At 36.2% G+C, this 142,000-nt stretch overlaps 16 protein-coding genes across 18 annotated transcripts; 10 read left to right on the top strand and 6 right to left on the bottom strand.

Annotated features, from left to right (window-relative positions):
- Positions 1-12,924: 12,924 nt before the first annotated feature.
- On the top strand, positions 12,925-18,118 carry LOC130999236 (ent-8-alpha-hydroxylabd-13-en-15-yl diphosphate synthase CPS4, chloroplastic-like). The gene is given in 15 exon segments (XM_057924748.1): positions 12,925-13,164; positions 13,238-13,315; positions 13,573-13,655; positions 13,762-14,053; positions 15,391-15,786; positions 15,854-15,974; positions 16,117-16,229; positions 16,332-16,558; positions 16,633-16,748; positions 16,832-16,930; positions 17,000-17,100; positions 17,103-17,238; positions 17,337-17,430; positions 17,519-17,707; positions 17,781-18,118. Coding segments are annotated over 15 exon segments (2,388 nt in total). The 5' UTR covers positions 12,925-13,055; the 3' UTR covers positions 18,015-18,118.
- Positions 18,119-18,314: 196 nt separating this feature from the next.
- Positions 18,315-21,343, bottom strand: LOC130999253 (N-terminal acetyltransferase B complex catalytic subunit NAA20). The gene is made up of 6 exons (XM_057924767.1): positions 20,954-21,343; positions 20,738-20,828; positions 20,068-20,200; positions 18,888-18,957; positions 18,694-18,754; positions 18,315-18,606 (listed from the first exon to the last, which is right to left on the bottom strand). Exons 1-6 carry the CDS (start codon positions 21,029-21,031, stop codon positions 18,515-18,517), a joined length of 525 nt encoding a protein of 174 aa, XP_057780750.1. The 5' UTR covers positions 21,032-21,343; the 3' UTR covers positions 18,315-18,514.
- Positions 21,344-21,749: 406 nt separating this feature from the next.
- On the top strand, positions 21,750-24,193 carry LOC130999243 (uncharacterized). The gene is made up of 2 exons (XM_057924758.1): positions 21,750-22,583; positions 23,611-24,193. Exons 1-2 carry the CDS (start codon positions 21,750-21,752, stop codon positions 24,022-24,024), a joined length of 1,248 nt encoding a protein of 415 aa, XP_057780741.1. The 3' UTR covers positions 24,025-24,193.
- Positions 24,194-24,523: 330 nt separating this feature from the next.
- LOC130999263 (uncharacterized) lies at positions 24,524-27,025 on the bottom strand. The gene is made up of 3 exons (XM_057924774.1): positions 26,652-27,025; positions 25,098-25,239; positions 24,524-24,760 (listed from the first exon to the last, which is right to left on the bottom strand). The coding sequence occupies exons 1-3, from the start codon at positions 26,936-26,938 to the stop codon at positions 24,671-24,673; spliced, it is 519 nt and encodes a 172-aa protein (XP_057780757.1). The 5' UTR covers positions 26,939-27,025; the 3' UTR covers positions 24,524-24,670.
- A 2,589-nt stretch (positions 27,026-29,614) lies between these two features.
- On the top strand, positions 29,615-31,275 carry LOC130999273 (40S ribosomal protein S24-1-like). The gene is made up of 4 exons (XM_057924781.1): positions 29,615-29,850; positions 30,225-30,395; positions 30,809-30,895; positions 31,049-31,275. The coding sequence occupies exons 1-4, from the start codon at positions 29,737-29,739 to the stop codon at positions 31,088-31,090; spliced, it is 414 nt and encodes a 137-aa protein (XP_057780764.1). The 5' UTR covers positions 29,615-29,736; the 3' UTR covers positions 31,091-31,275.
- Positions 31,276-34,815: 3,540 nt separating this feature from the next.
- Positions 34,816-36,778, top strand: LOC130999289 (40S ribosomal protein S18). Its single transcript, XM_057924802.1, has 4 exons — positions 34,816-34,967; positions 35,153-35,313; positions 36,152-36,340; positions 36,430-36,778. Exons 1-4 carry the CDS (start codon positions 34,965-34,967, stop codon positions 36,533-36,535), a joined length of 459 nt encoding a protein of 152 aa, XP_057780785.1. The 5' UTR covers positions 34,816-34,964; the 3' UTR covers positions 36,536-36,778.
- Positions 36,779-37,346: 568 nt separating this feature from the next.
- LOC130999280 (late embryogenesis abundant protein D-34-like) lies at positions 37,347-38,996 on the bottom strand. The gene is made up of 3 exons (XM_057924792.1): positions 38,396-38,996; positions 37,771-38,070; positions 37,347-37,692 (listed from the first exon to the last, which is right to left on the bottom strand). The coding sequence occupies exons 1-3, from the start codon at positions 38,708-38,710 to the stop codon at positions 37,537-37,539; spliced, it is 771 nt and encodes a 256-aa protein (XP_057780775.1). The 5' UTR covers positions 38,711-38,996; the 3' UTR covers positions 37,347-37,536.
- Positions 38,997-44,179: 5,183 nt separating this feature from the next.
- Positions 44,180-45,272, bottom strand: LOC130999298 (uncharacterized). Its single transcript, XM_057924810.1, has one exon. The coding sequence runs from the start codon at positions 44,803-44,805 to the stop codon at positions 44,311-44,313; it is 495 nt and encodes a 164-aa protein (XP_057780793.1). The 5' UTR covers positions 44,806-45,272; the 3' UTR covers positions 44,180-44,310.
- A 26,049-nt stretch (positions 45,273-71,321) lies between these two features.
- Positions 71,322-74,114, top strand: LOC130999313 (uncharacterized). 2 transcript variants are annotated; one of them, XR_009093469.1, is made up of 3 exons: positions 71,322-71,553; positions 71,717-73,733; positions 73,817-74,114. XR_009093469.1 is itself a non-coding variant. In XM_057924831.1 (2 exons), the coding sequence occupies exon 2, from the start codon at positions 71,997-71,999 to the stop codon at positions 72,678-72,680; it is 684 nt and encodes a 227-aa protein (XP_057780814.1). In that variant the 5' UTR covers positions 71,357-71,553; positions 71,717-71,996; the 3' UTR covers positions 72,681-74,114. The 2 variants fall into 2 exon arrangements, 1 of the variants encoding a protein (XP_057780814.1); XM_057924831.1 differs by having other exon boundaries at positions 71,357-71,553; positions 71,717-74,114.
- A 412-nt stretch (positions 74,115-74,526) lies between these two features.
- LOC130999304 (FCS-Like Zinc finger 8-like) lies at positions 74,527-76,769 on the bottom strand. The gene is made up of 3 exons (XM_057924820.1): positions 76,240-76,769; positions 75,276-76,042; positions 74,527-74,954 (listed from the first exon to the last, which is right to left on the bottom strand). The coding sequence occupies exons 2-3, from the start codon at positions 76,013-76,015 to the stop codon at positions 74,876-74,878; spliced, it is 819 nt and encodes a 272-aa protein (XP_057780803.1). The 5' UTR covers positions 76,016-76,042; positions 76,240-76,769; the 3' UTR covers positions 74,527-74,875.
- A 7,365-nt stretch (positions 76,770-84,134) lies between these two features.
- On the top strand, positions 84,135-85,102 carry LOC130999324 (uncharacterized). Its single transcript, XM_057924842.1, has one exon. It carries the CDS (start codon positions 84,433-84,435, stop codon positions 84,898-84,900), a length of 468 nt encoding a protein of 155 aa, XP_057780825.1. The 5' UTR covers positions 84,135-84,432; the 3' UTR covers positions 84,901-85,102.
- A 1,637-nt stretch (positions 85,103-86,739) lies between these two features.
- On the top strand, positions 86,740-90,530 carry LOC130999340 (frataxin, mitochondrial-like). Its single transcript, XM_057924864.1, has 6 exons — positions 86,740-87,155; positions 87,425-87,497; positions 87,728-87,775; positions 87,880-87,974; positions 89,286-89,651; positions 90,127-90,530. Exons 1-5 carry the CDS (start codon positions 86,917-86,919, stop codon positions 89,413-89,415), a joined length of 585 nt encoding a protein of 194 aa, XP_057780847.1. The 5' UTR covers positions 86,740-86,916; the 3' UTR covers positions 89,416-89,651; positions 90,127-90,530.
- Positions 90,531-92,443: 1,913 nt separating this feature from the next.
- Positions 92,444-94,265, top strand: LOC130999333 (non-specific lipid transfer protein GPI-anchored 16-like). Its single transcript, XM_057924852.1, has 4 exons — positions 92,444-92,937; positions 93,018-93,044; positions 93,447-93,539; positions 93,941-94,265. The coding sequence occupies exons 1-4, from the start codon at positions 92,613-92,615 to the stop codon at positions 94,156-94,158; spliced, it is 663 nt and encodes a 220-aa protein (XP_057780835.1). The 5' UTR covers positions 92,444-92,612; the 3' UTR covers positions 94,159-94,265.
- A 10,465-nt stretch (positions 94,266-104,730) lies between these two features.
- Positions 104,731-106,931, top strand: LOC130999347 (vicilin Cor a 11.0101). Its single transcript, XM_057924875.1, has 6 exons — positions 104,731-105,357; positions 105,433-105,608; positions 105,672-105,752; positions 105,826-106,092; positions 106,170-106,515; positions 106,604-106,931. The coding sequence occupies exons 1-6, from the start codon at positions 104,754-104,756 to the stop codon at positions 106,744-106,746; spliced, it is 1,617 nt and encodes a 538-aa protein (XP_057780858.1). The 5' UTR covers positions 104,731-104,753; the 3' UTR covers positions 106,747-106,931.
- Positions 106,932-109,658: 2,727 nt separating this feature from the next.
- Positions 109,659-111,797, top strand: LOC130999357 (FCS-Like Zinc finger 6-like). Its single transcript, XM_057924886.1, has 2 exons — positions 109,659-109,989; positions 111,418-111,797. The coding sequence occupies exons 1-2, from the start codon at positions 109,757-109,759 to the stop codon at positions 111,515-111,517; spliced, it is 333 nt and encodes a 110-aa protein (XP_057780869.1). The 5' UTR covers positions 109,659-109,756; the 3' UTR covers positions 111,518-111,797.
- A 24,613-nt stretch (positions 111,798-136,410) lies between these two features.
- LOC130999364 (type I inositol polyphosphate 5-phosphatase 4-like) lies at positions 136,411-140,712 on the bottom strand. 2 transcript variants are annotated; one of them, XR_009093475.1, is made up of 12 exons: positions 139,905-140,712; positions 139,681-139,768; positions 139,351-139,422; positions 139,095-139,182; positions 138,879-138,983; positions 138,159-138,777; positions 137,884-138,080; positions 137,582-137,690; positions 137,342-137,490; positions 136,927-137,264; positions 136,775-136,831; positions 136,411-136,683 (listed from the first exon to the last, which is right to left on the bottom strand). XR_009093475.1 is itself a non-coding variant. In XM_057924900.1 (10 exons), exons 1-10 carry the CDS (start codon positions 139,935-139,937, stop codon positions 137,039-137,041), a joined length of 1,686 nt encoding a protein of 561 aa, XP_057780883.1. In that variant the 5' UTR covers positions 139,938-140,712; the 3' UTR covers positions 136,411-137,038. The 2 variants fall into 2 exon arrangements, 1 of the variants encoding a protein (XP_057780883.1); XM_057924900.1 differs by having other exon boundaries at positions 136,411-137,264.
- Positions 140,713-142,000: the final 1,288 nt, after the last annotated feature.

Genomic DNA, 142,000 nt, shown 5'->3' on the forward strand with positions numbered 1-142,000 from the left:
ACTTTATATCTATAGCTATTGATAAGGTTTATAAATAGATATATCCATCCACTAAATTATCAAATAAAAGTAATAAATTAATAGATTTTTTTAAATAATAAATTATCAATTAAAATATCATTAATTATACGTACAACGTACATTTTTTCTACTAGTTGATTAAAAAAAGATCAAAAATTGTGGTTGTTACCATTAGCCATGTCCAAAGTGAACTTGAGGCATGGTCCCTAGTCGTGTCCTATTGACACGGGTACTTAGGACATGAGGGGGGCGTTCGAGTAACACAGGAATAACATAGATGTAACTTATTTTATATTTACTCAATTTATTTACATATTTCTAATCATTAATAAATATATATTCCCTTCATCCACAATATTGTCATTTTTGTCATTTTGTATATCAATCTTGCCACTTCCATTTATAGTAGTAGGATCCACAAACTTCACTTACAACAATAGTGGAACCCAAAATTCACTCACAATAATATCCACTATTATCAATTACCATCCATCATTTTCTTAAATCTCTTGTCGTCCACAAAATGACAACGATATTGTGGTCAGATAGAGTGTTTTATAAGTTATCATTAATTTTTTAGTAATTTTGTCATATATATATATATATATATAATTAAAATTGGTAAAATTCATAATATCCCTTAATTTACTCATTTCTCTCTCCTCTCTCCTCTCTCTATCTCCCGTCACCCCTCACCTCTCTCCTCTCTCTCTCTCGTCCCCTCTCTCTCTCTCTCTCTCTCTCTCACTCTCTTAAAATCAAAATACATAATTAAGTTCATAAAACTATATCTAAAAGTTCGTAAAACTGTATTTGCAAGTTCATAAAACTATATCTGCAAGTTCAATTCTACTCTCCCATCTACCTCTTTCTCTCTCACGATTTTCCCCCATTAAACACCAGAAAACTTCAACACTATTCAAGACAAATTCAACACAAGTTCAATACCACAAATTCAAAAGTTCACAGAATTATACGTATAAGTTCAATAAAATTATTTACAAAATCTGCCGCCCCCTTCTTCTTCTCCGGCGAATGTTCAATGCACGGAGAAGGGGGCGGCGGCCGAAGTTCAGAAGGCGGCGGTGGTGGCTGAACTTGAGGGCGTTCGAATGCGGCGGTGGCTGAACTTGATGGGGTTCGAAGGCTGCAGTGGCTCTGAACTTGAGGGCGGCGGTGGCTTTGAACTTGTGGGCTGAACTTGAGGCGTTCGAAGGCGGCGGTGGTGGCTGAACTTGGAGAGAGATAGGGAAAAAGGGACTGGAGAGAGAGAGAGGAGAGAGGAGAGAGGGAAGTGGGAAAAAAGTGACGGAAGAGAGAGAGATGAGAGAGGAGAGAGGAGAGAGGGAAGTGAGTAATTTAAGGGATCTTACCAATTTTATTTTCAAAAATTATTATATTAATTATATTAGCTTTTAATCTCAGCCCTTGATTAATATCGATCTAACGAACGAGATTATGACTCTAGACTTTGCAAATATTTATGTTCTTGTTGAACTCTCCCCTATATATATATATATATATATATATATAGAGAGAGAGAGAGAGAGAGAGAAAAGTTAAACAGAGAATGCTAAATATTTAGAGAATAGAGAATTCGTGAAATAAAAACGAACAGATCTACAATTTTTACGAACAAATCAATGTACCGCATGAACAACAATTTGCCCCGGGTTCGAATCCTGCTGGTGGCGAGTTTTTCTCTTTTTTCACTAAATACGTCTGTTCGTTAATTATGTTGATATGTTCGTAAAATGTATAGACTTGTTCAAAATGAAATATATAATAATTCTCTGTTTAACTTGACCATATATATATATATATATATATATAGGAATGAGATCATATAGATCCCAATGCTTATAATAGATCCCTAGATCCAAATCTTGACCACACATTTATGACATGTGGCGCATCAAGATGGTGACACGTGGCAAGGATTCCAAGGCAAAATCTGGAGGGGTAAAATTGGAATGTAATTTTCGGATTTAATAATTAAAAAATATATATATTTTTTTAGATTTTCTCAAAATAGATATATTTTAGATGCATACAGTTTCACACAAAGATGCATAAAGTTTTCACATGAAATGCATAACTTTGAACAGAAAAATGCATTTAATTTTTCCAGTTTTGGTATTTTCACCACCCCACCCCATACCACCCCCCAATCCAGCCCACACCACCCCCCAACCCTCCCCATTACCACCCCCCAAAAATAGGCATGTTTCACATGCATATAAAATCAAACAAAAATGCATAAAGTTTTCACATAAAATGCATTAAACTATACAAAAAATGCATTTCATTTTAATAAATCTGGTAGTTTCGCCACCCCACCCCAGCCCCTGCCCCCTGCCTCCCCACCCCACCCACCCCCCCAACCCCCACCCCCCCCCAAATTTTTTTTTTTTTCAAAAACTGATTTTCTAATTGCTGGCCCACCCCCACCCCCACCCCCCACCGACCCACCCCCACCCCCACCCCCCACCGACCCACCCCCCCACCCCCCCCTCCCAAATTTTTTTTTTTTTTCAAAAACTGATTTTCTAATTGCTGGCCCACCCCCACCCCCCACCGACCCACCCCCACCCCCACCCCCCCACCCCCCCCCCCAAATTTTTTTTTATTTTTTTATTTTTTTAAAAACTGATTTTCAAAAAAAAAAAAATTTTTTTGGGGGGGTGGGTGGGTGGGGGGGTCAGTGGTCAGAAAATCAATTTTTGAGAAAATAAAAAAATTTAAAAAAAATTTTTTTTTTGGGGGGGGGGGGTGGGGGGGTGGGTGGGTGGGGGGTGGGGGTGGGGGTAGGGGTGGGTCAGTGGTCAGAAAATCAGTTTTTAAAAAAATAAATTTTTTTTTTTTTTTGGGGGGGGGTGGGTGGGGGGGTAGGGGGTGGGTGGGGGTGGGGTTCTGGGGTGGGGTGGGGTTCTGGGGTGTGGGGGGTGGGGTTGGGGTGGGGTGAAATCTTATGCATATTTATATGAAACTTTATGCATTTTTATATGAAAGTTCATGCAATCTCGTATGAAACTTTATGCGTCTAAAATATACCTATTTTGAGAAAATATATATTTTTTTTTTTTTGAATTTCGAAAATTACATTCCAATTTTACCCCTCTCCAGATTTTGCCTTGAAATGCCTTGCCACGTGTCACCATCTTGATGCGCCACATGTCATAAATGTGTGGTCTAGATTTGGATCTACGGATCTATTATAAGCATAGGGATCCACCGGAACCCAACCCTATATATATATATATATATATATATATATATATATATATATATATATATATATATAGGGGAGGACTACAGTAAAAACACTTCTTAAAATATAAATATAAACGTTTTTTAATGTACGAATTTTATCCAACGGGGTTACGAATTCATCCAAAAGCGTTACGAATCAACTGTAGATCTTGATGATCTAAGGGCTGAAAATCATCTATATTTTATACACTTAAGAGTGTTTTTATTCTAGCCCTCCCCTATATATATATATATATATATAGGGTGTAGTTCTAGGGAGAACTACATTATTTGTGAGAATGTGAGAACCATCAAATCTAATGCATTCACTGTAAAAAATAATGCATTCGCTGTTAAAATTAATGCACTCAAAAAAATATAAAAAATTGCTACCTTCAGGATTCGAACTCAGGATCTGCATTCATCCAACAAGATGATGCATCCACCGTAGATCTTGATGATCGAATGGCTGAAAATGGTTCTCCGTTCTTTTTTTATTTATTGTCTTTCCTGGACCTCTCCCTATATATATTTGTATGTGTAGATAATTTATTTCAATCAGTACGATATACCGGTCGTTGTCATTTATTTCAATCGATATAGTGTACCGACTTTTTTGATATATATCAGTACTGCGATATATATTGAAACAATGGTATATATCGGTATATTATGGTATGAGGAAAATTGATATCGTTGTTGTATCGAAATTTTTTGGTACGGTACAATAAAGTATCAAAATTTTGGTATATTCAATATATTTTTGATACAATAAGTGCAGTATATCCATTTTTTGACATTTTGATCCATTCTTCTATCTGTGGGAATCGGAACCACAATCTCATAGTTAAAAGACACGTAATCTACCTACTAAATTGGACGGTCGACTCGCATTTATTCAAACTTATACCTACGATCTCACGATTAATAGACACGTAGTCTACCAAATTAATTAGACGGTCTACTAGTAATTAGTCGCATTTATTCAAACTTATACCTACATCCGTCCGCATGTACATGATGATTGGGCGTATTTTATACGCATATTTTGAGTGTTTTTGGTGAATTTTAATGCATATTTCCTACTTATTATTATCTTTTGAAGTTAATTGTGGAACTAATTAATATTTTTAGTGATTTTTGATAGGTTTTGCAGAAAAAATTCAGTTTTGAAAGATTTTGGAAGTAAAGAATTCGTAAAAGAAAAGTTGATCTGCGCGTATACCGTGCGGTGTGCCCATACCGCCTGAATATCCGAACTGAATTGATTGTTCGTTGAAGTGGCGAGAAGAGTGATTACGTAGCTGCCTACTTTGACTTTTATTGGGCTTATCTATTTTGTTTTGGGCCTATGCGCCTATTTTATGTCCTTTTAGATTAGATTAGGTTTCTTTATTATTAATGCTATATATATTAGCATTAGTTGTTTTTTAAAGAAAACACATTCCACGCCATTTTTTTAGGGGACAACAGCCTGGCGCAAGTTTGGAGCAATTTAGTTTTATTTCTTTCATCTGTTCTTCGCAATTTATTCTTTATTTTTTTCTTTCTTTTATTTTCTTATGAGTTATAGTTAATTTCTTTTATTCCAACAACGATTAGGAAAGCACTAGCAAGATTATTATGTGAGATTTAATTTGTTCTTATACTTTATTTTATGCTTGTATCTGTGATTCTCCGTGTTTATTGTCATTAATTGTTTTAATCCATTAGGTAGTGCGCAATATTTAGTGGGTTAGAATTAATTATACAGTCAATTAAATCGGCCATACGTAATCGTGGTTTAGGTTTGATTAGTGGTAAATTGACACATCAGGGTCAAGGGAAAAGCAGTCTTAATTCAATAATCCTGCGTCAGAGTTTATTGGTTTTGAATCGAGTTTCTCTAGATCTTAATGTTGTCGGCTCATTAAACCTATAGAGCGTCTCTTACGGTTGTCAGTCGATTATGGTAGTAATTAGTGAAGCGTCTTCCTAATTACCGAATAATTAAGGAGAAATAAGATCACGTCAGAAGCGTCTTTGGTGGTTATAACCGGTTTGCTTGCATGGATTAAAGTTATATTTGCATCAATGATCAGAATAATTAAGCTAGGGTGGACTTAATTGATTGCTGGAAATTCTTTATTAATTGTTTGAATTTTATTTATTTATTTCTATTTCAGTATTTTCATATTTTCCCCATAATTTCGTTTCTTGAGTTTCCTTGCAGGTTGAATTTTAGGAGAATTCTCGCCGATCCCTTGGGATACGATTTTGCTTACTGCTGTCTACGCAGTATGGGCATACCGGCTGACTGCTGGATATTTTTGGTGTAAAACGACGCACCAAATTTTGGCGCCGTTGCCGGGGATCGATTTTTAAGTAGTAATTTTCCTATTTTTTCAATTTGCTTATTTTATTTTATTTATTTTTGTTTGTTATTGATCTTAAGCTGAAGTTGAGATGTCTGAAGATGGGGACGATGACCGTGATGATACTCTGCCACCACCACCATTGATAAGAGAGTTGGGCCGCCACAGGAGAAATCATCCTCTATGCATTGTGTTGCCCACAATTAATCAAAATGCTGAAATCAAGCCCGATTTCATTCAAGTGCTACCCAAGTTTGGTGATCTACCTGGAGAGAGTGCACACAAGCATCTGTCTGAATTTGATTTAGTTTGCACTACGTTACGTCCTCAAGGTTTTACAGAAGATCATTTAAGATTACTAACTTTTCCTCATACATTGCAGGGTAGAGCTCGAGATTGGTTGCTTGATCTATCGTCTGGCTCAATCAGAACTTGGAACGACTTAGAGGAGCAGTTCTTGCGTAAATTCTTTCCAGAATCAAAGGCTGCAAATCTAAGAATAGCTATTAGTAGCATCAAGCAAAGGCAACAAGAGTGTTTGTCTGATTATTGGGAGAGATTCCAACAATTATGTCATAGATGTTCCTAACCACGGATTTTCTGATTATCAGTTGTTCATTAATTATTTTTATCGTGGTATGTCTTCTTTTGACAGGAGGATTGTTGATGCTGCTTGTGGAGGAAGTTTGACCAACAAGACCTTAGATGAAGCAAAACAATTGATTTTTAACCAGGGGACTTAGCCCACTGGCCACCGGGTCCTCACTTAAGTGAAGTGACCCGGGTTCGATCCCTCTTGGGAGCGAATTGGAGATTGGAGATATAAGGTGGATTTTGGTGAATGGAGAGATAAGGTGGTTCTTGGAGTGGTTGGGGAACTAATTACTAACATCTAACATGACTTTGTCCGATCAAAAAAAAAAACAATTGATTTTTGATATGGTCTCCAATGGTCAACAATATGAGGATGAGGATGATGATAGGTACAGGCCGGTCAATAGAGCAGAAGATGCATGTGTGAATGAGAAACTCGATTCTCTAACTTCCTTAGTTAGAGGCTTTGTTGGAGCTCAAATTCAGAAGGATAATCATCCAAATTTCAGCTGGAATCATTCGCCTGAATTTTTCACCAGTGCACAGCCGCAGGCTGGACAATATGCCCATACCGACTGCCCAGAGCCCAGTATGAGTGATATTCTTAAAAGTCTGGAACAGAGTAGTCAGATTATTAATAATCTAGTACAAAGTCAGCAAGCTTTCCAGCAAGAGACGCAGGCTGCGTTGGGTAGTATGGGCACACAGATCACTCAACTCACCACTCAAGTGAACAAGTTGCAAGCCAATCATGGAAAACTTCCATCTCAAGAAGTACATCCCAAGGAATATGTTTATGCTGTGAATTTCATGAGTGGGGAAGATTTCTTTGATCCAAAACCCATAGAAGATGAAAAGGAGAAAGAAGAGCAAGAAAGTGCGCAAAATGATGAAGTTGTCGAAGAGGCACAACAATATGAAAATCTCTCTTCTTCCGATGTAAGTGTTGAATCTAAAATTTCTAATTCTAAAACATTAATTCCTTTCGTTTTTCCTTTCAGGTTGAACCAAAATAAGGAAAAAGAATGTGGCAGAGAGATTCTGGAAATATTCACGATGAATAAAGAATTACCAGAATGTTATGATGAGATTCAAGGGTGTAAAGTGAAGTTGAACCCCACCAATGCAGTTCTCAGTTGGCCTCTGTCGTGCAGTATGCCCATAGCGGAAATTGAAACCGCCAAAGCGGAAATTGAAACCACTTGATGATTGATGCAGTTTCAGGGAAGTTTTTTTTTAGTTTTCTTTCGTTTTTATTTTATTTTAGTTTTTTTCCTTTTCTTTTATGCTTTCTTTGTTTTGTGTCTTTGTTCTTAGTTTTTCTCCATACAATGAGGACATTGTGTTGTCTAAGTGTGGGGGAGTTTTTATGTCTTTTGTCTTGAGTTTATGTGCTCGTTTTGTTTTGGGTGTCTTTTGTGTCTGTTGGTCCATGGCAACATATCATACTAGCATTTGGATTTGTTAGGATGAGCATATTGATATGGATTGTATGGTTGTTTTCTTGGATGATATGAAAATGTGTTGAAACCCATATGTGTTTGAGGATGACGAATGTGCAAATTGATCAATTTTGTTGAAAACCACTCATATAGTGAGGATTGAGCCTTTTGAGCAATAACTTGAATGCTCCTTGCTTGTTCTTTGATGAGTGTTATGCATGCTTGACTTCTTGATATTCGGTTTGCCATGTTGTTATAATCAATTTTTTTTGGAATTGGACTCATTTGTGAAGATGATTTAGGCATTAGGAATAAACCTCATTGGCCTTAAAAAATTCCTACCTTTCAATATCCATTAGTGAGCCATTTTGAAGCCTTGACCCTTTTTATTGTTATATATGATTGAAGCTTCGAAAATTTTAGCCATTAGCCTTCTTTTAGCCTTGTTTTGTCCCTTTCCAACATGATGCAAGTGGTTTTGTTTTGTGATATTACTTTGTTGGGAGAATAAGGTTGATTGAAATAAGATGCATTGGTTAGAATGATTGAGGATTGAAATTAACAATAAGTGGTTGTTGGTTGTTTAAGCATGAGGTGATGTTATGATGTTAGTTCCAAAAAAAAAAAGGAAAAAAAAATGTGAAAGTACCATTTGCAAAAGAAAAAGGAAGATGTGGAGAAGAAAATGTTGGAGTTTGAATGCTTATGTATTGGGAATAAGGATTAATTTTATTGAGTTTGATTTTGGGATTCAAATGTGGTGAACTACTTGCATTTTGTTGGTTTTATTAGCCTTATTTATCCACTTTTGTTATCCTACCTATGCACCTAAGCCCCATTACAACCTTGTGGAAAGACCTATTGATTCATGGATGAGTTCAGTTTTCAAATTAGAGATATTGACATGGTGGCAAACTTATAATGGATAGAGTCGAGTTGCATGTGTGTGAATTTACCTTGCCTTTTGATATTGAGAGATTTGAGAGAACTTGGTGAGACTGGATTGAGTTGCACACTTTTGATTCGAATGAAGGGTGAATGCACATGATTGTTGATTCCAAGAATGGTTTGAGGAAAATGATGATTGTATCTTATCCTAACTTTGAGATTTGCTTGTTGTGATTGTTGCCATGGCTAATCGTTGTTAGTTGAGTCTTGTCTTGTTTTGTTTTGAGTCTTGAGTTTTGTTTTTCACTTTGTTTTGTTTTTCTTATGCTCGAGGGCGAGCATTATCTAAGTGTGGGGGAGTTTGATTGGGCGTATTTTATACGCATATTTTGAGTGTTTTTGGTGGATTTTAATGCATATTTCCTACTTATTATTATCTTTTGAAGTTAATTGTGGAACTAATTAATATTTTTAGTGATTTTTGATAGGTTTTGCAGAAAAAGTTCAGTTTTGAAAGATTTTGGAAGTAAAGAATTCGTAAAAGAAAAGTTGATCTGCGCGTATACCGTGCGGTGTGCCCATACCTAGGGATGTCAATCGGGCCAGCCCATCGAATTTTCGGGCTAGTCCTATCGGGTTCCGGGTTAGTCGGGTGCGGGCTAATCGGGTTGGAGATTTTTTCGGGTTGTAAATCTTCAACCCTAACCCTAAACTTTCGGGTTTCGGGCTAGCTCATCGGGCTAATCAGGTTAAAGGCGTAAAAATAAAATTATCATTTGTATTTTATTATTCCTAATGATCTAATGTATAATGTATAAAATATACATAGATATTAAAGATATAAATTATATAGCAAAGCATGAAATGCAAAAATATAAGATATTCAAGATTACATAAACAAAATTATATTAAAATGAGATAGTAAAATTTAACATGTATCAATGCACTAGAATCAATCTGGATTATTACTGAATAATTAGTGGATTTGCCATGCACGTCTCATTGACAGAAAAAAAAAATTGGTATCACTTTAAAATGAGATACTAATAATTAATTTCTAACTAATGAGATACTAATAATCAATTTCTACAAAAAATCCGTAATTAATTTCACTTTTTTTTAATGAGATTGCACACACACGCATATATATTCTAACTAATTAATTTCACTTTTTTTTAACGAGGCTACATATATATATATATATATATATATATATATATATATATATATATATATATAAACAAATACCATAGATCTAAACATAGCAGAAGCTGTAACTGGATGCATCAGTCACAATTCCGTCAGCCCACCGGGTCAGCCCATCGGGTTTTCGGGCTAGCCCTATCGGGTTCCGGGTTAGTCGGGTGCGGGCTAATCGGGCTGGAGGTTTTTTCGGGTTGCGATTTTACAACCCTAACCCTCTAATTTTATCGGGTTATTTGGGTCGGCCCACGGGTTTCGGACTGCATTGACATCCCTACCCATACCGCCTGAATATCCGAACTGAATTGATTGTTCGTTGAAGTGGCGAGAAGAGTGATTACGTAGCTGCCTACTTTGACTTTTATTGGATTTATCTATTTTATTTTGGGCCTATGCGCCTATTTTATGTCCTTTTAGATTAGATTAGGTTTCTTTATTATTAATGCTATATATATTAGCATTAGTTGTTTTTTAAAGAAGACACATTCACGCCATTTTTTTAGGGGACAACAGCCTGGCGCAAGTTTGGAGCAATTTAGTTTTATTTCTTTCATCTGTTCTTCGCAATTTATTCTTTATTTTTTTCTTTCTTTTATTTTGTTATGAGTTATAGTTAATTTCTTTTATTCCAGCAACGATTAGGAAAGCACTAGCAAGATTATTATGTGAGATCTAAGTTGTTCTTATACTTTATTTTATGCTTGTATCTGTGATTCTCCGTGTTTATCGTCATTAATTGTTTTAATCCATTAGGTAGTGCGCAATATTTAGTGGGTTAGAATTAATTATACAGCCAATTGAATCGGCCATACGTAATCGTGGTTTAGGTTTGATTAGTGGTAAATTGACACATCAGGGTCAAAGGGAAAAGCAGTCTTAATTCAATAATCCTGCGTCAGAGTTTATTGGTTTTGAATCCGGTTTCTCTAGATCTTAATGCTGTCGGCTCATTAAACCTATAGAGCGTCTCTTACGGTTGTCAGTCGATTAGGGTAGTAATTAGTGAAGCGTCTTCCTAATTACTGAATAATTAAGGAGAAATAAGATCACGTCAGAAGCGTCTTCGGTGGTTATAACTGGTTTGCTTGCATATATTAAAGTTATATTTGCATCAATGATCAGAATAATTAAGCTAGGGTGGACTTAATTGATTGCTGAAAATTCTTTATTAATTGTTTGAATTTTATTTATTTATTTCTATTTCAGTATTTTCATATTTTCCCCATAATTTCGTTTCTTGAGTTTCCTTGCAGGTTGAATTTTAGGAGAATTCTCGTCGATTCCTTGGGAGACGATTTTGCTTACTGCTGTCTGCGCAATATGGGCATACCGGCTGACTGCCGGATATTTTTGGTGTAAAACGACGCACCACATGACTTTTAAAAGGACAAATTATTTTAATTTACACATGAGATTGTACTTTATATCACACGTGATGAATAGGTTTTGGTGGTTATTGTACTTTATATCACACGTAATTTATATCACACATTAAATCTTTTGACAAATTGGGCTTCAAGACATTAATTAGTTCGAAGAAACTAAGGCCTGACATTTTATTATATAAAAATGTTCTTTCTATTGTTGTGCCACAATAACCTAATTTCAACATAAGTATTAAGTACATGAACCCCAATTTTATATAAGAACCTCGAATTTTACGTAAATGAAAATACTGGATTCTACTAATATAACAAATGAATTGATACCTAAATTAATATAAATATATTGTTACCTATAGGATATATTTGTCAGATAAATCATAATCTTCGATCCTATTTGCAATTTTGATTTGACTTTTAAAACATTGTAAATATATATATATATAAGTAGTTATTGATAAATTGGACGTTAAATTTCATTGTGGTAAGCAAATACTGGATGTCAACGTAACTCAAATAACAAAATAACAAAATATTCTGCTCGCATCAATACTATCAGAGGACGTTTACTTTGCATAATTGATTAATATGTAGAATTGAATATTTTTATCCTCAAAAATAGGATATCTTCAATCCCATCTTTTTCATGGGATAAGAATAAAGCAAAACTAGTTTGAATGATAAAAATAATCAAGGACCTTAGGATATCCCAAGATTTCAATCCATCAAAATAAATAAAGGATTAACCTTACTATTTTTTTTCTATCAAGTCTAATCTTCCAAAGTAAACGCTCCCTCAATACACAGCACAACCATTGATTTTTCGAATCAATGGCTCAAACGGCGAATATTTGAATTATAGATGGAGAAAAAATTCGAAGCAATTTCGGTTCAAAATATATATAGGGTGTGTTCACTTGGATTGATGGGAAAAAGAGAGATATATAGCAAAAATTTATGTCTTTAAATGTCTCCTTTCTTATCCCACATTTTACACAAAAGAGAAGTTCACTATTTTTACTTCCTTATTTTCACTTCAAGGAGAGATAATATTATCATGCCAAAATGGAGGGATAACCTTGAAGTGAAAATAAGGAAGAAAAAATGGTGAACTTCTTTTTTTGTGTAAAATGTGGGATAAGAAAAGAGACATTTAAAAATATAAATTTTTATTATCCCTCATTTTTCCATCCATCAAAGTGAACGCACCCATATTGTATAAAATAGATATTTATTCGCAACGTTTTAGAAGCCATATATATATGTGACCAGGGAGAGGTTCAAATAAGAACCACTAAATAAAATTAAAACAGAGAACCATTTTAAGTCATTCGATCATCAAGATCTACGGTGGATGCATCATCTTGGTGGATGAATGCAGATCCTGGGTTCGAATCCTGAAGGGAGCAAAAAATTTATTATTTTCGGATGTATTAAATTTAATAGCGAATGCATTAATTTATATAGTAGATGCATTGATTTTAATGGTTCTTATATTCTCACGATAAGTGTGGTTCTCACTATATAACCGCACCCTATGTGACCACATGTCAAGATTTTTAAATATAAAAACCATCCCTATTTTTCTTTTTTTAAGCAATGAAAACCATCCCTATTAATAATGAAATAATGTAATGAGAACTTAGAGGGTGTTTGACTAAGCTTATTTTAAAGAGCTTATAAGTTCTTGGAGCTTATAAGATGTTTCAATAACTTATAAGATGTAGTTTTTTAATAACTTATAAATTGTCATAGTGTTTGGATAATTGAGTTTATAAACTAAAGAGATAATTTTGAATCATATTTAGGCACACTTTGAAGGAGCTTATAATTAAGCTGTTTTAAAGAGCTGATAAGCTCAGGCAAACACCCTAATATCCCACCGAAATCACCTATAAATAAACGTAGCCCTATCTTCCATGCAACCCATCTCTTGTCCATATTATTTCTCTAAAATCAGTATTAGTATTGAATCAGACATGTCATTTGCGTCCAACGCCACCGGATTCCGCATTCCGCTAACAACCTGTATCATATACTCTCTATCTCTTGTTGCATTCCTTATTTGGCGGTTGCTAACAACGGAAGTTAATTGGTGCAGGTGTTTATCCCTCCCCCATTCTGCGATTCAATGCAAAGGTTGGGAGTGGAAGTAGTTATGGTACCACAGAGGCACAGAGTAATATCATATCTATATTTACTTAATACAACCATTTTATCTATATTTATATGTTCTTCTACTTACAATATTATCTTTTATTCTTTGCAAATACAACATTCAAAATTAGTGGAATATTCTAATTCAAAAAAAAAAAAGTTAAAATGTGATATATGTTGTAGTTACAGCCCTGGCATGTAATATTTAAATTTATGATCACTCAAAAAAAGTGAAGGCATATAAAGATCGAAGTTAAATATAAATAATTAATACTATAGGAAACATGAAATGCGTAGATGGGATTGGCAGAAGTCGGGTAGTCGCAGTTGCAGCATCAGGTCGAACTTGGGACTCAAATCCAGTGAGTTTTAGATGATTTATGTAATGTAGATATCAACTTTTATTTGAGAATTACATCTAAAACAACCAGATTCTTAATCTTATCCAAACACTATATGTATGAAAAGGAGGTTGAATCGGAGAAGATGAAGGAAATGATTAGGTGGATGTTCCGAGACATGGACGACGGCGAGGTAAGCGTGTCAGCTTACGACACAGCATGGGTGGCGCTGGTGGAAGACATCGGTGGCAGCGGCGGGCCACAGTTTCCGACGAGCCTAGACTGGATTTCGGATAACCAGTTGGACGATGGGTCGTGGGGAGATCGCAAATTTGTTCTCTACGACCGAATACTCAATACTTTAGCATGTGTAGTCGCACTCACCACTTGGAAACTTCATCCTCACAAATGCGAAAAAGGTTATATCCCTTTTTATCATTTCAACACAAATAATCCTTCACCATCATCTCATTTTACTATTTATGCAAAACCACTTGCAAACCTCTGTTTATGTAAGTAGAAATCAAGTAATTAAATTTAAGGCCCATGAGACAATGAAAATCACTTGATCATGAATAATTCATCACACCTAATTTCCTCTGAGTTTGATCGGTTATGGAAGAGAAACTACTTAATCACTTGATTTTTCGACTTTTGGACGAATAGACTCAACAATTTAAGCTTTCAAAATATCAGTGTATGCTGTTGTTATTTAATGTTTTTATTTAATTTATCTTCATCTAAAGAGTTGAGTTTAAATTTAAAATTCATTAATTATAGTGGACCTGTTTTAATATGATTTAATTAATTATTCTAGCTCAAAGCTCAAACTACCAGGGGCATTTAATTAGAGCATCCACATTGGTTGAGTTAATTCATCATATTCTGAGTCCACTTATGAGTTATGTGTTGCATTGAACTGGCTCATTATGTCGATTTATATGAATTACTTTTGATTTTTGAAATTTGAGTTAATTTAAATTATTAAAATTTAAAATACATAAGATTAAATTACATAAATTAAAATTACATAATTTAAAAAATGAAAATCAATCATTCTCGACTCCCCTTCGTGCTAGAATTTCAATCACCGGTTGCACATGTATTTCTTGTTGCTCCGATGTCATTTTCGACGTATTCATGAAAATAATTTTCATATACATTGCCTCGCGCTTGAGTCGATTCTTCTCCTGGATAGCCTCTTGCGGGTTGTTGGGATCTATTTGTGAGAAAAACTTTAGAGAGAATAGATGAAATTAAGAAGAAAAGTTAGATTTTTTGATGTGAAAATTGTGTTGGATTAATAGGTATTTGTAGAAGAAAAAAATAGCTAAAGACCCGTTTGTAACCGTTGGCAACAGATTTTCAATTTTTTTTAATGGGGCGTGTGTAATACACGCATTAAAAATTTTGGCCGTTGAGCTTGACTCGTCCGAATGAGTCAAGGCTCGAGTCACCCTCATTTGATCGGCTGACTCATCAGTTTGGCTAACTCAAGCCAATCGCATGAGTCAGTCGATGCGGATGCTCTTACTTTGAGTGATAAAATAGATTGATAAAATATAAAATTGAATATTTGAATAATAAGGTGGTCAAACAAGTTCGAAATTAATCAAATTTGAATGATAGTAGTTTGAATTGTTTGGTTTGATAATGTGAATCAAGTTTTATTTATTTTAGTTATACATATTATTTAGAATTATTATTAATCAAACCCACTGAAATAATAATTTTAACTTCCTCACTGCATGTACAGGGCTAAAGTTTATTAGGGAGAATATTGAGAAACTTGATAACGAAGATGAGGAGCTGATGCTTGTAGGATTCGAAGTCGCATTGCCATCACTCATTGATTTAGCCAAAAAGCTTGGAATAGAAATCTCAGATGATTCTCCATGCATCAAAAATATTTATGCAAAGAGAGATTCAAAACTTAAAGAGATACCAATGGATTTACTGCACAAAGAGCCCACATCACTGCTCTTCAGCTTGGAAGGCATGGAAGGCCTTGACTGGGAAAAACTATTGACTTTACGATCCGAGGGTTCGTTTCTTTCGTCGCCGTCGTCCACCGCCTACGCTCTCCAACACACCAAGGATGAGTTATGCCTCGACTATCTGCTCAAGCCTGTCAACAAATTCAACGGCGGAGGTACTCTTTTATACCATCATTTTCTCTTCCATTTTTCTTTTATCTGATTAATACATATACATTTTAGTTCCAAGCACATACCCTGTCGATATGTTTGAGCATCTCTGGGCTGTAGATCGCTTGCAGAGGTTAGGAATTTCTAGGTATTTTCAGGTTGAAATTGGAGAATGCCTCGACTATGTTTACAGGTAACACTATTATAATCAATGAATGACAATTTTTTTTTAATTTATATTTTCCGATATTTGCTTGATATATCACCAATTTGGAAATACAAACTATGGCATTATATCCATATCTAGTAATTTGATATGAATGAGATACTTTCAGATACTGGACAAATGAAGGAATTTCGTGGGCAAGATATACAAATATCAAGGATAGTGATGACACCTCCATGGGATTCAGGCTTTTAAGGCTGCACGGCTACGATATTTCTATAGGTACACATACAATACAATGTTCCATCTCCTATCTATATAAATACTAACATTTGTATGTTGTGTATGAACTCTCTCTCTCTCTCTCTGAATGAATTTAAACAGATGCTTTCAAAGCATTCGAGAAAGGTGGAGAATTCTGGTGTATGGCAGGGCAGATGGGGCACGCTGTTACAGGAGTATACAACTTGTACAGAGCTTCTCAGCTCATGTTCCCTCAAGAACACATACTCCTCGACGCCAGAAACTTCTCAGCCAACTTCTTGCATCATAAAAGACTTACTAATGCTATAGTAGACAAATGGATCATTTCCAAAGACCTTCCTGCCGAGGTACTCATAGTTCTACTCTATGTCATCACTTCATCTATATCTAATTCTCAAAAGCTGGTGATGAGGAGTAATAGGTGGGATATGCATTGGATGTGCCGTTCTACGCCAGTCTACCACGACTGGAAGCACGATTCTTCCTAGAACAATATGGGGGTGATGATGATGTTTGGATTGGAAAGACTTTGTACAGGTAATTAATTTATTCTCCATCCTTTCATTTCACAAGACTCTGTCCACTCATGGAATACTAATCATCTTGTTATTCATTCACAGGATGTTATATGTCAACTCCAACACATACCTTGAGCTGGCAAAATTAGACTACAAACATTGCCAGTCTGTACATCAGTTAGAGTGGAAGAGCATGCAAAAGTAAGCTCACATTTTGGACTAATCAAAATGTAATAAATCCCTAAATTAATCCTTCTTTCATGGTTGTAGATGGTATACCGATTGCAATCTAGGGGAGTTTGGGTTGAGCGAAAGAAGCCTTCTCCTAGCTTACTACATAGCAGCCTCTACTGCATTCGAGCCAGAAAATCAGGTGAGCGGCTGGCTTGGGCTACAACAATAATTTTAGTCGAGACAATCGCATCCCAACAACTCTCCAATGAACAAAAGAGAGAGTTTGTCAATGAATTTGAAAACGGCAGCACCATCAATAACCGAAATGGAGGAAGGTGGGAACATGTCTCTCAACTTAATTTTCATACATGCAACTAAACTTTCACGAATACTTTCAAAATAATAGAAAATACCTATATATATCAATTAACAGATATAAGCCGAGAAGCAGATTGGTCGACGTTCTAATCAACGCTATAACACTGGTAGCACAAGGCAGAGGCATAAGTCAACAGTTGTCTAATGCGGTAACTCCACAACTTACATACCAATCAAAATTATGTTCCATATCAAAATAGAATTTAAATTTATTTGCACCCTACATAATATACTCAGTGGCAAAAATGGCTAAAGACATGGGAAGGAGGAGGTCACCAGGGAGAAGCAGAAGCACGGCTTCTTATACACACGCTACATTTGAGCTCCGGATTAGACGAATCATCATTTTCCCATCCAAAATATCAGCAGCTCTTGGAGGTGACCAGCAAAGTATGCCACCAACTTCGCCTATTCCAGAATCGAAAGGTTAGACACTTCAAATTACTCAAGATTTCCCTCTGAGCAATTTTACTAAAATAATACATCCCCATCCAAGCAGGTGTATGATGCCCAAGGGTGTACAAGTCGATTGGTAACTGGGACAACTTTTCAAACAGAAGCAGGCATGCAAGAACTAGTGAAATTAGTTTTCCCCAAAACCTCGGACGATATGACTTCTGCTACCAAGCAAAGCTTTTTTAATATTGCTAGAAGTTTCTATTACACTGCCTATTGTCATGAAGGCGCTATAGACTCCCACATAGACAAAGTATTGTTTGAAAAAATAGTCTAGCTTCCCAGGAGAGTGACCCGAACAAATCCTGTGAATGATGACCTAAAACAAGATTGCAAAGCCAATCAATAATGAACTATTTAGTTCTCTGGAGTTTCTATGGACATTGTCACCTACCCCATTACGTACTTCAAATTTTCTTTCCCACTTTTCCTATTACATTAGGACTTGGATCTATTATATCAGTCATATTCATAATATTAAACACTTTATGCTTTACATCGTGTACCCGTATGGATCTAATTTGTGAAACAACAGAAGTAATATAAAACTAGAATAGAAAAAATGAAACAGGTTCGATGCAGCAACGAAGGATTCATGATATGAACCAAAAGACATGTGGCTATATGTTTAAAACTCATTCTCTACCATAAAAAAATTCAAATCAATGGGTTCAAATAAAGAGGTCAAGTTTCTAGAAAGAAATTCAGGTTTATCCTAATTATACAAATGGCTGGTGCTTTATGCAGATATGTTCCTCCTGATTAGAAAATCTGGAACTAATCATATTCCAGTTCATCTGGAGTGATCGGCCGTTTGAGAGGAATAATAGACTTCTTTTCCACGTCTCTTGATAAAGCCTTCCTCATATCTTGAAAGTAAAGAAGGGAAATCAGAAACACTGATAAAAAGATGCCAAACACAAATAACCTTCTCAGAGTCATGCATTGCAACTGACCTAAACCATCTTCCTCTCCAGAGTAATACCGAAGTACACGTCTATAAACAACGTAGTCAAGCTGAAGAAAAAAGCAACAAAAATGACTACCATAGCTAATGTGAATACAAATAAAGATTATCCACATGCTTCAACAAAATATTTTAACCAATGATGTAGGGAAAATCCAATAAGTGAAAGTTATTCTGACATACCTTCTCATACATCTTGATGGCAGGTGTATTTGAAGCTCTCACAAAAAGATCCACAAAATAAGCTTTGTCACTTCAAAAATTAAGCTTGCTTTAGCATATAGACTCGAATGACAAAAAACTAACAAAATTTAGTGTTCGCATGGAAAAGAGATTTTTCACAAACTTCTTAGCGGCCAGATTCATAATTAAGTATTCACACTGAGAGATGTATAGAAGTAATCAAGAAAGTATGAAATGATGCACATGTACAACTCAATTACAAGCAGAAAGATAAGTTCCATTTGCATCAGCTGAACTATAGTACAAGCATAGACACTCATATGGTTTGACACCACACTAATAATTAGGAACCATGGAGCAAGTCACAATGCACATATCATAATTTTATGCTTCAGTTTCATAAAAATGGTAAAATACTAAAACAAAGTACACTTTCAGTCCCCAACAAAGAACAAATGTAAGAAAACATATAAAAAAAGTGAGAGAATGCTCCAAAACTTCAACTAGGACCTGAATAAAAATTTCCAACATAAATAAGTAATTTTTTAACTGTCAAACTGAGAACAAGAATTAAAAGGAAAAGCACGTGGAAAAAAGAGCTCAAAGTAAAATCATAGCTGGAAATACTCTAACCAAAGTTTGAAGAACATAAACAGATCAGCAAAAAGGGAAGAGAGAAAAGGGTCTAGGACATAAAGACCTGTGATAGAGAATAAAACTAGAACATTCTCTGCAAGAGAAAACAACTTTGGAAATTGCAATCAGACCCATTTTTGCATTCTAGCGTTCCAAAATCCTTGAAATTCTTCTAACTTTCTAGGGATGGTGGAGCTTTGCTAAATTTTTAAGCTATGTTTGACACCTTATAGAATATCTATTGATGGTGTCTTATTGATCATTTTGGAAATGGTCTTTTTTTAAGCTTCAGAAAATATCTTAGGACCTCGATAGCCTATATAAAAAGTAGCAAGTCCTTAAATAATTTCTTTTTCATCTTCAAAATGTTTCAATATGGTTTACTTATATTACAAAACTGTCAGAAATATATCTCAATAACTGACATATTATAAGCCCCTAATACAGTGAATAGAGCTAATAACATATTTTAAATAAGCTCAGCTAAAGACATTCTAAGCCCTAAGAAGGTATAGTTGCATGACTCAAAAGTATATGATCTTACATTTTGTCGCTGATGTCCTCAAGTAGGTTCATGAGTTTCTTCGCCAATTGTTGCCTCCGGTATTCAGGAGCTACAGTTACGGCAGTGACATGACCATGCCATGACTCTCCTTGTCCCTCAACCTTGCCCATAACTGTATAATCCAAGTATTACATTCACACTTCAAAGGAAAAGACAATATTGAAGCAAACCTAAAACTCTAGATGATAAGAGCATAAAGAATTCACACACAGAACCTGTTGGCACCAGACATTTCCACTACTTCGCTATATTTTGCTGTATAGCTATCTAGGTGTCCCCAGAGTGACTTGATTGGCACAATTTTCTTCAGATAGTAGAAATCAGTAATATCCTATCGCTTGTATAGCAGCACTCGGAACCAGTACAAAATAGTAGCAATCCCATAGAATTGGCAATCATGAATTTCAAAATAAGCACAAACAAACAATCAACTGCCAGTTATGAAGTTTCGACTTCTTGAGCTATGCTTATAATCGCAATTTCCATAACAATCAACATGGAATTGAGACATGCCAAATAGCCATAGACACAAGAAATTTACCTCTCAAGATTGAACATAAAACTAGGCTAACACAGTCACAATATGATCAAGGCATATAATAATGGCATCTCAAACCAAGAAATTAATACACTACAGATGGGCACTTACTATAGCCCATAACTCGGTTTCCAGGAGCGTCGGCAACGTGGAAATAATCCGGCCACCGCGCCAAATAGGTCATATAGAACGACATGTTGAACTGCAAATTTCAATTCACAACAAATAATATCAATAATTGGGGACGGAACGGCATCAACTCTTGCAGTTATGCCAGCTAACGCCAAACAAATTCCATTAAATTAAACTATGATAGAGAGAACTAACTGTTTCAGTGAGATGGTCGAGGTTCACCGATGCGAATCGGAGGAGATCGTTGCAGCAAAACCTTCGAATCGTCGTCATTCTCCGTCGCTCTCCCTCGCCGATGGACGATTTAATTTAATCTTTAATTTTCTTGACCGATCAACTAGGGCAGAAGTGGAAATGTATAAAAAGGGCAAAAATAACCACCAAGGATAGAAAATGTAGCTGACTCGAATCCCAGCTTACCTCAACCGGGGATACAAATAAATATCTTTTTTTTTTTGAGAATGGGACACAAATATCTTTTAAATAGCCTAAATTCAAAGTTTCCATTTTACAACTTTTAGAAATAATTAAATAGTTCCTTCAAAAAGAAATAATTAAGTAATTTACAATTTAAAATTACATAAGCAAGTGAATACAAAGTAAACAATTTTCAGTTAATATCATAGTACATAATGAATGAAGTTACTTCCTATTATGGCAAATTCTATCAAACAAGTCAACCTATAAAATATGTATTCCTGAGTAAAATCAATTTTATTCAATAAAATATGGACCAATTTTAAGTGTTAGTATATAATACTAAACAAAAAATATTCCCAAGTACAAATCCATAGCGAGAACCGGATTTAGACCGCTTCTTATTGACGAAAATACCCTTCTTCAACAAAGCCAAATTCGGGAAACTCGCCGCAGTACCCCAAACCAGAAAAAAAAAAAAAAAAAAAAAAACCCTAGCCCCAAATCCCCAATCCGCAATTCACCGACGCACTTTTGAAAACGAAGGAATCGTCGCGAAACTCGAGTCAAAATCATGGATATTCTGAAGCAGGAATTGATGAAGAAACGGGAAAGTTTGGCGCAGGACGTCGGCGGAAAGAAGTTTTTCAAGCGATCGGAAATCGAGCAGAAACGCCTCCAGCGGCTGCGGGAGGAGGAGAAACGCGAAGCCGAGGCCAAATCCCTCCGCCAGAAGCAGCTGCAGCAAGATCATCAGAGTAAGGATCCGAAATCATCGTCAGACCCTAATTCGAACACCGAAAACGCGAAGTCCAAGCCCGAATCGTCCTCCTCTAAATCCCTGGTCGAGGAGCAGAACATCGACAATCTCAATCTACCGAAGCAGGAAGTGGTCCGCCGCCTCCGGTTCCTGAAACAGCCTGTGACGCTCTTCGGAGAAGACGACGAGGCGAGGCTCGACCGCCTGAAGTACGTGCTAAAGACTGGCCTGTTCGAGGTCGACGATGATATGACGGAAGGGCAGACGAATGATTTCCTGCGGGATATTGTGGAGCTGAAGAAGCGGCAGAAGTCGGGGATTGTGAGTGATAGAAAGAGGAAGTCGAGGAGGGAGGATGCAGGTGAGGATGAGGATGGTGGAGATGGAGATAAGGATCTCAGCGGCGATGGGGCATCATCCGGGGTTGATCACGACAAGGATATTAAGAGAATGAAGGCGAATTTTGATGAGTTGTGCGATGAGGATAAGATTCTGGTGTTTTTCAAGAAGTTGTTGAATGAGTGGAATCAGGAGCTTGATGAGATGAGCGAGACGGAAAAGAGGACCGCCAAAGGGAAGTCTATGGTGGCGACCTTTAAGCAATGTGCTCGGTATTTGACTCCATTGTTCAAGTTCTGCAGAAAAAAGGTGAGTTCTTGTGGTTGAGTATTTTTTTCTTCTTCTTCTTCTTCTTTTTTCCTCATCTGATTTTAGGTTCATGATTGAATGATATGCTCTGTTTATATACATTTGTCATTTGAAATTATGGTTTGTTTAAGTGTTGAGGGAAATAGTGAATGATTAATCTAGGGCGAGTACGTGTTGGAGTTAGCTTCAATTGATGAATCAAAAGTTTATAACTGGATTGTGATTTTATGCGAATGAATATGGTCAATATTTGCTAGCTATTTTCAACCTTGATAGGTAAATTCAATGCTACTACTGTTGTCCCTGTTTGTAGATTAGTATGAGAAGGCAAAGTAGTAGTAGAGGCACATAAGCATGACAGGATGTAGGTACACACATAAAAGACTTTGCTTACCTTATTAAATAATTATATTTTTCTGCCTGCAAATATCACTGCAAACAAACAATGTAGACCGGCAGAAAACAGTGTAGGCATGATAATTTTTTACTATCTCTAAACTCTTTACACATACATGGATTGCTTCTTTTCATCAACAAATTTGTAAAATATCATCATGATCATGTGCTATTGTGATGAATAGAGGCAAAGCTGATTAAGATGGGACAAGACTTGATCTATCTTTTTATGCATTTGAGTTCTTATTTATGGCCGGGATTGATTTCTCAGTTTATCTACGGGAGTGGAAAAATGAATGCAGTTGCATGTTTGGCGGTAGGGTGTTAGCCGTCTAGGTGACTAAAGAAAAACCTGTTGTCAACTTGTATTGCTTAATCTACCATTACATTTAACAGTTTTCACTTGCAGCTACACAAAGATAAAGCATATGTTCTCATGCAGCAGTTGTTAGGCAGTCCATGTTTTGTTTCTGAGGCAAAATATGTTTTTTTGCAAGTTTTAACCTATGTGGTCGAAAGAAAAGCCTGAATTATTCTCTAAGTCAGCTTCACTGCTGCAAAAAGTAGTTGCGTAATTCTGTACACCAAAATGACATTGATTAAACTGATGCATAATTTTTCTCGTTTCTAGGTTCTTCCTGATGATATCCGTCAAGCATTGATGATTGTTGTCAAGTGCTGTATGAAACGGGACTACCTAGCTGCAATGGATCACTACATCAAAATGGCCATCGGTAATGCTCCTTGGCCCATTGGAGTCACTATGGTTGGCATCCACGAACGTTCTGCACGTGAGAAGATCTACACCAACAGTGTGGCGCACATCATGAACGATGAGACTACCCGTAAGTACTTACAATCTATCAAAAGGCTAATGACTTTTGCCCAACGGCGCTATCCAACAATGCCTTCGAAAGCCGTTGAGTTCAACAGCCTGGCCAACGGTAGTGATCTGCAGTCGCTGCTAGCGGAAGAGGAGATGATGTCTGGAGGGAAACAATCTGAGGAGAGGCTTCTACTGATGGCTGCACCCAAGGACGACTAAGTTTAGTATGTGTTAGAAGAAGTGTAAAGACGGAGCTATGTGAAAGGAAGAGGTCTCGGATTCAATTCAAAAGAAAGGTGTAAACGGAAAAATTGTAATGAAACACATGTATTTTAACTATATGGCTGTTGTGTCTTCATTCCTCAGTGCGTATTGCGGAATTTGATGATTTTGGCCTCAGTTTTTATTTAATCGTATTAAGAGTAATTTTCATTGTGTAACGTGTCGTTATTAAAACATGGTTCTTCTATAAATTTTAATGTTGTTAGCGATATTAAATTACGAAATAGTTTTGATAAACATTAAATTTATCACTAAGTGGATAAAAGTATAACGGGAAAATAAATCTGAAAGTGTGCAAGGAAGCATGTAGAATTTATCGAAACGCATACAAGGTTATTTTCCACTATTTTTTCCCTTTTTCAACAAAACAGCATTTCAAGAATCGGATTAGTTGACATCAAATTTCCAAATTTTCTAGTAATCTGTTATACGCGGGTTTTCTAAGAAATAAATTTAATATAAGATCAAATATTGTTCATCACAAATTGCTCGAGAACATATATTAACATACTTGTGAAGGTCGAGTCTCGTACATAATCAACCTAACATAGTTACTGCAGATTTTTCCCCTTGGCCTTGAGCTTCAGCTTTGTCGTCCTGTTTGCATCCCATATGTGTCCTCCTGACCGCTTGTTACCTTATTCCGTCGCTCTGTGATCATATCCGAATATGCCTGACGACACAGAACAAAGCGTTTTTCCTTTAGTAAAGCTGATGGATCAATCGATCTGAGGAGCCTCGTTGTTTTAGGGGCTCTTACTTTAGGTGATAGGATAGATTGAATATTTGAAGAATAAGATGGTCAAACAAGTTCAAAAGTAAACAATCCATCAAAATAAATGGTATATTAGCTTGGATTATTTTTATCGATCCATCTCATCACTCACAATAAGCGCCCCCTACGAGGAGTCGCACACGATTATCATGAATTCAAGTATAGTTCTACTCTAGATCTATGAAAGCTAACAGAATCAATGTCAATCGAAACAGAAATATTGAGGTCTTCATACCTTTGGATAAGAGTAGAGAAATATGTACCACCACAAACAAATTAGGATTGCTGCAATTGAAGTAACCACGATCGAGTTCAAAATTAGCCAGCTGCCTGTAATTATTCCAGTTCCGGTCAGTAGAATTGTCCACGGCTGGCACCTGAAAGAAGTCGACATAAATCAGGATGTTCGATGTCAATACATTCTCTTCCAGCTCATATTTTTCATATCAATTTTTTTGTCATGTTCCATATTTGCAAATTCCTCAGAAGTCCATGGATTTTTTTTTTTTTTTGCAAATTCTGAGGTTAGGCCATTATCTAATCTCAGTCCAATGCTCATGCCATAAACTATAACTTATCCTAAAGAAAAATATGCTATACAGTCCGTGGAAAAGGGTCAAACACAACCTTAATGTTTCCCCAAAAGATTTAATAAGATCCTAAGGAGTCGCGAACCGTTGGGACATAAACTGATATTTACCATAATAAAAACATCAAGATATTTCATAGCCAATGATTCATGACCCCACGACTAATTTAACACATGAAGCAGGAAGTTGCCTGTCGTGCCCATAGTTTTCATCCGGTACATAATGGTAAGAAAATGGGAATATTTGATGGTGTTGTACAAATTTGATAGATCATAATGCTGTTACACAGAATTAGAATAAACTTATTTGACAGGAAAATTTAGAATAAATGTTTGTCAAAATATTCATTTGATATTTAAGATTATTCTAAAGAGTTTGTCCATAAATATTTATGCATCGATAATGAGCTCCAATGGCCACACTACTTCATATAAGCTTAACTAGTGGTAAAAACACATTTAGTGGTAAAGCTGAGATGTTGAAGCAACTAAAGCTGTCCAAAAACATTAAGGGAAAAAATAAACATCACGAGTCCTACAAAGCCTTTCTTTTAGACGTGGATTAGGATTCAAATCATGATCTATCACTCTAACAAAGGGAAAAGAATTCGGCTAAGCTACAAAACTTGTGGTTAAAATAACTCGAGTCAACAGCAAATTTTGCTTGGTAACTGCCAATCATTAAGGTATTCATTTGCTTTCATTAATATGGTTACTCATTTCCCCGTGGTGACTCGAACCCCCGACTATTGGTTGGTTGGAGGGAAGCGTTTATATTATTATTATTATTATAATAATAATTATTATTATTGTTGTTGTTGGAATGTTACAATTTCACTTTCTTTTTTCTTTTTTTAAGATTATTCTTAATATTTTGTCTTGCGCAACAGATTTGATTCTGGTTGCAAATGCAGATATCATAAGTTTATGAATAATAACTATCACTAAGTATCCTATACATCTCATGACTATGGTTCATACATGCCATTTTTCCGGTAGTCATATGGATGAATAAAATTGCAATAATTCCAATAGTTTTCAGACTAATACTACATACTAATTGCAGAATAAGCTATCAAATACCAAGCACAAATGAAAAATGAAAATTTTTTCAAAAAAATAAAAACGAGTAACACGAAAAAAGAAATGAAATGGCCCGGTTTAGTATTGTGAGAGAAAAGGGGGGAAATTAGGGTTTACCAAGAAGGCTTGGTGTCCCAGACGGATTCATACTCGAGGGAGAGATAATTGAGATAGCCATCCATGTCCTGTACGACGCCGTTTTCGTCGAAGAAGGACGGTTCTTGAACTGGGTCGACTCCATCGCCAAACTCGCTCCTCCTAAGGGTTGTTTGGCTTCTGATTTTGGGGGAATTCTTCAAAAGCGAAGAGAGCTTTGAGCAGTAAATTGGAGGAATTCGTGGAGAAGAAAATGAAGAAGATAAGTTGAAAATTGTGGGAGAGTGGCACTGAAGCAGAGATATCATCTTCAGTTGTTCAATTTTGTAAATTGGTAGCTTGTTTGAGATTTCTGCCTTTTAAACATATTAATATCGAAATAGGAAATTTTTCAAGAAATGAAAATTTAACAAATTCATACTATTAAAAACCCAAAATTTCAATTTGAAATTAATTTTGAATTATTTTTAAAATTCAATGACAATTTAATAATTTTAATAAAATTAAAGGTTTATTTGTAAATTATATAGCAATATTTTTTTTTTCTTTTTTATCTTCTTATATTTTTTAATTTCTTTTTAATACTGTAAAATTCGACTAATTAATAAAATATTCAATATACATATTAAATTAAAGAGCACCATAAAATTTTTAATTTGATATTATTTTATATAAATATTTAATTTAAAATATAAAGTTATTTATGTAAAGAGTAAACTTTAAAAAAAAAAAAACTACCATTTCTCATCTTTTGTTGAATAAATTTATTTTCAATTATTTTATATTTTTATTTGTGCCTTTTCATAATATCAATTTTTATTATCGTGAATTTTGTTTTCAACTCAAATAAATTCAATTAAAATTAATTTTTTATTATATTTATGAATGTGATAATTAAGTTGATATCAATTTTATATAAATATAAAATATAAAAATATTTCTCGTGCATTGCACTGGATGCATATGCTAGTTTATAGTATCTTAAAATTATAATTTTCAATGTAAAATTAGTTTTCAAATTAATTCTAAAATTTAATGGTAATTTTGTGATCAAAATTAAAATGGAGGTTATTTATATATTATATATATTTTTTCTTTTTTTATCTTTAATTTTTATATTTTATTTATTTTCTAAATTTATGAAATTTGACTAATTGTAAAACTTTTGATATGCATATCAAATGAAAAATCACAACAAGAGTTTTGATTTGACATATTTTATGTAAGTATTGAATTTAAAATGTAATTAAAAAGTGTATTTTTTAAAAGATTAAAATTTAAAGGATATATCTCATCTCTCATCTTTTTTAAATAAGTCCATTTTCTAATTATTTTTAATTTTTATTTTTACTTTTCTTTTTTATTTTCTTCTATATTCAACTAAAATTATATTTTTATTTTTATTTTTTGTTTTTTTTATATAATAATTGAGTTGTACTTATTTTAAATATAATTAAAAGGAAATACTATAAAAATATTTATTGCATTGCATTATGCAACTACTAGTAAATGATAAATCATGAATCACTACACAATTTATGAGCTTAATATTAATTTTAGAAGTTGACTATTAAATAGACAATCTTTATTTTTTATTTTTATTTTTATTGCTATTGGAATTCCATAGTAAGTTATCATTTGAGGACGTGGGTATTTCGGCCATTTGGCTTTTATTTTGTACTCATTCTATTTCACCTAAGTTTATCAATTTCGTTTTGATGTGAAATTTAAAAAATTAATATTTAATCCGTTAAATGTGTTTCATGATAAAGTGAAAAAATCATAACGATCTTTCTTAATTTATAATAAAATTGATCAATACAGTTAAGACGACTAAAGAGGAGTCAAGTTTTTGGAGATAAAAGAGAGTACTAATTCTTTAAGACTCCACTCCATATGTACTTCCACTACATATGTTCTTGTTGGTAATGGTAATCCTTGACATCTATTAATGATCCTCAGCGAAAAATACAATCAATGATAAGATCTAGATTTATAATTGATTACGTGTGTAGAGATTACAAATACATAACAATTAGAATAACTTACTTGTTATGAACAATCTTGTAGCAATTATTCTAGCAATTCATGCAGTCGAATCTATTACTATGATATCTACGTATATTGCAGATTCGATGCAGAAACAATTCCCGATGCACAATTCAATCATCGAAAGCTGGGAAATCTCCGATTGAATTTCATAGTGCCCTAAGTATTTTCTCTCTTGAATTTTTGTGAGTTTACATATCTAACGTGTGTATGACAAAAGAAATATATTCATATTCTTATAGAAAAATATACACGCCTATTATTAGAATATATATCAAATATATCTTACTAATCCATATGTCTTTCAGTTCTAACAAATCTTGTAAAGGATGTTGCAACTAAAATGTAGGCGGTTCAAATATACAAATAGGTTCCTGTCATTTTATTTTATTTTTGTAAAATTCGATAGGTCCAACAATAAAACCTATTGCCTCTATTGCATTTTACGATCATAAACGAAATTGTAATTGTTGATTAATATTTATCATCATTGCATTTCTTAAATCTCCAGGCATAAGATACCAATATGATGTAGTGAAAATTTAACATGCAAAAATTTGACGAGAACTCGAGCTTGTATTTTGAACTTTGAAGTTATAAATATTCATATCTTTTTGGTGGAACGCAAATAATAATAATAATAATAATAATAATAATAATAATAATAATAATAATAATAATAATAATAATAATAATAATAATAATAATTTAAAATAAAAATAAAAAATTATTGATTACGAGTCAAATAAAAAAAGTACTAGTAATAATTTCTCTTGTTCTCCAGAGAATTAGAGCGAGAACCAAAGTGGGCTTTGATACTTTATTTGATTAATTGGGCCTCAGCATCCGCTTTGGTAGACATCGGATTAGCTTGGACATAATAGAATTGGGCCCAAATAAGCCCATTATAATTTTCTCTTGACTTACAAAACCCTAGGTTATATAACGCCACTATTAAACGACTTTGCGATTTGAACACTCCTATCCGCCTCAATTTGCAGTCGTTTACCAGTTAATCGAGAGATTCGAACCTCTTTTTGCAATATTCTGCAGTAAAATGGCGGACAAGGCGGTCACAATCAGAACAAGAAAGTTCATGACAAATCGCCTCCTCTCGAGGAAGCAATTCATCATCGATGTGTTGCATCCAGGAAGACCTAATGTTTCCAAGGTCTGATTTTTCTGTTTACATTATTGTTTTACCTTCATTATTTTTCTGTAAATTAGATGTTTTTTAGTGTTTTTAGATGTTAGAGAACTTATAGTACGGTAGGCTGTTGTGTGGTTAGGGGAAAGTTGTTCGCATAGTTTGTTTGTTTACCTTGAAACTGTTAAGGAGAAAATAAGTTTTTTAACGAATGTAGGTGCGTGGAAACGATAGCAACTCGATTGAATTGTAGTAGTGTTTCAGTTCATATTCTGATGTTGAGGAGTATGTTAATGGAACATGAGAATTAATAGATTTTTTAACAACACGACGCTATTTCGGAACAATAACGTATAGCAAGTTTGTTTGATCGTCTCATTCGCTCTGTTTTATTGAAGGCTGAACTGAAGGAGAAGTTGTCCAAGATGTATGAGGTCAAAGATCCGAATGCCATCTTCGTTTTCAAGTTCAGGACTCACTTTGGTGGTGGCAAATCCACAGGATTTGGTTTGATTTATGATTCTGTAGAAAACGCTAAGAAATACGAGCCAAAATACAGGCTAATCAGGGTAATTTTTCTGTTTTATTACTGCTTTTTATGCATATATTTCTTTATATTGATTTGGGAACTGTTTTGGTAATAGTGTTAGCATTGTCAGTTAGGCCATATCTTGTGGGTGTTTAGTAGTATTATATTTTATTGCTATCTTTGATTTTTGAACCTGCTTTTGCAATGGCACCGGATGCAATTCCTTAAAATTCTTCACAGCTTGTATTTTTAATTTCTACATGCTATCTTTCCAATTTTTACTGTTTCAATATACAGAATAAACACATTTTAAGAATTTTCTTCTCATTTTCAAACATGTAAAATCGATACAAAATCAAAATATAAGTCTTCCTTAACAGGCTGTTCGTTTCTTTGTTTGTATTGGAAACAAGTCATGTTCCAGTATCTAACTTTACATCTTTTGGGATTCAGAATGGCCTGGACACCAAGATTGAGAAGTCGAGGAAGCAGATGAAAGAACGCAAGAACAGAGCCAAGAAGATCCGTGGTGTCAAGAAGGTATGATTGTCCTTACGCCATGTGATTGACCTTCCAAAGTTTTGAGTTCACTTCCCTAACTTGATAAAACTCCGATCTCGACCTTCGTCCATAAAACTTGTTGTTGCTACAATTCGCTGACTATGCTAACTATGGTTTAACATCATTGTGCAGACGAAGGCTGGAGATGCTGCAAAGGCTGGAAAGAAGAAATAAGTTCAATAGGATTTTACTTATTTTAGTTTTTTGCGATCTTGAATATTATCATAAGAGCGTTTGTTTTTGTGATGTTTTAGTTAAGGACCCCTTTTCTTGATTGAAGTGGCACAAATTTTGTGGTGGATTACTGTTCATGTCTTAAAGTTATTAGTCTATCTGAGATTATTGTTTCTACCTTTCAATTGATTCACAAGTTGTATCAATGGTTGTTTATGGTTGAACGTTGTTAACCAACATGATATAGTTGTGCATTATGTGATATTTCAGATTCTCAGACGGGATATTTGTGGCTATTTCGATTGGAGATTAATTAATGTATTTTATGTCTTGAATTTAAGACTTGTTTGGTTTATAATCTCAAATTCAGTTTATTTTATATCCTGAAATTGCAAATTGTTTCATTTATATCTGGCTTCATGGTATCTGTCCGTGTTCGTGTTTATACATTTAACAAGATTGTTGATTTGTGGATATCGTAGTCAGATTTTTTGTTAGAAATTGTTATTCGAGGCTTCGAGCTATATTTAAATTATTTTGTGAAATTAAGATTATTGTTTCAATAAATAAACATATGTTGAGGTAATAATCAAATAAGAAAAAACTAGTAATTCTTCTGTCTCAACGAAAGCGGTGCGTATTCCTTTTTGAGCTGTCCCAATGAAAGTGGTGCATTTCCTTTTTTGGTAATAATTTTATACTATAAATAATGTGGCTCGACACACCTTTACACATTTTTACACTACAATCTTATTCTTTTTAAATTCCGTGTCCAAAAGAAGCGCACCACTTTCGTTGGGACGGAGAGTAATATTCATTATTTTTTTTCCAGAGTACATCAAAATGCAGTCCAGACTCCCGAACTCCCAATTGCATTAATACTTTGTTTTTCATAATCGTTTGCAGATGTGCTTCCGAGAAATTGTTGTTGTGTACTAAATCATTGTAAAACATTTCTCAAAAAAAAAAGAAAAAAAGAAAGAAAGACATTTGTGAAACAAATCCAATTCTCATTAAAATTAATTGGTAATACAGAGAGTTTAGTACACGTGATATGTCTTATTTCGATAGTTCTACTTTTTCCGAACCCATCTTCTTTTGATATTACAATAAAAAAAAATCCAACAATTTAAACACATCGTGTGCTCAAATTACTAAATCTGCAAACAAGAATAACATTCAATTTTTTTATAGAAAGATCATTTACTTATTTCAAAATTGGGTTGAAATCGTATTCTTTTTTCAAATTTTGACGAGTTATATTAGGTACAGTAGTTTACTAATTTGATAGTTATTTAGTTATGCATCATGTCCTCATATATTTCAATTGTTTTATTTTCTATTTTTCACCCCTAACGTTTATAACAAAAAGCAAATAGGTCCTTAACGTTATGTTTTGTGCAATTAAGTCCCTAATATTTATAAATTGAGGCAAATAGGTCCTTAAACGTTCATAAATTGAGGTAAATAAGTCTCTCCGTCTAACATGTGACAAGTGTGAATGTTAGGGACTTATTTGGTTTGCAGTGGAAACGTTACAGTGTGTTTTTATTACTTAATCATTCTTTTTTTCTTTTTTCTGAATTCCTAATTTATGTCTTTTAATTCCATATATATTACATGAATATATTTATTATGTACTCTCTTCGTCCTAACGAAAGCGGTGCGCTTCTTTTCGACACGAGATTTAAGGAGAATAAGATTGTAGTATAAAAATGTGTAAAAGTGTGTGATGCCACATTATTTGTAGTGTAAATTATTACCAAAAAAAGAAAATGCACTACTTTTGTTGGGACGGCTCAAAAAGGAATATACGCACCGCTTTCGTTGAGACGAGGGAAGTATATTTGTATCGATCTAAAAAAATACAAGATTTTGTGGAAGAAGGTCAACATTCACAACTGTTAGATTAAGATTTTGATTGATTAAGTAACAAAAACATATCCCTAATGTTTACACTAAAACTCAAATAAGTCCCCGAACATTCATAAATTGGGGCAAGTAGTTTCCAACATTCACAACTGTTAGATTGAGGGAAAGAACCAACTTTTGAGATAATTATATTGAGCAATGAAATTCAATATTTGACCATGCATCTTAAAAACAAAAATTTTGGCCATTTTTTGTAATTTCAAAATGTATTGCCCTTGATTTGGGCGTATCGATTCGGATTGGGCGCATGGGTTTAGGTGGTACTTTTGGCACTAATGTTTTTATTTTGTATCAAAAGTACCAACGGAAAGCAAAACAAAAAATTACTAAATAAATTGGAACTTTTGACATTAATGTTATAATTTGTGCCAAATTCGGTCCGCACAAATTAAGGGCAATACGGTAAAAAAATGACCAAAATTTGTGTTTTTAAGATGGAGGGCCAAATATTGAGTTCAAATCCTCAATATTGCTATATGAGTGCATATTCTCATTTATGGACTCGAACCCCCGACCTATTGATTGGAGGATAAGCGTCTTACCAACAGACTGCGCTTCATCGTCTTACCAATTTGTTAAAAATTTGTAAACATTAGGGACTTAATTGCATAAAACATAACGTTAAAGACCTATTTGCTTTTTGTTATAAACGTTAGGGGTAGATTTGCTACTTGATCATTAAGTTTAAACGATTGAGTTGTTTTTTATACGACCCATGAAACTTTAGCCTTACAACTTATAATATTTAAATTGGTTCAAAGGTGAAGTACATAAGTTTCACTTTTAAATACTTTGTTATCGCGTCACCTTTTTAGTATTTAGGGTATTTAAAATAGGATTAATTGGCTGTAAATTCATACATTATAGTCAAATTTTGATTTTTCCAGATACTATGAAATTGGTGCCAAAATTCATATACCTTGAGAATTTTTAAATTTTCTCATAAATTTTAATTCCCCCAAATGAAAACTAGCATGACAAAATTAAAATGATGGCAAGCTTATAGGTTAAAACGACGTCATTTTAATTTTTTCTTAATTAGAAAATAAAAAGAAATCCAATGGACCATAATCGGAAGCCGCAAGGTGACCTGAAGACCTCGACAATAATGCGGATGACCGTGAGTTAGAATCAAATTATAACAAAATTGCACTAAAAATCATTTTAATGTTCGATTTTTTCTTTTATTGTTTTGTTTTGTGAACGAATAAATAAAAATCATGTAATGTTGAATTCAAATTTTAAAATTTTAATCTCAAATATTAATTTTACTATTGGACCAATATTTTCATATAATTAGGGGGTGTTTACTTTGGAGGACTAATCTTGATAAATACAAATAGTAAGGTTAATCATTGTTTATTTTGATGGATTGCAATGTTGGGATATCTCAAGGCTCTCGATAACTTCTATCTCATTCAAACTAGTTTTGCATATAATTAATCATGCAAAATAAACATCCCTTTAGTAAGATATGTGTGATTGAGTATTTTTATTCTTAAGAGTAGAATATCTTCAATCTCATTCTTTCATCAAAGACTTTGAAATATCTCAAAGTTACAATTCATCAAAGTAAATAAAAATTTAATTTTACTATTATTATTAATCAAGACTAATTCTCCAAAGTAAACACCCCCTCCAATATTCTTCATACGTACCCTTTTGTACTCCTTAATATTAATTCATAATCACTCAATTTTTTATTGTTTTCACATGCATCTAAGAAATCAAAGAATTTGGTTAAAATTTATCCCTTTCCTATTTTTTAAACATGGCAAAAGTTTCGGCCCAATTAATTTACAAGCCCAATGTCCAGCCCGTCATATGGGATTAGGGTTCTTATAAATAAGGATATGTGATGTTTCTAATTAGGGTTCTTGAACTTCTTCATCAGAGTTTGGTCGGCACCGAGAGACACCGAGAATCCTAGTCGCCTAGAGCAATGGTACGTCTTCGCTGCCATGATTTGTACGATATATTCTTCTCCTAAAATTCGCCGTAATTTCGTCTGATTTGTACGTTATATTTTTCTCCTTAAATTCGCCGTAGTTCTGTCTGATTTCTACGATATGTTGTTCACCGATTTCTGATTCTTTGATATTTTGTTTGTACTAACTGTTTACTTTGCAGTCACTTGTTGCAAACGAGGATTTTCAGCACATTCTGCGTGTGCAGAACACTAATGTCGATGGCAAGCAGAAGATCATGTTCGCCATGACCTCGATCAAGGGTATCGGCCGCCGTTTCGCCAACATTGTCTGTAAGAAAGCTGATGTCGACATGAACAAGAGGTTTCAATCTCTCTCTAATCTGAATGCTTCAGTTGTGTTTCTGATTCACTGGACTACTGGACTAACAGTGTTAGACGTGTTAGTTTTTGCAGTATTTATACTCTTCTTTATTATAGGTCTCTTGTTCTGTTCAACTTGATTTTACTTCGAAATTTTTGATGATTAATGTCTGTGTGCTTACAGCACTGAAATAGGATGCTTATATATCTGGTTTATAAGTGAAAGTCATCACTTTGAACTGAATCTCCTGTATCTTTGAATTTTCTAATCACCTTCTGTAGCTGTGGGAGGGCTAAGGTTACAGTTGCATTCCAACATAGCAATTTTTTTCCATCTATTCTATTAATTGAAATATGAAATAGAACTCTGCTGTCGAGCAGCACCTAAGCTTGAGCACACAATTTCATATTTGTGGCAATTGTATAGCAGAGGGGAAAAATGCTTGTAAAATCTGAAATCCCAAATAGAGGGAATTTTATTTACAATGAACTGCATTATAAGAATCGTTTCTACCATTGGGAGGACTTAGTTTTTGGTCCGGACCATTGACCTAGATGGTTCAAAATTCAAAAATATCTTTAATGGAAATCAAAATACACATGATAATTTATTGTAATATTTTTAATTATTGTAACAGGTAATTAATTATGATTTATATACAAGTCATGCTGAATTGGATTCATACAAAGTCATGTAGATCTCTTCTATCTGCATGTTTGTTGCCTGTACGTATTGAAGTTTTACTGTTATGTATATGAGTTACTCCCGATATCTGATTAGGTTGGCGATGTTGCTCTATTTGGAATCTGTGTAAACGCATTTGATATAATTTGGACAGGGCTGGTGAGCTTTCTGCTGCTGAGTTAGATAGCTTGATGGTGATTGTGGCAAATCCCCGCCAATTCAAGATCCCAGACTGGTTTCTGAATAGGAAGAAAGATTACAAGGACGGTAAGTTCTCTCAAGTGACGTCCAACGCCTTGGACATGAAGCTCAGGGATGATCTTGAACGATTGAAGAAGATCAGGTTTAGATTCGACAAACATCACTCATTTTTCATTCCATTTGCAAGCCGTTCTTCACCTAACATTTGTATTTCCTATTGAATACTTGCAGGAACCACCGTGGTCTCCGTCACTATTGGGGCCTTCGTGTGCGTGGTCAACACACCAAGACTACTGGTCGCAGGGGAAAGACTGTTGGTGTCTCAAAGAAGCGATGAGAATCTTTTTTCTGTGTCTTTATCCTGGATATCTAGGCTTTCCATCACATATATATTGCTGAGTTTGGTATTGTTAATGGTTTCTATTTGAATTTTGGATACTGCTTCAGTTTTGTCAGCGCATTTTGGTTAGGACGACTGTCATTAGAATTTGTGATTTTGTTTACCAATATGCTCTATGTTTGTGATAATTGGTGTTGATTGAGCTCAGCTTCCATTAACAATTTCAGTTGTGATCGTCAATTTCTGTTGTCTTCCTATAATTTTTATTTTTATCTTTGTACAATCAGGTAAATTATTTATATGCACTTACCTTTTGAGGTTGAATTGGGTTTTTTTTTTCTGTCCCTATCTTATGTGATTATAATAGTGTTGATTGAACCCCGATAATTATCCAGCATCACTACCCGTTTGTGTTAGAAATTTGTAACCGATGTAAAAAGATATCGCCTTCGAACATTTGTATCGCCTAAAAAATAAAAAAACATTTGTGCAGGCTATTGCTTTTTCCAATTTTGTTATTACTGGTGTAGTATTTTTTTTTGTTGCTTTCTTTAGTTAAAATTTGAGGATTAAATTTTGCCCCATCACAAATATGAGGAACACAACAATATTTGTACCTGTTTCATGCATTCAGAAATTATATAACACACAAGTCTGTAAAACTTGCATAATAATTTCTGGAAACAAACTACCCACTATTCCGATGAATAAACCTCGCCACCGATGTTGAAATTAATTCCAATTTTGTTTATATGCAAATGAGAGATTAATATAAAGCAACTGGAGATATAGCTTCAAACGAAATATATAAACATACAAATGCGCGAGTCCGTTAATTTTATATTAGATTAAACCAAAAACGCAGTTCGTTGATATGGAACAGAAACTAGCAAGCATGCAGCATATATACATACATACAAAAAAGATGCTTGTCGACTCTCCCACCCCCATCAGTTCAGTATCACCATTACAACCTTCACTTCCGCTGAAAACTGACATCACTTCTGATTAAGCCTCGCCGCCGCTGCTACGACCGCTGCGACGCCGCCGGGGTTCGTGGATGGATCATCCTTGTTCCTCAGCTCCGCATATATCACCCTCTCCGCATCTGAGCTCGTCACCGCCTTATCCCCAATCAGTTTGTCGCTCGCATCCTACAAAATCAATCGCGCATAAATTTATACAACAAAATCGATCTCCAAATCAATCAGATTTTTCAGATTCCGATTTACGGTTAAAACGTCGGCGAGCGTGGTCTTCTCCTCATCCCTCGTGGTCTGCATGTTGTGTGCGGCCGCAGATTGGGCTTCCGCTCCGACGCCGCCGGCCACGACGTGGCCGAGCCCGGTGGCGCGAACCTCCGCCGCCTGTATCGCGGCAACATCACTCTTATCAACCGGCTTGTTTCCGGCGGAGAGGGCTGTTGCCTCCAGCGCCTCTCCGATGGTGACTGCGTCATCATCTCCCGACGCCACCGTAGATTTAGAGTGATCAGTTTCCATCTCCAACGGCACACCGTATTGCCCCAACACCTGTAATTAGAAACTAGATCAAATCTCTCTTTCTTGGTTTTTATTATTTTTCTATTAAACCTCTCAATCCACATATATAATTAACATGCTTAAATCATGCATACTACAATGCAACATGTACTATAATTTCCGGTTTAGTGCGTATAATTTTATTTATCATATTAAATTTCTATATATAACTCATTTAACATTTGAGTACAGCTAATTAAAATAGTAGTATATCATAGTGAGTTATTGTGATTAAATAAGAAACACTTTCAAAACTTGAATATTTATCAAATATTGAGGATTGTAGAGTATATACTCTATAATTATAAAGACTTACTTGTCCACCAACAGCTTCGGTAACGATACGGTAGCCGCCGACATCAGCTTCGGCAACAGTGGCGCCGCGGTCTCTGACGGCGCCGGTCATGTCGTCGTGGCCAACCACGCCGCACCGCTCGTTGAAGTCTGCGGCTGATTGCAAGACCGCGGCGGGACCACCCTTGATGGTCTTGCCGTAGACGGCAGTCTCGGCCGCCTGCAATGTGGCGGCATCTTGTGGGGTGATGGGCTGCGAAGCGAGTTGGCCGGAGACGTTGAAGACGTCGCCGTATTTGACGGGCTCCGGCGACCTCTGCGGCTGTCCTTGACTCATGATTTGTTGAAACAGAAAGTAGATTGATTGAAATTCAGTAATTTTTGTCTTTGCACGTTGAAACGGACAAAACAATATATAGGTTTATTTGATAATGGAGTTTCGGCGGTGGGAAAAATAAAGTTTGCGGTGGCGCGCGGTGGTTAAGCGGTTGCTGCTCCGTTGGCATGAAGGGTACACGTCGGCGACGTAGCAACCTACACTTGGAGATTCTTTAATGTCATTTTTTCTTTTTCTTTTGCTTCTTGGATAACTCATAACACATCCAATCTTAAATAATTTATTTTGATTGAAATTAGTAAGTATTCCAAGTTGTGATATTTAATGTGTATAAGTTTAGGAATTGATCAATTTTGGTGGGTGTTCAGTGTCCTAGTGCTTCCAGTAGCTACTTGATTTTTGCAACAATTTATTTAATTAAAGTTTTCGCGTCTCTACGATTGCAATTCAAATATTCTAATAATATGTTTCAGCTTTTATTGCATTCACTGATAAATAAAAATGTTTAATTCTTTCAACCAGGCATGCGTTTATAAAAATCCTCCAAACTTCCAACTGTCATGCACATAACTCTTGAATCTTGATTATTGAACTCATGTCTGCGCATAAATTCTTTATACGGAGTAATTTCTTAGGAGGTGTTTATTTTGATGGTAAGTTTATTATAAAAATAGAGGGATATATTTTTTTCCTCCTTTAAATTCCTTATTTTTCATCACATGTTTTTTATAATTTTTTTTACCCTTTCTTTTTTCTTATTTTCATTTTAAAAAGAGTAATATTATAATAAAATAATTAGTGTGATAATATTATCTTTTCATATTGCAAAATGAGGAATACAAAAGGGTGGGGGAAAAAAGGAAGAAATATTTTATACCCTATTTTTTCGTGATAAATTTATAATTAAAGAAAACGCAAGATTAATATTTATTTTTGTACTTTTTTATGTTGGCAACTATGTGCTTGAGAGTCACTTAAACAGATGTCAATTGCTGAATAAAACCCAACCTTTTAATCAAAGGACATTAATGCTGGAATAAAAGACGATGAGCAACAGATGAAAAAGAGGAATTTAGGGGTTCAAGATTTTAAATACCACCTTTTAAAAATGATACTCCCTCCGTCCGCTAAGATTATATCACAATTACTATATCGGGCGTCCGCCAAGATTATGTCACTTTCCTTTTATGGCAATGGTCCCACCATCCTCTTTAATATTTTATCCTTACTAACACTCTTTATTTACAAAAAACCACTCAAAATTCAATCTCAACCACTCATTTTATAAAGTGGTGGGACCCTTTCTCCACCACATCAAAATCATCACAAATTTTATTAAATCCCGTGTCCAAGCAAATTGCCATAATCTTGGCGGACGGAGGGAGTATCTTTTTTAGCTCTTTTTTAAAAATAATTCTTTTGTATACCAAAATGAATTAAAAGACTAAAATACCATTTACGGTCCTCATCACTTTAATTTTCGCACAATATAACACGTGCCCACGATCGTGTTCACCATCGTGTCCACCATCGTGCCCACGATCGTGCCCATCGTGAACACGATGGTGGACACGATCGTGGGCCCCATCGTGATCATGATCGTGTCCATCATCGTGATCATGATCGTGGACACGTATAATATTGCGTGAAAATTAAAGTGGTGAGGACTGTAAATGGTATTTTAGTCTTTTAATTTATTTTAATATATAAAAGAGTTGTTTTTAAAGAGGGGCTAAAAACATATCACTTTTAAAATGTGGTATTTTTTTATAAGTTTACTCTTTATTTTAAAATTTCTACCTTTACTTGGGATATGAAAGGAATTAATGCCGCCTATTCAATGTATGTGACGATTTGGAATTGATTGCTACAATTAAGTCTGTACATGCATGATGCATCCATGTACAAGTTGTAATGTTCTGCTAATTTGTCTAATATTCTTTTTAGGAAACAGCACATATTTGAGGAAAACTAAAAGTTAAACACCACAAGAAAAGGGTTGAACCAAACAACTACGTAAAAATGATTATATCCCACCACAAAACACTCAATAATTAAGAGCTACATATATCCTCTCCTACCTATGAATCTTCACAATTATGCCGCTCTGTTCAAAGAGATTGGAAATGTGGAAATAATTTTCTTGCCAATCTTTTCCATTTTCTACAATTATTCAATTGTGTATATTAAAACTTTCCACATACTATGCTTTACACCATTACTAGTTACAATAAATCCATACTGCCACATTGTGGACATCCACAAACTAGTATAATAAGGAAAATTTTGATTTATTTAATTTTTTTTAATAAAAATAGAATTTAATTATTTTATTATATTCTCTACATTGTATTTATTTTTATTTTTATTTTTTTGCATTTTTTAAATAAAAATAAAAAGGTTGCCAAAAATTGTAAAAAAATAACTACAATATAGAAAATACAATAAAATATATAAATCTTATTTTTATTTTAAAAAATAAGTTAAATAAATTAAATTATATTCTATTTAAATAAATTATGGGTGGTCACAATGTGACTGTTTAGCATCCGTTAACATAATTAAATCTCAATCACATTCATAAATAGATGTAATAAATAAACGCCTAAAAAAATAGATGCAATAAAAAATGAAACACATGCACTTTGATAATAATTAAAGGACCCGAATCACTAGGGCTGTGTAATAGTGTCTCATATGTAAATTGATAAGTCGTATGTGGAACATATGAACGAGAGATTAATTTTAATATTAAGATTCAAGATTCAAGAATGTCGCAGTTAGTAGACAATTCTCAATTTGAAAAATAAAAAAAGAAACAATATATAACCAGGTTCTTAAATTTTTTTCGCATTTATAAATACTTAAATTACATCGAGAAATCTTGTAAGATTAAGTGGTTAAAATTTTGTTTCATTCAAATGAAGTTTAATGGGGCAAAATAATTACCGGTCACAAGGTTAGATCTCATTATTTATCTTAGATTCCACTATGATAATGCACGCAATCACATATTATAAAGCATCATATTGTACACACATATCATATGCTTAATACATACAATCCTTATAATAACGTCTATGAGGCCTAGTTCAAGTGGCAAAGCTAAAGCACCCAAAGACTCTCATTTGTGAGAGATTTTGGATTCAATCCTGTCTGCGGTGTAATTTTTTCACTTGTATGTGAATAGTATTCCCACCTTTGTGTGGTTAGTGGTATAATTTTCCCACTTTTATGTGGATAGTAATCCCAAAGCATTCTCACCTTTGTGTGAATGGTTTCGCTAATTTTCCCACTTTTATTTGGATAATATTCCTACCTTTGTGTGGTTAGTGGTTTCGCCTACTTATGATTGATTAGATAATAATTCATCATCATGAGATATAAATTCTATAGGGTGTAATTTTTCCACTTTTATGGGGGTAGTATTTCCACCTTTGTGTGGATAGTGCTACGTGCGATTGATAGATAATAAATACTTTTTGTAATTTTCAAGAAGATAAAAAAACATCATGAGATATAAATTCCAAAGGGTAGTCAATATAATTTTCTCCTTTAAGAAAAAAAGAAAAAATTGCAGTTTAACAATTTATTTGTTTAATTGAAAAAATATTTAATATGATGTCGAGTATTAAAACTATTCCCAATCATGTCGTATTTACAAATTCCAAAGATTGACGAGTTATCCCAATTACAAATGACACAACAAGGATACGCCACAAAATACACAGAGACAAAAAGATGATGCAGAAAAGAAAAGGGGCAAATTCAAGACCCCACGCCCTATCCCAAAGATTAAGACAGCACATGAGACTCATAAACACAACAAAAAAATCCTTCAACCAATACAAGATCCTGTCCATGAACATTTTAATATACCAAAACATGATAAGAATCTATATAAGAGAGGAGGCACATCAACTAGAATGAATGAAGATTGTGGTGAATCTAGCTATAATCTAATTCACCACATACTTCTATGGACTCAACAATCTTGAACTTGTTTCATCATATGATCCTTCAAATACTCAAATCTTTTAATCCATCACCCAAGTAAATCGACTATGTTAGATTATCTATGTTGGTTCTACATGAAGACCGAGTCATCCGTGAGCAAAGAGCCACAACAATTCGACCAATGCAACCCTTTTCAGGGAGTGCAGGGAAACGACGAAGAGATTTTCCATATCTAATGATACGACATAAGATGGAAGCAATGAAGACCATAAAAATCGGATTCAGAAAACAGACATCATCTAACCTGCAACGTAGTGACAGCACCGGCATGACTGCAAGAGATGGCTCTTTCAAGGTGTACAGATAAAGGTTTCTCACCCCACATAACAAGGGGTAATACGTTCCCAGCAACATGATGCCCCTTCACAACTTCAATGGACAGTAATTTTTAAAAATTTGGTAAGAATATAATTCAATTTGCATTGCAACATGTGCCATTTTTAGATAGATGACAGAACGGTGGCATCTAAAACCAGTTCCACAAAAACATATCAGAGACAAACAGTTCAATGATCATGGAACTCCGATCGACAACTAACTGCAATGTGACAACTACAGGACTTAAGTTCAGCTGATTCAACCAAGACAAATTGGCTATTAAAATAGATGGAGTATCTTGCCAAGATCCATCAAAGAAAAGTATTAGAAATCAATATACATATATCTCACTTCATATCAATTAAATATCTATATACAAGAATGACTTGACAATGTGTCCGCAACAGTGATACGAGGGATTTCAGTCCTCAGTTCTACCAGCTGAGCTACACCGACCATTTCTTATGTAGCGTCTCACCCTCGCACAAAGGCATAGCCATACCAAAAAGGCTCATTAAAATGGAATTCTATAAAGATTAATATGCTCCGGATTCAAATCCAAACATCTCAAAGAACAATATGGCTATCAAATGATGCAGTCACCAGATGAACCAAAGACAACTATTTTACATTCTACCCTACTAAATCCTCTACAAAGACAAACACAAGATGTAGCCATCCCAAAACGGTGAAGCTTTTGCAATTGAATACCACTAACACAAAACTAAAGATATTGTCTCTAAACTTATTCTAACATTCCACGATCCAAAGATTCCAAGAACATAACAAATCTACCAACGACCAGATTCACTCAAAGTTCAGAAACTAAACACAACTTGATATCAATCTACCAACACTAACCAATCACAACAACACACATTACTTATTCTCTTTCAATACTTCACGTCATTAGGAAGAAAAAGCACAAGCTTGACAAACTTCACATGTCAAAAGCTTGTGTACATCCGGATGCACAACCAATCCCCAATTAGGGTTTATTAATCCCTATATATAGTCTATTAGTCACAATTAGGATTTAATTAAGGTGGATGCACCTGAATGTGCTTAATTTCACAAACTAATCATAATAAGAATGATGCGAGAACATAAGCCAAGCACAAAAACAACCATTCATTTCTTTCTCTTTCAATAATCTTCACTTCATTAAAAGAAAAACATAAGCTTGTGCATTTCAACATAACAAAGTAAAATTCCGAAAGTAAAAGTGGAAAACAAAGATGAGGTAAAAGTAAAATTCCCTTTTGTTACTGTACAAAAACAAACCTCCCACCTCCAACATCCTCCACCAGCGCGCCACCTTCATCCTCCGCCTCCGCCGCCGCCCCTTTGGGCACCGTCACCACCAGCTCCCCGTCCTCGTAGGCTGCCGAGGCGAGCTCCGGCCGCATCGAGGCCGGGAGCCGAAACCGCCACAAATCGAGCTCCAATTCAGTCCCAGAAACATCAACCACTCCACTCCCCCTTATGACAACCTTGGTAACCCCAGGGTAGATCTCCACCGCGTCGGCCCTGACGCCGCCGCCGATTCCGTCCGCGGACGCGGTGAAAATGAGGGAGTCGGGGGTCTCCACGACCAGAACGTCGGCGTCCGAATGAAGGGGGAGTTCCAGAACCTTCGCGAAGATGTGCGGCAGGCGCCGCAGCTTCTTCTGGCGGCAGATGCTCGCCTGCGCTAGCACCGATGCGATGTCGTATCGCAGCGTGATGTTGCGTCTACCGGGCACCGGGTGGACCTTCATTTGAGCCGGAATTCGATTCAAATTCGCAGAAAAATTCAGAAATTTGAAGATATTTTGGGGAAAACAACAGAGAAACTTAGATTATAAAGGAGCCCAGATGCGCTTTTGGGAAAAATAGTGGAAATTTCAGGGAAAATACCGGATTACATAGAAGCGAGATTAAAAATATAGCTTTCGATAAAACAAAAGAAACCCAGAATTGAAGAGTACTACTGAGAGAGAGAGAGAGAGAGAGAGAGAGAGAGAGAGAGAGTAATCCGGTAACGGGAGCTTGACGCACGATTGCAGCGTTTGTGATGAATTTGAAGGTGCGAGAGAATTGGGTTGGGTTGATTTAATAGGGCAGATAGATAGATTAGAGTGAAGAAATCTTGGTGCTAAACTAAAGCAGTATTTGGTTGTGAAAATGACCTGCAAATCTTGGGCACTAACAATGGTTATGGCCTAACCCAACGTTGTTAGGTTTAATATTATCATCACAATTTTATTAGACGCAATATATACTTTTATTATTTATTTAGTCATTTAGTGAGAGTCATGCTTCATGTCTCCTAGATGAAAAATCCAGCATTTGCTTAATCACATATGTGTATTTTTCATTCATTTATTTATTTTTAATAAATTAATTAAATAAAAAAATAAACTTTAAAGACTGCGCGACGAATGACTCGAACGCAGGACCTCAGGTCTTGGGCATTAATCAATATTCAATACATGCACACAAACACATATTTTTATTTACTTTGTAATGGTCTCTAAGAAAAAAGTGTATTGTTTATTAGTAGAGTGAAGAAAAAATGTACTTCCTCCGTCCCAATAATGAAGACATACTTCATTTGAGCACGAAGATTAAGGAGAGACAGTTTAGGTGATAAAGTGTTGTGACCCACATTATTAGTGTAGTTGATTAACTTTTGTTTATTGAATTTATTTACTTTTATTTTCCATTTCAAATTGATTTTTTAATTTTAAAATTCAGAAATTCAACCACCACCGCCGCCACCGACCACCACTCTTTGATCCGGCAAGCCATCGCCGCTGTCCCCGGTCACCCCCATTCCCTTCGCCCCTACTCCCTTCGATCATAATCCCCAAAATCATACCCCAAATCAGAAAAAATCTGCAAATTTGGAACCCCCAAATCAGAAATAATCCCCAAAATCAAGGTCTTCATAGGCATGAAACAGACGGTGGCGGCGATGGTGAAGTGAGGTGAAGGTGATGGGCGGCGGCCATGGAGGATTCCAGAACCAAGGCGGAGGATTCTCGCCTAAAATCGAACGCCTCTGCTCCTTCTCTTCAAAGATCCGCCGCCCCAACAAACCTTAGCCCCTAGCCCCCATATCCGCCGCCTTGCAAACCCTAGCCACTAGATACAGATCCGTCGCGCCATACCCTAGCCCTCAGATTCGCCGAAGAAGAGAGGGGGATGGGTGGCGGTTGTTCGGCCGGAGAACCGAGAGGGGGAAAGAGAGAGGGGTCGGACAGGGGCGGTCGTGGCGCGGCATCGACGCCGGCGGCACCGATGGCCGGAGAAGGCAGAGAAACAAAGAGAGTGGCGCCTGTATGTGAGGGAGGCGGAAAGGCCGAGAGAGATAGAGCAGAAAATAGATGTAGGATTTTTTTTTGTTTCTTATTTATACCTTAATTAAAATATAATTAATTAGTGTATCTTAAGCTCTAATTATTTCCTTATTTGAAAGCGTCTTTATTATTGGGACAACCCAATAAGGAAAATATGTCTTCATTAGTGGGACATATGGAGTATTGTTTATGAGAACCCACCAAATAAAAAATGTACAGATAGTTACTAAAAATGGGTAGGGCATGAATTGGTGGACGGACCAAACAAGAAAGTATGACATAGATTGGTGGACGGAGGGAGTAATTATTTCACTTTATACCCATAACCTTCAAATTAAATATTCTATAATTCATAGCTCCAAACAAGTAATTGTATTCATTCGTACTTTGTTTATAGAGTCTGTGAATTAGGGATTCGACCAAAAATCATTTTCTTTTGGTTAAGTATCAAATTTCCCTCTATCGATGGCGTCCCTATCGCGTACATAACCCTATAGTCAGGGTTAGAGTTGTTTACTACCTCAACCTGGCAAAATCACTGATAAAACTCATGTTTCCATGGTTTTCAATGTTCTTTTGATATTAATTTTATAGGAAATTGAGTGTTTGATAGTTGTTTTGTGCTTAATTTGCTTTATCTTGTGAAACATGATTCTTACTCCAACTTTGAAGGAAATTTCAGGTTTAATGACTTCGAATTTGGAACAATATCCAGAAATAGAAGTTCTAGTTCGTCTCGATACGAGTTCGTGAGCATAAACGGATCATTAATCGGAGTTCGGACGAGAAAGTTATGGCCGAAACAAAAACATTGCGCGCAGCAGTCAAGTTGGTCGCCGAAAATGGGCATCTTGAAGAAGAAATTCGGCGACCTAAACGGCGACCGCCGAGTTGGTCGCTGAAATTCCTGTTTCAGATTTGTACTGCGAGCTCTAAATTCGGCGAGCGCCGAATTTGGCCATTTTTCAGCACAAATTCGGCGACCTAAACGGTTACCGCCGAATTTGACGGGTTTGCGAGATTTTCCGATTTTTAGAGTTCTTCTGGGTTTCAAACACTGTATTTTACCCTGATACTTTAAATAGGTCTTCTTTTGACCTATCTAGGGTTCCTTTTTCAGTTCCCAACTTTATTTTCTCAGTTTCATAGCTTTAGATTATTATTGCTTTCCAATTTTTACAGCTTTGATTGGATTTCCACAAGATTGAAGATTCAAGCCGCTGCAATTGTTTTATTCAGAGTTTTATTTAATTCAGTTCTTTCAATTGTGTTCTTTTTAATTATGTTTATGATTTATTTTAGTATGTTTGGCTAGTTCTTTAATCTGAACCTAGTGTTTGTACATAGCTGATTAATTATGTGTGTATGATTTATTGATATCAATTTGCCCTCCAACTTGTGATTCATGATTCCTGGTGCTTAATTTCTTGTGAATTATTTGGCCAATAATTTACATGTCTAGCTGTTCAGTTTGAGTCTTGAATGCGATAATTGTTCAGCCGATTCAGGAATGCATGTTATAGTAGTAGTCTTGACACTTGAATGGGATAGGTGAAACTATAGGGAGCTATTCTTTGTGTACGCTTGGGAGTTAATTTATTCCTTGGAGTCTTGAATGTGAAGGGGGTAAATTAATCTACTTTCATAGGTGTTCGTTAGAGAAGCTTGTGAATAGTTATGTGATCTCTCATCAGGGTTGGATTAAATTGGTAATTGAATCAATAGATTAAATGCATGTAGTTAATTAGTAAAAGTACATCCCTAGGGTCAGAGTCTTTTATTATTTGAGTTTTTACCTTATTTTATTTGTTGTTATCTGAATTTAGTGCTAATCAAACCTTCCTACTTTTTGTTGCCTGTCTACTGTTATAGTCTGTTTAGGAGATAGCTAGAGTTATTTCGTTGTGTCAGTCCCTGTGGATACGATACTCGGTTACTGATTATTTGCTACAATTGCACCGTGTTAGTTGCGGTATTTGTTGCTAATTAAGAAATTAGTGATCAACTTTTTGGCGCCGTTGCCGGGGACTGTTTTAGAAATTGCTTTAATATTTTCGATAGGACTTAGTAGTACTTCAGGCGTTTACTGTTTATTTTTATTTTTATTTTTCTAATTCTCATTTTTTTTTCAGGCACTGCATACGATGGCTACTAATGAACAAATTCGTGCTCTACAGGAGCAGCTGCAACAGCTGTTAGACGCTCAAGCTGCTAAAGAGGCTCAGAAACAACCAGCCATCAATGAAGCGTTCATTCCGCAATATGTGTATCAGGAGCCTCCACGAGTGAACGTTAACAACTTTGAGCTAAAAATGGGTTTGATCACGATGGTCCAACAGAGCCAATATGGTGGACAAGCGATCGAAGACCCTAATGCGCACCTGGCGCATTTCCTGGAGCTGTGTAGCACGGTGAAGATGAATGGTGTCCCCGATGACATTATCCGTCTTCGTCTTTTTCCCTTCTCACTGCGGGATAAGGCGAAGTCGTGGTATCATACGCTGCAGCTGGGAGAAAATATCGTGTGGGAGGATTTGGCACATGCATTCCTACGCAAGTTTCATCCGCCTGGACTTACGTTGAAACTGAAGATGGACATCGTGTAGTTTCAACAGTACGATGGAGAAAAGCTAGCGGAGACTTGGGAGAGGTATCAAGAGAAGTTGAGAAAGTGCCCAAGCCACGGATTTGATGAAGGCACGCTCATTATCATGTTCTACAATGCTTGTGGAGAGCGTACAAGAATGCATTTGGACACAGCTGCAGGAGGTTCTCTGCTTCAGAAAGGCAGTTCAGAGGCTTGGAACATCATAGAGAGTATGGCTTCTACAAGCTACCAATGGCCAGTAGAAAGAGTACAATTGAAGAGGGTGGCAGCTGCTTCCAGTTCTGATCCTATGGCAGCAATGGTTACTCAACAGGCAGCGATGGCTACACAGCTGGCAGAGCTAACTACAAAAATTGGTGCGTTGAATGTTGGACGTCATGAGCAAGCTGTGATAGACCCGTTAGGCATGGAAGATGTCAATTATGTGAATGGCAGAAATTATGGGAATTTCCAGCGAGGACAGCCAGGAATGCATGGCAGAGGTCAACAATTTCAGCAGGGTCAGCAGCAATTCCAGCCAGGAGCACGCCTGCATCCTAACCTTTCTTACGGCAATCCGAACAATGCTTTGCAGCCTCCACCTGAATTTTCTGTATCTAGCGGAGGAGTTATAAATGAGCCGAAGAAAGTATCACTGGAGGATATGATGCAGCAGATGTTAACAGAGATGTCTATCATGAAGACAACTGTTAATACAAGGATGACCAATTTGGAGTCTCAAGTGGGTCATATTGGAAATAATTTTTCAGCACTTTCCAAGCAAGTACAGATGTTGGAGACTCAAGTTGGTCAGATGGCCAACCAAGCAGCTGCGCAGCACACACCAGGAAAGTTTCCTAGCAACACTGAAATCAATTCTAAAAATCAGTGTAATGCGATTCTTCTAAGGAGCGGGACTCAATATCAAAGTCATACAGAGCAGCGGAATCCAGAGCAGCGGGATCATCCAGAGCAGCGAGACGACAGGAATGGCAAGGGAAAAGGTGTCGAGATTGTTGAGGAGGATGATTTGGAGACGATTGTATGCGATACGCCGCCTACTTCTAAGGCGTCGAGTTCCTCTGCTGTTAAGAAGCCTATTCCTACTCCTATGTTTCCCAGGCCAGAGTACAAGCCTGTAGCACCCTTCCCGAATAGCCTAGCAAAGCCAAAGATGGATCAGAAGTTAGCCAAGTTCATGGAGATGTTTTCAAAGCTTCACATCAACATTCCTTTACTTGATGCTTTGAGAGATATGCCAGGCTATGCCAAGTTCCTCATGGATGCAGTCTCCAACAAGAAGAAGTTGGGGAAATATGAGACGATTAATCTTTCCGAGGAATGCAGTGCAGTGCTACAAAGGAAGCTACCATTGAAGCAAAAGGATCCTGGCAGCTTTACCATCGCTTGTATGATGGGAGAACAGAATTTCTCTCGTGCTCTTTGTGATTTAGGGGCTAGCATCAATTTGATGCCTCTCTCTATTTTCAACCGGTTGGAGATTGGAGATATCAAGCCTACCTCTATTGCATTGCAGATGGCAGATCGTTCCATCACATATCCCAAGGGAATTGTGGAGGATGTCCTAGTGCAGGTGGAGCAGTTTATTTTTCCTGCAGATTTCGTAGTCTTGGACATGCCGGAGGACAAGAATACTCCATTGATCTTAGGACGTCCGTTCCTAGCTACCGGCCGTGCTCTTATTGATGTGCAGGATGGAGATCTCACATTTAGAGTCAATGATGAAAAATTGACTCTATCTATCTATGATGCTATGAGAAAACCAGCCGAGCCGCCGCTGGATGAGTGCAACATGATCGACTCTCTGATAGCTTTTCCTGCAGCTGTAGAGGATCCTTTGGAGGAGTGTATCACACAGAAACCTCCACCAAAGGAAGTTCCCCAGAATGAAGTGATTAATTTGGCTGACAGTTTTCTAGCAAATTTGGAGGATGAAGAGGTTGAGAAGAATGAGCCCCCCAAGTTTGAAGCCAAGAAAAAAACTCCAAAACCAAAAGAAGTTCTGACTTTTGAGAAGTGTTTGTTTTTGGAGTATGATGGGGGGTCTTTGAAAACCCATACCCCCAAGAAGAAGAAAGTGAAATTCCGGATTTTTCGGAATAAGAATGAAAAAGGGGCAATGCTTGTGGAGGATGTCCGAGCCAAGAGAAGTGTTTTGGTGGAGAGGGCACCCAAGAGTAGAAAAACCTTCCAATGGTTAGAATGCTGTTTCCGACCTCCATGAGTTTTTGAGGTATCGTCGAGCTCTAGACGTTAAATTAAGCACTTGTTGGGAGGTAACCCAACCTTTTTCTTTGTTTTGTTTTCCTTTCGTTTAGTTTCTTTTTGTTTCTTTGTTTTCTTTGTTTAGTGCAGTGTTGAGCTTGGAATATGCGGGAACTCGCGCCTTGTTCATACCACCACCATGGAGCATGTGTTTCTGTGAGTAGTGACACACATATCATCATCCCTCCAAACTTATTTTCGAACTTATGTTCTGTAATAAGTTTGGGGGAGGGGGGTGAGAGTAGATATGTGTATCACTTTTATTATTTTTGTTGGCTTTATTGTTTCATCTTGCTTGGTTGGTGGTGTGTGTTTGTGATTGTTTTTTAGATGATTATTGCTCCATTAGATTTTTTGGTGAGATGCCAATGATGATTTCCGTGAAAAAAATATTGAATTTGATTTTCTTTGATGATTTGAGCATAATTGGAACTAATTTGCATAATTCTAGAGTGATTTTGACCTTGACTTTTGGACGTTGAATAAACCTGTGAGATTTTGAGCCATAACTGTTTATCATACACAGTTTATTCTTTGTTGTGAGTTTTGTCATTGCATGTGGTGATCTTCTAGAACTTGCCATGGTTTCTGTGTTGAGGTTGCTGTTGTGCCCAGGATTATGAGATGATTTTAGGCCATCTTTTGTTAGCCACAATTTTTCCCAAACACTATCCTTGAAAAAAAAAATTATCCTTTGTTATCCTCTTTGAGCCTATTTAGCTTTTATTCTTCAGCTGGATGATAGGAGGTGATGAAGTATATGGGGATCTTCGTGTGGTGAATATTCATAGTGGGTTGTGAAAAAGAAGGGATGATATTGAGCTACTATTTACTCTTATAAGCTCTAGAAAGTTGTGAAAAGAAAAGAAAAAAAAAATTGTTCAAGAAAAAGAAAAAGAAAAAAAAAGAGAAAAAGAAAAGAAAAGTGTGAAGTCAAGTGTATATTGAGAGTGTTGTTAGATAATCGACTTCGTGTGTTGAAAATAAATGGAGAGCATAAAAGAGTGGTTAGTTCTGCATTGTGATGATTAAATCCCTTGAGTTGTGTTGATTATGGTGATATAGTTGGGTGGAAGATGGAATTTATTCCATACTTGATTTGTGAAGCTATAAGGTTGGTGTTCTTAAATTATTTTGAATCACTTAGCCTATATTTCCCTACCTTAACCAATGTCCCTACATTATAACCCAAAGAAAAAGACCTTTTTGATCTTAGTTTTGGCACACTTTTAGCGATGGAGATTGTAGACGATTGGCAAGCTTATGGTAAGTGATCTACATTGCATTGAATTCGATGAGAGCATACACGTCCTATATATATATTCCATCAAATTGAGAGTTGAGTGATACACATACCTTGTGAGATTCAATTGTTTGGAATGTTAAGGTTGATTTTACTATAGGTTATGTTTATTGGTGAATTTTGTGCTTGATTATTGAGGATTTGAGAATTCTATTATTCTTTATCTTTCGGAGGCATCGATGAGCTATATTTCTTACCCATTTGTGTTTTTGATTGTGTTCTTCTCATTATTCGAGGACGAACAATGGTTTAAGTTTGGGGGAGTTGATAACACTCATGTTTCCATGGTTTTCAATGTTCTTTTGATATTAATTTTATAGGAAATTGAGTGTTTGATAGTTGTTTTGTGCTTAATTTGCTTTATCTTGTGAAACATGATTCTTACTCCAACTTTGAAGGAAATTTCAGGTTTAATGACTTCGAATTTGGAACAATATCCAGAAATATAAGTTCTAGTTCGTCTCGATACGAGTTCATGAGCATAAACGGATCATTAATCGGAGTTCGGACGAGAAAGTTATGGCCGAAACAAAAACATTGCGCGCAGCAGTCAAATTGGTCGCCGAAAATTGGCATCTTGAAGAAGAAATTCGGCGACCTAAACGGCGACCGCCGAGTTGGTCGCCGAAATTCCTGTTTCAGATTTGTACTGCGAGCTCTAAATTCGGCGAGCGCCGAATTTGGCCATTTTTTCAGCACAAATTCGGCGACCTAAACGGCGACCGCCGAGTTTGACCGCCGAATTTGACGGGTTTGCGAGATTTTCCGATTTTTAGAGTTCTTCTGGGTTTCAAACAATGTATTTTACCCTGATACTTTAAATAGGTCTTCTTTTGACCTATCTAGGGTTCCTTTTTCAGTTCCCAACTTTATTTTCTCAGTTTCATAGCTTTAGATTATTATTGCTTTCCAGTTTTTACAGCTTTGATTGGATTTCCACAAGATTGAAGATTCAAGCCGCTGCAATTGTTTTATTCAGAGTTTTATTTAATTCAGTTCTTTCAATTGTGTTCTTTTTAATTATGTTTATGATTTATTTTAGTATGTTTGGCTAGTTCTTTAATCTGAACCTAGTGTTTGTACATAGCTGATTAATTATGTGTGTATGATTTATTGATATCAATTTGCCCTCCAACTTGTGATTCATGATTCCTGGTGCTTAATTTCTTGTGAATTATTTGGCGAATAATTTACATGTCTAGCTGTTCAGTTTGAGTCTTGAATGCGATAATTGTTCAGCCGATTCAGGAATGCATGTTATAGTAGTAGTCTTGACACTTGAATGAGATAGGTGAAACTATAGGGAGCTATTCTTTGTGTACGCTTGAGAGTTAATTTATTCCTTGGAGTCTTGAATGTGAAGGGGGTAAATTAATCTACTTTCATAGGTGTTCGTTAGAGAAGCTTGTGAATAGTTATGTGATCTCTCATCAGGGTTGGATTAAATTGGTAATTGAATCAATAGATTAAATGCATGTAGTTAATTAGTAAAAGTACATCCCTAGGGTCAGAGTCTTTTATTATTTGAGTTTTTACCTTATTTTATTTGTTGTTATCTGAATTTAGTGCTAATCAAACCTTCCTACTTTTTGTTGCCTGTCTACTGTTATAGTCTGTTTAGGAGATAGATTGAGTTATTTCGTTGTGTCAGTCCCTGTGGATACGATACTCGGTTACTAATTATTTGCTACAATTGCACCGTGTTAGTTGCAGTATTTGTTGCTAATTAAGAAATTAGTGATCAATCACACCAACTTTCCCCGTCACTTAACAGACGTTAACACCGATAGAATAAATAATTTTTTTATATTTAATTAAGGTGGACTCCAGCTCTCTCTCTCTGAGTTGCCTCAATTCAGTTTTTTGGCGAGGCCGCCACCATCTCACGTGGTATCTGCCACCGCCGCCGTTACTGTTGCCTGTCGCCGCCGTCTCGTCGTTGTCCGCATCAAATTGCTTACTTCATTTTGAGTGTCACAGTATGGTTGGAGCCGTGAGACCGAGGAAAGAAGCCAGTCGAATTCATCAGCAAGTTGAGGCAGTCCACTCCTGAATTCGGATCGATTATTATGGAAGAATGGGGTGCATAGCTTCGTGGTGATAACCTCCAGGAGAAGCGCAACCTGGACAAACCTCCTTAATTTCACTTTCATCTTATTCACACTCTTACTTAACGAATTTTTATGCAACTATTATAACTAATTGAGAATGGATTTGGTACTGTGTTATTTAAGTCCAAATGGAGCAAATGTATCGCTGGAACTCAGCGATCGTTGGGTGCTGTCCCAGCGCTCAATTAATTCCAACGAGCGCTGGAATGGTGGATTTCAAGATTGTAAAAATCACGTCAAATTCTTGTTAAAATCCCTACAAATCCGTTCAAAATCTATTTAGAATTCCAAAATACGTGAAGAATATGTGTGAAATCTGTAGATTTTTAAAATATCTGAATTTTTAAAATCTATTAAAATCCTAAACGAATACACCCCCTGAATTTATTTAGTGTGCAAACTTATTTTAATAGTGTCTAGTTATTGCTTCTATAGTGCTATGTATATGGTTATATCTTTTTTTTTTACTATTATATATTATTACATTGGTCATCAAAATTATGTCAGATTAATAAAAAAATTGACTTATTTTATATATTTTTAAAACAAATAAACAAGTAAAATTGATTATATATCCCAAATTATAGACGCATATGGATGATATATTGGATATATCATTTAAAAAATAAAAATAAAATTATATAATAATATCCGACAAGCCATGTCAAGATTTTCAAAGGCCGAAAAATGGATGCGGAATATTTTTGAAACAAAATGGTAGTTTGAGGTTTAAATAAATATTTCTTATGATTAAAACATTAAATAAAATACTCCCTCCGTCCCACGAATCTTGACACGTTTAGTTTTGGCACGGAAATTAAGAAGTTGTAGATTAGTGTTTTAAGTGTGTAGTTGATAAAGTTGGAAAAAGTCTTGTATTTTAAGAAAAAGATAAAAGACTAAAACATCTTATATTTTGAGGAGGGAGTACCTTATTTGGAAATATGTCAAGATTCGTGAGACGGTCCAAAAAGGAATACGTGTCAAGATTCGTGGGACGAAGGGAGTATTAATTAAATATTTAACGGTATGAAGTTTAAAATGATATTTATTCTATTGTACATGTATATTAAAACATTTAACAAAATGACATATTCAAACTACTAGATAAACGTCATGTTATAGTTCAAAACCAAATTACCGTGGGCTTCTTAACATATACTATTGGTATCGTGGATTCGGCCCACTAAATGTCATACTTCGGCATCTATTATAGAACTAGAACGATCTCCCGTGCGATGCACGGCGAGTATCGAAATTAAACGACATCAATTACTCAATAAAATTTTGGATTTGAAAACGTAAATTTTCAACTTTGTATAAAGTGTAATGACAATTATAATTATTAAATAATTAATAATCATTTGATAATGAGAATTAGCATTATATTTTATTATAATTATAAAGTATGATGCATCATAATAAATAAATAATTCACATATATAAAAATAATAATTTGAAATTATATTTTTTGATATATATACTAATTTCATCTACAAAGTTAAATTAACATTAATACAAAAAAATTATTTAAAAAAAAGAGTTATAAAATGAACCAATATATATTCCTTCACCTCTATTACATTTAAACTATTATAATTAAAAAAATATATGTAAACACAAACACATGATATTTACTTATTTTTATCTAAAAATACAAAAAAAATTAAATTAATATAATAGAAAAAGTAAACATGTCATTAAAGATAAAATTAACACTCATTAAAGTAGAGAGGAAAGAACAAAATACTAATATTTTAAAACTTTAAATTATCATAACTTATTCATTCTAAATTAATTTTTTATCAAAAGATGAAAGATAAGAGATAAATTTTGTAGTAAAGAGAGAGAGATAGATAGAGAATATATAATAACAACAATTATTAAATTACAATAAAACAATTTCCATATACTAATATTAATAACAGCAATAATAATAGTGCAAAAAAAGGAAGAGATAAAAATATAAAAGAATAGAGAAAAAGAAATAGGAGAGAGAAAAATAATTACCATAAATTTTTAATTACAATAACTTATTTGTTTCAAATTCATATTATATGATTTTTATACCAAATTAAAGATCTTGTCATTATCTTTAATTTAAGATACATATAGAATATCTTTCCATATATCAATTTCAATTTTTTTGTTTTAAGAAAATCACTAAAGTATGAAAGAGAGAGTAGAAGAGAGAGAAATTGTATGAAAAAAATAGTGGAAAAACGTGTGATAGAGAGAGGAGAGAGAAAATGTGACAAAAATGTATAGTGGAAGGAAAGAGAAAAATTGGCGGGAACAAAAACTGGTGTTTCATATATATATAGATTGATGCCCAGTTGGAGCCCAAAAGAAATTATTAAATAACCTTTTTGATTTGGCGTACGAATCATCCACAAATGCTTCAAACAAAAACAAAAAGGAAACTTAAAAAAAAAAAATTTAAAAATCCTCAAATGCCTTTAATAGGTGTTCAATGGTGAAAACTTGAGACTCGAGTCATGTTTGATATTTTAATGCCATAAGAGCACCCATAATGGGAGTCATGTTCGATATTTTAATGCCATAAGAGCACCCATAGTGGATGACTCGGTAGGTGCCACTCGAGTCACCCACCGATCGAGTCACCCACTGCAACAAGGGGTGACTTGAGACTAGCACGAAAAATCAGGTGAGGCACGATGGCTTAAAAGTGAGGCGCGTGTCACTTAAAAAAATTTGATTTTTTTTAAAAAAATAGGGTCGCACGCAACTCAATTTAAAAAAAAATCGGTTGAATGACCGTTGTGGATTTTCCCTTTTTTTTCTTTCTTTTCTTTCATTTCTTCTTTATATATTCATTCTCTCTTATTCTTCAAACACCATTCTTCTTCTATCTTCTTCCTCATTCTCTTTTAAATTCTCTCATGAAAAATAGATCCATACAATCCAAACTACTACGATCTAAATTGGGTTCCCGACCTCTCCGGCGATTATCATCCCGATTTTTCAGGATTCAATTTGGAGGAGAAACCTCGTCAAAGCAGCGAGGAGGAGGCATCGCCCGCCCACAGTGCGTCCAAGCCCAAGAAAGGAGGGCAGAGGAAGGTGATGGCCTTCAAAGAGAAGGCGTCGGCTCCTATGCCAGATGAAGGAAGGATCCCCCGTCACACCTACACCCTCAAGGAGACGGACCTTATTGTCCGAATTTGGACAGAGGAGACCAACGACGCCGTCCGGGGTGTCGACCAAAAGGGGAATTGCGGACAGATTCTCGACCGCATCAACTCCCTCATCGGCGTCAAACTCAAAATCCGCCAGGATAAGGGACACTTCGCCCGGGTGAATGCGGATGTGAAGTTGTTGGAGAATATCTGCGTGGAGACGTGCGCCAAGTGGCCTTCCGGCCATTTTGACGACATGCTCCAACCGAAAGCCCAAATTATCTTCGCCGCTAGGAGCCCTTCCGACAACTTCACCTATTGGAATGCATGGAAGATGCTCTGAGTCAACCGGAGGTTCAAATCCATGTACCTCGAGGGAGACGTGCATGCCTCCAATAGGATGAAGACATCGGAGACGGGCGACTTCACCACCTCGGCGTCGGGCGAGGAAATCACGTCTTCTTGGCCAATTGGAAACAAAGCGGCGAAGGCGGCGGCAAGGGCGGCTAAGGGGAAGGGGAAGTCATCGTCATCACAAGCCTCGGAGGCTCCACCCGAGGCCAAGGAGATGTTTGATAAGTCCGACAGCAAGATCACCTGAATCATGTAGATGTACGACAAAAAGAATGCCCTCAAGAAGGAGATCCATGACGATCGGGTCATGTTCATGAAGACTTCCGACATGACTCCAGAGCAGCTCGAGTGACACAGTCAACGGGTGGCGGAGATCCGAGCTCTGCGAAGTGGCGGTGGAAACTAGATAGGTTTTTTTAAGTAATTTTTAATTATGTCTTTAGTTTTTTTTTTCTTTTTAATGTACTTTTTAGGTTTTTAATATTAATGCAATTTGTCTTTTAAGTAAATTGTGTTATTTAAAATTGTGCAATTAAATTTAAATGAAAAATACAAAAATCAAAACTAAAAAGATCAAGTCAGCTATCACGTCACCCCACTGTGACCTCCTGACTCATTGTGGTCCCCCATTCTATCAAGTCAGATATCATGTCACCCCTAGTGTGGATGCTCTAAAATTTTGTACAATATATTTATCTAAAAGGAAACTCAAATTCACATACTAATTTATATATACGGGGGAACACTCTAATGAGACCCTCTATTTTTAGTGAGATCTTAGACACGATCTCGTGCGTTTATTTTATCAATTCTATGACTGATATTGTACCTAGAGGACGAATTTTTTTCTCAGGGTTCGAATCCTGGAGGAAGTGAAATATTTTAAATTTCGTTATTCATCAGTATATACTGCCTTGTTCATCGGTATATACTGTCTTGTTCATCAGTTTATATGTCTTATTCATTATCAATTTTTTAAATTTCGTTATTCATCAGTATATACTGCCTTATTTCTACTTCTTAATAAAAATTTCATATTTTTCTTTTTTTGGGACATCCACAAAAAATCAAAATTCTATTTTTGGACTATATCACATCACTTATAATATCACATTTATCTTTATTTTTTCACTTTTTCATCACTCACAGTACAAATTAAAAAACACAACACTAATTACAACATATTTAATTTCATCACTATCAATATACTTAATAACATCGTCTTAGAACATGTGTCACTCCCTCTTATGAAATTTTATCATGAATGGAGTGAGTATCATTTAAGTTAATTTTTTTGATTTGTATCATGTTAAAAAAGTACGATTGAAAAAAAATCTACTTTTAAATATAAAAATATTCAATAATGCATCTGAAGCAAACTAAAGGTCCACTTGCAAATAAAATAAAATAAAAATCATCAAAATAAAATAAAAGAAAAGGAAGTTGCAGCTTGGCTAAGTGGGTTTATACTCTAACATCACATTACCTTCTAATTTCTAATGGGATACGACATGTACTTTTAATCAAATAAAAATTAAGATGACAAAAAAAAAATCTTAATAATGTCATTTTAATTTTCCATCAAATTTCAACGGCTTCTTCTCCAAATAGGAATCACATGTTGCTATTGTGAAGGGTAGGGACGGAGCCAGGAATTAAGTTCGGGGGGCTGACCTTGTACGGGGGTTCGGGGGCGGTAGACCCTAGGGAATTTTTTTGGGCATTCCGTATATTTTAAGGCATTTTTTTTACTAAAATATGAGCATAATAGTAATAATAACGAATAACGTTTTCATAGATTATATAGTTTCAATATATTACAAATTAGTTTCAATACATTACAATTTTTTTTTAACATTTCGTATATTTTAGACATTTTTTTTAAAAGCCAAGCAAAATTTAAATACTAATAAATAAATTTTTTTGGCATTTCATACATTTTCTATTAGAAGATAGTTTAATAACAATGAACAATATTTTCATAGATTATATAGTTTTAAATAACTTGATTATCCTTAAGTTAAGTATATGAGTGAATATAAGCAAATCAACTTTTATATAACAAAGTTCTTTTATAATAGGTATAGACATATATCTATATATATCTTTGAAAATAATTTATTTATTCATTTTTAAAAATCTCAAAATTTGGGAGGGGGCTTCAGCCCCCCCTACCCCCAGCTCCGTCCCTAGTGAAGGGCCATTTTGGTGGGAGAGCAACGGTAACTGCAGCATGTCAACGGTAACTTTAGCAATCGGTATATTTCTTTTAATCGTTCAACGGGAATGGGATGGGATATGGTTGGGGTTTGCACCATTATAAACGGGTTATATTGTTGTTTTTTCTTTCAAAGGATGCTTTCACTTTAAATGCAAATTTATTACGAATAAATAAGGAATTAGAAAATATTTTTTTTTGATAAATTATATAAATAAATAAAAAAAATCAAAGACCACAGCGGGACGAATGACTTGAACCTAGAACATCAAATATTGGACATTAACATTTTATCGTTAGGTCAACACATTCACAAAAATGCACAAGGTGCTCACACAAAATTGTGTAGGGTACCGTCGAGTTTCCTCCCACCCCAGCCATCTCCTCAGGCGATTCTTCTTGGGCGTCTTCGCCCTCTGCCCACCCATCTTGTTCGCCGCCCTCTGTTCACCCACAACCATCTCCTCCGACGCCGGTTTACAATCTGGTCTTGTAGCTTTTCACTCGCCCAGCACCAGCAGGCCGCCAATCGGACCGCCGCGCACACGCCTCACGCCCAGCACCAGCAGGTAGCAGCCAGCAGCCAGCAGGCCGGCACCGCTTCAGCGCCAGCAGCCAGTAGCCAGCAACCACGCCCAGATCTGACCGACGCCTCGGTCTCACTCAAACCCGCCGCCCCGTCGCACCGGTTCGACCACGCCTTGCAAGGAAGTAGCAGCTGCTACCGCCGACCTTAAAACGCAGCGACCCAACCTCCCGGAAGACAGTTCGAGTGAGGCGACTTGGCGAGAGTCTCTCTCGGACAGCCACCGATCTCTCTCGGCCAGCCAGCCACCGATCTCAACGTCTCCCAGCCAGCCACCGATCTCAACGCCGGTAGTCTCTCTCGGCCAAGATCTGATTGGCTTCTTCCCAAACCTCCCTCGGTCAATTCCTCCAAGTCTATCGCCGTGCCGTTTTCAGATTCAGAGCAGGTCTGATTCATAGCAGGCAGTCGTCACTTCTCTTTAAAGCTAAGTTGTAGTCTCTTCTCTACTTTGAAAATGGCGAATGGTTTGGAGTTTGGAGTTTGGAGTTTGGGTTTGCACTGATTTGTCTTAGCAAAACACGAATAGAGTTCTCATACATACTGTAATTGGTGGTTGCAATGGTTTTCTGTTATGAAACTGATCATGATTGGATATGAATGCTTACTGGAATGGATATTTGAGATAGTTGAATTCCTTGAATGTTTTCGATCTGACCAGTGGTTGTTGGAGTTGAAATAATTGTGGAGTAACTTGAAGTTGTTTGGTTAAGAGTTCTTTTTCCTTGTCCATTGACCGGAGAGCATGAGTCGTGAGGAGGTTTGGAGGGTGGTGAGGAGAAGGGGGCAAGAGAGGATCGGAGCAGAAGGCAATGTGGTGTATCAACGGAGCAATAACTTTCATAGGGAGCCGAAGATTTGGAGGAGTGGAACTGGGGTTAAACCTCTTTCGAGATCCCAGATAGTCACCTTCTTCTTTAACAACATCCCCGAAGATTGCAGCTTTCATTTCTTGAAAAGGAAGTTTGGTGCCATTCGCGTTCCGACTGACATTTTCTGTCCCAAAAAGAGAGATAAAAAAGGGAAGCCTTTCGGCTTTGTCCGATTCGAAGGTGTCGAGGACACAGAAGGTCTGCTTGAACAATTGAATCAACTTTGGATTGGAAGCTACAAAATTAGGGTTTTTAAACCAAGGTTTGAGAGGGTGGTGAAGGATGAAGAAAAAATGAGGTTCGACACAAAAAGAGATATTGGAAAGAAAACAGACTGCTTCAATTTTTTGGATTCTGCAAAGAAGAAGCCGGGAGTTTCTTTTAAAGAAGTTCTCACTGGAGTCTCTGAAGGAGAACCATGCACAAGAAAAAAGCTACAATTCAAAACTTCGGAGGAGGATTCTAAGTGGCTTGAAGGAACATTCACAGGTTTCATCAAAGATGATTTCTCCTGGGATGAAATAAAAGAAGAAATCAACAGCGAATGTGCCCGGAAATTGAAAGTTTCGACGATGGGGGGAAGTTTGGTGCTCATCAGAAGTATTTGCGATCTGTCAACACAAGAAGTTCTCAAGGAGTTGGATGAATGGAGCGACTTCTGGTTTCTTTGGAAGAGGAAATGGAACTTCGTTGATGTGCACCAACAGCGAGCTATTTGGACGAGATGGATTGGAATCCCGCTTCATGCATGGAACTCTCGTTTCTTTGATTCGGTGACGGCAAACTTTGGCCGGGTATTGAAAATTCACGAACTGACGAAGGAAAGAGAGAAATTGGACGAAGCTTTGATCCAAATCTCTACAGGTCTCAAATCCATTGAGCAAGTATTTGAGTGCTGCATTGATGGAGCTAGTTTCACACTTCGCATTGAAGAAATTCAGGATAACCCTCTCTCGTCCTTGATCGAAGAACCGGATTTAGATGAGTCAGAATCTGAATTGGAATCGGATTCAGGATGGTCGGACGGAGCGGAGTCCATGGATCCGGCTATTGCTACCATCGGAATGATGGACGACATCGGTGTGGGAGATGGAGACGTTTCGGTTCTCCAAGAATTGAACTCTTCGATTCATTCGCAAGAAGTTTCGGTTTTCCAAGAATTGAACTCTTCGATTCTTTCGCAACAAATCGTTGCAAACACCTCAGTCGAGGTTACCAATCATGAGGAGACAACGTTGGGAGGCTCGAAAATGCTTTTGAATGTGGTTGTTGCCGAAGGTTTAGGCCATTCTTCTTGCAGGCCCGAGCAGGGGGATAGCCTCCTTTGGGCCGAAAACTCAAAGGACCAAGACAAAAGCCCAAGTGGAAACTTATTGGAGTCCCCTTGTCGTCCTGTCGAAAACTTTTGTGAGGTACATTTTTCCTTGCTCACGGTTCCTGCCGTGAGAGAAAAGGAATCCATTCTTGTACAAGGGGGATTTGACGATCTGGAAGATAACAGTGAAAGTCTCGACGTGAATGTTATTGTAGAAGAAAACAAACATGCTGAGGAAGTGGCTAGGACAGAAAACGATGATTCTTTGGGCTCCCAAGCAGGGGAAGAGAGGATGCCTTCCAACAACAAAAGGGTTGATCCCCGATGCACAAATGGAAAAAAAGGTAAAGGGAAAAAGAAGAATAAAGCGAGGGAGAAGGAGAATTGGGGGGCGTTTCATCTCTGAAATAGAACCACTAAATGGGAGAGGGGAGGAGGCCGCAGGGGAGGAATACGCTGGGGAGATTCAAAAAGGGTTGCTTTCGACAAAGGAGGGGGGAATTTCAGGTCAGAAAATCTGGGACTTTGGGAAGAAGTTAGGGCTTTCAAGTCAGACTGAAGAAGAGGTGATTGTCCGCCAAATCGAGATGCAAGGTAACTTCCTTTCCTTCGATAATGCTGGGTGTCAGATGAATTGTCCATGAATGTACTGTCATACAACATTAGGGGCTTGGGGAGCATTGCGAAACAACGAGATGTTTTTGAACTTGTAAGAGGGCATAAGATTGACATTTGTTGTTTACAAGAGACAAAAATGGAGACTTTTAGTGATGTTTTTTGTAATTCTTGGTGGGGGTTTAATAACATAGATAAGGCAATCAGGAACTCTGAGGGGAGAGCTGGGGGAATTGCGTGTTTATGGAATAGGGAGGTATTCGAAGCATCTAGTTCTTGGGATTTACCGGGGGCCGTGGTTGTTAACGGTAGGTATAAGGAGGGCGGTCTCTTGTGTTGCATTATCAATGTTTATGCGCCAACTGAATCAAAGGATAAGAGGATTCTCTGGGATGCAATTGGTTCTATTGTTGAACAGAATATGGATCGAAGTGTGTGTATTTTGGGAGATTTTAACGCAGTCAGGAGAAGAGAAGAGAGGGTGGGCAGCGGGGAGACGTTTCGAGCGTCGGAGGCGAGGTTTTTCGAGGAATTTATTGGGGGGAATGATCTGAAGGAAATTCATACACAAGGTCGAAAGTACACTTGGTATAAGCCCAATGGCAAATGCAAGAGCAAGATCGATCGTTTCCTTGTTAACGAAACTTGGATGCTTACTTGGGAAGGAAGTTCTGCACGCGGTCTTAAGCGTTCGATCTCGGATCACTGTCCGATTGTTCTCACTACTAGAACGGAGGATTGGGGACCAAAACCTTTTAGGTTCCTAAATGCTTGGACAAATCACCCGGACTTTGAAGAAGTTGTAAAGAAAGTGTGGACGGGGACTGACTGTCAGGGATGGAGCTTTTTCGTAGTTAAGGAGAAATTGAAGAAACTTCGAGAGGCTTTAAAAGTTTGGAATCGCACATCCTTTGGTGAGATTGATTCTAAAATTCACGAATTAAAGAAGGAGTTACAACAGAAAGATGAGCTTGACGAGCAGAGTTGTTTAGGCGAAGTGGATGTTATCAGAAGAAATGAGCTTCAAGCTCTCCTTTCCCTTCAGCTGAAGCATAAGCAGATGACTTTACAACATAAGGCTAAACTGAAATGGCTTAAGGAGGGAGATGTGAATTCTGGCTTCTTCCATAAAGCGATTAAAGGGAGGCGGTTGAAGAACGACATAGGCGGACTGATCTTTGATAACTCATGGATCTCCAAACCGGAAGAGGTAAAAGCTAGGGTGAGAAATCATTTTGAAACCTTTTTCAAGCGGAAAAATAGACAGATGCCTGTTATTCCCATTGACTTTGTGAGAAGGAAAATCTCTGATGAGGAGAGAAATTGGCTGATTAGAGGTTTTGAACCTGAAGAAGTTAAAGAAGCGGTCTGGAGCTGTTCTGGCGATAAGAGTCCAGGACCTGATGGCTTTAACTTTTCATTCTGGAGATCGGCTTGGGATGTTGTTAAGGAGGATATCCTCCAGGTCTTGAAGGACTTCCACGCGAACGGAAAAATTCCTAAAGGAGGTAATGCTTCTTTTATCGTTTTAATACCGAAGAAAGAAGGGGCTGATTCGTTGAATGAATTTCGCCCAATCTCGCTCATTACCAGCTTGTATAAAATCATTGCAAAGATCTTGGCGGGGAGACTGACGAAGGTGATGGGGTCGATCATCTCTGATAATCAAAGCGCTTTCGTTAAAGGGCGGTTCATTCTCGATGGGGCGGTCATTTTGAATGAAGCTGTTGTTGAGTCAAAGAAGAAGCGACGAAGCAGGATCTTCTTTAAGATTGACTTTGCCAAAGCTTTCGATTCAGTTCAATGGGACTTTTTGGATACTTTGCTTGACATAATGAACTTCGATGGGATTTGGAGGAAATGGATTCAAGGGTGTCTACAGTCAGCCACGGCAAGTGTCCTAGTTAACGGGTCATCAACGGGAGATTTCAAAATGGAGAGAGGCTTGAGACAGGGCGACCCGATGTCTCCCTTCTTGTTCCTCATTGTCGCGGAAGGGTTGAATGCGCTCGTTGAGAGGGCAGTGGAACGACATTTATTGTTTCCGATTAAGATTGGTAAGGATGAAGTGCCGATTACACACCTCCAGTACGCGGATGACACCATCTTTATTTTAGAGGCTGGTGACCGAAATGTGGAATCTCTGAAAAGTCTGTTGCTTCTCTTTCATTTTATCTCTGGTCTTGCTGTCAACTTCGCCAAGAGCAGCCTGATGACGGTGGGAGTGAATGTGTCTGTCGAGAGGATTTGGGCTTCGTTTCTCAATTGCAAGATTGCTTCCTTCCCGTGTCTTTACTTGGGAACCAAAATTGGCGGCCGAAGCAATGGTGTTAGCGAGTGGAAGTTCTTGGTGGATAAAGTCTCAAACAAAATTGCAAGCTGGAGAAAAAGACCTCTCTCTTTGGCGGGGAGGATCACTCTTGTTAAAGCGGTGCTTCAATCGATTCCGGTATATCAACTGGCCTACGCTTTCATTCCCAAGACTGTGCTCAAGAATCTCAATTCCTTGTTCTCCAGATTTCTGTGGGGTGGAGGCTCTCAGTCGGGAAAAATCACCTGGTTTAAATGGAGCTCCTTGTGTTCCAATAAGAAAACAGGAGGTCTTGGATTTCGGGATGTGGAATGGTTTAATCATGTTCTGTTAATTAAATGGCTTTGGAGATTTTTGGTGGATGGGGGAGCTTTGTGGGCGAGAGTGATCAAATCTATTTATGGGGAACTTCTCTGGGGCGAAGAGGGGGATTGCTCGGTGGTGGGAAGAAGTGGGCAGTTGGGGTGGTGGGCGAAAATTGTGGAGAAAGGGGGAGGAAGAGATGATAGATGGTTCATTGATCACCTTCAACACCCTCTCGGGGATGGGATGAATACAATGTTCTGGGAGGACGTGTGGGCTATTAGCAAACCTCTTAAGTTCTCTTTCCCGAGATTGTATAATTTGTGTTCGAATAAGAAAGGCCTCGTCGGAGAGAGTGGGTTTTGGGAAGGAGAAGAGTGGGTGTGGTCGGTGAATTGGAGGAGGGATTTGAGGGAAAGGGAGACTGGTCAGGTGGGGGAACTTTTGAGACTTGTTGCTGCTTTTGTCCCTTCTGCAGGTTTAACTGATGGATGGATTTGGAGGGCAACTACGGACGGTAAATTCTCAACAAAGTCGGCTTATGATTTGGTGGCGGCTTCCAGAGAGGCGCAACAAACTCAACCGGCTGAGATGGCTATGGTTTGGGAGGCTCCAACATCACACAAAGCCAAGGTGACGGCGTGGAGATGTCTTAGAAATCGTTTGGCTACCTGTGACAACTTGAGAAAACGACAAATTCAAATTAGCTGGGAAGAGAGAGGATGCAACGCCTGCGTCGCTGGAGAGGAGTCGACGGAACATCTGTTTCTTCATTGCCCGAAAACTGCGGCAGTGTGGGACCAAATCTTCCAATGGTTACACATCAAAACGGCAAATCCTAGAGGTACTCTTCATCACTACACTTCCTTCATCTCTGCTGCCAAAAAGAAGAAAGGAAGAAGATTGCTAAATGCGTTATGGGTGGGAACGGTTTGGACGCTTTGGGAAAAAAGAAACGAGAGTCGTTTTCAAGGAAAAATTTGGGATATTGAGAGACTTGTTTTACAGATCAAGGGTAGACTTTGGAGTTGGAATGAGGTTTATAAAGTTTTGGAGTTGAGAATCCCTTTCACCATGTGGTACTCAAAGGGTTTCAATCTTTCATTCTTGTTTTGATTGGCATCTCTTGTGCCTTGCTTTTTATCTCAATAAAAATTTAATTTTACTGATCAAAAAAAAAAAAAGGTCAACACATTCACACAAAAATTAATTTTTTTGATCACATTGCAGTGGTGATCACTTCTTTTTATCCCATGTTATGTAAGGTAAAAAGAAAGTTTATCCCATCTTTTTCACACATTATAGATGATAAAGTATTATTACACCAATACACATAACAATATTATTATGAATTGAAATGAAAATGAAGATGATGTGATGTTCAAATTTTTTATTCATCATGTATGTAGAAATTATCCACATCAAAAAAATGAAAAAAATAGTAAAAATATATATTTTCATTATTTTTTAATCAAAGAGAACACACTTTATACTTGATTGGGATATGTTATATTGTACATATTAATATTATATTTGCATACATTACTTTACAAATAAATTACTATAGGAGGGTGAAATTAGGGTAATTAATTTAATCTATTTAATAAATAATACTCCCTCCGTCCCCAAAATAAATTTCTCTTTGGGGACGGCACGAATTTTAAGGAAAAATGGTAAAGTGTATTGATAGTGGATAAAAATATGTTATAATTAGTATTGAGAATGATGAAAATGTGAAAAAGTGTTATAATTAGTATTAGGAGTGGTGAAAAAGTGAAAAGTAAGAATAAATAAAGTATTATTAGTGGTAGGGTAGTTGTCCAAAAATGAAAAGAAAGAAAGAAGAACTTATTTGGGGAACGTCCCAAAAAGGAAAAAGATGAACTTATTTCAGGGACGGATGGAGTATAATTATAATTTGTATAAGGTATTTCACCTCGGAGGTGGTACATATAATCACACGGATTTGCAAAGTACATATTATGCCTTACTTTATAAAGGACATCGTATTTTTAAGCAAATATCAGGTGATGGCTGATATGCAGAAATGAAATTAGAAATGAATGGAATGAAATATATGATTCATATGGTTGGTATTTACAAGGAATGAGTGGTATGGAATGAAATAAAATTAACACAATAATAATAATAATAATAATAATAATAATAATGATGATGATAATAATAATTACTTATAATTATTATTATTATTATTGTTACTTTCATTTATTATTGTTAATAACAATAATAATATTTATTTATATTTTTTTATTATTTATTATCATTGTTTTACTATTATTATCATTTATTATTTTACTATTAATATTATTTATTTATTATGTATTATTATTATTAAATTTATTTTTTAGTTTTACTAATAATAATAATATTATTATTATTATTAATTTTATTATATTATATTATTACTAAAGTTGTTTTATTATTTTTACAATTATTATTTATTATATTAATAATATTATTTATTTATTTATTATTTTTAATTTTATTATATTATTTTATTATTTTTGCAATTATTATATTTATTATATTAATAATATTAAATTATTTTATTATTATTATTATTATTTAATTAAATAGATAAACTTTTATTATATAGTAATCTCATATCCGTGGGAATACATAATATCATGGGGGGAGGAATGACTAATCTCATATGCATGAGAATAGGCATTCCATCAAGAATAGTGATTCTCATTATAAAAACAATACCAACCATATAGAATTTGGAATGAACGCACCAATCATCATTCCATTCCTGCATACCAGCCATGCCCTTAAGGTGTTGCACATATATTTTGCATCTCAATTACTTCTATCAAACAAACTTTTAGATAATGAACTGTAAATATGGGTGATGTTATTCGTCGTGTGATATAAATTTTACTTTATTAATTGATGCCGCATGTGTACAAAAAGAAGTGTATAATATAAAATTTAATTTATTTATTGAAAAGTCATTTTCATAAACCAATATATATTATAATTATGGGTCAACTACTATATGTTTTGACTCAGGAACCAACCACCATATATAATTTTATTTCGACCAATGATGCTAAATCCCTAATCTAATTATTCTTCCAAAGCATCTCGCCATTACAATTTTAGCATACTCAATTAATGCAAAATCTTACAAAAAAATTTGCGGACATTGAAAATTCAAATATTTAATTTTCTAATACTATTGTTTTTCACTTACTGCTCTAATCTTCGATTTAACCAACAAAAAAAATTAAAATTCAGTTTAATAGAATGTTAAAAACAAAGAAATTATGTGATAAAACAAAATATTTATAAAAGAAAGGATAAAAGTGACAAAAATATTATTAATTGATCAAAATGATAAAAGTGACAAGGATACTGTGGACGAATGGAGTATCAGTTACATCACTATTATTTTTTATTATTATTAGCTACAAGCCTACAACACAACCTATCAAAATATTGTAGGTGTTTCCGTGTGGACGTCGATACAATGTTTGACGCGGACAAATGAGAGTATGGTGTGAATTTCATGGTCAGAGACTCAAAGGGTGTCATGGTGGTTGTTGGAGCGAAAAGGATGAGGTCGGTTTCAAGTGTGATGATGGCGGAGATTATGACTATCGTGTAAGGAATTTTGGTATGTGTGGAGTATAAGGTGACACCGGTGAAGATCTTCACGGAGTTGTTGCTCGCAACTAGAGCTATGATGAATGAACATGAAGAGGAACTCTGCTTACTACTGGACATTGTTGACATTCTTCATACGGTTAGACAAAATTTTCTTTTGAATGTTAAATATGTGTATAGAGAAGTTAATGTTGTGGCTCGTAAGTTAACATATTATACTAAAATTTGTTCTGAATCTATTTGTTGGACAAATGATTTATTTAGATAGCTCAAGAATATTATTTATCATGATATATTTTTTAATAGAAGAACTTGAATTCCCTTTCAAAAAAAATAAAAATATCATCAAATATTAACGGCAATTTAGATATAAATTAAATTATCTTTATTCATTTGCTGACAAAATGTACCAATAAGAGCATCTGCAGCGCGGAGGGCGAAGGGAGCCTCGATCCGCGCGCCGAAGGAGACGGGCGTGCGCTGGAGACGCGGCCAGGTGCGAGGCGAGGTCGAGTGCTGGACCCGGGGCGAAGGCTGAAAAATTGATTTGCATGGAAGCCACGCGCGTGAAATAAAAAAAAAAAATTGAAGAGCGAATTGAAATTTGCAGAGTGGCTGGGTGGGGAAGTTGGGGAAGAAGGAAGGGAAAAAAGGCTGGGTGGGGTGGGGTCAGTAGGGTTTCAATTTTTTTTTTCTTTTAAAATCCTATTTATTTTAGTTAATGTAATATTGAATATTTCAATTTTTAAAATCCTATATTTTCTTTATGTATTTTTTTATTATTTAAATTATGTAATATTTTTTTATTGTAATGTTTGAATTTTATTTTTAATAAAAATTTGAAAATTTAAAATTAAAGTGTAGAATTGGGGATTTTATTTTAAAATTGGACTTGAAGGAACACATTTGATCTCGTTTTGGTCCGATTGAGCCCTAGAAAATTATTGTAATTTTTTTTATTATTATTGTATTTAAATTATGTCTTTAAATTATTGTAATGTAGAATTTTAATTTTAATAAAATATAAATTTTAAAAATAAAAGTGTAGAAATATGAATTTTATGGAAATGGGGATCTAAGCACCCACCTAAGACACAATGCATTGGAGAGGGGTGTATCTTAAGTGGGGCCCACTCCTAAGACACCCCTCTAATCAACAAGCATTGTGGATGCTCTATGGCAATAATAAGTGGAGATCTTTAAAATTGAACGGAGGGTAAAACCGAGATTCCACGTTTGTATAGGTATGTTGGTGTCAGCAACGTGCCACTCAACATGGTGCACGTCGTTCCTATCTACAACAATTAACTGCAATTTTGAGTCCATTTGAGATCCGGGGATTTCTCTGCTTCGCCTAATGACAAAGCAAAAGCTCTCACGCGCCCCATGTGTTCCCATTTCTCCTCTCTCTCTATCTATCTCGAAAAATTCTTCACTTTCCCATATTACACAACACTCTTCGCAAATATACAGTGCTCTAGAGCGAGAAAAAAAGAAATCCGACTCTAAGATTTACCTCGTTACACTCAGGTATTCTTCGATTTGGATCTATTTGCTGCTTATGTTTTCGCTTTCGTGTTTTTGTTTGTTTGTGTGTGTGTTAAGCCTTTTTCTTTTATTTGATTTTCGGATGTGATTTTCAATCCTATGTCCTGATTTTCTCTTTGCGTTTGTTGTTGTTTGGTGCGTGTAGATCTGAAGAAGAAACTGGAGAGTGAAAAGGCGGTTGTTGTGGATTCGAAAAAGTTCGTTGTATGTGTTTGATGCGTGGGTAGGGTTTACTGAAATTGATTTTGGTTTGCTCAGATTTCGCTGGTTTCGGAGGCGATCTAAAGTTTACGGTCGTTTAATATACATTTAATATTTTACCGGAGCTGTGATTTTGTTCGGATAGGAGTTTGTTGTAGTTCTGATTAAGAAGAGTTAGGAAAGAAGCGGAATAAAACAGAGTTTACTCACTAAGTTGATTTGAGATGGAGACGCTAGTTGTTGCTGCTCATCATAGGAATCACCATCAGCATTATGGTAGGAATCGTTGTCATGATTCGACGAAGTTCGGTTCATTTGGTTCAGCGCCATCAGAGAATTTTAGAGGGATTAGTTGCCGGACATTTCAGTCCGGAGCAGGGTTACTCCCAACACCTTTGAGATCTTACTCCAACTCTTCCACTAAGAATTCCTTATCTGCTCCCTTGTCACCCAAAACCCCATCTCCGTTTAATGAAAACAAAAAGAGCCAAAATGTCAAAAGCAGTTCGGTTGCTATCCCTATTAAGATCAAATTTGAAGATGATAGCAAAATTCATTTCTCTGAGCGCTGGGCTGGGCCTGCTTATTCGAACTCCCCTCCGCCAAGTTCATTACCTTTACCTAAGTTCACAATGCTCCCCAAAAGAACTGTTTCCCTTGACTTGCCTACCTTGGTATCAGAAATCGATATGCGCCCAATTGCCAAATCTGCACCTGCTTCGCCCACCAGGGGCCGCAGCCCGTCACCTGTTGGTCTTTTCTATCGCAGTTCTCCTAGCAACCTTTTTGAACTCCCTTCAATGAGAGATACATTTGACTCCCCTTCTTTTGGCAATCCGTTAGACAGGGCTGACTCTGCGACAAAGACCCTCCGTCGCATCCTTAATCTTGATGTTAGCAATGAATGAGGAGACTTGCTGAGTTTGCTCAGTGGTCCTGTATATAAGGAAGAAGTTTACCTGCTGTTTTAGGTGGTTAGTTGTAGACTGTATATAAAGAATAAGGTCTATCTGTAGGCTAGCTTGCCTTTGTTACTCTGTGGTTAGAAGTGGTGGTGTTTGTGCAGTTCCTGAAATGTGATGGTTGGGTTGGTTGACTTTCTCTAAGGTGTCTGGATATTGGTATTTCTGTTTGGATGGGATTGGTTGATTGGTATGTGTTTCTGTTTGGTTGGTCAGACATGGATATGTTGCCTGTAAAGTTAGTGGAAGACAGGGAATGGTGAGCTATATGGTGGAATGGTATTGGATAGTTCTAACATGGTTGTTGATTGCGATTGATAAGCTAAATACATATCAACTTGGGAATGCTTCTTTCTGTTGGATTAGCTATTAAGCTCTATCCAAATTAGATTCTGGGTGGCTCATTCTTGCTTTACCTATTCCCCTGTTACATTCGGCTCTTTCTTACTGCAGCTTGTATATATTTTAGAATCCTAATTTGGTTAAGCTCTCTAGCATTTACCTCTATCTCCTTCTTACCCAATATTGGAGTATTAGCCTTGACATTCACCTAACCTCCATACCTTTCTGTTTTCTCCTGTGTGACTCTAAAATTATGTCTCCTATAGTCCTATATCTTATCATCACTTTTCCTTCTCTGCCGTTATTGCTTAATTTAAGTTTCATTTTGAAATAGTTGCTGACCTCTTCTTTGCATTGCAAAGATGTGGATTACCCTTTGCCATATTTTCTGGTTTTTGAATAGAAAAGTGGGAAGGGAAATCAAACTAGGTTATCTTCTCTCTCGTAGTTGTTAGACTTTGTCCATGTTGAGCTGGCTCTGGTGAGTTTGCTCATGTCTCTTTGCTGAAAGTGGGTTGAGCAAGGATCTGTCAACATTAATGCTTGGGGTTTGACGGACATTGTGGTATGTTTTGTGAGCTTTTCCTGCGGCTTTCTGGATATCTAGAAACTACATTTCTTTGTTGGGCAAGTTTCATCAAAACAGGCTGTTTACAGGTAACAATTGACACAATTTTGTGCTATATTTATCATATTTTTGACGACATATAGATTAAATACATGCATTCTTTACATTGCAGTGGTTCCAGGAGTTGCTGATGTGAGAAAATTGTTTCAGTTGGATTTATCAATACCTGGCCTCAGTAGACGTGCCCCTTACTGAGATGTATCAAATTTTAGTTAAATTACCATAGCTTTCCTTTACTGTGCTAGTTTACTATACTTGAGGTATTCTACATTGTCTTTGATGTCTCATATTAATGTAGTGAACAATATTGTCTGGTCGATATTTCATTGTCTTGTTAGACTCTTTTACTTTGGACGTCAATGTTCCTTGAATTCTCTTATGCTGTTATATACATATCTACTTCTTTTCTATTGTTCTAGCTCTGTACTGATCCCATCGTATTCTGTCGCATGATTGCTTTATCGGTTTATTTATATAATGAATTTATGTAGCTTTAAAGCCATCATCGTGATGGTATTTGCTATTCATTCATGGAGTTTATCTCTTTCCATGGAGTAATATAGCCTGTTGCTGTAATATGGTATAGGCATCAAGGTAAGTGAAATTTTTGTTTTACATGGAGAGATCATATGGGTGTCCATGTGGTTTGTGTTGGATACTGTAAAGTCCAAACATGTTTTTTCATATGATTCTTTCTGTTTTTTGCTTTTATTATCACGATTTTTATTTATCAGTATCATGGGATTTGTTATCAATTTCACGTTCAAATAGAGGAATGTATCTAATGCTTGTGTTTATATGTGGATATTAAAACAGGGGATATCTATGAACCTAGCGAGAGAATTACCACAACAGATGAAAGCATGTCTTTACATAGTTTACGCCTCTCATTATCTGTATGTATATGCAAGAGAGCGTGACTCGAAACATAACAGCAATTATTAACTGACAAAAAAGGGAACCAGTGGGGAAAAGAAACTGCATATTACATCTTTGGTGCGAAAAATCTGGTCCCTAAACTAAAGGCGTCCTCCCACTTATCAACCCCATGATAAAAATCGCAACTTTATGTCAACATCCTTTTCGGAAAATGCTGATTTCATTTGAAACAAGAAAGTGAAGCATGAAGAATAAGCATTATATCCATCATGGGAGAGAATCATAGAAAGCATCATTCCTGTGGATTTGTTGTGCCTTCAAAATCTCTCTCCTCGAATTGGCATTCATTGCTGCAACAAGCTTTCTCGTCGCTGAAATAAAGAAACACATCAGGTTTTCATCTCCCGTTGCTATCTATACACGACATACGTATTGCTATACACGCTGAGAAGAAAAATACTAACAAGTATCTGTTGGAAGGATGAATCTTTCCAAATAAAATGCATGACATTCAGCAGTTGGACCTCTTTTACATGCTTCAACTATTTGCATTTATTAAAGAGGAAGAAAGTAAGATAAAATATCACTACATTATACGCCTCTGAGAGAGAGAATAATTAAATAAGACGAGAGAGACCAATAATTGGTATGCGATGATCTACATCAACAATTAGTAAGAAAATGGGACAAACCTGTCTTTGCAAATGGGACACAAGCTCTCAAAACTGTGTGAAGAAGATCTTGAAACACTACTAGATTCCATTTTGTTGTGATGAGAAATGAAGACATGTTCACCAATGCAGCTTTCCACAATGCAATCATCAAAGATATGAGTGGTTTTGGGGTTAGGGCCATGAGTGATGACACGAGTATAGTCCTCGGAGAGCTCCATTTCTTTCAAAGACAGCTGCCTACTGAACTCCCTTGCAGGGGTGTCCCCTGAGAGGTGGGAGTTTCTTGTTTTGATCCCGAAGTCCAGCGGCGACCTCACCTCCACCGGAGGGCTGGCGCCACCGGACGCCGGAATCTGGACCTTGAGATTTGATCCAAACAAGGCCATTCTATTGATAGGCTTGGATGAATTCTCACTCTTATTTTCTTGATTGAGGGAGTCGATCAGGGCAAGCCCAATTGCTTCTGTTTCTGTTTGTTTACATATGGTGTGAGGTTTTGATGGAGTTTTAACAAAGTCAAAAGGGTTATTGGCAGCTGAAGGGGATGAGTTCTTGGTGTCAAGAATGGATTTTGGGCTGATTAAGGTTGTCTCTGAATCTTGATGGTTCTTTGTCAGTAGCCCATTGAAGAATCTTGGAGAAATCAAGGATGAAATTGGTGTGGTGTTGGAGGGGTTTTTAGTGAGAGAGAGCAATGGGATTTGATCAGCCATGAGAGCTTGTTTGCTGGTCACTGCTTTCGATCTATTCCTCAACATTTGCTCACTCTGATAACCAAATTCTACCTAAAAAAAAGTCAGTTTTGGATTTAATTGCAAAATTTAAGGTTGTGTTTGGATCATTTGGAACCAAAGCAAGCATAGATGAAAATAATTGAATAGTGAATCCGGATTCGGAGATCAAATCCTTCAATCCAAACACGACTTTACGAAAAATAGAAATGAAAAATGAAGTTATAGGAATTTTGCAATAAAGAGCTAACCTGGAAGTAGTGAAGAAACTCCCACTTTTCTCCACCTCAAAAGAATCAAAATTAGAGGAAACAATTTATATAGTTGTGAAGTTTAAGTAAATATGACTGAAAAACACTGCTAAATTTCATTAGCCTCCATTTGGAACGCTGACACATAAACAGAAAAGAAAAAAAGCCCAATTGTTTTCCTTGTTTTGCAAATTCTCCCACAGTTGAAAACCTTTCCTGAATAACGCTACAAGCCACGAGCAGAGGAAAAGATGAAGAAACTTGTAGCCCAACTCTGCATTGGAGATCAACAAGATCCAACGAGCAAATTTTCTAGAGAGAGAGAGAGAGAGAGAATGGCTTAGTTTTGGAGCCTCATTGGAAAAGAGAAAAAGAAGAGAATGATCATTAGCTATTAAGTTGATGAGAAAGTAAAAACAAGAAAGCAAACGCCAGCAAAATGAAAGGGGCCCTCTCTATTATCATTATTTCTCCCACTTTGACGATTATTGCTCTTAAATTTTTGGATTCTTGCAAACTCATATTTTTGGATTGATAACGATCTAAAATACTTTTTATTTTTATTTTTAATAGTAAAACGCAAATGTCGTCTTCAAAATGCACGCAATCCCGATGTGTTAATTAACTAGGAATTACGTCTACGATTATTATACTAAAATCTTGAACCATACGGTTGTGTAAATTTAGGCGTTTAATAGTGGAAATCTATTTTATTTTATTTAGGGGTCTATTGTAAAATGTTGAGATTCGTCCCTTGTTTCTGTGTTGTCGTTTATTGTTTCTGGACCACTCTCTCTCGAAGCCCCAAGGCCAAGGCTGGGGTGGAGATGACGATATTGCTATTTTTCCGATCTACTTCATTAACTCTACACTGCTTCTGAAAGTGATTTTAAATAATTGCAGATGTTAAACTAGCTACTGCCTATTTATTCTCAAATCGACTAACTCCATTCGCATAAGTATTTCTTTTATATCAAAAATATAAATTATCTTCGCTTCAAAAAAAGAAAAGAAATTATATTCGACCGTCATTTCACCCACTATTCTATTTTAATAACGAAAACTAGTCTGATTTCCAAGATTTGGCACTTACGTCCGGCAACGGCTTGGTCAAATTACACACATTGTTATCATTTGTTTAGCTATTAACAGTCTCAATCAATTTACAAAGAGCAAGCAAGAATGTATTTTGAATTTTAAGATATAACTGGAAGTCAAGATTAACATGTACTATAATAAAAATCTCTTATAGAAATAAATTTCATATAGTAATAGCAAGCTACGTCTTGACTTGGGATCATCTTAGATATTGTTCAATTAATGTGATATTTTCAGTTTCAGATCTTCTAGCCACTTGCATTTTTTTGGCTTTCAATTGGGGTGCAATTCTTTTGCTTTGCACAACTCAACACGAAATGTTTTTCAGTGATTTGAGTTCGTTTATCAATTTTGAAGTAGAAAAAAGTGTAATGATTTTATGACATTATCACAATATTAAATCAAAGTTCAATTTATTCTTTTCTTCCTTTAATAATTTCGAAAAGAGGGATATAAATCATTATTTATTTTATATAATTTATAAATTTGATAATTTTTTGGGTATATGCAAATAATCAATTTAGTGGTGATTGTTGATTTAATTTCTGGAGAATTAAATTGTGTAATATTTTATTGAATCCTTAGCCAATTCTTGGTGAGTGAAAAATGATGTATTATAGAAGTGCCGCATAGTGGAACATGTATCTCTAGCACACGTGAGACTTTTGGTCTACCAAGAGATCCTTGATTTGTAGCAATTCCAACTGTATAATTGCTGAGAACTGATGACTCCATTCATGGTTGTTATCAAAGTTGCGTCTTTACCATTTATAAATCCCTCTGGAGTGGATATACATAACCAACCCTTGAAAAATACACACGAAATTCTGCATTCTCATTTATCATATTATGTTCAATTTTCAACCTTCCTTCAAGTTCATGGGAGTTTCAGTGTTGATATCAAAGAAACATAAGCCGTTTTATTTTTGGGACATTACGTCCACACCGTCAGCACTAATCTATCTTGTGAAAACAGATCTGCTCCATATTGCTTTTTAAGTTTTGTAATGCTTTTATTGATTCTAATACTATTTTATGGGAGTCTTACTTTTTTTTTTGATAAGGAAAGTAAATATTATAGAACGAAAAGGCACCAGTAGTACCGAGAAGATTACAAAATCATCGGTGATTCATCATTCGACATCCACCTATGAATCCCAACTCCATCATTAACAAAACCAAAAATTCTACCCCAACTCCACACTCTAGCTTTGATTTCTCCAAACAAGTTTGCACTCTCCCATATTTTGTTCTCAAATCTACTCTCATTATGCATTTTCCAAATAAGCCAAGTAGTACAACACCAAAGAGCCATCAAGAGCTTCTTATTTCTTTTCCGGCCACTCAAACTAGTAAAGAACTGAAAGTGCGAGGACACGTCATATGGCTGCGCCATGCTAACTCCGAGCCATTGAAAGATTGCTTCCCATACCTTTGAGGTCTTTGGACAGTGGATCAACAAGTGGTTCGTGGATTCCTGCCGATGAAAACAGGCGTTACATCCCACCTCGACTTCACACAACATCACATTTCTTCTCGAGAGATTGTCACACGTCGGAATTCTGTTCTTCAAAATTCTCCATGCAGTAAGCTTGACTTTGTTTGGAATAGGGATCTTCCACACCTTCGTACTCATATCAGTTTCCTCCACCGCCTCCTTTTATTATAGTACTTCGTCTTATCAAAATGTAATAACCCAACACACATTCTTCATGTTCAACAAATTTAAATTAATAAGATGTAAAAGAAAAAAATATATTTATAAACTACAGATCAAGGGTGCTTCGGATAGATGCTTAGTGGTGTGCGTCGTGTCAATTCTCATACTGTAAATTGTGTTCCGCTTTCCCTATCAGTTGTACTAAGTGGGGTGCGTATCCACGGCCCACTTTAACTTCTCAGCCCATTTCTCTTGGCCCCCATCTACTGTGTGCCTACCACTATAAATCTTTATATTTTACTCACTCTGTTCCACTAATCTTGACACGTTTTTCTTTTTGGGTTGTCCCACGAATCTTGGCACGTTTTTATTTGTGGGCACATTTTCAAATAAGGTACTAATAATTATCACCTTCTATTTCCTACTTTATCATTTTTATACTTTATTAACTATATACTTAAAACACTAATCTACAACTCTTTCATTCCCATGCGGAAACCAAACGTGTCAAGATTCGTGGGACGGAGGGAGTACGTATTAAATACTCAGTTCCAATATTTTGCCATATTTTTGTTAATTATAGTATTTTCTATTTTTCTACATTAAGACGTATAATGTACGGTAATGTGAGGCAAAATTAGGGATCAAGATAAAATATTCCAGTAATTGTCCTGAACACGATAATACTATATTTGTCAAAGTAAATACATTTGAGTTTAAAAATAATACTTTACACATTGTACTATTATTGTGTTAAAATATATCCAAAGTATTTATTGAATCTTCCCCTTCAATTTATTAATTAGTGAAATGGTCTTCCAATATATCTACTCATAACCAAAGAATAAAATAATAAATAAATATTGTTATTCAATAGACATGCTAGCCATCTGAGCTACTGTTATTCTTGCATTTAATTTGTCACTTGAATTCTTTTTAAATTTTGGTGAATTATTATCTGAATATATGAGTTTTTCTAGTATTTGTTATCTCCAACCCAACTTTTAATGAAGGGAAAGTTTTATGTGATACGATTTGATAGTTCAAGATTCATCATATGAATTATTAAAAATATAAAATATCAATAACACCATAAATATATCATACAGTAAACTGTCCTACGCGAGTTTTTATGCTCGATTAATGATTGAATAAATCCCATTATTTGAACAAATAGTCGTAAAATATTGGATCTCGAGCAAACTAATAGCCATCACAGTTTAACTTTAATATAAGGTCTAAAATCAAATGTAGTTCGGATAAACTTTCTATCCTTTAAAGAGGCTATCAAGTTAAGTAGAAAATATATGAACCCAAACACTAGTCATTGAAATTATGCATTATGCATCACGCTATAAAATGAAATAATTATATGTACCTAAGTCTTGCCTAAAGCTGATTAGGGGTGGAAAATCGGGTACCCGCGGGTACCCTACCCGCAAAATGCGGGTACCCGCGGGACGAAAATTGCCGAAAACGGCACCCTCACCCGACCCTCTTCCCCGATGCGGGTACCCGAATACCCGCAGCGGATACCCGCTGCGGGTATGAGGGTACCCTCACAGTCCCGCGATTTTTTTTTAATTGTAATTTTGCGGGTTTTTGGTCCCGCTGGAGGGTATTTCGTCCCGCGAGAGGGTATTTTGTCCCGCATTTCACAAAAATAATTAAAAATATCCTTTCTATTTCATCGATTATCCATAAAACCTGTGACGTAATTAGGGCTAGGAGGAGTTTTGGGGATTTGGGGGTTAATTCCTAAAAGTAAAATCTAATAAAATTATTTAATTTTAATTTTATAATGTTATTTGCGGGTAATGCGGGTATCCGCGGGTATACCCGAGGGTACCCTCTACCCGCAATTTTTGAGGATGCGATACCCGCACCCGACCCTCCACCCGAATTTTGCGGGTATCGGGACGGGTGAGGGTATACCCGATACCCGCAACTCGATTTTCCAGCCCTAAAGCTGATAGTAATGGGCCTTCACCATAGAACTACTTGCACGCATTCTTTGTCCTATTATTATCTAAATTAAATAGGTTAACTTTCATACGAATTGCAAATAATACACCAGAAAAGGAAGAATACAGAAGCCATTAATTCAAAATGTCCGACATTACAAGATTGAGTACAAACTATTTTGTAAAGAATCACTCATTTATTTCAGATGAATTTATCGTTCATTATTTATGAGTAGGAATGTTAATCGGGTCAACTCACTCAATTTTGAGCTAGCCTACTTGATTTGGGCTATTTTTGGTTCGGATTATTCGAGTTTTTTTTCTTCTTTGACCTTAATTCTATACCTTCGATTGTTGAGCTAGCCCATAAAATAAGAAGGTTTGCGAAAAAAAATATATTTACAGTATGATTTTTTTATAATTATATTCTAGTAACAAAAAATAGATCATATTTTCTTAATCAAAACACTTAGATATAAAAACAAGTAACATCAACTTACATAAGTACTTAACTAATAAGAAATTTTATAAGAGGTAAGAATTTGACCCATGGTCAACCTAAACGATTACATTTCGTTAATTTTCATGTAAGTTTCTTTTTTTTGGGGGGGGCAATGGAGAAAACAAAAACAAGTATTAAAATCTTATTATGATCAAATTTAGAATTAAAGTAATAAAGTATGACAATCATGTAATAAGATGATTTTTCGGTAAATTAAGTCAACGCACTCGATTTCCGAGCTAGCTAGCCATATCGGACTAATGCTACTTTTGGTCCGGGATATTCAGGTTTTCACAAATTACATAAAAATTAAAGCCGATTTAGTATAATTAAAGCTAAAGAAAAAAATAAAAATAAATCAAACTTCAATTTTTAATGTAATTTGTAAATTTTAAAGACCCCAATTTTATTCAAAACACCAAAAAAAAAAAAAAAAAACCGTTATTTAATTGAGATAGATCTATAATGAAGCGACTTCGTTGGTGAAGTTGTAATTTCATATGTAATAAAATATAAATTTAAGTTCTACAAGAATTATCCTATGCATACTCACACGTAACGACTTTGGTTAGGAGAAGATAAAAGTAAAATTGAGACAGAAAATGAGCGTGGCTTTGAATAATTGAGTAGGACAAGCCTGATATTTACACCTTCGACTAAGTCGACGTGAAAATAATAAACATTGATAATGTGAGTAGGAAAACGTCATATCATTTTAATAAAGATGAATGAGCACACGCCCAATAAATAAATAAGTACTTAATAAACTAAAATAAAATAAATAACATTTTTTATTTTGTCAAATTAGACCAAACGTTCGAGCTGAGTCCGTTGCTAGGCTTGGACAAGGAAGATCCCATCATCGGAAAAGTAAAGAATTCCGACGAAGACAATGTATTAAAATTTGAAATTCCTTGCGTTGTTGTGAATTGTGATAGAGGAGAAGATTCGAATGAATTTCTTGAAGATCGTTGACGATTTTGAGCAGGAGAATAAGAATGAAAAAATCTGCGAAGAAAAAAGAAAAAGAAAGAAAGAGCATGGATGTCTTTATATATAATGAAAATAGATTTTTTGTCCTACATAGGATACTGTTTTTCACTAATTCATTCAACAAAGTAATAAATTCTGTCCCTAAAAAAAAAAAAGTACTAAATTCACTATAAATTTTTATGATTTTAGAATTGAAAATGATTTTTAATTAATTTATATCTTGAAGTTATTTTTTATTTGATTATATATGAATGTTTATGCGGGATGAGTGCTAGTAGCTAGAAACCTTTTCCTCGTAGCTATGAAACTTACTTCTTTATATACAAAATAACGCTTATATATGATAGAAGTCACTATTGAAACAGAAATTTTGTATTTATCCTCATCCGTAATACTAAAATATTATTTTAAAATAGAGAACTTACTTTATCATACAAGAAAAAAGAGTGCAAGTTTATGAAGAGGTTTCAATTATACACTTGGCAAACATAAAGGTTAATTAAGTGGGGCATTTCATTTCCCATATTTCAAACCAATATTTCATCTGGCAGAATAGAGCCTTATCTGATAAGCCGAAAGCAAAGAACGTCCCTTTCAACTCATAAAATATCATTATTTTCTCGAGACAAAAATTAGGTTTGCAATTATGAGTAACACTGTTGCAACAATTTCAATAATTCTCATACGAAGCAAAAACTTAGTTATGAATATGCTGTCACTATTTTATAAGTCGACTTCGTCAATTATAATTTTTTAATATGATTAGTCTCTTCTATATGTATATCGTTGCACGTAAGGATAATTTATTCACAGCGCAACTATGAATTGATTTTTGTGAATTTTCGTCATAACAATAGAAAAAAAAGGGTTCCATTTTGCACTTACCAAATATCATGATCCAATTGATCATCATATATGTGCATGACCCATTTTTTTATTTCCTCCCCTAACTTTATTGACCCTCATCTGTCTTATTCAGTGAAGTCCTTGTCTTGTGTTGCGCCTTGCATTATTGTTTTCTTACAATCGCTCTTGATCAAATGGACTCCGATGACTCCCAATCAATTATTAAAATTGATTTATCATGATAAATTAAATTAAATATTGAAGTCATGAAATGTGTACCCAAATGATAAAAGCGTCATGCAAGGTTAAAGCTTGATTGAAAAATAAAAAATAAAAATGTTTGACGGTTTCAACTTCCAACTCATCAAAAATGTGTAAGCTTTGGTATGGTTCACTTACTGTAAGTCTGTAACATTCATTTTCCTCTATGGTATATAGCATTCCAATCGTTGTATTTCAACATTTGGAATATTTAATAGGAAACTCGCATCGTGCTAATACTTGGTTCTAATTTTTTGGGTTGGGCTCCTTGACTTTACGTTTGTGTGTTAAATCCTAACCTACTATTTGTGAAGCCCAATTTCCAATTTTCAAGAATTAAATTTTGGAATTCGTTGATTCATAATTTGAAATTAAAATCAGAAAATAAGAATCTGGGTAGATATATGGCATAGCTTTTGAGTTTATAACGAATTATTTTATTTTATTTTAAAATTTTTGATGTGGAAGACGGGGAGAGCCTTTCTTCTACATAAAGATAAAGATTCCATCACGTAATTATGATTTCATTTATTATATGAAATATTAAAATCAAGAGAAAAGAAATCAAACGAAAAATTGAAAACAAAAGGAGGCCTGAAGGAGCTGGGCCTCATTAAGACAAGTGATTTTCTTTCATTAACCCATGGTGATGGTGCTATTAAATATGTCGGGTTGGGCCGGGCCGATGAATTAAATCAGACTGAATAAAAATGAAAGTTGAGCAACCCTAGTTTTCTAAATCATCATCGCTTCTTCTTTTTTCTTTTTTCATTTCTTCATTAGCAATGTTTCATCTTCCCTCTGCTTCATCTTCTTCTTCTTCCTGTATATATTGTATCTAAGCAAAACATCAAACCCGACACTACATAATGTCCTCAATAATTCCGAAAATACCCTCCAGCTCCCTTGCTCGGTCGCTCTGCACCGCCGTGGAGACTCGAACCCAAAAGCTCGAGCGAATCGCCGAGGAGCTGATTGGCCTCAATAAGATCGAGCGACATGATTACGTTATACTATTTCGTCATAAAATGGGCTTGAATCGGTTCGGCGCCGCCGCCTCCGCACCCGCCGCCCAATCGCCTTCGTCAGGCGGATCATGTGCCCCTGCTGCGGCCAAAGAGAAGACAGCGTTCGATGTGAAATTGGAGAAATTCGAGGCTTCGGCGAAGCTAAAGGTGATTAAGGAGATCAGGTCTTTCACCGATTTAGGGCTGAAAGAGGCGAAGGATTTGGTGGAGAAAACGCCCGCCGTGGTGAAGAAGGGGGTTACCAAGGAGGAGGCGGAGAAGATCGTGGCGAAGCTCAAGGAAATTGGCGCCACTGTGGTATTGGAATGACACCTGGGTAATTTTCTTGTGAGCAGTTTCAGTATTGTAATTTTGATTGAGATAATTCTGAGTCGTCAATAGAAATGAAATATTGATTCAATGGTTTCTGAAGTAAGTTTGTCTTAGTTATAAAAGATGAAGTTTTGGAGGAGATGAGCTTCTTCATGTATATATTCATAGACACTACAAATTATGAATAATTTCTCGACCAGACATCTAGCTATCATGTGGAGGTAATTTCATTTCTCAAAATTTTGATACGACAACATAAGCTCAGAAATGATTTCCAGTTATTATAATCAATGAAATATTGTCCGATCAACCACTAAACCAGAAAGCAGTGAAATCTCTAATTTTCGGATAGAGTTAAAAGGCGCTTGCTGGGTATCAAAATGCTCAAGAAACATGCAAATAAAACAACGGGAATGATCCGAAGCTGACAAGCCAAAACAACTGCCCTAAGCCTTATTCAAAAACTAGATGCCCAAATACTACTAAACACTCTAACAAATGTATGATAAACATTTATAGCGCCTGATAAACACATATTTGAGATTGTTGGTTAATCTTAATTTTTTTTTTCATGTGTAAGTTTTGTGATTAGGCCATAAAAACAGACCTGCTAATCGCAAAGTTGACCGGCTCATATCTGAAATCGAATGGCTAAGTGTAGATTAATTGATCAAACCGAGGGGGTTAATCACAATACAGACGAGCCCTTCGTTTTTTATGTTTAATGGTTTTAATGTTTTAAATTTGTGATCAGCATTTCGATTCGCCGTGCGATTTTTATGGTTGTATAATTCTTGATTTTTTTAAGGGAAATTTCTCGTGACTAACGAGAGACAATATTTTTTTAATAATAAATACTCTCTTTCGGCATGAGAATTAAGGAATTGTAGATTAGTGAATTGTAGATTAGTGTTTTAAGTGTGTAGTTAATAAAGTATAAAAGTGATAAAGTAGAAGAGAGAAGATAATAAAAGTGATAAAGTAGGGGAGAAAATATAATAATTATTATCTTATTTGGAAATATGTCAAGATTCGTGGGATGGAGAGAGTATTATTTTAAAGTATCTTTTATATTTAAAATTTAATTATTTATTAATATTATATGGATATTAAATTTTTTATTTTGTATAACATATGAGTAGGAACAATTATTGCTCGTTCTTTCAAATAAAAATTATCGTGCATGTTGTTAGAGTAGGATGAGTAAATGTTTGAAATGACGTCTCTTATTGAAATTGTAGATGATTTAAACAATATATACTCAAAGAGATTGCATAATCATCATTATCACCACCATTTGTTACATCTCTAATACCTAAATTTACTAAATATTTTACTTACATTTACTGAACATATATGATCATTTTATACAAAAATATATTACTCCATATTTCATTCAAAAAATAATAATTATATATAATAATTATTACCTATAAAATATTTAAGAGATAAAAAATTTCTAATGCAATAAATTATAGTGCTATGATTATATTATAATTAATTTGTTAGAGTTATAATTGATACACAATCATAATGGTTGATTAATTTTTAAATTTCAATTTTCGAATGTTTTACATATGTTGATTAAATATTCAAGAAAGAAAGAATAAATAAATAAATATCTTCAAGTATATTTTATTCATAAATATTATCAATTAATATTTTAATAATATTATAAATATTTATGACTAACAAATATTATAAAATATTTAAAAGATAAAAAATTAATTAATATTTAATTGGGGCATACGAAACGACAAACTAACCATTTTTTATTTTTTTTTAGCGACAAACTAACCATTGCATGCATCTATAGACGGGAAACATTATACATACAAATTTCTATCATCTAGAGAAAAGCTATAAATTTTAATGAAGCTCGTATAGAAGAAAAGCTATTCGGCCCATATAAAAGATATAGGCCTAACAAAAAAGGGCAAAACCCAAAATAAGAATAGTTTTCAGCTTCGATTCATTTTTCCGGGCCTCCGGCCACCGAGAAATCGAGAAATTATGGCGATTCGATCGCTGAGAAGAGCGGTGTTGAGAGCTCTGAGCCCTCTACAATCGTCGTCTTCTTTAATACCAGCAACGCAAAACTCATCGCTGTTTTCTCTCTCTAACTACTCAGCTGAACCCTCAACTTCTGCCAGTTATTCGTGCCCAAATTTCTCGTGCAATAGCATCCCCTGCCGCCGTCTCTCCTCTCTCACTGAGGAGGAATCTCACGGCCCCGCCGCGGTTAACTATTGGTGAGCTTGAAAATCCTTAATACGTTGTTATTTATTGGGGAAAAAGTTTGATTACGATGCTGTTTTCCTTTTATTTGATTAGGAAATGAATCAATTATTAATTAACTAGGTGTTTTGGTGTTATGAGTGAGAAAGTATGGTTTTGGAAATTTGTTTGTTTCGTTGAAGGGATTGAGTAAATGGAAGCTCGTTTTGATTGAGAAATGACTGAGAATATATTTTGGTATTAATCTGAGTGGTTTGGATTGTGCATTGGTATTTTTGTGCAGCTCTTTGTTGACGGAAGAAGAGTATCACAAGCTGGCTAATTCCACCATCCATGATCTACTTGAGAAGCTCGAGGTATAAATTTTTCGATGAAATTTGGACCTAGTGTTACTGGTATGAGAATGGAAATGATAAGCTTAAGGTTATATTAATGCTGAAAACAACTTGAAAAATGATATTACTATTTAAAACTGGCTCTTCTGCTTAGAAACGAAATGCAGTTGCAAGTGTTTTTTATACTCTGTCCATAGTTAATTTCACTATGAGTTTATTGGGTGTTTTGATGGTTTCTTTGGCTGTTATAGGAATATGGTGACTCCGTGGACATTGGTGGATTTGACGTTGACTATGGGGTGAGATGGATGAACTTGGATGTAGATGTTAAGATTATTTAGCTTTTTTTTTTTTTTTTTTTTTTCTGTCAGTTTATGATGCTACTATGCATTCGTTTTTTCAGAATGAGGTCCTGACTTTGAAGCTTGGGGATTTCGGGACTTGTGTCATAAACAAGCAAACGCCAAATAGACAGATTTGGATGTCATCTCCAGTGAGGTATTGATGTTTCCAACTTAATGTGTGATCTTGGTTCCTAAGAAGATGTTGCTTTGGCTTATAATTTTAGTTCTGGAACTTGTCTTATCGTGGACCATGCTGTGTGGAGAATGTGACGTTTTGGGGTGTGATTGTAATTAATGGTCTGTAGTGCATCGCTGAAAACTAAACACCATCTAACTTAGAGAATTCATTCGTTTGTTGTACTTCTTTGAGTAAGTTGATCATAGTGAACATCAAGTTTAATTCGGGTGGTGTAAATTCTTACATCCCATCCCATGGTTTCTTGGACTCGGACAGTAACATATGTAATACCCCATCTTCTCTTAAGAATGCCAACTTTAATAAAATGGTTTATATTTAGTGTGAATTTTATTCAGTAAGCATTTACTTTATTTTTTAAATATTTAATTGGCATTAAATCCATAGACTGTTAGCGAATTCCGGTTTTTCCCATACTCTATAAAGTTGGTGAATAGATACACGAACTTTGAGTGTTTCCGAACTTTCCCCAAAATTAAGATCTGGCCAAATCAAAACTGACATGACATCGAAATTTTTAGAAACCCTAGTCCCAATTTTCATAAATTCTTGTCCCACGTCTAAAAATTTCAATTCGACACCCACATCAATATGACCAAAATCTTAATTTTGGGGAAATTTTGGAAATAATCAAAGTTCATGTATTTATTCACCAACTTCATAGAGTATGGGAAAAACCGAAATTCACTAATAGTTTCTGGATATAGCCAATTAACCCTTTTTATATAGGTATTTGAACTTGACATAAGTTTCTTGAATTGGTTATAATTTTCTCTTATTGTCTGCCACTAGCTGCAATTTGAAAAATGAAAAACTGAAGGAGAGAAAAATGTAACGAATACTGAGGAACCGGTTAAGATTATTTTGATCAAATAACTAGTTATAGTATTATTTTCTAAATGTAAGAAAGTCAATGCTTTGGGTGGGAATATGGGGCCATAAATGCCTGCAATTTTCTTTGGTTGATTTTTTCATGGCAAAGCTTTCATGTTGAGAAATTGTATTATATCGCAATCAAATTGAATTGGGAGTAGATTCATATTTTATTAGTTTGCATGACTAGAGTATATATGTTTTTGCTTGTCCACATACTTGCTCAAGACGCGACATTCTGTTCCACTGACTAAATGAATGAGTTTTGCCACGATTATGATGATGAGGAATCTCCTTGCTAAATACTTACTTTGAAATTCTTTTTCCATATATGTCGTGCACTAAGTTTTCTATACTTCGCTAGTTTAATTCTTGCTGTCTCAATTGCCTCTGCAGTGGTCCGTCTCGTTTTGACTGGGATCAGAAAGCTGAAGCTTGGATTTATAAGCGAACGAAGCAAAACCTTTTTAAAGTACTGGAAACCGAGCTAGAAAAGCTGTGCAAGAAACCTATCAGCCTTTCTTGAGCTTCCTAAAACAATACATTCTCTACATGAAACTTTTTCTTCCATGAAACCCGTTATGCTACTCCCGACTACTCCCATCAACTCCCTATTTCCCTTCTTCTCGTCTCTTCATCCTCACCCCATTTCCCGTTACATATGGCAGCCCCACATCCTCATAGCAGTCGCAATCTAGTATGTATTACGGCAAGTTATGTATATTGGCTAACTCAAAGGCCTGCTACACCAGCACGAACATGGTACGTGTTTTTTACTTGCTGTGCTTATGATAATATAGGAAAAGTGTTGGTATATTTGTGTAGTTAGGCGTCATTAGTCCCAATAGTTGAATACAAGGTGGAATTGGAAATGGTCCTCTATCTGTAACATAAATTATACTATTTCTTATGTTTTTATTTAATAGTTAGTACTAGATAGGAGTCTAGAAATATTTGAAAAATCATAAAATATAATCCTCGGCAAAGTCTACTTTCGGTGGCTTATCTCTTTCAAGTGTCAATGATACATAGTTTCTTCTCTGTATCTTGCTTATACCCTTCTTGTTCAAGATGTTAGCTTATCTTCGATTGTTTTACATTAGTCAGGAGGAGGGGTTGCCTGTATGGATTATGTTCTGGGCATTGTTATAACCTTCTTTCTCGGAAGATTTGCATTTACACATTTATGCAGATTGCATACTGAAAATTGTTTGTACATTCGTCTTTGTCGTTGCAGATTGCACATCCCCAGAGAGTCAAGATGGTTTATGCTATCATTTTTAACATACGTAATTCTTGCCTTATCTCGTGTGAGGGCATCGACTTCCGACTGCTGCTGCTATTTTTCTTAGGTGGTGGACACTACATGTTCTTGAAAGTAGTGAGGTTTTTTTTGGAGATTGTGATCTGTGAAACATTCATTTCTTGCAGCAAGTAAGCGTCTAATTCTGCTTACATTTCCTCTCTTTTGCTGAAGCATAAACCCTTTCTTCATTTTGGCCACACTTTTTGTGTTTTTCTGGATTGAGAGTGATACATACTTAGAGAAAGCAACAGTACATATCCATAACTCCAATAACAATTTAGTGTATAAATCGGTCAACTATTAATTCCAATCAACAAACCTATGTAGCTTCTCAATTCCTATGTTTTGCATTATTAGTATCGAGTTTTATATCGAGCATCTAAACATATCGACTCCATTTACTTGCATGTTACACACAATAACTAAGTATAAAAAAGTCATTGCAGCATTCAAATTTAGACTTTTCAAACAACATTGTTTTGCAGTATTTAATTAGTACGAGTAGTAGATCCAACAAAAACCAATATCTGGGAACACTCATTTGTTAAAAATTACAGATTAATGAGAATGCACAGATTTTGAAAGAGAGGATTTGAGGGGTGCCACGTACGCTAAAGGGGTTTTTCTATTATAAAGAGGGTTTGTGAGCCTGAGATTATTTGTACTACCAAAATCACCTGGCATTTAAAAGTCAATAATTCATAAGAGTGGTTTTATTCATTGCTACCATCTTACTCACTATAGCCTTATAATTAAAATAAAAACAAAAACATTAATAAATAGGCTATATCTACAGCCCCAATTAAACTTCAATAAATAAGTAATTTTATTTAAGCAAATTTAATAGAATAAACATGTATAACTCGCTATTGTAATATGAAGATAAAATATGTATAGTCATCTATCATATTCTGAAGACAGAACATAATTATGTATCATAAATTCTAACATAATATTATGCAAATTAATTAATCTTACAAGAAATAATAACCATATCTATATAGCCCCCAATTCAAAAAATATGAGAAACGACACACATGAAAGAACGAAATAAACGCTAATACAAGCAAGAATATCATGCTCCAATAACCCTTTAAAGTGAGACAATAATACAAGTGGACAACATATTCTAAATCGAGTTTGTTCATAAAAACTTAACTAACTACTATACTTGCATGGATACTCAAGTTGAACTTTTGGGGTTCTAGATAATGCTGAGATGGCACTTGAACGAAATAATTGCATCTATATATATATCACGTGAAAACATTTGAATTAAAGAGATCACATGAAAGATGCATCAAATATTGGGATAAAATTCCATCACTACCACAAATTAAAACAGATCATAGCAAGACCAAAATTATGACTCACCATATATGTACGAGACCTAAATTAAAGGATACAGCGATGCATGAATAAATAGGTTCTTCATTCTCGATGTTGTCATTTTTTATTCTTACAAAAATACTCCTTTTCTTTTTTGAGGAGTTTTTCAATTAAAATAAACCAACAAATTATAATGAGTCTATACTTTAACTAGAGCTCTCATTGTCATAATTTCCTTGGCGTTTTAACTTTAGATTTAGGTTGGTGATGGACCATAGTTTCATATCATCAAGACTAGGGTTTTTTTTTTTTTTTTTTTTTTGTATGACTCCAGAAGGAAAACGACACGTCAAATAAATTAATCAATCAACAAATCTTGAAGAAGTGTGAAAGGGCAGCTGTTTGAATTTCAGCACATTTTTGGCAGCCGTTTTCTTGCAAAATTCTCAAGACCAAGAAATGGGAAGTTTGAGAAGATAGGACTTTCCCCTGTAAACTTACTCGACCAATTTGTCACGGTTGAGAAATTCTTGAACTATGTATTTCTTGATGAATTGGCAATAAATAAATAGTTCCGCTTTGTTGGCCTACTTTTGAAACCAGTGACTTTATTCTATCACGTAATAGTTCGTAACATTTTACAGACAATTGTAACATGTCAGTGAAAAATTCTACCAATTTTTTCTCAAATATGTATATAATTAATTATTAATATACAAAAAACCATACCAATACCAAGTGTTTTTACTAAGTATCTCAATTTTGTTAATACTAGATGCAATCTTCTCCAAAAAAAACTTACATACTAAAGTGACTAAAAACTGCCACTAAATTTCCAGACCACAAGAAGAATATTTCCTACCTATCCCCCATGTCAAATGGTAGATGAAAACTTGATTTAAATACAATCAAGCCCGTATAAAAATGATATAGCCACTAGTCAAAGTGGTTGAGCTCCAAAAATCCCATTTCAAATCTACCAATTCTCTCCTCCCAAATTCCTTAAAACCCAAACCAATTTATATTAAGCTCCAAATCCTAGCCATCAACACCAATCCAAAATAAGAAAAACAAAGGTACAATTAAAAATGGCTAGTTTGCAGATAATTCTCCCAATTCTTGTAAGCTTATCTTGGATTTATGGGACGAATGCGCAGATCACGACAGCATGCAGCAGTTCCATGATAAGCAGCTTCACGCCGTGCTTGAACTTCGTGACCGGCAGCAGCGGCAGCGGCTCCTCTCCGACACGAGATTGCTGCGATGCGTTGAAATCACTGATCGTCAACAACATGGACTGCGCCTGCCTAATCATAACCGGAAATGTGCCGGTTTCCATCCCTTTTATCAACGCCAACTTGGGAAGCGCTCTGCCCCGAGCTTGCAAATCCTCCGTCCCTATGCAGTGCAAATGTACCTATCACTCCTACTTTTTAACACATCTCTATCTCTATTTTACTCATTTCTCATTTTTTTAATCTTGAATTTTGCAGCCTCTGGTGTTCCCTTACCAGCTCCAGGTACACAAACATAATATAACTTTTTTTGTTTTTTGGAGATGAATGTTTGAATTCAAAGCTTTGTGTAAGACACTTTGAATTCATATATTGATCTTCACCCATATAAGGTGCTATATTTGTGATTATGCAATTGTTTGATAGTATTTGAATCTTGAATCGTCACAACAATTTTGAGTCACCAATAGTCTTACATAAGATAAGGCTACCTCGATTATCTCTAGTGCATAATTGGTGTCATAATATTAATAAGTATGTCGTCATTCTGTGGAGAAATTTGAAATATATTTTTTTATATAAAATTTCTTCTTCCCATTTTACTCAAAATTTCCTGTGGTGATGATTTTTAATTTGTAATATTTCATTTTTTTTTTTGAATATTTGGGTAAAATTGATAATTGGCAGGTCCTGTATTATTTACGCCTCCTGCACCACCTGCTGCTGCACCTGTTCATGATGTCCCTGCTGCTACTCCGCTTCATGCTCATGCTCCCAAAGGTAAATTGGATTCAAGGATTCATTTTATTCTATGTTATGGTTTTGAGTTATCTAATGTTGTAATGATTTAGGATAATTGAATCGCCTATGGCATAGGTCTAAATAAGAGCTAATTAAATTATTTTAATCTCTTATACATATAATCAACTCTTACTTCAGTGCATTTTAATCCATCATCCTCCAATGTTGCATTTTGATGAGAGTATTTAATTTTGTTTCCAAGAGAGAATTTCAGATTTTAAATGACTTGAACAAGGTATATTAATTTTCAGATGTAACAAAAATTCCCACAAATATCTTTACAAAATATTTTGCATTGGAAAACTCTATCATACCAAATCAATTTGGGAATCTCATACACATTTCTTTTCTCATGACTAATTCCTTAAACTTTTCCTTAGGTTCTAAAGCCGCGACCGCGGCTGCTCCGCCTCCAGCCGGAAGCTTGGATATCGCACCGGCGCCGTCGTCTACTCCTAAATTTCCGTTAGGTCCAGGTGCAAATCCGGGGATTAGACCAGTGGTGAACCCCAGCTCAGCAGCCTCGAATCTATTCGCCGTTTCATTGCCATATCTTGTTTTAATGTTTGCAGGCATTATTGCTTTTAAATTCTTCTAAGCAATCAAATATTTGAGATGTAACGTTGTTGTTGTTCTTCATATTAACGGAGGAATGTATTGTAAGCTTCATCGACCAATCAAATTTAAATTTTTCTTGAATTGAGTTATCATGTTGCGTTTTCTATTTACGTATTCTAGTTGCAAGATCTCATTACCGATCCTTTTAGTTTTACAAATTCAACGATGATTGAAAGTTGATAAACGCTGCTATCCTTGTAACTTCAAATTGGAAAAGTAGTGTAGAAAAATATTCATTTTATGTAAAACCTCATTTTAGAATACGGTGCTAGATGCAAAACAAAGTCTTGAGTTGATCGTGGCGGATTTTTTTTTTATTGTTAATTTATATATAAAAAATATATTTCAGTCGTTTATAAAAAATAACCATAAAAAGTGACGATGTAAATTTTAATAAAAATAGTTGAATAATGGAGAAAATGTCGTAAATAAAAGGTTGATAGTGAATAGCAAAGAGGTTTAAGTTTTAACCATGTGGGAGATTGTGCCCAAAAATAGAAATGAATATTTTTTTGTGGACGTCCTAAAATAACAAAGAAGAACTATTCTATATGGACAAAGAGAGTATTCAATAAAGGTAAATTTTAATTTTGCACATGAACTAATTAAAAGTTATATTTTCGAATATACAAATTTTTCATTGTTTTGATTTTTTCACACGATTGTCAATTTCTCCAAACTAATGTTGAGGTGAGCACGTGAAATGTCTACATGATTTAAATGAGTGATGTATTAGATGATGTAATTAATTGTCTACGTCATTTCAATTAGTTACGATGACATTAATTTATCACTTCAACTAACTAATTAGTTTGCCACTTAAATTAATTAGAGTGATATTAATTTGCCAAAAATTGATAATCGTATGAAAAAATATACTAATAATTAAAACTCATATATTTACAAATAAATCTTTTAATTTATATACAAAATTAAAATTAGATAAATGTTTGTGCATTAACTATAATTACCCATTCATTAGATTACCTATATCATTGTTTTATTAGTCCAACTCAAAAAACACAAATGATATTCCTTCTCTCACATTAGAGTATGCATAATTATTGGTGACATGAATTTTAATAAATATTAGGTGAATATGTTAATAGTTGAAAAAGGAGTCTATTTTTATAAGTGAAAAAAATGTCCAAAGGAAAATATACACTGTTATGAAACATATCAAAATGCAAAAAAAACATACTTTTATGGAATGGAGAATTTATTAGGTGAATATGTTAATAGTTGAAGAAGAAGTCTATTTTTATAAGTGGAAAAAAATGTCCAAAGGAAAATATACACTGTTATATATGAAACATATGTTAATAGTTGAAGAAGGAGTCTATTTTTATGAAATTAATGGAGAAAGTAAAAGAATTAAATAATAAAATATTATACAGAACATATATATCTCATATATAGGATTATAATGCACCGCCAAAAGAATTCGATCAACAATACCGATTTAATTTTGCACTGTAAAGACTGCACAAGCTTCAGTACTACTAAATCCAGCTATATATGAAGTTTTTTTTTTTTTTTTTGATCGAGCAAAGTCATGTTAGATGTTAGTAGTTAGTTCCCCATCCACTCCAAGAACCACCTTATCTCTCCATTCACCAAATCCACCTTATATACCAAATCCACCTTATATCTCCAATCTCCAATTCTAGTTAGTTCCCCATCCACTCCAAGAACCACCTTATCTCTCCATTCACCAAATCCACCTTATATCTCCAATCTCCAATTCGCTCCTTCCCCATCCACTCCAAGAACCACCTTATCTCTCCATTCACCAAATCCACCTTATATCTCCAATCTCCAATTCGCTCCCAAGAGGGATCGAACCCGGGTCACTTCACTTAAGTGAGGACCTGGTGGCCAGTGGGCTAAGCCCCCTGATTCCAGCTATATATGAAGTGGAAAGATATAAATTAAGATATATCGAGCAATATTATAATTATCTCAGTTTTCTTTCTTTTTCTGGTTTGATTCTTTGTAATAGTAAAATTTGAATTTAATATTTGACCACAAACTCACGAACATATCACTAGTAATTTTCAAATTACACTATAATCTATTGTTATAGTATTTGACTAACGATCGATGTGATTCTAATTAGTTCTCTCCTTTGCCAATTAAGTATTTATAATAAGAACTGGAAACATAAATGATTCGTACAGATAAGAATATGTGAAAAAATAAGTAAAAGTATTGCTAGCTATAATACATAAATTGCAATTTGACCCTAACATTTCAGAAAAAGAAAAAGGAAGCTTGGCAAACAGATAATCACAGCCTTCATATATTTTATTTCGCTCAATGTCATCAGCATATGCACTTTATTTTGAATAACATTAATTGGACAAATTATAAAATAGGTACTCAAATTAAAATATTTTAGCTGGTAAAACATTAATTCTGATGAACTCGAATTCTAGCGATCATCAAGATTTATTATTCGTTTATTAATGTTCGACATGAAACATAAATTAATTTCGTAGAGTCGCTAGTATTTGTGACAAAGAGTCCCAATTAATCACATTAATCACATGTAGTATAATTATTTACATTATTTGGTTATATATTGTACTAATGTTGTTCATCAAAATATTAAGATAAACTTTTTCTGCTTGTAGACGGAGACTAATTTTGATCGAGCAATATAAATTTATGCTTTCGATGATAATCTAGGTATAGATTAAACGATAATTATGTATTAACATAACTTTGATTAGTATTTACTATTTAGACACTTCTCCAGTAGCATCATCTGTATCAAGATGAACATAGATTATGGGGTGGATGTAGGGGTGAGCATTCGGTTATATGGTTCGGTTTTTGTTAAAATCAAACCAAATCAAACCATATTTTAGTTCGGTTTTAAAAAAAACCGAATCGAACCGAATTAACCAAAATTTTTATAATTAAAACCGAACTGAACCGAAAAACCGAATTAATCCGAAGAAAACCGAAATTTTCGAAAAAAAAAACGAAAAAACCAAAATTTTCGAAAAAAAAACCGAAAATTCCAAAAAAAACTATATAAAATTAAAAAAATATTAGAAGTTAGATATTATAAAATGTGTTAAATTAAAATATTATATATATATATATATATATATATATTATAAATATAATTCGGTAATGCACATATAGCATTATTGTATAAGAGAGAGAAAAGGAAAAGAGCGAAGGAGAACTGCAAAACTTGCGAGCATTCTCTCCTCGCGCTGACGACGGCGCCACCACCGCAGCAGAGTCCCTCAGACGACTTCTGCGTGCTCCGGGAGCTCACCTCGGCCCAGCTTGTTTCGACGCATTGAGCGCCAAGCTCGTCCAGCGTGCTGGTTTCGATTTCTGCTTCACTACTGAAGAGAGAGAGTTTTGAAGCAGCTAACCCTCGCCATCTGCGGCTTTCTCATCGGCATCGCCTGCATCGCCGTCGGGGCCCATCTCTCTTTCTCCAATATCGCTCCTCAGCAGGCCCGAGTCCAGATCCATTGCTGAACGCCCCGATCTTCGCCCCTTACGCGCTCCCAATCCCGATCCCAGCAGCCGTTTTCAGCAAATTCGAAGAAGCCAGATTTACAAGTTTCGGAATTCAGACTCGCAAATCGGAGGAAAGTAATTTTCAACAAGATTTACAAGAAGACCTGCGACACCACCACTTCATCGTGCTCGCGACGACGCCGACTCGCCTCTGGAAACGGGAGTTGCAGGCCATCAACCACCAACTTTAAAAGAGAGACATCAGCTGCCGCAGATCACGATCGGCTCTTAGCTGACCTTCGTAGCAGACCTCCGTAGCAGATCTCCGCAGCAGCAGACAGGTGCCGCTCCCAGCAGACCTCCGATCGGCTCCCAGCAGACCTTCACAGCAGCAGACCTCCGTAGCAGATCTAGCAGACCTCCGTAGCAGATCGGCGCCGATCTTCAATCGGCTCTCAGATCCGATGCCGATTGTGCCTCCAGAATACTGATTGTGCTCTGGTTTCTCCCAGATCTCGAGAACTTTCTCCGCGGCGACGATTTTCCACTCTACGGTACAGTTACGGTTACGTTTCTCGACTGCATGGTTGTTCAGTATGGTTCTGTGAAATTGGATTGAACCGATGTGATTCTATCTGCTGTCAAATTAACATTGGTGGTGTAAATGGAATGGAGAGAGGTGAGGAAACGAAGGACTGGCCAACCTTTTTCCGAGAGAATACCAACAAGACACCAAAGATACCCAAACCCTAGGAACACAAGCCTCAGTTCGAGAAGAACCTTTAATGGAACAGACGGTGGTAGATTTGGGAGGCAATCGACGAGGGGAGAGTGGAATGGGAGGGATAAGGCGATCACCACTTTCTTCGTCAACAATTTGCCAGATGGCTGCAGCGCGGATTTCCTGAGAAGAAAGTTTGCCACGATCTTGGAACCTACCGAAGTTGTTTGTCCAAAAAAGAGGGATTTGCGTGGGAAAGCTTTCGGTTTTGTTAGGTTCGGGGGGGTGAGTTTTCCCGATAAGTTGCTTGCGGATCTTAACACGCTATGGATCGGCAGCTATAAAATCAGGGTCTATAAACCAAGGTTTGAGAGAGAACTGAGGGCTGAAAGGCGGGAGGATCCGAAGCCTGATAAGAGTCAGGAGAAACCTCGTGTTTTTGAGAGAGCGGACAGGAAAGCTGGAATTTCCTTCAAAGATATTCTCACGGGGAACGAAGGAAAGGAGACAAGAGCGGAAGAAGTACTTCACTTCAAGCCAACGGATGAGGAGAAAGCTTGGATACAGGGGGCAGTTACCGGTTTTCTGAAAAAGGAGTTCTTGTGGGAAGAGGTCAAAGACGAAATCATGGGAGAATGTTCGGGGAAACTGAAAGTTTCGACAATTGGAGGGAATCTCGTTCTCTTTCAGAGTGCATGCGGAGATCCAACTGAAGAAATCCTTAAAGAGATGGACGAATGGTTTCGGTTCTGGTTCTCGTGGAGTAGGAAATGGAAGATTGGCGATGTTTCGCATCAAAGAGTGGTCTGGACCAAATGGGTGGGTGTGCCTTTACATGCATGGAATCCTCGGTTCTTCAACGATGCATGTGCTAGTTTTGGTGTGGTTCGTAAAATTCATGAAGGTACCGCGACAAAGGAAAAGTTCGATGAAGCCTTCATTCAGGTTGACACGGGCCTCCATTCATGCGACAGACTTTTGGATTGCGTGATCGAGGGGTCGTGTTTCAAAATTCGTGTCGAGGAGATCAGAGATGCACCCAATCTCTGCGTCAGATGCCAGGCGGAGGAGGAGAGGACGGAATCGGACTCCGATTGGTCTTCGGAGGAGGTCTCAACGGGGCCGGCAGATGCTATTATCGAGGATGACGAAAAGCAATTTTACAAAAGCGGCAGCGTTTCATTGTCCCAAGAAACAGTCTCTTCGATTCCAGCATCGTGTGAGGGGGGTACAATCGAGGGCCCAACCGAAGGCCAGTCCAGTAAAGAAGAGGAAGGCCCACATCATCTAGAGAGTGGCCCAGGAGATAAGGAAGCATTTTCGGCCAAACCCTTTTTTGACTCTTGCGGTTTGGTCTCCTCGAGCCCCCAAACAAGTGGAAAATCATCGTCTCTTTTGGTGGAAGAAGTCACAGTGGGAAGGGAAGATGGATTTGCGGGAGGTCAGGTGGGAGAGAGTTCATCCTGTCAAGTTTTTGCCAAAGAAACGAGGCTTTCAGCCGCGTCTGGATCGGAGAAAGACAAAGAACGCGAGGGCCAATCACGACAGTCAGAAGATAAGGAGAGAACCATTTTTCTTCAGGAAATCACCGAGAAAGAAACCGCTGGTAAAGCTCTAGAAAATAACAAAAAGAAACAGAGCAAGAAAGCGAAGAAGGTGTGCCAAATACAGGGAGATAATAACAGATGGGGAAACTTCATTGCGGATCTGGAAACCGAAAGTTTGGAAATTTGGAAATTAGGGAAAACTTTGGGGCTTTCAAGCAAACTTACAGATCAGGAGATGGCAGCGCAAATTGAGGGCCAAGAGGAAGGCAGCGTGAGGACAGAAGCTGGGAGTAAACCAAGTAAGTGTCCATGAATTTTCTATCATATAACATTCGGGGCCTTGGGAGTATTGGGAAACAGAAAGATGTTAGTGAGATTGTCAAAATGCAAAAGATTGACTTTTGTTGCCTTCAAGAAACAAAAATGACTGAGTTTGATTCCTCGGTGTGTAACTCTTGGTGGGGTATTGATAATTTTGATCTTGTGGTTCGGAATTCTGAAGGGCGGTCTGGTGGTTTGGTTAGTGCTTGGAATAAAAACATTTTCCAAGCTTCTAGCAAATGGGACGTCAGCGGGGCTGTGGTGGTGAATGGAAAATGGGTTCAAGATGATGTTGTGTGCTGCATCATTAATGTCTATGCACCAGTTGGTTCGGAAGAGAAATCTAGACTTTGGGATGTTATAAAAAATATAGTGGAACAAAATGCCGATCGCGGTGTCTGTGTGATGGGGGATTTTAACGCAGTGCGGAAGAGGGAAGAAAGAGTTGGAAGTGGGGATTCTTATGGGGCAGCAGATGCAAGAACCTTCGACAGCTTTATAGGTGATAGCGGCCTTACAGAAATCAGATCCCAAGGGCGCAAATTTACGTGGTATAAGCCGAATGGGATGTGTAAAAGTAAACTGGATAGGTTTCTGGTTAACGACGCGTGACTGAGTCAATGGGAGGGGTCGATGGGACGTGGTCTGCAGCGCACCATTTCGGATCATTGCCCTATTGTTTTGGTGTCAAAAGCAGAAGATTGGGGACCAAGGCCTTTTAGATTCCTCAATGTGTGGGGGTCACATCCGGAGTTTGAACAACAGGTTAGGAAAGTGTGGACGGCGAACGGAATGACGGGATGGAGATGCTTCGTGGTCAGTGAAAAATTGAAGAAACTGAAAACGGAATTGAAAGAATGGAATAAATCCACTTTTGGGAATATTGATGAAAGGATACAGGTTTTGAAGATTGAATTGCAAGCTCTGGACCAGAAAGATGAAGAGCATGGGATTGAGGAGTCTGAAATCATTCGAAGAAATGAAATCCAAGCGAATATTTTCCTACAGCTGAAAGACAAACAAAGGGTCTTGCAACAGCAAGCCAAGGTTCGGTGGCTCAAAAGCGGTGATCTTAACACGGGCTTCTATCACCGAGCGATTCTTGGGAGAAGGAAAAAGAATGAAATCTTGGGATTATACTTTGGAAATCAGTGGGTGTCTAATCCAGGGGAGGTCAAATCCAAAGTCCGGGAACACTTCGAAGTCTTCTTCAAAAAAAGGACACGGAATCTGCCAAACCTCCCCAATGATTTCCTCAAGAAAAAACTCTCCGATGAGGAGAGCAACTGGCTGTGTAGGGAGTTCGATTTGGAGGAGATCAAGGAGGCGGTGTGGAGCTGTGGTGGCGACAAAAGTCCGGGTCCAGATGGGTTCACGTTTTCCTTCTGGAAGAATGCATGGTCGACAGTAAAGGATGATCTTCTCCAAGTTCTGAAAGAGTTTTTCGAGAACGGGAGGATCCCCAAAGGAAGCAATACTTCGTTCATTGTACTTATTCCGAAGAAGGAAGGGGCAGAGAAGCTGGATGAGTTCCGACCGATCTCCCTGATCAATAGCTTATACAAAATCATTGCAAAAATCCTTGCAGGGAGGCTGAAAATGGTGATGGGGTCTATTATCTCGGACAAATAGTGCGCTTTTATCAAAGGTCGGTTCATTCTTGATGGAGTGGTTATTCTCAACGAAGCAATTGCGGAAGCCAAGAAAAAGAAGATTGGTCGTATTTTCTTCAAGATCGACTTTGCTAAAGCTTACGACTCCGTTCAATGGGATTTTCTTGATGCTTTATTCGGTCGTATGAACTTCAATCAGAAATGGCGGAATTGGGTGAAGGGATGCCTCGACTCGGCGTCAGGCAGCGTGCTGGTGAACGGATCATCCACAGGTGTCTTCAAAATGGAACGAGGTCTTCGGCAGGGGGATCCGTTGTCCCCTTTTCTCTTTTTAGTCATCGCCGAAGGGTTAAATGCACTGATGGAGAGAGCTACTGATCTCCAGCTCGTGGCTCCGGCTGTTCTGGGGATGGATAAAATTTCTGTGTCGCATCTTCAATATGCAGATGACACAATCTTCCTGTTGGCAGCTAACGAGGGGAATGTGACTTTTATTAAAAGGATCCTCCTTCTCTTCCAATTCCTTTCAGGGCTCAAAATCAACTTCGACAAGAGCAACTTGATGGCAGTTGGTGTCGAGAATGCGTGTTTAAGGAGGTGGGCAGGTTATCTCAACTGTAAGGAGGGATCTCTTCCTTTCAATTATCTCGGTATCAAGGTTGGGGGACGGATGAATAGCAGTGTGGAATGGAGTTGCGTGATGGAAAAAGTGTTGAGGAAAATCAGAGGTTGGAAGAAGAAATCTCTTTCTTTGGCAGGGCGTATCGTTCTTGTGAAGTCGGTCCTTCAAGCCATCCCAGTGTTTCAATTGTCTTTTTCCTTCATTCCTAAATCGGTAATTCACGACCTCAACTCCGTTTTTGGAAAATTTTTGTGGGGGGGAAGTGGCGTGTCTAGGTCTATTGCTTGGTTCAAATGGAAAGACATGTGTGTCGACAAGCTTCAAGGGGGATTGGGCTTTCGAAACATTGAATGGTTTAACAAGGTCTTGGTGTTTAAATGGGTGTGGAGGTACTTGGTCGAGAGGGAGGCGCTGTGGGTCAGGGTGATTAAATCCTTGTACGGGGATTTGTCAAGAGGGGTGGGAGGGGAGTGGAGGGTGGAGAAAAGGGGCGGGATGAAGGGATGGTGGTCGAAAATTGTTGGGAGAGCAGGGAGGGAGGAAGAAAAGTGGTTTAGTGGCAATATTCAAAGGATTATGGGGAATGGTAGAGAGGTCAGTTTTTGGGGTGAGACGTGGGTGGGGAACACCCACCTCAAGATCCTCTTCCCTAGACTCTTTAATCTTAGTCTCTTTAAAGATGGTAAGGTGCAGGAGGCTGGGGAATGGACGGAGGAAGGATGGGTGTGGGATCTCAAGTGGCGAAGGGAGCTGAGGGAGAGGGAGAAGGAGATGGAGGAAAATTTGAGGTCAGTCATTGGGGCGCTTTCTCCTTGCCTAGAACTTATGGACGGCTGGAGCTGGAAGAACGCAGCGGGGGGGAACTTCTCGACTAAAGCGGCCTATGAGGAGTGCGCAAAGGCGGAAGGTGATCATTTTGGGAGACACATTGAAGCTACTGCCCAAATGTGGACGGCACCGGCTCCTCACAAAGCCAGAGTGACAGCTTGGAGAAGCATTTGTAACAGGCTGCCTACCTGCGAAAACCTTCTCAAAAGGAATGTCCTCATCCCAGCCGAAGAACAGTGGTGCAATGCATGTGTGTGGAGGGAGGAAACAGCTGAACATTCTTTTCTCCATTGTCCGAAAGTCGATCGCGTGTGGGACAAAATCCATCAATGGATTGGAATGGAAACGGCTAAACCACAAAAAGTCGAAGATCATTTCATATCTTTCATTGGAGGAGGAAGAGGTAAAAGAAACAAGAACTTCCTTAAAGCTCTTTGGATTGGGACTGTTTGGCTGATCTGGAAGTATAGGAATGAGAGTAGGTTTGAGAACAAGAATTGGGAGGTGTCCAATCTTGTTAATGAAGTCAAAGGAAGGCTTTGGAGCTGGAACAAAATCTTCCATATTGTCGAGTTCAATGTTTCTTTTACCTTGTGGTGCTCTAACGAGTTCGCACCACTTGTTTGATGTTTTTGGTACTCCTAGTACCACCCCAGTTTTTTAATGAATTTTTTATTGATCAAAAAAAAATATATATATAATTCGGTTTTTCGGTTTTGTTTGGTTTTAAAAAATCCGAACCGAACCGAACCGAAAAACCGAAAAAACCAAACCATATTTTAAAATTTCGGTTTGGATCGGTTCGATTATTTGGTTTCGGATTTTTTGTTCACCCCTAGGTGGATGTACTCAAATTATATTTAAGGCTCCAGCCAAGTGCAAATTTTATTTTCTTTAATTAGATAGTTATTTTATATTGGCATTTTTGTGTGTATATATAAGTGTATATATACACATTGGGATACTTGTTCATTTCCCAACTTGTACTTCATTTTAACATAATTTAGTGTGCAGGTAGCCGATATACTCAAAAAGTTATTGAATTACTTGGATTCCCGGTCCAAAATCCACAACCCAGAAATAATGTAGGGCTGAACTTAAATGTAATGACGAAATTATATAGGAGTAGTACTAAAATTTTACTCAAAATGGATTGACTAGAAAAGTTTGTCGTTTTGTCGAGTAGGCAGGAAGTAAAAGACAAAGAGAACCGAGCATTCTGCACAAAAACGCCGTTTGTAGCTAATTTGTCGTTATAAAGACGCGGCGATCGTCTTCAATCTCCCTTCGCCACGTAACCCGGACACGTGTACTCATGCATGCCGCCTCAATACTCCCAACCATATCTCTCTCTACATCACTCACTATATAAACCATCGATTACACTTGCATACCATTCATCGTCACAAAACAAAACAAAACAAATACAATCCAATGAGTTATAAAGCCAGAATCTGTTTGGTGCTGGCAGCACTGCTGCTCGCCTCCGCCACAATGGCCCTCGGATCCGAGGATCCGGAGCTGAGGCAGTGCAAGAAGAGGTGCCAAGCGCAGCACCAGTCCGACGAGAAGCAGCTGCGACAATGCGTCGCCACCTGCGAGGAACACCACCGCCACAGCGCCAACGACAGGAGCCCCATCGAGAAGCTGCGCGAGTGCAACAAAGACTGCGAGCACCGCCAGCAGCAGGAGCGGCTGCGCGCGGACTGCCAGAGGCGGTGCCAGGAGAGGTACGAGAAGGAGGTGGAGAGGTTTGAAGAGAGAGGGAAGCACGGCTATGATCGAGAGAGAGAAGAATACCACGGCCGCGGCGCCGGACAGAGACAGAGCTCCAACCCCTACGTCTTCGAGGATCGCCACTTCTTCACCGGAATGCAGACGCAGCACGGCCGCCTCCGCATTCTCCACCAGTTCACAGAGCGCTCTGAGCTTCTGCGCGGGATCGAGAATTTCCGCGTGGCCATCCTGGAAGCGCAGCCGCAGACGTTCATTGTGCCCAAGCACTTGGATGCCGACACCATAGTGTTTGTTGCCAGAGGTAATTAATTTGATAATTTCATGCATGGTGAGTAAGTAGCATGTTGGTAATTTAGTGTGATATGATTGTGAGCAGGAAGGGGAGCAGTGAGCACGGTGCGCCAAGACAGGAGGGAGAGCTTCAATATTAAAGAGGGGGATATATTCAGAATCAACGCCGGAACGACCACCTATTTTGTCAACAGAGACAACAACGACAGACTAATCCTAGTCAAACTTATCCAGCCTGTTAACACTCCTGGCCACTTCCAGGTACTCAATATATATTTGCATTACTTTTAGCATGCATGGATCTCTTCTAATTTTTATTCGCAGGAATTCTTCGGAGCTGGAGGGGAGAATCCAGAATCTTACTTCAAGGCCTTCAGCAATGAAATTCTTGAAGCTGCTTTCAATGTAATTAATTCAACTCCCATTAACCAATCATTACAACAAAAAATATATATTTTGAGATGAAATTAATATATAGGTGGACGGCGAGAGAGTGAGGAGGCTATTCGGGCAACAGAAGCAAGGAGCGATCATCAAGGCGTCGCCGGAGCAGATCCGATCGATGAGCCAGCACCAAGAAGGCGGCATCTGGCCCTTCGGCAGCGAGTCCAAGGGCACTCACAACATCTACGACAACCGCCCCATCTACGACAACCAGTTCGGACAGTACTACGAGGTCGACGCCTCCCAATTCCGCCAGCTACGAGACCTCGACCTCGCCATCTCTTTCTCCAACATGTCCGAGGTAATAATAATGTAATACCAATTCTTCCTATTTCAGATAGTATTTTGATTAGCATCGCACTCCTTTGTTTTTTTTAGGGTGCGATGACCGCTCCCTTCTACAACTCGAAGGCGACGAAGATCGCCGTGGTGGTGGAGGGCGAAGGTTACTTCGAAATGGCGTGCCCCCACCTATCTGAGTCGGAGAGCCGCCGCACCCCATATGACGGAGAGGACAACCACCATCTCCCACGCGATGAGGCGTTCTCTAGGCAGAGCAGGGGCCAAGCCAGCTACCAGACGGTCCGGTCCCGATTGAAGGCCGGCACCGTCGTCATCGTTCCGGCGGGTCATCCTTTCGTGGCTGTTGCTTCCAACAACCAGAATCTCCAGATCGTCTCCTTTAAAGTCAATGCTTACAACAACCAGCAATACACTCTTGCAGGTAATTAAAATTTTCTCATCTTTTAAGAGATCGAGCATTGTAGTTAGGGTTTGATGGATGGTGAAATGCATATATATTCATTGTGCAGGGAAGAGGAATGTGATGAACCAGCTAGAGAGAGAGGCGAAGGAGCTGGCGTTCGGAGTGCCGGCGAGAGAGGTAGAGGAGGTATTTAGGAGCCAGAAGGAGGAGTTCTTCTTCGAGGGACCGGGGCGGAGAGCCGACGCATGAGCGCCTGCCGGAATTTTGAGCTTGGAAGTTTGTGTGTGTAAATTTTGTGGCGGTCTAGTGTGGGAAACAACTCTGTAATGGCGTTTTGAGAATAGAAGCAGCTGTTTGCGGAGATATCATGTAATTATGTATATGTAAGATCCACATGAATAAGACTTTGAGCTCCGGCGAGTGTTTTCCACTCATTTCTTTTTTCTTTTTTTCCATGGCGAGTACCAGTTATGTTTTATTTTAAAATCTATTCTTAATAATTAATATAATAATAATTATAATAAATATGAAAAATATATTTAATTTATTGCTTATCGAATATGGACGTTTAAAAATGTTATAGTCCGATTATGAAATAATTGATAGTAAATATATAGTTTAATTTAATTGAATTGAATTGAATGTAAGTTTGTCGTGGCAACACTATACACATAATTCAAATTTTTAAAAAAAATCGCGCAGAAAAATTTTAGTACAAAATGTTGGATTGCATTTGTATATATGGAGAGAATTCAACTAGAAAGGACAGTTAATTTCAAATCACTTCTCATAGAAGACAAGTCCCAAATTCTTCAAATTAGGTTGGCTGCGTTCAGATAGAAACAACTAGGATCCATGTGCCTTAACATTTTAAATGTCAAATTATAAGAGCATTCGCATTGAGGTTACATGATAGCTTACTTAATAAAGAGGACCATATTGAGTAAGAAAGCCGCATTGGGATTACATGATTAGCCTACTTGATTTTTTTAGTTTTGATTTTTCTATTTTTCATTTAAGTTTAATTGCATAAATCTAAAGCACACAATTTACTTTAAATTTAAACTGCATTAATTTTGAAATCCTAAAAATTACATAAAACAAAAAAACAAAAAAAATAATAATAAAAAAAGAAGATATATTGAAAGAGAAGGAAATATTAAAAGAGAAATTTGGGGAATTTGAAGGAGTAGAATTGATGTATGAATGAAAGTGTTGGTAGGGATATATATATAGATAGGAAAACAAAAAACAAATACATATATATATATATATATATATATATATATATATATATATATATATAGGGGTGGGCTACCGTGAGAGCAAATCTTAAAATAAGAAATAAGAGCAATTTTTAATGTATGAATTTTATGTAGAACACGTATGAATTCGTTGTATAAAAGTATGAATTGTGAAAAATAATTTTTTTGTTACCTTTGGGATTCGAACTCAGGACCATAAATTCATCCAACAGGATTACGAATCAACCGTAGATCTTGATGATCTAAGGACTGAAAATGATTCTTATTTTATATCTTAAGAAATGCTCTTATTTTAGCCATTCCCTATATATATATATATATATAGGCTAAAGTTCAATGAAGAAGGCCTAAATGTAAGAAAGAAGAGAGAAGTAATCTAATCCGTTGATCTTATCTAATCTAACGGACATGATTTATTCACACCATGTTCAACGGATTTTTTCGTTGAACATATGGGGGGTCGAAACCCAGAACCCCCAAAAATATTGTATATATTCACGAATGTTCAACGAAAAAATCCGTTGAACATGGCGTGAATAAATCATGTCCGTTAGATTAGATAAGATCAACGGATGAGATTACTTCTCTCTTCTTTCCTACATTTAGGCCTTTTTTCATTGAACCTAACCCTATATATATATATATATATATATATATATATATATATATATATATATAAAATTTTGAACGGCTAAAATAGCCGTTGGCTATTTCAAAAAAAAAGTGAAATTGGCAAATAGCCGTTGAAATCGAATTTCATTTTTTTTTTAAAATTTAGCGCGTGTTCCGAGTTTTGTGAGAACGTAAGGCACCTGTTCTATCAAGGGGCCCTCGAGTGAGCATGGGCTGCATCGCCCTACACGCTGCCGCCTCTACTCGAGTAGGCCGCATCGTGTAGAGCGATGCGGAAGCTCTAACACAAGAATACAATTTTAGCTTAAAAGAACATAAACCAATAATGATGCCAAAACTTGCCAATAAGGCCTAGTTCAAGTGGTAAAACTGAGACCCCCAAAAATTCTTATTTGTGTAAGATTTTGGGTTGCTTATTTGATTATACAATAGATACCTTTTGTGATTTTATAAGAAAAATGATGCCGTACCCAAGGGGACACCAAACGGTACGAATTCATGTCTACGAATAGTGAGATCCAGGGTTCAAACTCCACCGCTCCCCCTCCCCCCAATAAAAAAAAAAAAAATGATGCCAAAACTTAATTAAACTAAAAACCTAAATTTATAATTTATGAGTAACTTTTAAAGAACTTATAGTACTGTACTCTTCGGGCAAGTACGAACTCTAATTCGTACTATTTCAAGAGAGTGAAAATCTCCGCACTCTTCGAATAAGCCGAGTCCATGAATCTTTTTAAGTGTTACAAATCAAGTTGTATCATGCGCCAAAACTATAAACATAATTTGATACTATCATCAGCATCCGGGATTATAATATTGCATATTATCTACATAATTAAAAATTCATACAAAAAAGAATTGATACAATCAAATTAATCAATATAACAATATATTAACAGAATTCAACATCAATTCTAATACTCCTCCGTCCTGGCTTTTGCTGTTCAGTTGAGAACGGCACGAGTTTTAATAAAGTGATTGATGTGTTGTGAGTGGAATAAGAGTCCCATATTTTATGTGAGAGTTAAAATAATTAAAGTGGAGTAAGGATCCCACCTACTTTTATCAAAAATAGAAATGGATACCAAAATATGGGACGACAAAAAAAAAAGTTGGATACTAAAAGCTGGGAGGAGGGAGTAATTAAATTCCAACTGCGTGGAGTAAATATTTACACGCGGTAAATAGAATATCTCCGGAATCTAGAAAATATTTTGTTGAAGGTGAATTAGATTGGGCCCACAGTTCCCTATATATTCCGCCACCTCCACTTCTCTTCCTCGCTTGTTTTCTCAGAAGCCCGCTGTTTCACTACGTGCGAAAAAAAGCCCTAATTTGCCTTCAATTCAGTTGATCGAATGAATAAGCGCCCTTGCATCGGAACATCGTCGAAAAACCTCGACGCGGAGGCTGTCGGAGAACCGAAGACGGCTTCTCAGCCCTGCGCCGGCGGCGATCCGTCGCGGTCCAAGCTTCTCACCGTCGGTAATCCGGTAGGAGAATTTAATAGAGCCAGATCTGGTGGATTTTTGAACCAGTGTGGCTACTGCAAGAGGCAAATTCCGAGCAATTCCGACATCTTTATGTACGGGTATGGTTTCAATTCCCTTTCTCTCTCTTTGCTTTGCGATTATTGATCAAATTTGGTATACGATTCTTTTTCCATTTTTCATTCGGTTAATACTTGATTGTGGCGTTTTAGAGAGTTTTCTTTTACAGTAAGTTTCCTGATTGAATTTTCTTTAAAATAAAAATAAAATTTTATTTTAAGTGCGGTTGCTTTCGTAGTTTTTCTTCGCGTTGAAATTTGTTTTTCTGCTTTTAATTTAAACTACTTTAGCGCTTTGTTGGCTATTTGTTAAATTGCTTTATAAAATTTTTTTTTGCTTTCTGCTTTTGTGATTATGAAATGTATGAATTTGTAATTCGTAGAGGCTTGATTTGTTAGTTTGCGATCTTTTTCGTAATAAATGGTTCTCATTGACTGCATTCCTGAGTAGTTATGATTTTCATGATATCCTAATTAATTGTTTATTGACTAAATTTCTAATCTGCTGTGATAATTGTGTTTCCTTTCCTTATATAAATACCTTTTCAGGCAGGGTCTTTAAAGTCAACCTAACTTTTTTTTTTCGGATTTTCAATTTTACGTTTCTTTCATTTTATTAGATTTGACTAAAACGATAAATTTAGCAATGATTTTGATTTAATTTCTTATGCCGTCTGTCACTATTGTAAATTGATAATGACCTTTTGATTTAAATATTTTTTTCGTTACGTAAATTATAAGTGGGTTCTCTCATATTATATACGATTAATAAAGTATATGTATGCATTTATATGTGTATATATATATTAAAAATAAATTCATATTTTTTTCCCAAGTGAAAATTCAGAGAAATCAAAATCATTCGTCGACCACCTAAATTTTTTATGTCCACTACCAATATATCTTCATAGGGAAATACTACAAATGGAAACAAATAACCCTAAATTTTTACTATAGTTTGTATTAAGCATGTACCTTACTAATTTGAAAGAAGTCGTGGTGTAAAACAGTAAAATGAATAATAAAGGAACCAAATGAATATACCAAATGAGTTTAACAAGTTCTTCAATCTATTATATTTGGGCTTTATTTGAAAATGGCTTTTGTTCCCTTTTGGAAATGTTTGTATATAATTGCAAATATCTATTTTATTTACTAATCACCAAATGTATCTATGTGGTACTCTAAATGATTATGTTTTCATTTGTCTATATACGAAGTCACATTGAGACAAAGCTGGTTCTACTACTACTACTAATAATAATAATAATATCACGAAAAATATTTAAAATCAATTGAGAAATTAGAAGAAGCTTTATAGTATTCTGTTAAGCTGTTTGCAACAGCATATTAGTATCCATTGATCCAAACTATATTATAAGATCTGCTATGTCCTATTTTATTTAAGTAGCACTACCACTGTATAAATCGAATGAAAATATTAGTAATCTGTGGTAAGCCTTAATGCAGAGACTTGTGTGGATTCTGCTCAGCCGAATGCCGCGACAAGCAGATGGAGCGGGATCAATCCGCAAAGGCAAAGCAGCGAGCAAATGCCAAATTGAAATGATGAGAAAAATGTAGTCTAAATTGTAGCAATTTCAGTACTAAGAGTAGATGCGTTGGCCGTAAATTTTAAAGATCACGGCTCACGCTTCTATCTGGAAGTAGCTAGATATTTTACAGATCTACTCTTCCACTTATACTACTCCACCCCTATAGGCTATGTAGTTTTTTTTTCTTTCTTTCTTTTCTAAAAAATCTTGACGAATAAAACTTGGTGTCTAGGTGCTTGTATGAGCTTGTTTGTTAGCGTGATAATGGTGTAATAAATATCTATTATAGTTTTATATTGTTTGCTTTAAAAATCAGTGTCATCGATTCAAATATATGTGATTATAATTACCATAATAAACTATATATCATAATTTCACTTTCTACCATAATTTTATATACTGCTGATAAATTAATATTTTTAAGCAAATACTATATGATATTAATGCCTTATATGATTAAAAAAAAACATTTTAGTATGGCGGTATATTTTGCTGATAGCACTGTTTTTCGAAAAAAAAAAATCTTTCAATTTCTGTATTTTGAACCTGTAAGCTTCACATTGTACTTTATTTTCTCCTTTCTTGACCTAAAATTTGCACTTTTGCAATTAGCTCTGCCACACGTTTTATTGACTATCCTCCTTGATTAGTTGCTTTTTCACTGTCCTCCTTAACCTCGTAAACTATCCCCCCAAACCTTGGTTTTAGGGTGGAAAAGTAAAAAAAATATACTACTTCATCCGTTCTATTATAAATGAGACAGTAAATGAGACAGTTCTTTTAATCACGAGATTTAAGAAGTTGGTATTTAATTATATGTATAATTAATGATTTTAAAAGAAATTAATTCAAAAATAATATCAAAAATAAGGGATGAGTATTAATTAGGGTGATTAAGAAAAATAAGAGTGTAATTAATTTTATTAATAAGGTCTTAAATTTTCTAATTTTTATTAAAAAAATAAAACAACTCACTTTCATTAGGACGACCCAAAAATGAATATGTCTCACTTTCGGTGTGTTTCGGTGGGATAGATGGAGCCGTATATATATAAAAAAGAGGGCTCTTCTTTTTGGCGAAGATAAAAAGAGGGCTCTTGGAGCACATGATTGCATGTAGTAAAGTACACCGGTAAAAATAGAAAAATATGAAAGCAGTGAAAAAAATGGGAGTTTCCTATTTTTTTTGGGTGATTCTATTCACAGCCCTTATTTTACTCTTTATAGCCCCTTATTTAAAATAATAATTAAAAATAATTATAAATTTACTATTTTACCCTATACTTTATAGCCACATTTATGTAGATGTAGATCCTTCAAATAGTTGTATAGCCCCCAACTTAAAATTCTGAAAACTACATTAAAGTATTATTGATTAATCTTTTCCCTCATTTTTCTTTTCTTGTAGTTTGAATTTTTAAGAGTTCTTTGATGCAAAAATTTGACGAGGATTCAGTTGATAGTTGCATTGGCGTTTGAGCGTTATGGTGGCTTGTATTGAAGTTGGTGTTGCTGTTATAATTTTAATAAGAGACTGGATTGGGTGGATTTGTCTCTACGGTTGGATGTAGCGACCGGTTGTTTCATTCATTGGGGCTTCTGGTTTTTCGATTCGGTTGCTTGTGTCGACTCTTGCTGTAGTTTGTAGATTGTAGTTGCAAGGTCTATAGTGTTATTGATTCGTTTATGCACTAAATCTAGATAAATTTATAATCTTGATTTCTAATGTATTGACCAAGTATATTTGTGAATTCGGAAAAGGTATTGCCTATGTATTCTATGGTGATTTTGTTGCAATGCTCTGTTGCAGAACTGACGTTGTCGTTGATGTGTTCTTGAGAAATGGTCAATTTATACACTCTTTTCTATGTGGTGGACTGAAAGATATTCTTATGACTTCTTGTTCTGTTATTTTTCTATGGCTTAATCATTTTGCCTATTTTGATTGCAGTAAAATTTATTGGATCATACTTTCTCCAACAATTTTGTGTAAACTCACTTAGTTTGATTTATTCTGTTTTAGTCGGGGATAGTAAAAATTTTATAAATTCAATTTAATTTGGAGTGATGAGATATAGTGAAAAATAGTAAATTTATAATTATTTTTAATTATTATTTTAAATAAGGGGTTATAAAGAGTCAATGGTGGCTATGAATAGAATCACCTTTTTTTAGGAAAGGAGTTTCCTATTAAGAAACCTGAACTGCAATAATTTACGTCAAAATGCAAACTTTTAACTCATCTTTCCTATTTGGGCTGATGTAAGGCCCAATGGGCTATCCGTGCAACATATGATGAGTTTAGTTACTGGTACGTATTAAATCTAAAGCTGTATCTAAGTTTTGCAAATTAATTCTTATTTTTAAAGCGTGTATTTTTATTTTTTTTTAGGAATTAGGGAGGTGTGCTTTTAGCATAATAATATGAGTAGGTGTCAATTTTAACTTTTTTAATGGATTGTAATAAATTTAGTTTCCATAAATAGATTAGTGAAGTTTCCAACACCGAAAACACAGTCTCGGTAAAATTGACGCCAAAATGTTAATGGGATAAGCCACGAAGCCCTCTATGGATACAAACTGACACATATGAGTTTACATGGATCAAAATTAACGTAAGGTCATTTAAAAAAATAACGTAAGTCTTTGCAGTTTTATTATGGGTAAATATCATAAAAACCCCTGAAGTATACCCACTTTTTCAAAAATATCCTAAAACTTTCAAAATGTTCTCTAAACCCTCAAACTATCAGATTTTTATCAAATATATCCCGCATTTATTTTTCAATCACCAAAAACATGATGTGGCTCGCCGGATGCCACAATGTAATTTATATTTAGTTTTTTTAAAATGCAATGACAAAAACGACGTCATTTCGTACCATATTATTTAAAAAAAATTCACTCTGAAATTTAAAATTGACTCCTATCGTGTTTGAAATTCATGCTAATAACCTAGAATTAGGGATAAACACGGTAGAATATGGTACGAAACGAAGTCGTTTTTTTCATGTCATTTAACAAAATATAATATAAATTACATTGTGGCATCCGGCGAGCCACATCACGTTTTTGGTAACCGAAAAATAAATGCAGGATATATTTGATAAAAATATGATAGTTTGAGGGTTTAGAGAATATTTCGAAAGTTTCGGGGTATTTTTGATAAAATGGGTATAGTTCAGGGGTTTTCATGATATTTACCCTTTTATTATGCATGCATAATACTCAGCATGCACTTGCGGTTACGTATTATTATTATTATTATTATTATTATTATTATTATTATTATTATTATTATTATTATTATTATTATTATTATTATTATTATTATTATTATTACTACGAGGTGGTCTTCGGATTATTATTATTACTAGGTGGTCTTCTGTATAATCCGAGTGTACCATACACTCGGGTTATACCCGATCCGGATCTTGATTTAGTTAGACTATCCTGAGTCCCTGACCCATTTTTTATTGAAATGACACTAACACTAACACGGAATGACACTAACGCTAACACGATCTTGGAATGACACTAACACTATTTTATTTTACAAATGACACTATTTCGAAAATAACACTAACACTATTTTATTTTACAGATGACACTTTTTCGAAAATGACACTAACACTATATCGAAATGATACTAACACTTGACATTCGAGTAGGATAGTCCAGTTAGATCAAATTCGGGTCGGGTACGACCCGGGTGTACCGTACACCCGGATGTACAGGAGATTTTGTGTATTGAAAATGAAGAAAAAGTTGTTGAGTGTATTGGGAATGGTGAAAAGTTATTTTAATTAGTATTGAGAGTAGTGGGGTATAGTCCAAAAATAGATAAGAAGTTCTTTTGTGGACGTCCCAAAAAAGAAAAATATTACTCCCTTCGTCCCTGAAATAAGTTCATCATTTTCCTTTTTGGGACGTCCCCAAATAACTTCCTATTTCTTTCTTTCCATTTATGGACAACTAACCCACCACTAATAATACTTATTATATTCTTAATTATCATATTTTCATAACATTCAATAATAATTATAACACTTTTTTCCATTATCAATATACTTTACAAATTTTTCTTAAAACTCGTACCGTCCTTAAAGAGAAACTTATTTTAGAGACGGATGGAGTAAGTTATTTTGTGGACAGAGGGAGCATTATTATTGACGTATTTGACTCCCATATATTTTGTTAGTACAAGTAAAATAAAAAAAATAGGATTATTTTTACGTAACCGAAGGAGTATTATTTTAGAAGGGGGCGAAATTTATGTAATTGAACATATATGCTTACATGTTATCAAACATATATACATAACCGATGGGGAATATTTTTAGGAAGAAGGGGCGATGGTATTTTTTTTTTTTAGAATTATCATAAGTATTATGTAATTAAATAAGTAATTTGCACACAGGCGAGAGACCTCTACGCCATATAAAAGTAGAAAAAATGTGCACGCAGGTGGGATTTTTATCCACATAAAAGTAGGAAAACTAACTACCTGCACGCAGGCGAGATTAAACTCAAGACCTCTCACAAAGAAAAGTATTTTGGGTCCGTCAATTTTACTACTTGAATTAGGCCTCAATAAAAAGAAAAGTCTTTTTTGGTGTTTTAACTTTGTCACTCCAACTAGGTTATTGAACCATAAATTTCATCGTTTAGATATTTGCGAAGAGACGAAATTTATATTATCGAATATATATGCGAATTCCACAAATCTGCATTAAAGACTTACAACCTGAAATCGAATAATCTTTTAATGACTAACAATAATTACACAGTTTTCAATATCTTAATATAGTGCAAATATATCAAATCAATGATTCGGATTAAAGACTCACTTGACACAATTAACGCATGTTGTACATCAAGTAGGGTTGCAATATATGTTAGCAAAGATTCGAATTAAAGACTCACTAGCTTGACACAATTTTAACGCATGTTGTACATCAAGTAGGGTTGCAATACATGTTAGCACGGAGTTACACGCTCGAATTTTTACAAATAAAAGGAGTAACTAAATGACAGAAATTGGACTAAAAAAAATAGAGGAATCAAAAGAAACAATGAGATGATAATTGAATTACAAAGAAAGAACAAACTAAACAAATGTCGAGTCGAGTGAAACTCTTCCCGCAAGAGAATTTTGCCTCGATAGTGCTCTCATTTTCGGCGATTGATCTTCTCCAAAGATAAAACGACAGCGTCTCAACGGAAGTAGCACCATAAGTCCGGCCAGCTAAACAAGGATCAAGAAATGAGCATAACGGTCCCATTGGGATGGCCTAGTGGTTGGGGTGGTTGCCTGTTGTCCAAGAGGTCACAGGTTCGAATACTCTCGGCCACAATAACCACTAGGTGGGGTGTGTGTGTGGTTTGTATTATTTATAATGTAATTTCATCAAAAAAAAAAAGAAATGAGCATAACGTATAGTGAATGAAATGCAGAATTTCTATGTGATGTCATGCTCTCTAGACAGTCCTATTTATAGGCAGGCGATTAAACAATGATTAGAATGTATAGTGAATAAAATGCATAATTTCTATGTGGTGTCATGCTCTCTAAACAGTCCTATTTATAAGCTGCTCAAGCATGGGGAGGATTAAAGTTCTCAATCAAGAGAATTAAACAACCAAAAGGTTGTTATGGATGTTACACATTCAAAAGCATTTGAATTCTGATGTTACAGAATTCTAATTTGGAATAGTTTCAAAATTCAAACCAGAACTGTCACTGCATCCTGCTTCATATGCTGCTTTAGTTCAAAACGTTTGGGTTTATGGGCTGCTCCAAAACTTTGGGTTGTTACATAGTTCAATGGGCCAAAAATAAAGCCCAAAAGTATTTTTGTCCAAAAAGAATATAGTTTGGACCCAAAGCACCAATTGCCAAGATCCAAGTATTTGGCCCCGACCCACCCATTCAATCGATTGTCAGCGGCGCGCATGTGTGTGCGCACCCGAGGTCAAAGCCTTCATCCAAACCCACTAGTATGGAAACTCACAAGTTATTAGTTCCATGAGCTTAACTATTTATATACTAGATATAGTTTTTTTCATTTTTCAATGTGGGACAAGTAACACTTCTTAAAAGTTACACCACAACATAACATCCAAACTTTGACATACAATATCTCACTCATCGGAAATTGATTTTGAGACTTCAAGTATTCCACGTTCATTTACTCGAAATGCAGATTAACATCCAATAATTATTTTAATTAATTAATTAATATTTAATAAAATAGTTAATTTTCAGATATGGTCACAAAACCATATTTCCAACAATATATTAGAGCTTCTCTAAAAAAAAAAACAAAAACAATATATTAGAGCATCTGCATTAGTGCGGCTCATTGCCTGGCTCAAGCCGGCCTTGGCGATGAGTCGATCAATACGGCATAAGGGAGCTCGAAGCGAGGCTCATTCCAACGAGCCAGACTCAAGCGATGTTTATGTGTAGCGCGTGTATTGAACGCGTTTGTATTAAAATTTAATTCAATGCTACAATTGGCTCATAAATGAGTTTGAAATATGGTTGAGTTAACTAGAGTCTCAACTAATACTGATGCTCTTGGATCAAATCGAGTTTAACATCTTGAATTCGAACTTAAGATGTTTATTTATTAAATAAAAACTGAAGCTTAATTTATGGAATCGAGTTAGTCAAATTTGCCTCAAATGAAAAAAAAAAAAAAGAGAGGAAGTTAGTCAAATTTGATGGAATGGATAATAATGTGTAAACGAAGTTGAGTTGAGATGTAGTGGAAAATGGGGTACAAGTGCAGCACGCATCAGAATGTACAAGCTCGAGGGTACAAAACTGATATGCTATCACTGAGTCATCTTGTTTCTGCAGAGGATTGGCGCTACTCTCACCAACTTGTTCACAAGCAACCACTGATTCTACAGCGTGACATCATTTTCGCTAATTCCCCAAAAATAAAAGATACTCCGTAGTATAAATATGAGAAATAAAAAAATGCCCTGAATTGTCTGTAATATAACTATAACTGTAATTTTTTTTACTGTAACTGTAAGCAATATCATCGGTGCAGGGACTTTTTCGTCCTAAATTTTTAGAAGAAAGTTTGAATTTGTGCATTTTTACAAAGTTTTCTTTTCCCCTAAAAGTAAAAAAACAAAGTATTTTTTTAAATGCACAAGAATTTGAGATTAAAGAAGTCATGTTAAACGGACCATGTAAAATGAGACACTAAATTTTTTTTCTTTGCGAGAGATTTTAGGTTTAATCCCGCTTGCGTGCATATAGTTTTTTTTTACTTTTATTGTGAGTAGTGGTCTAGCCAACATGCGGATAATTTTTCCACATTTATGTGATGTAGAGGTTCCAGATAGTTTTCTTACTTCTGTGGGAGTAGTGGTCCAGCCTACGTGCGGGTAATTTTTCCACCTTAATTTATGTGATGTAGAAATAAGTTGCTTATTTGATTATATAATAGATATTTTTTGTAATTAAAAAAAATAGTAAAAAAGAAAATACAAGGAGGCATGTAATGGTCAAATATCTAAATTCAAATTTGTATTTTGATAGTAGTATTTAATAGGAGTGTAAGAGTATTAGAATCCGAATCATAAATCACAAAAGAAAAACAAGAAAAGTGACAAAAGAAGCAGAAAAACAAAGCTAATAGATACGGACGCTCTTCGAGTGTGTTTGTTTAGGAACATCGATCGGAATGAAGGTTACTTCGAGTACTTTAGGATTTTGTTAATTAATTTGTTTGAAAATTTTGAAAACTAATTGTATTGTGCAAAATTATTTGATATGAAGAGTATATTTGAGAAGGCTGAAAAAGCGCATGATTATTCCCTACTTTTAAAGAAGACGTGTTGCTATCAAGGCAGCCAGAGTCGTGTTCGTTCAGTCTCTATCTCTACATTTAGATATTTTCATCTATTTTTAACATAACAAGTGAAAAATGTACCTTAAAAAGGCGATCAGGAAAAATACATTTATATACTATACAAATCTATGTAAAAATAATACTACCAAGCTTTATTGTCCATCCTAGCCAAAACAAAATGAAAATGCAAACTTTATAGATTAAGTTTGTTTTATAATACGATAGACTTTCATCGCTGTTTAAAAGAAGTAAATTGCATTTACAAATTTAGTGTTGTAGTCTTTGATTGAAAAATTAATGGTATTTGAATCCACCGCGCGGGCTTCTTAGCACCGTGTCGATGCGGTTTTTGGGGAGCACAGCGCGCTGGAGCACCTGTCCCCGGTACTTATCGGTGACCCGAGGTTTAGGGGGGTTTTGGGGAGGGGCGTGCGTTCCATGTTTATGCATATTTTGCTATGATTTTGTGCATATTTATGTTGTTGTTGGCGCATGTCCGTGCTCTTGATGGAACGTTTTTGGGCTTATCTAGGTGCATTTGCAGGACTGACGTGGAAGAGATCTTAGGTGGTTAAGGTGGCTAAAGTATGAGGATATGGAGTAGAAAGAACGTGCACGGATGGCACTAGAGTATGGCGGCCGCAGTGAACCGACGCTCGCAGAGAGACTACGCTCGCCGAGCTCTCGTCGCCAGCAGCCAAAAGATGCGAAGCAGCCCCCCTGCGGCCGCAGTGGTCGCCCGTTAGTTGCAGTTACGTGATTTTAATTAAAAGATGACGACGTGGGAAAATGGGGCAGTCTAGTTTTTAGAGAGAATAGACTTGGTTCCATAGTTCTCTAGGTTTTTCTCATGTATTTTATGATGCTTTAGGATTGAAAACCTGATTGTGAATTGGATTTTAGATTTTGTAGTTGGATCTTTGCCTTTTTGTGTGATTTAAATTCTAGTTTTTGCCAGACTTTTTCAAGATTTTCTGTGAATTGTGAATTTCCGTTTAATCTTCGATTGCTAATTTTGTGATTAATTCCAGTATGTTTACTTGAGCGTAATTATAATTATGAGTTATTATGTATTCATTTCCTGCGTTTCTTGTGATTTAATTTCCTAGGTTTTTTTTTAATGCAGAAATTAGGTTTTAGATTTAAAGTTGTTTCAATTTTTATCTGTTTTTGATTCTATGCTTAATGTTAGGATTTTATTTTGCTTTAGGATTAATTTTATTCAGTCAATTTATGTATTTATCTTTTTCTAGGAACTAGATTTAAAATTTACGTTTGAAGAGTTGTAGAGTTCTGACATACCCAAACTGTGATTAGAATGTTTAGGATTTCTTTTCTTTCTCTCTCTGTGTGTGTAGTACAAGTGTTCTCCCTGTTTAGCTTTCCTTGATAATCGACTTGGGTTAGCTTACTACGCTAGAGTTGATCTCGTTCTCTTACGAGTCAACTTAGGTGTTTTAAGTTGAAACATTCCACGTGCGGAAAATTTAAAAAAAAAAAAAAAAAAAAAAAACAGAGAGAGAAGAGAGAAGGAATCGTGGAGAATGAAAGGGATGAGGGAAAGAAAAACATAAAAGGAAAGAAGAAAGGCACGGGTGGGGAAGAAGAAGAAGAAAAAGAGGGGTGGGGCGGCGGGTAGGTTAGATTTTCAATATATATATATATTTTTTTTAATATCTTTTGTTTTATTTTTTGATTTTTGTTTTTTTTTTTAATTTTAAAATCTTAAAATAGAGTAGAAGAATACTTGTTTTTTTCAATCCCTTAAATTTTTTACGTAATTTTTAATTATTTTAGTATTTTAATTATTTTAATATTTAATTTTAATTTTAATAAAAATTTAAAATTTTAAAATAGAAGTATAAAAATGAAATTAAATTGAAATAGGGATTTAAGCATCCCCTTGAGCACCTTTGCATTGGAGATGCTTTCATTCCACTTCACTATAAAAAAAATTCTCAAAATGTGCATAGAATGAACAACAGGATGAAATACAAATTCATAATTTTCTTGTATAAATTCTCAAAATGTGGAAAAAAGATTCGAAATATACACATATTTTATATGTGCAAATTAAGTATATCCGTCTTACTAGTAAATAGCCGACCCATGTCTTGAGGCAGATGGGATCCTCTGTTCCACTATTTTGTGTGTATCACTGTGTATCACTCTTAATTTATTATAATTTTTAATTATGATTTGGTGGCGATTCAACTTATTGATTAAAGGGAAACGTCTTATCAATTAAATTGCACTTCGTTATCTTATTCGAAAATAAAGATGAAAGTTCTCGAAATAATTATTGTCGTAAATTCACTATTGCGATGTTCTTTTTGTAGGGTAAATAGAGATTTTAAAAGATCGTATCTATAATGGTGAATTTGAAATTAAGATTTTTGACCTCAGACATTAACCTTCGTTGCTAAGCCATACACATATTCTAACCATTTCTATAATTTTTCATGTTACCCTTTTACTGACAAATTTAAATCCTAGCTAGGTAATAGATTTATGAAGGTTTTTGCAGTATAAATTAAATGCCGCATTATTCCTCTTTTAAATGGAAGAATTAAGGATGGCAATATACAAAAACTCTATGCTTAGACAACCTAATAAGTAATATTCAATATGTAAGATTGATCGCCTCAAAAAAAATGTAAGATTGATCTGGGTCAATTTTTTGGTGTCGAATTGTGTAGTGGTCAGAATTGCCGTTTTTTTATTTAAATATACTTAATCACGTGAAAATTAAGACTATACACGATCCATCAAAACAAAATGGAAAATGAGATTGTCGCAATTCAACATTCAAAAATTAAGGATCTCAAAAATAAAGAAAAAACATTGAAAAATTAACGCAGGTCAGGTTTGAATATTTTTAAAAAAATATTAAGTATATTTTTCTTAAATAATATTGCTCACTCCGTCCAAGAAAAAGAGTCATAATTATATCTTTTTTTATCCACAAAAAAGTCTTATTTAATTTTTGAACCATCACATCATATATTTTTTCCTATATTTAACTATAAATTGTAATTTTATTCTATTTTTTAAATAATAATATACTTTTATTTTATATTTTTGTACTAACATTACCCCTACAAATTATACATTTATTCTACTTACAACAACTTTAATAATTTTATTAAAACCCTTGTCCACCAAACGGGACTTTATTTCGTGGACGGAGGGAGTAGTATTCTTTATATTCATGAAAATTCTTTATAACTTTCTTTTTTCTTCCGTTCACAAAAATTATTCCTAATATCTTTTTGAAAATAATTTCATTAACTATCACCTTTAAATTTTCTATATATTTATATATATTGTCATTATGAATATACGTAAATTCACAATTATCTTAATTTTTTCTAATTTAAGAAATTCTTTTCTATTCATCAAACATACAATTAACTTTTGTTAAAACTTCTATTTATTTTATTGAGAAAGATTTTTTTGTGTAGGGAGTAACTAACTACTGGATTAAATTTAAACATACAAAATTATTACTCATTTTGTCCCAATATATAATTTTGGCTTTTTGGAGGATTGTCCCAATAATATTGACATGTTTTTATTTTGAGATATAATTAATCTCTGATTAAAATTCACTAAATATGTGGGTAAAAGTCAAATAATTTTAATAAGTCAAATAACATTAATAAAAGATCATTAATTAACTTATACGTAATTATTACTTTTAAATATGTGAACTATCATCTTTATTTTATTAATTTAATTATATTTAATATTCGCGTTTCAAAGAAATAGATCTAGATTAATTAATGGGTGGGGGTGAGAGGCATTTACATCTAGCAAACATTCATTCATATATATAGACAAATTCAAAAGTCACATCACATCGCCCAGTTGTGAAGCCGGCTTTATGGGATTCTCCAAAACATCGGAATTTGGAAAATATATATCCAAACATGTGATAACGTTTACCTTTCGCATTCAACGACAAATACAAATTATCTTCGCTTTTCTTATTTTTAGGTAAAAACAAATCTCATTTTTGTCATCGAATTTTATAGGTAGAAAGCCGGGAAATACACACCATAATTAGATTCTGAAAAATTTTATATGAATTTATTAATTGAAATGATAAAATTGACTTTTTAAAATTTAAAAATTCAAGAGCTTATATTGAAAGATGAGATCATATTGAAAAATGAATGCATCCAAATGTAAATATTTTTTCTTAAGTGACATAGAAGAAAAACTTAAAACGTATTCTATTTTCTATATCGATATTAAAGCAAAATTTTATGTTAATGCTAGAATGACAAAGATATTTAATTTTTTCGCAATTAATGAATTTTCGATTTTTCAAATAATAATAGCAAAAACTTGTCTAGCTCAATTGGTATAAGGTCAACTCAAATGTTGCCCCATTAGATATCATAAAAATTTCATGAACTATACTCACTTTATCAAAAATACCTTCAAACTTTTAAAATGTTCTCTAAACCTTCAAACTATCAGATTTTTATCAAATATATCTCGTATTTATTTTTCGGTCACAAAAAACGTGATGTGGCTCACCGGATACCACAATATAATTTATATTCTATTTTTTTTAAAATGACATGGCAAAAACGACACCGTTTCGTACCATATCATTTTTTAAAAATCACCATAAAATTTAAAATTCACTTATATCGTGTTTGAAATTTACACTAATACGATATAAGTTATTCTTCTATCGTGTTTATTCCTAATTCTAGGTTATTAGTGCGAATTTCAAACACGATAGAAGTGAATTTTAAATTTTATAGTGGATTTTTTAAAAATAATATGGTACGAAACGGCGTCGTTTTTTCCATTGTATTTAAAAATATATATAAAATAAATATTACATTGTGGCATCCGGCGAGACACATCACATTTTTGGTGACCGAAAAATAGGTGCATGATATATTTGATAAAAACCTTATAGTTTGAGGGTTTAGAGAACATTTTAAAAATTTCAGAATATTTTTGATAAAGCGAGTATACTTCAGGGGTTTTTATGATATTTACCCTTATTAAAATATGTGTCATCTGATAATTAAATGTGAATGTGTTTGCTAATTTCTTAACACACAACAAGTGTATGAGTGCAATTATGCATAATAGCTAGCAAGGTCGTATCCACATAGATTGATTAAAATTGATTATTATCTTAAATTATTTTTCTCAATATGAATAACAAATAAATGGAATGGTTTTTTAATAACTAAAATGATGGAAAGAGAAATTAATAAATCAAATCGTAATAAGTGAAATAGGTGGAAATAAAATATTTCAAGGCAAAGGTTTCAACAGATTCAGATAAACAGATAAGTTCAATTCAATAATTCAAGAAATTTTCCTTAAACAATCATAATTCTAGTCTATAGCCACTCATGTGACCTACAAATCGTAGATTATTTGCAAGGCTACCGTCTCTAGATCACTCTTAAACATGCAACTCCTAAAACTAAAAGTTCTTAAGATTAATGTCCTCGCTCAAGTCTCAAGTTCTCTCGACTAATTTTGACAAGAATGTCTTGTTCTCTTAGTTCAGGCAATAATTATCATATCTCGATATCAAATTAAAACCAAAGGTTATGCTAAATTGGTGATCAAGCAATAAAGCAATCAACATTCACAAGAACACAAAAAGAAAAAATAAATCTTGAATTAATGAATCAAAACAAAATCTAGAAATCCAAATCTGTTTACTTCCTCAACCCTAAAATATAAGTTTTCTAGCCACACATAGACATATGATTTAGAAGAAAAATAAAATAAATAAACATTCAACAAAGAAAACCGTAAAGAATTCGATGAATCTTCAGTTCTTGCTCTTGGTTTCCAGTTGTTCCTTCTCTCCAGCTCTCACAAAGTAAAAATATAAAAAGTGTGTTCTGAAGTTTCTTTGGGATCTTTTATGTACCTTAGGTCATCCAAAACTTTTTTTTTCTGTAAAAATCGCATTTTTTTTTAAGTAAAAGCTGAAACTAGGCGAAATTTCGCGTAAGCACGCAGCCAACCACCTGGGCACGCGACCTGAACGTGCGCAACACCGAAGTACATGGCCCGAGCACGCGGCCGCGTGACTCGCCTGGAAATCTCTGAACTGGTCTCACGGCCGAGGCAAGCAGCCGTGTGGCCTCCTCCTGGCGCGCCCCTGCAAGCGACCGCGTATCATCCCGACATACATACTTCTCTTCATTCGTTCTCCTTCGTCCGACATCTGATTTGAGCTTCGTTTGCACCAACAAACTCGTATTTTCATGAACTCCTCTCGTAACCAATCGAAAGCCCCACAAAATGAGTTTATATACCTATAAAAACAATACAAACATAGATGAATAGTCTATTCCACAAAATACTAGAATTTTAAGCTCAAATATTCAATATTCACTCAAAAACTACACAACAAAGCACTAGAATGATACAATGGAGCGAAAAATCATGTGTATCAGAATGAAATGATGGGTTCGGGCCTCATGGGGATAAAATCTTTATAATTTTGTAATACAATAGATTATTCTTTCAAGAAAATATGTCACATGGTAGACACAGCATAGTTTAAAATTATTTGCATCATTTTAGAGTGAGAAATAATATAAGACACGTTTTCTTTTTGTTTTCTCAAACCATGCATGGCATACAAGAGAAATGCCTAGTTTTAAAATTTCTATATTATTTTCACAATTACAATAAATATATAACACAACAAAATTCAAATTGATATGACAAATTTGAAAAAGAAAAAAAATAATAATAAGTCCATGCATGGCACAAGAGAAATTAAATACCTAGTTTTAATAAAAGAAAGTCAGACTCAGAATTAATCATCGAAGCGAGTTCCTAAAATTATTGTCAGTTTTTATGATCGACGAAGTTTATTTTGATTAACAAAAAAAAAAGTTTAAAACTATTACAATGGTAGAAGAGAGAAAATTAAGAGTGGGAGATTCATATTCATGTTAGTGCAGTAAATCTTAGGGGTTTCTGAATTATTTATTTTTTTGGTGAATAAACAGTTGTTGTTATGACGCTCTTAGATATTATTTGAACTATTAATGGAAGTATAATTTTATTTAAAAAATATAATTTGAAAATGTAAATTTTATTCGAGAAAAATAAAACTCTACTATACATTTGATGAAAATGTTAATCCAATAGTATTATTTCTACATTAAATAATATTAGTCCATTATTTTTTGAAAAAGAATTATTTGTCCTTGAAAAATATTTAATTTCTTGCACCCTAGCAACACTTGCTCCACCATTTGTAGCATATGCCTAGAACTCTATTGATATATATCCCCTCCCCCCTCTATGAAGGAAGTCCTTTGTCATATACTTACTTCGTCCCACTTCACTTAATTTAATTTTTTTTAATATAATTATTCGTTGAAGTGAGATTATAGTAAAAATATATATGACAGTCAAAATATTAATTATTCCAAAGGAAACATGTCAAATTAAATGAGATAATTCAAATTAAAATACATGCTAATTAATTGTTGAAGTGGGACGGGAAGATTATTAATTTCAACATATATACGAGCATTTTCAACATTATTCTGATACTCGATCATGTAAAATAATCAAAAACTTTTGTATCTCGATTGGACAAGATCAAATAAAAACTTTCAGCTCACAGTATGTGGAGTAATAGTTTGGAATTGATCATTGGTCATGATTTAAAAAAAAAAGATTAATAGTGTTTTATATCTCGAATTTTTTATATTTTTCAAAAAATATTTCGAATTTATATTTTATCCTAAAAAATTTCAAACTTTCAGTTTTTTTTTATATAAAAATGTTTCGTTATACAAATTTGGTGACATGAAGATGATTTATCTCATTAGATGAAATATTTTGGGAACCACCATTATTGAAAAGAGTAATGCTAAACAGCCACATCGTGACCACCCACAATTTACGTAAATAGAAAATAATTTAATTTATTCAACTTATTTTTTAAAGTAAAAATCAGATTTAGTTATTTTATCATATTCTCTACATTGTAGTTATTTTTTTGCAAGAGTAATGCTAAACAGCCACATTGTGGCCACCCACAATTTACGTAAATAGAAAATAATTTAATTTATTCAACTTATTTTTTAAAATAAAAATCAGATTTAGTTATTTTATCATATTCTCTACATTGTAGTTATTTTTTTGCAATTTTTTGGTAATGTTTTTATTTTTATTAAAAAATAAATTTAAAATAAAAAATACGAAAAAAAATTAAAAAAATAAGTACAATGTAGAGAATATAATAAAATAACTAAATCCTATTTTTATTTAGAAAAATAAATTAAATAAATTAAAATTTTACTTATTATACTAGTTTGTGGGTGACCACAATGTGGCTGCATAGATTTATTGAAAATAAAATTAAAATATTCTATGAAAAACGTGAAAGTTCAAAACATAAAAGATAAAATGTTACAAAGAGGGCCTTTTTCCTCGTTAATTGAGCTGAGATATAGTTGACTTTAGTAAATTATTGTTAATCAAGACATTTTACTCTATAGGATTCCTTTTTTTCAGACGTACTCTATAGGATTATACGTGAAAATTATAGGGGAAGAGACTAACAGACGAAGATGACTTTCTTGCTCTGATGAGCCGTGGATCTTGACTTTCTTGCGATCTCTTTCCGGTCTGCCGCTGCCACCGAAGACCGGCGAATCAGGCGTCCGGTGCAGCATCAGCAGCGTCGGCTTACTGCTCGAAGATCCAGCAGCAGCAGGTGCGCGGCTCGTCCGGTGTCGCAGATCGGGCTCGTCCGGCGTCGTCCAGATCGGGCTCGTCCGGTGTCGCAGTAACTGGTGCTGCTCGCCTTCTCCTGTTGCGCGTAGCCACCCCAGCGCTGCCCGCCTTCTCCGGTTGATTCAAGGTTGAAGATCCAGACGATTTGTTGCAGACGATTGATGAAGCACGATTTGTTTCAGAATCTGCTGCTGTTGCCCGCCTTCTTCGGTTGCTCGTCCGGTGAGTCGGTTCCAGCTTCCGGTATTGCAGATTGAAGGTCCAGAGTTGCAGACGCTGCTCGCCCTCTGATTGAGGCGGGCTGCTGGCTGGGTGTTTGCTGGTGGCTGTTGGCTGCCCGATCTTGTGGCTACGCCACACGGCGTTCCCGATCTTGTGACTATGCCACACGGCGTTCGCCACCTACGCCTCCGCCCTGCAGCCACTGGAGAAAATGGATTTATTTGCTGAGATCGCCGGCACGCAGTCGAACGTCCACCAACCGATGCCGCCAACGTCGCCGAGCAAGTCATCGACACCAACCATGCAAATCAACCAACAACAGTTGTCGATAATGGTTGATAAGGCAGGGCTGAATCTGCCGCAAGTTTCCAATAATTTCTCTAATCATAGCCATGGAGAATGCCACGAAAAAGAGAAATTTGCTGCTGAATCTTCAAAAGGTGTGGCTGAGGAATCTACGCCGACGTCTTTTGCTGGTAGAACTTATGGAAATTCACAGGATCATAAAATCTCATCATCCAATACTAGGGTTCCGGATTTGATCAAGTGGAACAATACTAAGAATGCATCGGCGACGGAGCTTCATCGGCCGAGCACCACTTCTTTTGCTTCGCTTCTGAGGAGACCACGACAAATTGAACGTACGCCGGATGTGCTTGTTCATCGCTTCACTTCGCTGCAACCGGATTTCTCTGGTGAAATACCCACGCTTAGGGTGCCAAAAGAGCATCTGCTGCCCAAGATAAATCAATTTGAGCATGCTTTAATTGGTCGTCTTCTTCTTAGGAAAGGAGAGAAGCCGCGTCTTCTCACGGATCTTAAACGTGATCTTCAGGTGGCTTGGAATATTGACAATGATTGGCAAATCATCCCCATGGGAAAGAGCTTCTACACTATTAAATTTAATACCGCTGAAGACAAGGCGTTAGTTCAGAAAAGCACTTCTTGGGAGTTACCGTTCGGAACTATGCGATTACGCGAATGGGTAAGATTCTTCGATCCCTATAAAGAAATTTCATCACTTTGTGAAGTTTGGATGCGCATTTATTATTTGCCCTTAGAATTTTGGACTCTGGATGTCATTACGGGTATTGGAAGGGCGATGGGATCGCCTATTAAAGTTGATGGGGCTTCTGCACGTGGTGTTGCTGGACATTATGCTCGAATTTTGTTGGAAATTGATCTCTCGCGTCCTCTTCCGGAGGCTTTGCTGGTTGACGGGGAAGAACGTTCCTTTCACGTCGAATTTGAATTCGAACAACTCCCCGCCTTCTGCTCTAAGTGTAAGATCACTGGACATTCTATTGATAACTGCAATAGAATGAAGAACAAATCCAAGGAGGATAGCAGGAATGGGAAGGCCAAAAACATGTCGCTGGGTAAAGACAATGAAATAATTAATAAGGGAGCTGCCAAGGATGTTAGGCCACCTAACTGGAAGCCTAAATCTTGGGACCAGAATAGGAATGCACAAGCTCACAGACCGCAGATTATCACTGAAAATCAGTTTGGGGTTTTGGAACAGGTGGCCGTCGAAGAAGAGCAGATTATAAATCAGTTGGGGGTTTTGGAACAGGTTGCTATTGAAGAAGAGCAGATTCAGACACCGCGGGGAACAAAGAACCACAATCAGTCGTTGGCTTTAACTGATAGGAATGTTGATTTAGAGGATGTCAATGGAGATAGATTGACATCGGGTCCGGATATCTTACAGGCGATCACTATGCCGGTTACGGAAGAGATAGATTCGGGAGACGAGTCTGATGGGCAGTCGGATGGTGGCAATACACGGGCTGAAGCAGATTCACAACAGATCGTCATTTTTGAAAGTTCGGTCAATCAGGATAAATATTGTGAGAAACAGGAAAGAATGATGGAAAGCGCTATCAAAGCTCAGCGGATAGTGGAAACTTTCAGGAATTGTGAGGCGGAGGTGCAGTTGAAAAAAAGGGGGAGACCGCCGAAAGATTTAGCGGCAAAGAAACCGATGATTCGTGGGGAAGAGAGTATCAAGAGTCGTCTCCGGAATCCGGTGGAGCAGCAACCTAACCAGCAACCTAACCAACAGGCTGAAGATTTCATCAAAAATAAACTTTACAAAGCTTGGGAAGCAGGAGATAAACCTCGAGATTTCATTATTACGTCAGGGAGCTCGAAGAATGATAGAGCCCTGAATAATGTGGCGGCCAAGAGTTGGGCAGCTGAAGTGGAATCGGGTGAAAACCCGAACACGAATTCTCAGTCTTTATGATGAATGTCCTCGTATGGAATGTTCGGGGCCTTACGGACGAGTCCAAACGAGTTTTAAAGGAGCATTGCGACTCCTTCTCCCCTGTGATTGTTGGGATTATTGAGCCTAAGACGAATCTCAAGAAGACTTATTCTAGATTTTGGCGTTCTCTGAATCTTATTCCTTGTTTTCAAAATTCAAGAGACAACATGAGTTCGAATATTTGGGTTTTTTCTCATCCTTCCGTTACTCATGATGTGATTTTCTCCTCGGAGCAGGTGGTTATCATGAACTGCAGATGGTCGACGTGGAATTTTAAAATCGCGGTGGTGCATGGCGTTAACACGTATGCTGGCAGACGGAGTTTGTGGTTGGATCTTCTGGATCATATTGATGGTAATGTTGTCTTTATTGGCGATTTTAATGCGGTGAAAGGCGCCCATGAAAGAAGTAGTGACTGTATGCCTAACTCTACGGCTTGTGCGGAGTTCTGTGATTTCATTGAAGCCACCGGTTTCATTGAGGCGCCTACGGTTGGTCTGCATTACACGTGGTCTGGTCGTAGATTTATGCCTACCCATGTGGAGTCTCGTCTGGATAGAGCCATTTATGCTGACTCTTTTGCAAATCTCTGGAGTTCGGTTTTTGTTCAAGCTCTTCCACGTATTACCTCGGATCATTCTCCGCTTGTTCTTCATTGCATGGTGGATACTCCTCCTCGCCATCGTTTCTTTAAATTCCTTAACATGTGGACCTTACATCCGGATTTTCTCCATACGGTGGAACGGTCCTGGCAGATGGATACCGAGATTGGTTGCCCGATTTTTAAAGTTATGCATAAATTAAAGCGTCTTCGGCAGGTTCTTCGCGCGTGGAATCGGAATGTTTTTGGAAATGTTGATTCTTGCATCATGAATAATCAACAAGAGCTTTTGGAAATTCAAGATCAGATTGCCAGGGAAGGTTACACGGAGGATCTCTTTAATAAAGAAGTGGAAGCCCAAGCTAAGATCAACGTTGTGCTTTCCAGGCAGAGCTCGCTTCTACAGCAAAAAAGTCGGGTGTCTTGGCTTCAAGATGGAGACAGGAACACGAAGTTCTTTCATGCGATGCTTAGGTTTCGTCGTAAACCTCACATCGTTTCTCACATGGAGATCAATGGAGATATGAATTACGATCAAAAGGTTATTGGGGATCATATAGTGGATTTCTTCTCTTCTTTGTTTTCGACTAGCAGTCATACTAATACTGATATTACGGCGGTTGAGGCGGTTATTGAGGAGATGGTCGAAGATCGTTATAATAATTTGCTCATTCGCTTGCCGGATGAAGAGGAAATTTCTGCTACGGTTTTTCAGATGGAGCCAAACAGCTCGCCTGGGCCTGATGGTTTCTCGGGTAAGTTCTTTCAGCATTGTTGGTCGATTATTAAAATGGATATTTGGTGTGCTGTTCAAGCCTTTTTCAGGAATTCTTATCTTCCTCAAGGCTGCAATTCTAATACCTTGGTGTTGATTCCTAAGAAAGATGTCGTCAATTCGGTCTCGGATCTGAGACCGATTGTTTTGTCCAACTTTCTTTACAAGATTATTACTAAGGTGTTGGCGTCTAGACTAAGCCAGGTTGCTGCTGTTTATGTCTCCCGTCATCAGTTTGGTTTTATTAGCGGCCGTTCAATTCACGATTGCATTCTGATTGGGTCGGAAGGCGTGAACTGTATGCATCGTACGAGCCGTGGTCAAAACATGGCTTGCAAGATTGACATAAAAAAAGCTTTTGATACTCTTAGCTGGGATTTCCTGCTTAACGTTCTTCGTGTTGCTGGCTATGATTCAAAGTTCATTAGTTGGATTGAGATTCTGCTTCATTCTGCTAGGATTTCTATTCTGTACAATGGTCAGCTTAAAGGTTATTTTGCGTGTTCAAGGGGTGTTCGTCAGGGCGATCCTCTTTCTCCTATTCTTTTTGGAATCGCCGAGGATGTTCTTGGTAAGCTCTTTGCAAATTGTGTTAGCGCGGGCACCCTTACCCCGATGCAAATGAGACAGGGAATTAATTTTCCCACTCATCTTTTATATGCGGATGATATTCTGGTTTTCTGTCACGCCACGGTCACGAACGCTCATACAATTCAGAAAATTATGGAATATTATGGCCAAATTTCTGATCAAATTGTGAGCCTGGAAAAGTCGCAAATTTTTTTTACTAGCAAAGTTCCTACTCAAACCTGCAGGGCTATAAGGAGCTTATTGAGATTTTCTCAGGGCAACTTTCCAATTACTTACCTTGGGGTTCCTATCTTTAAGGGCCGTGTGCGTGCCTCCTATCTTCGACCGATACATGATCGTGTGATAAACAAGTTCGCGAGATGGAAGGGATTACAGTTATCGATGGCTGGGAGGATTTGCCTGATCAGGTCGGTTATCCAAAGCTCCCTGACGCACTCCATGATGGTTTATAGATGGCCGACTGCTCTTATTAAGGAGCTCGATGCGTGCTGCCGTAATTTCCTTTGGACTGGCAACATCAAGCAGACGCCGTCTTGTTCTGTGAGTTGGAAGAGGGTCTGCTCGATTAAGGAGGAGGGCGGTCTCGGGGTAAGGTCATTCGAAATCATGAATAAGAGCTATCTCATGAAAATGGCATGGAAGGTGGTTGGTGGGTGTGAGTTCGGATATGATTTGATTAGAGATAGATATCTCGATCGCTTTGGGCGTAGTAAATCTCTGGTGGCTGCTTCTACTATCTGGATGAGCTTACGTGAGGAAATTGATGGTTTGGTGGCGGATTCGTACTCGTATATTGGTGACGGCGCTTCTACTTCGTTCTGGTATGACGACTGGCTTGGGTATAATCTTATGAATAAATGCGGTATTCCGCTTTTCATGCTTCCATTTCTTACTCAATCGGTGGCTGATTATTTCTACGATGGGGTCTGGCATTTCACGCAAGCCTTTGTTAATGCTTTTCCTGAGATAGTGTGTGATATTTTACTCACTTCTCTTGGTTCTGAGGGAGATGTGCGTTTCTGGAAACCCTCGTTGCACGGGAATGTCACTACTGCGTTGGCCTTCAACAAGCATTGTCATCATTTTCCGAAGGTGTCTTGGGGTTCTTGGCTTTGGGAATCTTTTATTCCGATTCGACGTTCTTTGATCTGTTGGCGTCTTCTTCATAATAGAGTGCCGACTTATGATCGCCTTATCCGCTACGGTATGATCATGCCAAACGTCTGTTTGCTTTGCTTAAAAGGAAGTGAGTCTCAGGATCACCTTTTCTGGAATTGTGAGCGTGTGAAGAATATTTGGGCTACGTTTCTTGGGTGGTTTAATTTCACGCAAGGGTTGCAAGAGAATGATATTCAGAGTTTCTTGGTTGCAGCTTGGCAGTATAAACTTAGTCCCCTCACCGGTAATTTCTGGAAAATGGGTATCATCACGGTCATCTGGGCCATCTGGATGCAGAGAAACAATTGTATCTTTGATAATCAAAAGTTCGAAGCAAGTCGTGTCATTCACACTGTGAAAGTTGCTTTCAAAGAGATTGATGATAACTTTACTAAATTAGGCTATATGTGGAATTCTTTGTCGGATTATCTGATTCTCCGGGCAGTGGGTGTTACTACCAGGAGTGCTCCTCCTCCGGAGTTTATAGAGGTGCATTGGTGGCCACCTGTGGCGCCGTGGATCAAAGTGAATACTGATGGCTCGGCGACGGGAGCTCCGGGCACTATTGCTGCAGGTGGGGTGTTTAGAGATAATTGGAATGTGGTGCGTGGTTGCTTTCACTTCAAAGGTGGCTCGGGTTTTGCCTTCGAAGCGGAACTCCTGGCTGTTATCTCGGCGATTCAAATTGCTCACAATCGTGGATGGCACAAGCTTTGGATTGAAGCCGATTCCACCTACGTGATATCCATTCTTAATTCTCGTTCTTTAAATGTGCCTTGGCGTTTTAAGGCGGCGTGGAATACGATTTTAAAGATGTTAGATGCTTTCTCGCTGCAGGTTTCTCACATCTTTAGAGAAGGAAACAAGGCGGCAGATTTAATGGCTAACCAACAACGTTCGGAAGGGTGGTGGCCGCACGAGATTGAGGAGATTAGGGCTGCGGTTCGCCTGGACATGGCTTCGCATAGCCATCTGCGTCAGAAACGGTAGTTGAGGCTGATGGGTTGTTGTCTGATTCGGGTTTTTCTACGATCACTTGGCAGGCGTTTGGATTTTGGGATGGGGGTTGTGGAGTGTTCACGGAGATGGCATATACCCGGATGTTTTGCTCTCGTTTTTCTTTATTTGGGTTTGTTCTTCTTACGGCGACGGCGTCTTACCGGCCGTTTTGTTTTTTCGTGGGGTGAGAGCCGGGATAGTTTGGGGATGATGGTTAGGTTGGAGTTCCGGAAACTTTCCCTTCCGCTCTTCCCTACTTTCGTTTTGTGTTTTGACGAGTACTCTTTTTCCTTTTCACGGTTTTTCCCACTGGGTTTTCCGTGAAAAGGTTTTAATGAGGTTCGGCCCTTAGACTGCTCCTTCTGTGCTTTCAAGGGTTTTTTTTGGGTTTTTTCTTTTCTTTTTTATATATAAAATCACCATTTAATAATACGTGAAAATTATAGTATATGTGTTACTATTGTTTTGAAACAGGATTATACGTATAATTGAGATTTGAGGATTCACTTAAGTTTGACCAAATTCAAAAGTGGTCAAAATTGCAACCTTCGTAAGAATCTTGGCAGATTTGCCATATTAAGCCACCAAAAGTTTCCAATTTGATAGCATAAAAGTCAATGAGTATTTATAACTCAATAATATTCTTCACTTTTGTCTTTGGTATATAAGGGGTTATTGTTAGAAACTACATAAAGTTTGCCAATGATATGATTTATACCATGATCTTTTTTTTTAATTATAAATTTAAGATTAATTCTAAGTTGTTTCATGCCGGACAATTTTGCTCAAATCCAATTTGAAGTCACAGTGACAAATAGCAAATTGTGGAACTATACTGATTGAATTTGAACAAAATTGTCATGTTCCACCCTAATATTGATCTATAGCTTTGCTTAAATCTCCTAATCAGTGGATTATTCGGATTGAATTTGAGCGTTTAGATAAAAAATTGTTAAATACATAAAAAAAAAACCAATTTATTGAGAGTTTCGGTTCAAAATAAAAAAAGGATTTAAATAATTTTGTTATTTTTTCACACTGTAGTTTATTTATAATTTTTATTACTCCATTTTTTATAATTTTTGTACTTCAAAATAATACTTAAATTTTTTTAAAAAACTGCACTGTGAAAAAACTAATAAAACCAACTAAATTCTTTATTGTTTTGAACCAAAATTTTTAAATAAATTAATTTTATTAAGTACTTTTAACTATTTTGTATGTGCACATTTTTTAAATCACTAGATTCAATCTTGACCTGATTCATCATCAGCCAAAATAAAATTAACAATAAATCTATGCAATCATATTATGATCACCCACAAATTAGTTTAATAATAAAAAATAATTTATTTAATTTATTTTTGTAAATAAAAATAAAATTTAATTATGTATTATCTATATTGTAGCTATTTTATTATTATTATTATTATTATTTGCATTTTTTATTTTTGTTTTATTTTTAAAAAAATAAAATAATTACTCCTATTTATAATACAGACAAGGGATACAGAATCTTATTTTTATTTTGTAAAACAAGGGATACAAAAATCAAAATTTTTCCTATTTAACTAATTTGTGGGTAACCCGCGCTATAACTGTTTGGCATGAGTGTAAAATTAAATAGACAATAAATGTTGAGTGGGAGATATGAAAATCTGTAGCTGGAGCTCAAATTCCAAGGAAAGCAAAGGATTTGCAGAAGTTGCTGATGACAAAGGACATCAATATTTCCCTTTTCAGTAAATGTTCACTTTAATTCCACACTTTTAACCTCAAATTCTCCTTTTCTCCTTCGCTATGAAAATGGCCATCACCATTTATTGGCTTACCCATAAAAACAAAAAGGGAGGCAATATTATGAACCAAGCTACAAAATTTCTTGCATTTACAGACTCCTCAATGATGAGGTTTGCTCCATCCTACAACCAAATATGACAAAATTATCTTAGTTTCAACATGGAAGCACTTAATCGATCAAATGATATATATACAAATTCTCTTCTTTTTAACCTCATTATTGGTTGTGATTTTACAATTTTTGGCCACTCTTTTTTTCACACTTTGAACCTGCAAATATATGGAAACCACGCATATTTTTAGCAACAAAACCAATCCATCATTGCAAACAAAAAAAATAAGTGAAAAAGAAAATGCAGACTTACCAACAGCCCAAAATATGTTGAAGAACAATCTCCATTTTAAGTTCTTGCTTTGCTGCTCATTTGTGCAGCATAAGGTGAGGAATGCTTGCAGGAATTTCGATATGATCTGTTTTCAGAAGAAATTTAGTTGATCATATCCGTGTGAGTAAGGGAGCAGCTCCTCAATCTCAACTCGAGAGCTTGAATAGCTCGTGCTTTTCTTTATACGGCCACATTTGGCGGACTCGACTTCTGCCAAAAACATACTGCAGACGGGTCTGTGATCTGAAAACCTCGACTCCCCACGAACATACGAGAGCTGTCTGAGACCATGTCCGCGCCATAATATACGATCACACCTTCATTCACACACACACAAAGAATCAGTATTGTACAGGCATGGTTCATTAAACATGTATTTTGATGAGATAGTCACCATGCAGGTGTTCTTCGTTTCTTTTTTTGACGCATATTTTCTCCTGCATATCTGTCTGAATTGTTTGAATACTTGTATGTAGGAGGGAAGTAGATCTTCCCCTCGTTCCATCCTGCAAAAACGCGCCCGTTTCTCTGCTCTATCCGAAGCTGTTTAAGAGAAGAAAGAGATCAGCAATCAGCACAGATGAAGCAATCAGTGAAATAGTGTGTTTGATTGTTATCCAAGTAGAAATCTTGCCTGATCGTTTTCTAACAATGCTCTCCAGTTGTGCATCTCTACAAGAGCCTTTGCATATCGGTATGAAAGAGCAATTCTATAGTTCAAGTCCCCGAGCCATATGACTCGACTGTCAGAAAATACACATGTTTTGAATAAGAACTTGGAATATGAAACTAGTATTTCCTTCAGTATTATGATCTTGCTGAAAGGAACACAGTTAAATTCTTTCGGATTATATTTATCCAAGCAGTAAACGTAACACAATCTAAAGTAAAGCCAAATGCTCAAAAAGAGCCGATAGCTATGAACGAGGAACGCACTCATGATCAAGGATTGTTTGAGGGGAGTTGCTCTCATCTGCCATGGCATGGACTTGAGGGAATCTTGTTTTCCTCAAGATTTCCATGACATCAGAGTTCCTTCGTAGCTCGTCTCCATCTTTCTCCCCAGAGGTCAAGTGACTACAGATGAAGCAGAAGCTCGTCTGGTGCAAAGACATGCTTATTGAAATAGATCCCTGCAAAACATAACAATGTAAGATTGTCCCATTTTAGGTCATTTTGAAGAATAACAACCGAGTTTGGAAGAGGCGTACTTTGTTACCAAGATAGCCCATCAGCCCTCTCCCGACACAAGACACCCTCAGATTGCGCACGGCGTCTCTCAAATCTGTCTTTATCCATACTGTGACAAGTATCCCAACCATTTGTTTGCTTGCAACTAGACAATATCTTGACTGCCCCGGATGCTTGTCTTTGTCCTCGATGGACACAGAGGCGTTGTAGTAGTTTGAACAGAACGAATCACTTGGCCCATCTTCATCATCAGAGGAAGCATCCCACCTTGCATTTGGATCATAATAATCACTAGGCCTATGGCCATACATAACCCGATCACACACACTGAATCTACGGTCAAGTTTAGGTTGCACCATTGAAACGCCACTTCCCATCATTCTCATGCTGTGGCTCACAGACTGCACAGAGTGACGGGGTAAGAAAGAGGGATCGTGTTCCCTGTTTGGCCCTTCAAGGTCATCATATAGTTCATAAGGACTCGTGAACGGTGTAGTAAAAACACCATCTCCACCACCACCACCAGCGGCAGGAAGACTGTTGAGAGTTTTCCTAATAAGCGCTTGCCATTTCCTAGCAGGGCCATTATCCTCTGTGCCCAGCACGTTTCCAGCGTTCAACGGAACAATCTCTTGAAACCTAAAACAAAACACAATACAAGACCTAGCCATTCATCATTTCCTAGCCAAGAACCAACAAAAGCTAGACAAAAAAAGGCAGTTCTCGACTAGTGAACTGACCCAAGAACATAAAGATCAGCAGGAGGCGATGTGTGCAGCCAGTCTTCGAGATTCAAGTAACTCGGGGGTGACTTCCCACCCACATTCCATGTTGCCACAAAGATCCTGTTCCATTACAACACAGTGGAATACATAAAGTAAAGACTTGCTTTTTCCCTTGGTGGCTTAGCTAAAGTGATAAACTGAGTGAGTGGATGGATAAAAGGAAGCCCAAACCTATAATCTTCAACATCTGTAATTTGAGTGGAATCTAACTCAAACTTGTTTCTCCTCATATACTCTGGATTTCGAGTAGTCAGTATTTCTGTCAATTCAATCAGCCTAAATAAGCTATAGTACTACAAATTAATTGCTAATTATAACAAAAAAAGATTATTATTGATATAGTATGTATACATATATATTTTCTAGAATCAAGAGTGGCAGTAATATTGTGGTCCAAAAGAATAATCCAGAAGTTTGAAAACTGAACCTGTTTTGCTTTTCTTGATTGTGTATGGCTGCTCTCTCTCAGGTAAGTTGTTCCTCCATTCTTCATCAACACCTGAAAAAGTAGATTTATAACTGTTTAATAAAGCTGCTTAACTACAGCAGTAACTCCCACACTCATCATTAAACAGCACTAAATTAATTTTTCACAGTTAAGTAAAAAGAAATTCATGAATTCTCATTTCAAATGACATAAATGCAAGAAATCCCAGAAAAGTTGGAACCAAAATTAATCTTTCAAGAGATGGAGGTGATCCGATTTGATTATCAAAGAAATCAAAATTAAACCATATTTTTATAGAGAGAAAACTACCTCCATAAATTATTTCATCAGCATGAAAATCTCCATCTTTGCTCTGGAAGTTGAACCATTTCTTGACTAACGTCTTAGGCCATGAAAGCTTCATTAACAAACTCAACAAATCAGAAACAATCAAGAAAATCACCACAAACAAATGTTCATTAATGCACCTTTGCCTTCCTTTTTCCAAAAAAACAAATTCTTCAACACAAACAAAATCAAAATAAAATTCAAACCTTGCTTTTCTTCGAGCTCCCATCTTCTCTCATCGTTTCACCACTTCATACAATCAAGCAGCAACCTTCGAAATTAAGCCAAGATCAAAACTTTCCCCCCCAACAAAAGTTCTCGAGCTTCAACCTTTTCAAAAGAAGAAAAGAGCTCGAAAATGGACGACACGAGAAAACGATGCAACTGAAATGGGATGAAAGCAGACAGCTACGCTCTTTTGTTCAGAGATAGAGAGAGAGAACAAAATCCCATATTGTAGGTAATGCCAACAAATTCTAACAACCCAAGATCATAACTTGAGAAATTCACATAATATATATATAAAAAAGAAAAAGATCAAGCAAGATTCAGCTATAAATTAATGAGATTCTGCATTACAGATAAAGGGCGACCAAGAATACAAAGATCAATGAGATACATTGTACAAACATGGGCGCTTGTTTTGTGGGTCGGGGTGGGGTTAGGGGTGTAAGCCTATACTAAAACTTAAAACAACAGCCAGTTCTGAGCAGAGAGTGAAAAAGATGGAATTTTGGAGGCGAGGCGAGGCGAGGGCGAGAAGAGAAAAAGAATAAAATTGGAAAATAAACACACAGAGTGTGCGAGTCTGTGTGATTCTCGAGGTTTGGTTTGGCTCAAAACGAGGGTGGGGGGCCGACCCAAATAAATGGGTGGCATTGCACTGTAAATTTGCTCACTATTGGAACAGGACACCCCATCGCAATGGCCAATGCCCAGCTGCCCGCCCCACCCCGGGCCCCACTCCCCTCGCTTTCTCTTCCATTTCAACACTGCCCGCGGTCACCCTATATTTCCAGGATTTCTTTACATAAACATCATGCTGCGTCTTATACTACTCCCTCCGTCCCAAGAAAGTTGACGACGTTCTTTTCGGCACGGAAATTAAGAAATAAATTGTTATGTATTAATTAAGTGTGTTTCAATAAGTTAATGAGATATGGTCCATATTCCACTTGTCACTGCACCTTCTGGCTGCGTCGGCGCCGGCGACGGTGACAGCAGCCAGAGACACCGGCGGTCTTCAAAATAACCAAAAAAACCCCCTTGTCGCTGAGAATCGCATTGGCAACAATCAAAAACCAAAAAATCAATCCAATTTTTCTAATCAAACCAGAAAATCAATTTTCCCCAATTTTCCTCAATCAAACCACAAAATCAATCCAATCAAAAATCAAAAGAACCAGAAAATTAAACCCACCCCTTGTCACTGAGAATCGCATGACCGACGGCATAGATGAAAGACCGAGAGAGAGAGGGGTAAGACTGTGAAGGCGAATAGAGGGAGAGAGAGGACGAAAGGCGGCGGCGGCCGGAGAGGCGAGAGGCGGCGGCGCAGGCGAGCCCTAGAGGGAGAGAGGCGAGAGGCGGCGGCGTAGGCGAACGAGAAATCAAAAACCAGGCGAGCCCTAGCCCTAGCCCCCAAATCGGCGAGAATAGAGGGAGAGAGGGAGGACGACGACCTCGCCCAAATCGGCGCACGACCTCACGCATTTGGGCGGCGAGCTTCGAATCCCCCAAATCGCCCAAGGATGCGACGGTGAGAGGGAGGGAGAGAGAGATCACGAGATCTGGGCCGAATGGGCGAAAGGCGAGAGAGAGGGAGAGAGGCGGCGACGGCTGAATGGGCGAAAGGCGGCGGCGGCCGGAGAGGCGAGAGGCGGCGGTGGCGATGGGGGTGGCATCCCGCCGGAGAAGAAGAAGAGGGAGGCGCTGTGAGAGAGAGAAATATGAGTGAGGATATGATAGATTAAATGAGTGTAGAAGATAGGTTTAATTAGGTGTAGATTAGTTGATTAATTATAGAGTTTAATTTGGTGTAATTTTTACCCGAAAAGGAAAGTAGCCAACTTTAGTGGGACGCCCAAAAAGGAAATGTGGCCAACTTTAATGGGACGGAGGGAGTACTATTATTAAGATATGTCAATTGCATGTTTATGTTTGTTGGAAAAATATTTAGGAAAAACTATTTTTAAGTATTGTGTTGCATTTGTATTGTTGAAAAATAAATTGTAGATTCAGAATCAATATTTTAAGGGTGGGTGTGTTTGCTTTTTATACCGAGAGATAATATAATGATGTA

This window comes from Salvia miltiorrhiza, chromosome 1 (genome assembly GCF_028751815.1).
Source record: "Salvia miltiorrhiza cultivar Shanhuang (shh) chromosome 1, IMPLAD_Smil_shh, whole genome shotgun sequence".
NCBI classification, from domain to species: Eukaryota; Viridiplantae; Streptophyta; class Magnoliopsida; order Lamiales; family Lamiaceae; genus Salvia; species Salvia miltiorrhiza.

Excerpts from the sequence above, each read along its gene's own strand:
- LOC130999253 (XM_057924767.1), bottom strand. The coding sequence starts at position 21,031 with ATGACGACGATTCGAAGGTTTTGCTGCAACGATCTCCTCCGATTCGCA. Across the intron at positions 20,829-20,953 it reads TCGACCATCTCACTGAAACA|TTCAACATGTCGTTCTATAT; the intron begins GTTAGTTCTCTC and ends TGAAATTTGCAG. Across the intron at positions 18,755-18,887 it reads CCATCAAGATGTATGAGAAG|CTTGACTACGTTGTTTATAG; the intron begins GTATGTCAGAAT and ends TTTTTTCTTCAG.
- LOC130999243 (XM_057924758.1), top strand. The coding sequence starts at position 21,750 with ATGGATATTCTGAAGCAGGAATTGATGAAGAAACGGGAAAGTTTGGCG. Across the intron at positions 22,584-23,610 it reads TCAAGTTCTGCAGAAAAAAG|GTTCTTCCTGATGATATCCG; the intron begins GTGAGTTCTTGT and ends TCTCGTTTCTAG.
- LOC130999263 (XM_057924774.1), bottom strand. The coding sequence starts at position 26,938 with ATGATATCTCTGCTTCAGTGCCACTCTCCCACAATTTTCAACTTATCT. Across the intron at positions 25,240-26,651 it reads TGGGACACCAAGCCTTCTTG|GTGCCAGCCGTGGACAATTC; the intron begins GTAAACCCTAAT and ends GACTTCTTTCAG. Across the intron at positions 24,761-25,097 it reads TTCTCTACTCTTATCCAAAG|GCATATTCGGATATGATCAC; the intron begins GTATGAAGACCT and ends CTGTGTCGTCAG.
- LOC130999273 (XM_057924781.1), top strand. The coding sequence starts at position 29,737 with ATGGCGGACAAGGCGGTCACAATCAGAACAAGAAAGTTCATGACAAAT. Across the intron at positions 30,396-30,808 it reads CAAAATACAGGCTAATCAGG|AATGGCCTGGACACCAAGAT; the intron begins GTAATTTTTCTG and ends TTTGGGATTCAG. Across the intron at positions 30,896-31,048 it reads AGATCCGTGGTGTCAAGAAG|ACGAAGGCTGGAGATGCTGC; the intron begins GTATGATTGTCC and ends ATCATTGTGCAG.
- LOC130999289 (XM_057924802.1), top strand. Across the intron at positions 35,314-36,151 it reads GATGTCGACATGAACAAGAG|GGCTGGTGAGCTTTCTGCTG; the intron begins GTTTCAATCTCT and ends TAATTTGGACAG. Across the intron at positions 36,341-36,429 it reads GAACGATTGAAGAAGATCAG|GAACCACCGTGGTCTCCGTC; the intron begins GTTTAGATTCGA and ends GAATACTTGCAG.
- LOC130999280 (XM_057924792.1), bottom strand. The coding sequence starts at position 38,710 with ATGAGTCAAGGACAGCCGCAGAGGTCGCCGGAGCCCGTCAAATACGGC. Across the intron at positions 38,071-38,395 it reads CCGAAGCTGTTGGTGGACAA|GTGTTGGGGCAATACGGTGT; the intron begins GTAAGTCTTTAT and ends TTCTAATTACAG. Across the intron at positions 37,693-37,770 it reads CGCTCGCCGACGTTTTAACC|GATGCGAGCGACAAACTGAT; the intron begins GTAAATCGGAAT and ends TTGATTTTGTAG.
- LOC130999298 (XM_057924810.1), bottom strand. The coding sequence starts at position 44,805 with ATGAAGGTCCACCCGGTGCCCGGTAGACGCAACATCACGCTGCGATAC.
- LOC130999313 (XM_057924831.1), top strand. The coding sequence starts at position 71,997 with ATGGAGACGCTAGTTGTTGCTGCTCATCATAGGAATCACCATCAGCAT.
- LOC130999304 (XM_057924820.1), bottom strand. The coding sequence starts at position 76,015 with ATGTTGAGGAATAGATCGAAAGCAGTGACCAGCAAACAAGCTCTCATG. Across the intron at positions 74,955-75,275 it reads TGTCCCATTTGCAAAGACAG|CGACGAGAAAGCTTGTTGCA; the intron begins GTTTGTCCCATT and ends TCTTTATTTCAG.
- LOC130999324 (XM_057924842.1), top strand. The coding sequence starts at position 84,433 with ATGTCCTCAATAATTCCGAAAATACCCTCCAGCTCCCTTGCTCGGTCG.
- LOC130999340 (XM_057924864.1), top strand. The coding sequence starts at position 86,917 with ATGGCGATTCGATCGCTGAGAAGAGCGGTGTTGAGAGCTCTGAGCCCT. Across the intron at positions 87,156-87,424 it reads CCCGCCGCGGTTAACTATTG|CTCTTTGTTGACGGAAGAAG; the intron begins GTGAGCTTGAAA and ends ATTTTTGTGCAG. Across the intron at positions 87,776-87,879 it reads GATTTGACGTTGACTATGGG|AATGAGGTCCTGACTTTGAA; the intron begins GTGAGATGGATG and ends TCGTTTTTTCAG.
- LOC130999333 (XM_057924852.1), top strand. The coding sequence starts at position 92,613 with ATGGCTAGTTTGCAGATAATTCTCCCAATTCTTGTAAGCTTATCTTGG. Across the intron at positions 92,938-93,017 it reads CGTCCCTATGCAGTGCAAAT|CCTCTGGTGTTCCCTTACCA; the intron begins GTACCTATCACT and ends TGAATTTTGCAG. Across the intron at positions 93,540-93,940 it reads TCATGCTCATGCTCCCAAAG|GTTCTAAAGCCGCGACCGCG; the intron begins GTAAATTGGATT and ends ACTTTTCCTTAG.
- LOC130999347 (XM_057924875.1), top strand. The coding sequence starts at position 104,754 with ATGAGTTATAAAGCCAGAATCTGTTTGGTGCTGGCAGCACTGCTGCTC. Across the intron at positions 106,093-106,169 it reads CTTTCTCCAACATGTCCGAG|GGTGCGATGACCGCTCCCTT; the intron begins GTAATAATAATG and ends TGTTTTTTTTAG. Across the intron at positions 106,516-106,603 it reads CCAGCAATACACTCTTGCAG|GGAAGAGGAATGTGATGAAC; the intron begins GTAATTAAAATT and ends TTCATTGTGCAG.
- LOC130999357 (XM_057924886.1), top strand. The coding sequence starts at position 109,757 with ATGAATAAGCGCCCTTGCATCGGAACATCGTCGAAAAACCTCGACGCG. Across the intron at positions 109,990-111,417 it reads TCCGACATCTTTATGTACGG|AGACTTGTGTGGATTCTGCT; the intron begins GTATGGTTTCAA and ends GCCTTAATGCAG.
- LOC130999364 (XM_057924900.1), bottom strand. The coding sequence starts at position 139,937 with ATGAGAGAAGATGGGAGCTCGAAGAAAAGCAAG. Across the intron at positions 138,081-138,158 it reads TGGGCTATCTTGGTAACAAA|GGATCTATTTCAATAAGCAT; the intron begins GTACGCCTCTTC and ends TATGTTTTGCAG. Across the intron at positions 137,265-137,341 it reads AAACGAAGAACACCTGCATG|GTGTGATCGTATATTATGGC; the intron begins GTGACTATCTCA and ends GTGTGAATGAAG.